At 33.3% G+C, this 144,179-nt stretch overlaps 1 protein-coding gene and 2 long non-coding RNA genes across 9 annotated transcripts; 2 read left to right on the top strand and 1 right to left on the bottom strand.

Moving 5' to 3' along the window:
• The first annotated feature begins 41,629 nt into the window (after window positions 1-41,629).
• On the top strand, window positions 41,630-140,327 carry LOC149547947 (uncharacterized). 6 transcript variants are annotated; one of them, XR_016353943.1, is made up of 4 exons: window positions 41,630-41,867; window positions 43,797-43,858; window positions 44,455-44,530; window positions 140,108-140,327. It is a non-coding gene; the product is annotated as an uncharacterized LOC149547947 (long non-coding RNA). The 6 variants fall into 6 exon arrangements; XR_016353944.1 differs by lacking the exon at window positions 140,108-140,327 and adding an exon at window positions 59,978-60,241; XR_016353942.1 differs by lacking the exon at window positions 44,455-44,530.
• Window positions 86,001-86,834, top strand: LOC149547948 (uncharacterized). The gene is made up of 2 exons (XR_016354433.1): window positions 86,001-86,048; window positions 86,490-86,834. It is a non-coding gene; the product is annotated as an uncharacterized LOC149547948 (long non-coding RNA).
• LOC149547946 (transcription repressor MYB5-like) lies at window positions 131,488-142,801 on the bottom strand. 2 transcript variants are annotated; one of them, XM_089791981.1, is made up of 4 exons: window positions 142,560-142,801; window positions 142,294-142,423; window positions 141,732-142,213; window positions 131,488-131,597 (listed from the first exon to the last, which is right to left on the bottom strand). In XM_089791981.1, exons 1-4 carry the CDS (start codon window positions 142,690-142,692, stop codon window positions 131,560-131,562), a joined length of 783 nt encoding a protein of 260 aa, XP_089648107.1. In that variant the 5' UTR covers window positions 142,693-142,801; the 3' UTR covers window positions 131,488-131,559. The 2 variants fall into 2 exon arrangements, with proteins under 2 accessions (XP_089648107.1, XP_089648106.1); XM_089791980.1 differs by lacking the exon at window positions 131,488-131,597 and adding an exon at window positions 140,272-140,530.
• Between the last annotated feature and the right edge of the window lie 1,378 nt (window positions 142,802-144,179).

Below are 144,179 nucleotides of genomic sequence, written 5' to 3'. Positions count from 1 at the left end.
AGATAAAATGACATTTACTCTTCCTATGGTAATGTTATGTTTTCGAAATGTTAGTTATTTGATTAAGGTTAATTAGGTGAAAATAATGATATATAATTTTATATCTCAAAATCAAAATATGATAAAGAAGATTCATTGGTTGAATTTTATCTTATTTAGTTATTTTTGTGAGTATTAGGAAGTTAAAATGTTTAACTTGAATATTCATGTTTTACATTTAATCCTAAAATAAACTTAGAAAAAAATATAGGACACAAAAAAATATTCCTCTTGGAGAATTATACAAGTTAGAAAATTTCCACACTTAAAGAAAAAAAAAGCATCCTAGGAGTAAAAACTCTCTGGATTTTGTATGAGGGAAAAGTTTTAAGCCTTGAAGGCAACCGAAAATATTCCTTTAAGATGCTCTTTAAAAATCAGTTGCTTAAAATTATTAAATCATAAAAATTATCTAAACAAAAGAAAGGAATAGAAAATTCTTAAAAAAAAAAATCCTAAAAATCCCAAGGCAACAAACTAACTTTTAAACATTAATACCTTCCTCCTAAAGAGGGTGCATGAATCAGATGTCCTTTAGAAATGAACTAAGGTCAATGCTTTTAAGGGGTGGGTCTGACAGGACAGGGTACCAGTGAATGAGGTTGGAGGGCCTTGGTTTAAAACTTGATTTGACTTGGGTCCTTTTAACACTCCATTTCCCACCCATGCGAATTTCATGCCAGCATATAAAACTTGGGATTACGTGCCCCATAACTCCCTAACATAAGCATTGTCAAATGAGAATGAAGGGAAATGTGATGCAGGTTGTCTTTTAAAAATAAATTGTCTTCTTAAACCTTTTTCTCCACCTCCTAGCCTAGGCGCACATTTTCTTGGGCAACGAACTCCTTATGTGTATGAGAAAGTACCTTGGGTAGAGAGCCCCACGTGGGTTGGTAGGGAAAACTTCTTGGGAAAGTACTTAGTCATAAGGGGGAAAATGTGATGTGGGGGGGGGCGGGGTAGGTTAGGATTAGTTGTGGATAGGTTAATTTAGTTTTAACTTAGATGTTAGTTTAATTTAGGTTAGTTAGTAATTTGAATAAAGTTTTAAAGTTTTATGGGTTAGTTACATTAAATTAGTTTTAAGTTTAAATATTAGTTAGTATTAATTAAGTAGTGGTTAGTAATGGTTATATTAGATTTTAGTAATAGGATTTTTAAATTTAGTTAGTTTTTAATTTGTTAGTGAATTAATTTATATATTCTTAGATGTTAGTCAATTAGTAAGTGTTAAATAAAGTTTTTAGGTTTGTTAGTTAGTTTAATTTTTTTTTATGTAAGTAAATTAATATGTTTTCTTTTCTTATTTGGTATAGTTTAGCTTTAATTTAAGCATGTTTTAATTAGTTTATTTTTTTAAAGTATTTAAAATGTTTTTGATTTGTTGAGTGTTATTTTAAATATTTTAAATTAGATAAAAATTATAGTATCTAGTTTTTGGGATATTAATTAGTGTTATTTTCAAATGTTTTAAATTAAATTTAGTATAAATTGGAGTGTTAGAGTATTTGTCAAGTTATATTATTTGAATTATATTGTTTTTTTTTTTTTGCAAAAAGAGGGGTAAAAATTTATTAAGACAGAAAGGAATATAACAAGGAGAGCTCAACAAGGAACTCAATCCTGAGCAACAAGATCATCAAATTCTTGCACCATCTCATAGGACAGTTGCCTCCTATCCCTAATATTCCAACCCGGATCATGACTAGAAGCCCATTTAGCTAAACAATCAGCAATTCTATTCCATTCACTATTTGAATTATATTGTTATTAATATTTGGATCAAATAATATATTGCTTAAGATTAGTGTATAATGAAACAAATATCGTAATCAATCTAATAACGAATGTTCAAACTTATCAATCTACTCCGACACGTTGATTTTAAACTTAAATGGAAATATCAAGACACTGTTAGGGGAACCGTGTTATTGTCTTGCAATGCACCTATGTCTTAACTGAAAACAAACACATCAAACTTAGTAGTGTGATTAACCTAAAAATAAAATAAAATTATTATGTATGTTTTGCCCTTGCATTTTTGGTATGACAACGATACTTTACCAGTTATGCATATCATACTCCTCTATTCTGCATCATGTTACCTTCTACAAAGTATCTTACTGGTTTGATGCCCTCTGTTTTACTAAACTATTCTATCATACATATTTAGTAGGGTATATCCCACGACTCTCTATTATATGGTAAACTATCACTTAGTATGACTTTATTTCATAGTTTAAGTCTAAGGTATCAATTTGAATTTCAAGCTTTCATTTTTGGATTTTTTGGTCTTCTAACAACTTCTAACACTAGTTTTTTAGGGTTTACTTTCATTTTTCATTATCTATTTGATGCCCTTACCTTGTTGTTTTACAGGGGCTTACTTACTTGAATTGCTAAAGGATAAAATATCAAAATAAAAAGGCTACTAACATTTATTTTTTAGGGATACCTAAGCACAAAAATAAAAATCTTTCATTGTGTCTTCATTCCATTCCATTTCATTTCATTTTATTGTGCTTTCATATACTAACTATTCTTTGATTTCATAGGCACATAAAACTCACAAGTAAAGCATCCTTTGTTGATAAGAGAGTATTCTCTTTTCCATTGAGGCAAAACAAAAATATTAACTCTTCATTGGATCAAGAAAGTGGGTAGTATATACCACTCTTTAGTGGTCTTAATGAATCTTCTTGTTATGTTTCAGAGTAGTGCTAGGGAGTAAGAGAGTATGCTCTTTGCCCTTGTGGTGAATCAAAAATCTTGACCTCATTGGTGTGGATCCATTTTGTTCAATCTCCTAGTAAGATTTACTCCATTTTGTTCAAGAAAAACCAAGCTATCCAACCTACTATAATCAAAAGGACCTTGAAAAAGGAAATTGCCTTGGGCCACATAACACTTGATCCACTTAGTGAGAGTAATTGTGTAATTGTGATCATAAGGAAATGATTGGGTGGGTATGATTAAGGTACTCTTGTGGCTATGAGATTTCCATCTTGCATTGGGAATAAGAGGGGTGTTATGAATGAAATCCTTGCTAAGAACCATAGGTTAGAAGCTACCCTACTTTGATACTCAATATCTTGGTTCAAGGATCAATCCTAGTGGACTACTTGGATCACCCCAAGATTTACACTTACCATATGTGTTGCTTTAAATGTGGATAACCTATCTATGACAAAGCCAATATCTATTATGGGAAACCACTTTGTGTGAGGGAAGGGATCATCAAGTTATGGCCCAAGTTATTGAGAATTGAGCCGTAACCTTAGGTAGATTTTGTTGCATGTGTTTTCAAATGTGTGAGACCTATAGAAATATTTTTGAACATACACAAATGATATTTTCATAGGGCTTTAATTTTCAAGACCTCACAAGTGCTTGTATTGGCAAGGTTGCTTTGTTCCTTGTCCAATTGTTTGAAGACAAGTGTTTTTGCCACTATTTATTATCAAAATTTCTACCTTTCTATCAAAAATATGATTAAAAATTGTCACAAAAATCACTTCAGATTACTTGGTTAGAAAATTAGTCAAACTTGGTCTTTTTAGCAAAAAAAAGTCAACAACTATCTCTACTATCAAACTATCATACTCCACTAGTGAAAAATATCATATGATAATTCTGGTGTTTATAAAGTATCATATTGCTTCATAAGGTTTATCGTACAATTGCTCTAATGTCTATCATACTACCATCTTATAGTCTGTCACATTGAACTAAACTATTGTATTGCTTTTTGTGAAGTATCATACAAAACTTTCTTTTGTCCTTCTGTTACCTTGATTACAATAGTGCTTCACACAGTTGCTAGTTTTAGTCAGTCTTTGATTCAAATTTATTCTTAGCTAATCTAGGAGGCTTGTTTTTGATTCTCTTCTATTTGTTGGTCTAAAAATTTCAATTTGGGGGTTGTTATTCGCTAAAATGATTACCTTGATCTCTTGACTGCACTCTTTGATTGGGAGAGTTGTACACTTGTTTATCTATCTTTGGCTATCTATCCATGTATTTGATACTATCTCTTGACTCGAGTCACGAGTGTCATCAATTACTTGGACACTTTTATTGACAAGTAATTTTGATCTATCTCTACTATCTTGGCTAGTAAACACTTCGCCTCTTTAGTTTGGACATCAATTTATCTTGTGCCACCTTATTAGCTTCTTGTAGTCTCCTTCATGCTCAAATTTCTATTTACCACTATGAAACTCAGTCTAGATGATAATGAGCTCCTACTTTCTGCTAAAGACTTTTGAGACCTATACACTGAATACAACAAACTAGAAGGAATGAATGGTCCCACATACCTTCTCCTTACTAAAAACATAATGGAAATACCCTCTAAATTTGAAAAATAATAAAGGAAAGAATCATGTCATCACACGAGCTTCCCTTAAGTTCTCTATATGAGAATGATTCATCTCTTTCAAGGTCACATTCATCTTCTTTTTCCATATCTACACTCTCTATTCCACCAAAACAGTATTGATCTTCTTCTTCAAATAGGTCTATACACTCTATCTCTCCAAAACATCATTAATATTATTCTTCCACTAGATCCAAAATCCTTCATAAAGGGCAAGAAAGTGGTCCAACCTTTGATGAATAGTTTATGCCATAATTTTATGACGGACCTATCTTTTACTAGGATGAGAATGACAAATATGATTCTACACATACCTTTGAGATGATTTTTACTCCTTTGGTATATCATTATGACACATTTTTGCAAAAACTTCTTGACATTAATCTAAGATCATATGGAAACCCATTCTTGGAAATCTATTATGCCTGCCATTGAGATAATGAACATAGCACTTCAAATTGAATGGAATTAAAACATAACATCCAAGAACTTATTGATGATGGGTTAGATATTTTTGAAACTCCTAATAACTCATGTGATGATGATTTTTTTTGAGAAAGATCATATTGATGAACTTACGTATAGTGACAATCTCCTTAACACCTCTACTATTCCAAAACTCATGAACCTCATAAAAAATAAAAGCTTTCCTACATGATTCTATTTAAAAGGGAACCTAATTATTTCCACATCAACTATGCCTACCCTCAAGGGCTACCTTTAAAAGAAACTCAAGCTAATCTACACTTGGTTGCAAACCTTTTCCATACTACAAAGGCTATAGATCCTCAACCTTCATGCAATGCTATGCCACCTATGCCCACTTTAACTGGTCCTTCATTATCTCTTCAAGATCATATCATGCAATCCTAAGACACTTTCTTGTCCTTACAAGTCGCTCCATGTCAAGAGGACTATCGAAAAGATGAAGAAAAAAATATTGATCAAGATCAAGATCCATACATACCCCTCCAAGATGTCAAACTTCCACCTCAAGAAACACCTATCTGTCCATGTCCTATGTATGGTCCATATACCAAGTATGATGAAGATTCTAGTTCCACTATTTCCATTGAGCTTATTGAAAATAATGAGAACAATTATTTTCCTATGCTATACAGAGATACTTGTCAAGATCAAAGTCTTCCCTCATTTCCTTATTTTACTCCTCCATATTCACCTCAAAAATGTACTTGAGCTTCAAGTGCTCCTATCAAAGATATCAATCCTATCCACTCTAGTTATGGGTCTATTGGTATCCTTGGATATGTTTCTCACTCTAAAGATTTTGATATTCCCACCCATTTGTTGGAAATGTAGTGACAAGCAAGTGACTGAGAGGGGGGGTGAATCAGGAACCAATAAAATTTTTCTCACTTAGATTACTCCTTTGGATTAACTAATCCACTACCATGAATCAACATAGATAAATAAAGAAATTGACACCATACAAATTTGACACAAGATATGGTAACTTGAAAACCCTCCAAGTAGAAGGTAAAACTGGGGTGTGGATGATATCCACAAGCTTCACTACTACAGTAATAAAGTTGGCCTATCAAGGATTACAATTGATCACTTTTGATAATTATTCATTAAATTAAATAGTATTTTCTTCAAGAATGGATAAATCATCTCTTCTCTTGGATTAATCCTTGCTTATCGAAATGTCTAAAGTTATTATGTGGAAAGAGATTTTTCAAAATCAAAAAATAAGTGAGCTATGGCTAACATATAGGGACAAAAATGCCCATAGATGGGATATATAAATATATTTTATTCCATGGCAGAGGGGGATATCCATTTTCAGTGATTCATATTGGTGGGTTGGATATATGTGCATATCAAGTCCTTAGATCTAAGTAGGTCCAATCAAATTCAATAGATAATTATTCATATGCAAAAAATATTAGTCAAAGAGTGACACATTATAAAATATGAGATACTGATTGGGAATGAAACACGAAGGAGGAATGTTCAAACTGTGGTATTTAGTCAACTCTATAGCCAGTGAAATAATTTTTATTGAATTTCACAATAAGAATATTATTTTCCTTTCAAAATATCATTATAAGCCAACCCAACACCTTTGTTGTCAGAAGAATACATCAATGCTAATGGGTGAAGACAATCTATTATAGCGATAAAGACCAATAAGAATAAATTGTCTAATTAGAGAGAGATGCTTTTATAAGAAGCTAGCTACTACATTATATGTAGAGGTTACTTTACATAGAGGATTTTTGAAAAAGGTAATGAATTATCTTTAAGGGAAATGAAATGAACTATTGTAAGGAACATACATGTAATAACTAGTTCTGATCAGACAATATAATCGATAATACTCTATAAGGAGGAAATATATATGTTATTGGCTTGAAAAAGCTCCATTTTTTACCATCATAGTGTTAATCTCATTATGATCTTGACAAAGTAGTGATACAAAATACTTAGTCATTATTCAATAGAGAAAATGCAAGCTAATTGCATAGTGTATACTAAGCATAAGCCTCCAGACAATACATGCTGAGTAATATGATAGTTACTATTGAGCACTAGTATGTGTTTAGCAATCAGTGCATCAAGAGTCACTTAGGTGTCAAGAAAACAGAAGGAGCTGAGCAAACAAAGTGTACTGAGTGATTCATGTGTCGAACAAGAGTGAGTGCTGAGCCATTTAGAAGCCAAGTATCAGTATATAGAGCATAGTGAAGGCTGAGCATCAGGGTCTATTGATGTTGAGTTACTAGTCTTTGATAGATGTTTGTTATGGAACAAACTTCTATGTAAACCCTTTTTGGCTAACATGAACATGAATTTTCAATAAGAAATAAGGATCCAGTCATATTACAAATCCATATGCTAATAAATGCAACCAATCAGATAAAGGGAAGAGTTAGGCAACAATAAGGATCAACCACAACTGTTGATTTTAACCTAACCCATCTCCATAATGCCTACAAAAAGAGGTAAACCCTAAAGAACATTATGCATGTGAAGGAAGATGTAAAGAGAGAATTTTCAAGGTAGAAATGATGGCTAAGTTATAGAGTTACAACACAAAATCAATTTGAGAAGAACAGAGACAAACAATAAAAGGATATAGAAGACACATATGATCAAGAGGATCAAAAGATAACTAGTAAGAGGAGATCTGACATCAAGTAGCAAGGTGCTAACCAAAGGATCATGTGTTGAATCATTCTAATAGGTGATATAGAGTAAATCTCTTAATAGAGTAGTCTTAATAGGCTTTTGTAAATCTCCTAATAGAGTGCTTCCTTAGTTGAGAGTTAAAATCCTTTAATCAAGGTGGGACCTAATAGTCTTGTAAGCCTTTAATAACACATACCTTTCACAAGTTAGATCATAGCTCATGATAAAAAATTTGTAGCCATAATAAGCCACACTTTACAACTCTAGTAGTGAACATTTGTGGGTGTCATCCCCACCCTAGTTTTACCTTCTCCTTAGAGGTTTTGTGGGTAACCAAAATCTTATGTGTTATGTGTTGATTTATTTCATGCTTTGGATGTGATGAATGGTGACTTATTTCAATTTACATGTTAAGTTATGAGATGGATGTATGGTGAAATGTTTTAGAGGTAAAAGTTTTAAGTGCCAATTCACCAACCCCCCAAAACTTACTTTCCCATTTTTATTTCCAATAACTGGTATCAAAGCTTTGTTCTCTAGAAAAGAAAGTTTGATAGCTTTGGAGGTAAGATCTTGAAGATGGAAGTCTACAAATTGGGAAAGACTATTGAGAATTGGAAGATTGAAATACAACTTGCCCTACATCAACTTAAGGAGGCAAGAGATGAAGACCAATAATCATTGAAGAAAAGAAAAGAATTGGCCATTCAAAAAAATGACACTCAATATCAAGAAGAAGACACTATTAGATTGTTTGAGGATAAAAACTCAAATGAATTTGATATGGCTATTATAGATCTGGTGGAAAAGAACAGTGCCCTAAATGAAGAAATCAAGAATTTGAAAAGGGAACAAGAAACTGAGTCACTATTGTTATGTGAGACAATTGAATTGAAAAAGAAAGCTGAAGAAGATAGAGTCACGACTAAAGAAGACAAAATACTAATAGCTAATAGACTCAAGGAGAAGTCATTAGATGTGCAAAAGTTATCAAGCATTCAATTGGATATGATGAATAAATTGATGATTACAAATCAAGAACTCAATAGAAAAGACATTGAGATTACAAATTTGGAAACACAAAATACCCTACTACAAAATGAATTGAAGATAAAAGGAAGAGCTTAACAAGCTGAGTGAAGTGATAAATTACTTTTAAAAACTAATGGAAGCACCAAGGTCAAACAATGACACTACTAGATTGGGATATTCTATCACTTGGAAAGGAGAATCATCTAGAAGTGGTGAACAAAGAAACTATAAGGGAAAGATCAACAAGTCCAGTTGTCACCACTATGGAAAATTGGGTCACACAACAAATGTCTATAGGAGCAACACTGGAAATCAAAGCCCCAAGCAAAAATTCAAGGGACATTGCCATAACTACAAAAAGAAAGGACACCAGGTGCATGAATGTAGAACAAAGACCACCAACACTCAAAGACTTGAAGGATACTATTAAAACTGTCAGAAGTATGGACACAAGGTATATAAATAAAGATCTAAACCCAACTAGACATTAAACAAGCAAACCAAGGTACATCATCATGGGAATACTTATGATTAGGATTACAATACAAGGTATAGTTGTCATTATTTTGGTGAGTACGATCATGTTTCTATAAATTGCATTAGGACACATTTCAAAGGTAATTAAAATATATGGTTGAATGAGGTTGTATGCTTTAGTTGTCTTAAGATTGGTCATGTTAGCAAAAACTGTCCAACTTAGTCACTTGCACCAAGCAATGAATTCAACAAAGAAAAAGCAAAGGTAGATGTTAAAAGACAAAGATGCAAATGAACAAGACATGGAGAAAGAAGGAAGATTGCCACACATCAAGTCAAGATGAGGTCACTTTATCTAATGGATCAAGTGATCACATCACCCCCAACTAGGTAATCAAAGGTATGTGTGGAACTGACATTTAAAATAATATATTTTGGATCAATTCTAAGCATTCAAGTAATGAAAAGGATCTATCAGCATATACTAAGATGCAAATAAGTGATTAGAATAAAGAGACAATCTATCTTTATGTTCTATTGTTATGTTGTTGTTGAGTATTGGAAGTATTGTAGTAAGTACTGAGTAATGAGGCACTATAGTGACTATCGAGCTAGCTATGATAACCGAGTGAATTAAAAACCCTATAGGAAGAAAGCTTATAGATATATATCCGTTACACATTAATTGCAAGGTTTTGAAGGCTATATACTCAATTTTTTGAGTCATTTACATTTACTAGAGATCGAAGAGCATGAAGGTGATTTGAGCAAGAGATTCCAGTGACTGCATACCAAATTCAACTACAAAATGACATTTTACATCAATTTGAAAGGTATTTCACTTATGTCGAGTTATACTATTTCATATTTTGTGAACCCTAGCAATTGAAATATGGAAGAAAGTTCATCGATGGGAGTAAGAAAGGAAGGTAAAGAGGTTACCAATGTATAATTGATCAAAAATGATGTTTGACAACCACCATTTCACCCTATTCCAATTATTGCATACAAAGGAGATCCCTCTGGTGCGTTATCAACCTTCTGCCTAAGGTTTTAATGATTCAGGATGTGAGATGTTGGTACACATGCAAGGTTGGAGAAGTTGGAGATTTAGAAATCAGAGAGACTTATCAAAAGTTGTGTGAGAATGGTGTTTTGAAGGAAGAAAATAAAATTGTAGAGCAAAAAGGGTTAACACATGCCCTAGATTTTCTACAAGTTTGCAAAACTGAATGGATAGAGATCGTATTGAGCCAAATACATGATAATTAGCTATGGTTGGAGAATGGACCTATTAGAATATTGAAGATGATCATTCATAGAGTGATAGGGTATCCTAACCTATATAGGCCAAAGACATTGAGAAATGATGTAAAAGAAGTAATTGAGAAGAATACTGGAGCCGTATGGAACAAGAGGGGAATGTCAACTGATACAATTAAAGATCCTATTGTTGCATTCATAGTGAGAGTGATTGCACATAGATTCTACCAGTTGAGCTGACTCAATAGTGTGCCATGCATTACCATTGACCAAGGTTACAATATCATAAAGAAAGATCATTCTTATGACCTAGCTGAGTTGCAGCTTTAACAACTTTTAAAAAACCTAGAAGCTATCAGAAAGGCAAAGAGTTCTTCATGTAAGTTTGGTTCACTCCTTATCTATACATTCTTTTATGTGCAAAACACACTTCCTACCTTTGGCAAGGTAGTTTGGAAGTCTAGTCAGTCTGTTACCCAATATATAGGTGAATTTATTGAGTAATTAGGAGAGAATTTTGATTTAGTTATGACCAATTATTTTGAATATTTCAAGAAATCTATGAAGCAGAGGTCAAGAATTCCTGCATCTCTAGTGGAGAAACATTATAATGATGTTTTTTTCCTAGTAGATGCTGACTATACTTATGTTCAAGAAATAATTCCAAGGGTTAGATGGTTGATACCACTACCATATGAGATAAATTTTGATGAGGCATTTGCAACCATTACTACATTGTTGATAGAAGAGATTGACAAGGATGTTACATCCTTTGGGAATTATGATGAAGCAAAATCAAGAATAACTATAAACTTACAAACTACCACTGTCATTAGAAAGAATAATAAGATGGTGAAGAAACTAAAGGAGAAGTTTGGTGAAGGAGAAGAAGAAGTAGAAGAAGAAGAAGATGAAGGTCAACGACCTTTACAACTTACACAAGGACAAGGTGAAGATGAAGCTTCAGAGGGTGAAGAGGAAGACAAGCCAAAACCTAAGAAGACTAATAAGAAGAGGAAGGAACCATAGAAGAAGGTTGAGACCCCTAATAAAGTAGCCAAGAAAGAACAAAAAAATCCAACTGCATCTTTGACAAGGTCAAGCACAAGGTATGCCACTGTATAAGCAAAGAAAGCACAATCAACAAACGAGAAAAATAAGGATGATACAATAGAGCTGAGCATGCCTGCTAAGAGATTGAAGAGAAGTTTGAAAATTTAGGACAAATTAGATGAGGAAAGGACTAAATCAGATGACAATAGTAATTTCAAAGTGGTAAGCCACAATCCTTCATCTAATATTGAAAATCTATGTGACAATATAAAGAGTAATGCAAATTAGTCAAGTTTTTAACATGTTGATTTTGATAAGTTAGATAATGGAGATAAGCATAATATTGAAGAGGCTATTTATGATATGATGGCCACATTTAAAACCATTCCATTAGAGATTGCTAACTCATTACCCAAGAGATTATATGAAAGAGTTGAGTAGAAATGGAAATTCAACATGGAGACTAAAAAGAAAATCAGAGAGGCTAATTTAGCTCAAGTCATGCTTGTATTTGATAAAAGGAAGATGCAAAGGAAATAGAGAAACAAAAAGGGAGATTTGATCCAAAATACAAAGCCTTTTATATCTTGATAGGTAGAGTAGAAGAGGTGGTAACCCAGATCAAGTTATTATGGAAAGTAATTTATGGGTTGACCATGCAAGTTGTTGAAGATAAGAAAGGAGTAGAGATAAAGAAAACTGGAATATAACAAGTTGAGACTGCTCAGGATGAGATAGTTGAGGAAGATGGACAAGATGTTAATGTGTCAAGGACTAGTCCTACACATGGTGAGAAGGACTCAGTGACCATTGAGGACATTCCTAATCACTCTACATAGAATGTAAACTCATTGAGTGAGGAAGATTTAAAGTCATTGCAATAGGAATTCAACAATATTATTCTACCATGCAGCAATCTTGTATTGGTACAAATTTATGAATCTCAAAAGATTGAGATTGCATCCACTGAGACACAACAAGACACATCTATTGTGCCCCCACATTTTGCAGATGTTAAAGAGAAGGAACCCCATGAACAAGTAACAATTCAAAGTGTAACCTTGGAACAACAAGGTGAGCTTATTCAAGAACCATTTTCAATGCCTACTATTGTTATTGGGATGAAGGAGAAGGAGGAAGATACCCAAGCTAAATTACTGCCAAGTCTACAAAGCTCAAGGTTACTAGAATTTGTGCTAATTGACAATAAGGGGAATGAAATGAAAGAGGATAAGGAAGAGAATCCTACACTCACCTCACATAAACCTATTAAAGATCAAACAAAGGTTGATAAAGAGGGAGAGGATAAGATGACTTCTAAGACTAAGGAATAGGTAGCTATATAGACACTTGTAACTTTACCTATCACTACACCTCCTCCTAGTAGCCAGGCTCTTCAAAGGCTGAGTACTTGACACCATTGTAGATATCAAGGCCAAGTACTAGTACACCTAAGAGTGGTGAGACTACATCATATGACCCTAGTTTGATCCCACAACAATCACACTTGAAGAAATGGATAGTCTTCAAGAGGCTCTCCAAAGGAAATCAAGGCAAGAAATCTTGAGAAGGGAGCACAAGAAAAAATAGGTTTTAAACAATATTAGAGATATTTTTGTAGATGCTTTTGATAGCTTAGATTCATTTTCCAGTAAGCCTATCTTACAAAAGCTTGTACATATAGTTGATAAGATTAAGTATGAAGATATAGAGTCAAATGTAAAGCTATTGGAATGGTCTGAAAGGAAGTTTCAAACTAAGTTTATGGACAAGATGTCTAGTGCCATTGAACTAAGTCAAGTTGATTTATCAACAAAGATAGAGAGTGAGAAGCAAGTTTTGGACAACATTTTCTCTTTGTACAAGAAACTATGTGATGTTAATATCTTTACCAAAGACTCAACAATCAATTAACCAGTTGCAAGATGATTTATAGTTAACAGGTACTACATTGAGGTAATCTCCTGGAACTAGTCAAATTCATTTTTAGAGATTATAGAAAACATCGCGTAGGCTTTCCAAGTTGCAAGCCAAGGATACAAATACCAGATCAGCACTGATTAACATTCAGTCCATGTTGATTCTACACATGGAAGTTTTGCAGAAGGAATTAGCCTATGCAGAAACATTGATGAAGAAAGATTCTCATCTTTCTACTAAAGAAGGTCTAGTAGATATAGCAACAAATCTAGAAATGTAGATTCAATACTTAGATGTTGCCAGTAATAATTGGAATTCCACTTTGGGAATCATAATGGAACTTCACAAGCCATTTTTGGACAAACACACTATCAATGTACCACCCAAATGACATAAGTGTCAAAAAAGGGGGATTTTGAAGAATTTGTAAATTTTGTCAAGGTTGATATCTACTCAGAAGGAGCTATAGAAATGAAATGAAGTATTTACTTGGGGGAGTAATAAGGTATGAGAGACAACAACTTAAAATTTTGAGCTTTTGAGATTTTGTATAGGAGCCAAATAGATATACTATATTGTTTGATTAAATGCATAAAATAAGATTGTATATGCCATGAAAAAGTATTTTTTCCACTCATGTCAAAGAGGGAGATTGTTAATCTCATTATGGTTTTGCAAAGTAGTGAAAAAACACTTAATCATTATTCAATAGAGAATTATGCAAGTTGAGTTCATAGTGCATGTCAAGCATAAGCCTCTAGAAAATACATGTTGAGTAATATGATAGTTACTACTGAGCACTAGTATGTGCTAAGAAGTCAGTGCATGTTGAGTCCCTTAGGTGCCAAGAAAACAAAAGGAGATGAGAAAACAAAGTGTGCTAAGTGATTCAGGTGTCGAGCAAGAGTGAGTGTTGAACCATTCATAAGCCAAGTATCAGTATATAGAGCATAGTGAAGGTTGAGCATCAAGGTCTATTGATGTCGAGTTACCAAACTTTGACATGGATGTTTGTTATGGCACAAACTTGTATGTAAACCATTTTTAGCCGACATGGACATGAATTTTGGATATTAAGAAATAAGTGTCTAGTCAAATTACAAATTCCTATGCTAATACATGCAACCAAGTAGATAAAGGGAAGAGTTAGGTGGCAATAAGGATCAACCACAACTATTGATTTTAACCTAGCCCGTCTCCATAATGCCTAAAAAAAGAGGTAAAACCCTAAAGAACATTATGCATGTGAAGGAGGATGAAAAGAGAGCATTTTCAAGGTGGAAATGATAGCTAGGTTATGGAGCTAAAATTTAGAATCAATTTGAGAATAGAGACAGATAGTAAAAGGATATATAAGACAAATTTGATTAGGAGGATGAAGAGATAACTAGTCTAGAGGAGACTAACATCAAGTAGAAAGGTGCTAACTGAAGGATTAGGTGTTGAATCATCCTAATAGGTGATACAAAGTAAATCTCTTACTAGAGTAGTCTTAACATGCTTTTGTAAATATCCTAATAGAGTGCTTACTCAGTTGTGAGTTAAAATCCTTTAATCAAGGTGAGACCTAACAATCTTGTAAGCCTTTAATAGGGCAAACCTTTCACATGGTAGATCATAGCTTGTGATCAAAACTTTGTAGCCATAATAGGCCACACTTTACAATTGTAGTAGTGAATATTTGTGGGTGTCATCCCCACCCTAGTTTTACCTTCTTCTTGGAGGGTTTCTGGATAACCAAAAGCTTATGTGTTATGTGTTGATTTATTTCATGCTTTGGATGTGATGAATGGTTACTTATTTTAGTTTATATGTTAAGTTATGAGATGGATGTATGGTAAAATGTTTTAGAGGTAAAAGTTTTAAGTACCGATTCACCCCCCCTCTTAGAACTTAATTTTCCATTGTTATTTCCAACACATAGACCATGGGATGTATGAGAAAAAGCAACTAATTTTTTTAAATAGGAAATCAACATTATATAGGAAGTGACATAAATGATGCACACTGGTTTTAACTAAAAGTGACCATCTTCCAATTCATTAAACAAATGTCATTCTTGTGGCAGGTATTGAATACAACAGATTGAATGTATTATAAAATATCACCTAATCATAAGTGTTTGGGAAAATAGAAGAACAAATCATTAGAACATCATGTAGTTGAAAATGTAATAGGATGTAAGATATTCATTACCGCTAAGATGATGAATCATAATGAATTGAATGAGACAACAGACAAATGTAAGTCCATATCATATGAAAGAATATGCGACTATAATATTCAATTTGGTATATGTGATGAAAGAATATATATTCAATATTTTTTACAAGTTAGAGACATGAGGATGAAGATAATTGATTTGGATAATGATGGAGACTCAAGAAAAATACAAGACATAGATTATTAAATAGATATAAATGTTATGAACAAAATATTTAATAGTGTATTATAAATAGTTTCATCACATTAGATATTAAGATTATTACTAGATATAGAAATACATATTATTGATATACCATATCAGTTAGTTGGGATGTTTATTTACCATTTACCCTTAGTTGGACCTTTTTAGTTGAGCAACTATTTATTTGGCTGAATTAGTTTGTAAGTACATACTTCTAGTTATGAAACCAAAATCAACATTAATAAACCAGATATGATGAACCAAGCTCAATGTATAGAATTAAAAAAATGAGATATTACAATCTATGCTAACTTTTTATTGGAACCATTCTTTAGTCATAGAGCTATATTTGGGACCCATAAAATGACTTTAAAACACACATAGAATGGATAAGTTTAATCACAACTATAAATAATAATTAGACTCCATATAACTTAATAAATTTATGATATCCCAGTCAATAAGAAGCAAATATTCATGTAGAATATAATAATTAATATATATGCACATGGATGGACCATGATATATAGCAACACAACTATAAGTGAAATCAGAGGATATGTACCTAAGATACAAGTGCATGAGATTGACTATTGAATTCCATTACTTAATACATAAATAATAAAAACTAATAAAATGCTACTCTACCCCAATGTAGAAAGGCCAAAAGAACTATGTTGGCATTTTACTTGAATTCTAACTACATTCTGGAAAAGGCTAATAGAAAAATTAAATTTTGATATAATTTTTTGTTGTTGTTGTCTATAATAGTATGGTGTAGAAGGATAAACAAACTTGTGGATGGTCCCAATGTTGCACACCAAGAACATAATGCCGATCAACTAAAACCTAAAGAAAAATGAGAAGCAAAAATATAAAATGAACCTAAAATCAATTTTTAAGATGAACTTGAACAAGAATAAAAAAGAAAAGAACCTACACTAGAAAATTATGTGAGAATACATCAAGAACATGAACAAATCTTTGGAAAAAAAGACTCTGGAGTTATGACAAGGAAAAGACTAAGGAGTGATACATGCTTACTTTGTGAATTTGAGCCTAAATTAATAAAATATGCTTTGGATAATGAAGATTGGATTCAAGCAATGCATGAAGAAATTGAATAGATAGAGAAGAATAAAACCTAGTCAATGGTCCCTAGACCAAAGGACAAGAATGTTATTGGAACCAAGTGGGTATTCAGGAATAAACTAAATGAAAAAAGGAGAAGTTAGAAAAAAAAAAGGCTAGATTGGTATGCAAAGGATATGCTCAAGAAGAAGGTATTTACTATGAAGAAATATTTTTTCCAGTTGCAAGATTGGAAGAAGTTAGAAAATTACTTACATATTCTATTGACAAAGGATTTGCAGTGTACCAAATGGATGTTAAATTTTGATTTTTGAATGGAATATTGGAAGAAGAGGTTTACATTGAATAACTAGATGGATTTGTTTATCCCAACAAGAAGAACATGGTATGTAAACTTTGCAAAGCTCTATATGGATTGAAACAAGCCCCTAGAACATGGTTTGAAAGGCTACACAATTATTTGGTAAAGATTGGATTTGCAAGAACTAATGATAACAACAATATGTACTTAAAGACTAAAGGTGTATAAGATGTTGATTGAGTAGACAATGTTGATCTAAAAAAAGTACAAGTGGTGGAGCTTTTTTTCTTGGAAAGTGCCTAGTTTCTTGGACAAGAAAGAAGTAGAATTTCATCTCACAATCAACAACATAAGCTGAATATGCAATAGTGAATTGTTCAAACATTGCGTGGATCAAGAAATTGTTGAAAGTGATGAAGGAAGAGATCACTGATCTTGTTGATATCTATTGTGACAACACAAGTGCTATAAACATATCAAATAATCCTATAATGCACACAAAACCAAGCATATTTATATCAAGTATCATTACTTAGGAGAGTTGGCTCAAGATAAAGAAGTGAGATTGCAAGATAAAGAAGTGAGATTGCAATATGTGAACATTAAGGAGCAAATAATTGAAATTTTCACTAAGGCTTTACCTAAGGATGTACATGAGTAACTAAGAGGTAAATTAGGGGTGATTCCCCTAGCTAAGGCTACTTAAGATAAGATAGAGCTTTGCATGAAATGAGTTGATTAGAATATCTTAGAAATTGATGCTGAAAATATTAGTTTAGGAGTTGCCTAAAGTAGTGAAGGAAGAAGAAGAGAATGTTGTAGCAGTCATAAGAATAGATGATAGATGGTGAATAAGATTAAGACGTACTACCATGAAGATATATACATGGTAAATATGTATGAGAAAGATGAAGTGCCTTTGGTATTATTGTCAAAGAGGGAGTTAATATATAGTTACCATATGAAGATGGAGTTATTCATGAAGAGTTAAATAGTGAGAGATGTTGGAAAGAGGGAAAATATATGCAAGGTGTTGTTAGCAATACAAAGGAAGCATGCCAAAGCTACATGGATGAGAATCAAAATGAAGCTAAAAAAGGTAATTTTTTGGACACTAAGGCAAGAATCAGAATGAAACTAAGGATATTAATGAATGTCTAATCCTAAACATAGAGGGAGATGCTCTAAGAATTATATTCTTTGGATTACATGGTAACTAGAGGTGCTTCCATCAATGCCAAATAGGGAGATTGTTGGAAACTAAAATTGGAACAATTTTTATGTACATCATTGATGTAAAACCTTATCTGTAAGACAATTTGCTATCTGAATAAAGTACCATATCCAGATGATTGATGAAGAGGATTTGAGAAGAATGACATAACAAGAGGACCTAGAGGAAAGGTTGAGTTATGAGAAACTAAAATGGGCACTTGATTAGGTGGATTTTGACAAGATAACATGAATGTTTAATCATAACCTAAGTAGAGAAGATAGTTGTACTGAAACCTAGTAGGAGTGATCAAAGAAAGACCAAATGCATAGACTAGATCGAGAAAAAGAGTAGAAGATTAAGGAGCTTGAAGTTTATGGCAAGTGATGCTAGATTTGATCGAGCGATAATATAAGCCAGGAAAAATATAGTGTCAATCAAACATCAATATTGATCAAGTATTAGAAAGTATGTTGAATAGCACAATTTGTAGTGACCGAGAAATTCAGTGATCACTGAGTGTTAGAACCTAGTGTTAGTCGAGGGACAACATTTGATATATTATAAGCAAATCATGATTTCCATATGAAATAGTTGATTTCTTGGAACATGAAGTGTGTTGAAGATAAAGATGGATGACCTGGAGTATTTAATTCAAGGGAAACCATGTTTGAGAATTTCTATGTAAGAATTCAAGGAGAAGCTTGGAGAATTTTCTAGAAGAGAAAAGATGAAATGAAATGATAGGATTTGATGAATCTAATTAGACCTTAAGATCTACCATGATGTTTGAGTGGAAAAAGATCATAATTACCTATTTAAGGATGTACAAGGGTTAAATTTTAAGAGGTTAGTAGAGCTAGCGAAGACCTTAACAAGGTTGGAGCATTGTTGATTGGCGAACTTGAGCATAAGGCTAAATAATGAAGAGTTGTGAACAAGGATGATTTCTTGAAGGATGAACAAGAAAAAATTTCCATAATTAGTCATAGTAGAGAGATGCAAATTTTGGATTTGATTGTGTGTCATATTTTTGCATTTATATTTTATATCACACTCATTGATCCATCATTAGGATGAGAAGAGCTAGAGGAGATAATGTTGGAATTACTTTAGAATAACCAAGAGGGGGGTTGAATTAGTTATCCAAGGTCCAAATGTACTAATAAAAATTTTAACAGCTTAGTGAACCCATAAAAAATTCATACTCATGCATACATCCAAAAGATTATGCAATCACTTAAAACTTGTAGCTTACTGTTAGATCAATTTGCAGAAATGTAAAGCATGAAACATAACATATTCATCAAAACTCATAACACAATGATTTATGTGGAAATCCAATTTGGGAAAACCACCAGTAACATGCTACTCCATTTTCACTCTTTTGAAGTGATGCCTTGTGAAAGGCCAACACTGTTAAAGGTTACAATACACATTGTTAAATGTGACCCGGTTAAAGGATTTCAATCACCCTGTTAGAAGTGAGCCTTGTTAGAGGAATTTAGACCATTCACTTGGAATGACACCCTATTAAAGGATTTACTAATGGCTTTTAGGTCAACCTTAATCCAAAGGATTTACCCTAGACTGATACAATTGTTAGAGAGTAACAATAGAGCTTTGATCTGATACAACTTACAACTTCTCTTGCAGATTACAAATCTCTATTTAGTTCTCCATTCTACTTGGCCTTCATACTTTGCAGCTCTGATAGCTTGTTCACCCTTCAAGCATATATCTCCTTAAGCCTTCTTGCTTAAAATGCCATTATAGGCTCTTGTCTTAGGTCACTTGATGAAGCAAAACCCCTATGACGTCTTGTCTCCATTGGGTTCTTGCACATGACAACCTTGCTTCATGAATAGACATTCCTATAAATAGGAAATTAAGATATTTTTCTGCTCATTATCTATCATCCAAATAGGGTTGAGATGGTTTAGGTAGGATACAATGTATCTACCCCATATCTTGTCTATTCTAAAAACTTCCTCTAGAATCCACTTTAAATTTGCCACAAGATGATTTACCTAGAATTCTATACCACCAGCTCATCATCCTTATCTTCCACCTAGTTCACATAATTCAAGAAAACAAACTTGTCAGCTTAGATTCCTTGAATTCATGATCTTTAAAATAATGCAGCAGCTCAGCATTATCAAATTTATGATGCTTGACACACACTATATTACTCGACATCCTCTATAAAGGCACTTAGCATCAACTAAAGTTTATTGGTGCTTGGCACCTACTAAACTTTACTCGACATTAACTATTTTTCTTGGCATCCATTAGAATTTGCATTAACTTGACTCCAACTAATTTTTTGCTCGACTTGCACTGACTTTGCTTGGCACCTATTGTCCACTCGGTCAAGCTTTGTAGAAAATTTTTATATCACATGTTCTTCTAAAGTTTCTTAGTGTAGCGAACATTTGTAACCTTAAGTAGATAATCAATGCATTATGTTGCCACTATCTTAACTGATCCTTGTACTTCATTACATAAGCATAACTCAACCTTTCCTCTAGGTGCTATTATTACCTCTTATTGATCAAATCCTCTTCATCAATCAACTAAGTGATAGTACTTAAATCTTATAAGTAATTATCTTACCACCAAATAATAGGTTTAGCAAGTTTGAAATCAGTGACAAAACAATGATTGAAACTCATAACCTATTTCAATAATCTCCTTCTTAACAATTTATCTTTTCAATCAGATTTCAACAATCTCCCTCTTTTAGCATTGATGGAAAACCAAACTGATCAACCAAGTCAATCAAAAGATAAACATCTTGTTCAACCAAACTAACTTAGTTAAAAATAGTAAGACAATACCAAAAAGAAAACTTGTATTAGCATTACTCCCTCTATTAGCAACTTCCATCTTCTGATTAGGTTACAAAAACTCTTACTTTTAACTCTCTTTGAGTTTCTTCACTTGTATCTCCCTCTTACTAGGTAGATTAGGATTTCTTCCTCAATCATCTTTCTTTACTTGTATCTCCCTCTCTGATCAACAATATCAACATATCATCAACCGCTTTGTCAACAATCTCTAGATGTCTCCCTCTTTAGTAATATTGTTGATCAACAACATTATCTCCTTCATATGATGACCAATATTCTACTTTCTCCCTCTTATCTCTTGCACTTGATAGTTTAATGTACTTTCTCCCTCTTTGAAAATAATGCCAAAGACATATACCGAAAACTTTGTCATCTTTAATACATGCAGATATAAGCTTTTGTAGTTTCTTTAGTTTCTCCTTCCATCACCTTTCTTGTAACTGATTAGAAGTTTCAACTCTGTGAATACTTTGGGCAGCTCCTAAAGTAAGATCCTCTGCATCAACTTTTAAAATTTAACAATCAACTTGTTTGATACAAGGTAGTCCTCTTGTTACTTAGATAGCCTTAGATAGGGGTATCACCCCTAATTTACCTCTTAGATACTCATGAACACCCTTAGGTAATGCTTTTGTGAAGATATCAACAATTTGCTCCTTTGTGTTAACATATTCCATCTTCACCTCTTTATCTTGAACTAACTCTCTTACATAATGATACTTGATTGCAATGTGCTTTGTCTTTGTATGCATTACTGGGTTCTTTGATATATTAATAGCACTTGTATTATCAATATAAAGTATCACTGGTTCTGTGATTTCTTCCTTCTTTCCTTTGAATAGTTGTTTGATCCATACAATCTTTGTGTAGTTGATAGCAACAACAACATATTCTGCTTCAACAGTAGACTGGCAAATACAACTCTGTTTCTTACTAGTCCATGTAATCAATCTCTTGCTTAAGAAAAATGCTCCTCCATTGGCACTCTTTCTATCATCAATGTTTCCAGACCAATCAACATCAATATAAGCTCTCAATTCAAACTTTTCATTCTTCTTGTAATATAGACCAAACTCTTCTATTCCTTTTAGATATCTCATTATTCTCTTCACAACCATTAGATGATTCTCCCTAGGATTAGTAGAGAATCTTGCAACTATCCCTACAGATAATGCAATGTCAGGTCTACTATGTACTACATATTGTAATTTTCCAATCATAGACCTGTATAATGTTTGATTCACCTTAGCTGAATCATCATTCTTTGTCAATTTGTGTGCTATCACCATAGGTGTACGTACTAGTTTGGAATCCTCTAGTCCAAATGTCTTCAATATCTCTCTAACATACTTTGATTAAGTGATGTATATACCATACTTCATCTGATATACTTGAAAACCCACAAAAAATTTGATCTCTCCAAACATAGACATCTCAAATTCTTGCTTCATCTGATTCACAAAGTCCTTAAATAAAGCATCTTGACCTCCAAATATGATATCATCAACAAATATTTTAGATAACAAAATACCTTTTCCTTTCTCTGTCTTCATGTACATATTGCTGTTATTATTAGTCCTTTCAAATCCAATCTTCACAAGATAATTGTAAAGTATCTCATACCATGCTCTTGGTGCTTGCTTCAAATGATAAAAAGCTTTGTGTAGTCTACATACCATGTTCTTATTGTTAACATTAACAAAACCTTCTGGCTATTCTATGTAAACTTCTTCTTCTAGTATGCTATTCAGAAATGCAAATTTAACATCCATCTGATAAACTTTGAAACATTTGTATGTATAGTAAGCAAGTAGAGTTCTTACTCCTTTCATTCTTGCAACAGGGGCAAATGTCTCTCCATAGTCAATTCCTTCTTCTTGTGCATATCCCTTGCAAACTAGTCTTTCTTTTGTCCTTGTGACTTCACCATTCTCATCTAGCTTGTTTCTAAAAACCCACTTAGTTCCAATCACATTTTTGTCTTCTAGTCTAGGAACTAGACTCCATGTTTTGTTCGTCTCTATTTGTTCAATCTCTTCTTCCATGGCCTTGTACCAGTTATCATCTTCTAATGCATCTTTTACTGTTTTGGGTTCCTTCATGCTTAACAAACATGATTCACTTCTCAATCTATTTCTTGTCATTGGGCTAGCATCTTTGTCTCCAATGATTTGATCTGCAGGATGATGTCTCTTGACATATTTAAACAATCTTGGCTTAGCTCTTATTTCTTCATTTTTTCTCTCAGCTTCAGAATCACTGTGTGTATCTCTGTTAAGTGTCTCAACATCTCTTTCATGTCCACTAACTTTAGAATCAAAATGTGCATTCTCTCCATTCTGTAACTCGGCGTCTGAATGTGGCTCAGTTCCTGAATGTAACTTGACATTCATAGGGTGTGACTCAGTAGTCACTAAAACTTGTTGTTGGTTTCCAATTTGATTTACAACATCTTCTTCAGTAGGCATTCCTTCATAAAAGTATACAAATTATTTGTATTCTTTTAGTATTTTCATAGGTTTAGCCTCATGTACTTCTGTATATTTATCAAAGTTCACATTTTCACTTTCCACAACTTTGTTAATGTTAGTATTTAAACACTTATAAGCTTTACTTCTTGTGGAGTAACCAAGGAATATACCTTCCTTACTTTTTGCATCAAGCTTTCCATTCCTAACATCTTTAAGAATGTAACATTTGCTTCCAAATACCTTAAAATATTTACATTGGGTGAGTGTCCATACCATATTTTAGAAGGTGTAGAATGAGTACCTTTTTTGACTTACACACGATTCAAAGTATAGACAGCTGTACATACATCTTCTCTCCAGAATTTCAAAGCAACATTCTTTTCCATCATGAGTGTTCTAGCACAATCCATTAGAGACCTATTTCTTCTTTCAACAATACTATTTTGTGGAGGGGTTCTTGGTGCATATGTGTGTCTTTTAATTCCTCTATCATTATAGAACATATCAAACTCATTTGATGTGAATTCTCCTCCTCTATCTGATCTCAAAAATTTCAGATTCTTACCTATTTCTTTCTCAACTCTTGCCAAGTACCACTTAAACATTTGAAAAGCATTAGATTTCTATTTTAGAAACATCACAGTCATCATTCTAGAATAATCATCAACAAACAACGTAATGTACTTATCTCCTTTGTAGCTTTGCACATCAATTGATCCACACAAGTTAGTATGAACAATCTCAAATATATCTTTAGAGGTATAAGCTTTACTCTTGAAGCTTGACTTTGTCATTTTTCTTGGTTGACTTTGTTTGCATATTGTGTTGTCAGGTTTCTTCAACTTAGGCAAACCTCTCACTTTCTTCATGTTACTGATGCTAACCAAGTTATCAACATTAACATGACATAACCTCTTGTGCCATAACCATACATCATCAAATCTTACAATAAGATAAGTAGCATCCTCTATATCTAGATAGAATAGATTACTTCTAGATTGATCACCTTTTTCAAGCAGCTTTCCATTAGTATCATATATCTTAGCAATCTTGTTTTCAAATTCAACCTTACATCCCAAATTATTCAATTATGACACACTTAACAAGTTATAATTTAATCCTTCAACGTAGTAAGCATTGTCACATGATATCTTGTCTGTGATTTTGATAGAACCTTTTCCTTTTATCAAGCATGGTGCATCATTACCAAATCTTACACTATTTCCTTCATAACAATTTAAGGTAATGAACTTACTTTTGTCTCCAATCATATGATGTGAGCATCCACTGTCAATGATCCATCTATCATTTTTGTTTACACAAGTCACAAGTGTAGTTGCCTCATCTTCATTAGATTCATCCTTCATCGCAACATACACCACTTCATCATCATTTTCATCAGAATCATCCTTGCCTTCTTCTTCAACAATGTAGCATGACTTCTTGCCTTTGTCTTTGTAATCTATACTATCATCTTCTCTTTTATTTTTGTACTTGTCACCACCTCTGTGGTTCTTCTTTTGTGTACATCTTGCAGCAATATGACCAACTTCATTGCAATTGAAACAAATGATGGGTAACTTAACTTTGAACTTGCCTTTTCCTCTGTGGAATCTTCTTGCTAGTAGTGCTTTCAATTGTTCAACATCTTCCTCATCTTTATCGTTGCCACTAGACACATACTTTATCTTTCTCCTCTTCTTTTGCTTGGGCTCTTCAGAATCCTTCAGTAATAGCTTAGCTTTGAAAGCATATTCAAGACTTCTAGGTTTATAGTTGTCAAATTTAGATAGCTCAAAACTAGTGAGTCTACCTACTAGACCTTCAAGGGTTAGATCATTTCCTAGAATACATCTCAGTTCTTGAATTGTAGAAACTCTAATAGCATAAATAGGCAGCAATGTCCTCAAGACTTTACTTAACATAGTATCATCATCCATTTGACCAGTAGCAGCTTTTATGGCACTCACAACTTCTTTTATCCTAACAACATATTGAGCAATATTCTCACCTTCTTCCATTCTCATGTAATCAAACTTACCTTTGAGACTCTTAGATTTGGCTCTTATAGATAGTGGTTAGGGAATCCAACATTTTCTTTGCAGTGTTACAACCTTTAATACCAAAAAATTCAACATAGCTTAGGGTAGAGGCAATCTCCAACATCGCTTGATTGTGTTCTTTCTTTTTCTTCATATCCTTAGTAGTTAGGGCTCCTGCTGGATCAACATGTTCCACTTCAATGGTAGTTTGTGCATGATCTCCAAGTCCTCCAAGGTGTAGCTTCATCAATCTTTACCATGCAGGAAATTTATCTCTGTTGAGCTTGGGTGCATCTCTTTTTGACATCTAGATCTTTGTTCTTCTAGTACCTTCAAACTAGTCCTCTTAAGCAGATGGCTCTGATACCAATTGTTGGAATTACTTTAGAATAACTAAGAGGGGGGTGAATCATTTATCCAAGGTTCAAATGTACTAATAAAACTTTTCACAGCTTAGTGAACCCATAAAACATTCATACTCATGCATACATCCAAAAGATTATGCAATCACTTAAAACTTGTAGCTTACTGTTAAATAAATTTGTAGAAATGTAAAGCATGAAACATAACATATTCATCAAAATACATAACAAAATGATTTACATGGAAACCCAATTTGAAAAAACCACCAGTAACATGATACTCCATTTTCACTCTTCTGAAGTGATGCCCTGTGAAAGGCCAACCTTGTTAAAGGTTAAAATACACATTGTTAAATGTGATCCGGTTAAAGGATTTTAATCACCTTGTTAGAAGTGAGCCTTGTTAGAGGACTTTAGGCCATTCACTTGGAATGCCACCCTATTAAAGGATTTACTAATGACTGTTAGGTCAACCTTAATCCAAAGGATTTACCCTAGACTAATACAATTGTTAGAGAGTAACATTAGAGCTTTGATTTGATACAACTTACAACTTCTCTTGTAGATTACAGATCTCTATTCAGTCCTCCATTCTACTTGGCCTTCATACTTTGTAGCTCTGATAGCTTGTTCACCTTTCAAGGATATATCTCTTTAAGCCTTCTTGCTTAACATGCCATTGCAGACTCTTGTCTTAGGTCACTTGATGAAACAAAACCCCTATGACCTCTTGTCTCCCTTGGGTTCTCGCACATGACAACCTTGCTTCATGACCAGACATTCCTATAAATAGGAAATTAAGATATTTTTCTACTCATTCTCCATTGTCCAAATTAGAGTTGAGATGGGTTAGGTAGGATACAATGTATCTATCCCATATCTTGTCTATTCTAGAAATTTCCTCTAGAATCCACTTTGAATTCACCACAAAATAGTTTACCTAGAATTCTATGTGACCCATTGATCATCCTTATCTTCCACCTGGTTCACAAAATTCAAGAAAATAAACTTGTCAGCTTAGATTCATCAAATTCATGATCTTTAAAATAATGCAATAACTCAGCATTATCAAACTTTTGATGCTCGACACACACTGATTTACTTGACATCCTCTATAAAATCACTCAACATCAACTAAAGTTTACTGGTGCTCGACACCTACTAAACTTTACTCGACATTAACTATTTTGCTCAATGTCCACTAGAATTTGCATTAACTTAGCTCCAACTAATTTTTTGCTCATCTTGTACTGACTTTGCTCGGCACCTACTATCCACTCGATCAAGCTTTGCAGACAAACTTTATATCACATGTTCTTCTAAAATTTCTTAATGTAGCCAATATTTGTAACCTTAAGTAGATAATCAACGGATCATGTTGCCACTATCTTAACTAATCCTTGTACTTCATTACATAAGCATAACTCAACCTTTCCTCTAGGTGCTATTGTTCTTCGTATTGATCAAATCCTCTTCATCAATCAACCAAGTGATAGTACTTGAATCTTATAAGCAATTGTCTTACCAAAAAATACCAGGTTTGACATCAGTGAAAAAATAATGATTGAAACTCATAACCTATTTCAACAATCTCCTTCTTAACAATTGATCTTTTCAATTATATTTCAACAAATAAATGATTAGTTGCAGACAAAACAAATAATATATATACAAATGCCAAGATATGAGAAGAAAAAGGTCACAAAGATCAAGGCAACACAAAGTCAACCAAGAGAAAGAAAATAGGTCAACATAAAGAAAAATAAAGCCAAAAGTTGGAAGGATCACAACAAAAAAAGAAATAAAGAAAAAAACCAAAGACAAGCATAAAGATAATAATAAAGAAAATGATGATAATGATAATAATAATGATAATAATAATACTAACAATAATAAAGGAAAATAAATGAGATAACAAAGAAATTCAAGAACAATAGAGGAATTAATAGTAAGTGAAGAAGATAAGGATAAAAATAAAAGAGCAAGAGACCAAAAACAAATAGGAGAAAACTAAACTAAAAATAAGTAAAAGGAGAGAAACCAAAGAGTAAGGAAAGAAGACAAAAAAAAAAATATTAAAATGATAATAAAGAAAAAAGTAAGAAAGGTAAAATAACCAATAATAAAATAAAAATAAAGAGAAGGCAAAAAATAACCAAATAGCCAAAAGAGAACTACAAGGAAGAAGGTGCACACTAAAAATACAAAGAAGAAAGATTAAAATGGATATACATATTTTTGTCGTGTGCAACTTCTTCCTTGTAGTTCACGTTTGGCTATTTGGTTATTTTTTGCCCTCTCTTTATTTTAATTTTATTATTGGTTCTTTCACCTTTCTTTCTTTTCTATTTATTATCTTTTTAATATTATATTTTTTGTCTTCTTTCCTTCCTCTTTGGTTTCTCTCTTAAATTACTTATTTTGAGTTTAGCTTTCTCCTATTTATTTTTGGTCTCTTGCTCTTTCATTTTTCTCCTTATCTTCATCACTTAATATTAATTTATCTATTCTTCTTGAATTTCTTTGTTATCTCCTTTATTTTCCTTTATTATTATTATTATCATCATCATTATTATTATCATAATTTTATTATTATTATTATCTTTATTTCTTTATTTGTTGCGATCCTTCCAACTTTTGTCTTTATTTTTATTTTTATTTTTCTTTGTGTTGACCTATTTTCTATCTCTTTGTTGACCTTGTGTTGCATTAATCTTTGTAACCTTTTTCTTCTCATATCTTGGCATTTGTATATATATTGTCTAATTGGTTTACAACTAATCATTTATCTCCTCTAGCTCTTCTCATCTTGATGATGGATCATTGAGTGTGATTTGAAATGTTGATGCAAAAATATGGCTCACAATCGAATCCAACATATGCATATCTCTACTTGAAGGATTGCCAAGTGAATTAGTGGCGAAGATGTTAATGGAGGCCAATCAATGAGTTAGATGCTAGACCAATTTGTGATCTATATTTGCAAAGTGAGTTTTTTTTGTCAGATCAACCTACTATTACTTTCTAACCATTATATCAGTTTTGAAATCCTTTCATTCTAATGCAATGTTCTTAAGCTCTCTAACAAGTCCACTCTTAATATGGTGATTAAATCCTTTAACAAGCTCACATTTAACAGGGTCACTCTTAAAAAGGTCACATTTAACAAGGTGGCCATGCCTACCATGAGGGCTTAATGGTTATGGTTATGAACCTTCTCAAATCCAAAAAAGTGGATAGACTCCATTATAGTAAAAAAAAAATGGAGTGTGAGATTGAGGGGAGCGAATAGGATGAGGGCTTTAATGAGGATATGGAGGACGAGGTAGCTGAGATAGAGGATAAGAAGAGGGAAAATCTCGATCTTGGAAGTTTGTCTGGGAAGAAAAGGAAGATTAAGGAGGTTAATTTTGAGATGGAAATCGAGTCTAAAGAGGAGATAGAGGATGGTAATAAGAAAAAAGGCATTTCTGGTATTGTTACTAGAAACAAGGAGAAGAATATAGATAGGGTTTCAAACATACCTTTTGATGATGAACCTCTGATTAAGAGGATGGAGTAGAAAGGGAAGAATGTACTTTCTCAAGGGAAGACTATTGACAAAGGGCCCAAGGAGGCATATAATGAAAGAAACAATTTGGGCAGGGATGAGGATTACTTGATTCACAACAAGGACAATGATGACTAGGGTTATTTGATGGGGATATTTGGTAATCTAGGGCTAATGAAGAAGCACATTAGTAGTTTGAAGTAGTAGATGCAAGACATTGCAAGACATTTCAACAAAACTACTAGAGGGGAGAGAACTGTGGGACAACATATTGATGGAATTTTTGAGGTGACTAGTGATGCTGAAGAGGTTAAGAATCTTATGAAATAAGTTCCAACCTTGGAAGTCAAGAATAAATTTAATTTTTAGAAAAGGTTGGATGATGTGGATAACATAGTGGTCAATATGGAGAAGATAATTAAGAAACTTGTTGACCAGAATTGTTCTATTTTGAAGATTGTGGTGGACAGCATTAATACTCTGATGAAAAAAATTTAATAGGGGAAAGGTCAAGGCTCTGAGGACATGAAAGATGACCATGAACCCAACAAGCATACTAGGGATAACTCAAAAAATATTGAGTTCATGGAAGCCAAAGAAATGGATGATCTGAAGGCCTCTACAGATAACATGAACATCCTTGTTGACCAGTTAGCTGATTTATTGAAGAACTTATAGCTGTCTTTGTGTTGTCTTTTTGCTTTCATTTTGCTGTCTTTTCTTGCTGGTTGTTTTAAGGCTTCTTTTCTTAGATAGTTTTGTTCTTAGGTGTTGATGTATAGTTATTATAGGCTTCTCTACTCTTCTTCTTATGTTCCTACGTAAAAGGTTTCAAGTCCTTTAAAACCTATTTTTTACTTAATTAAAACAATGTGTTTTGTAACCTTTCACAGGGTTGGTTCCTAATAGAGCTCACTTTAGAAGAGTTTCTACATTAAATCCTAGTGTCATACGTGTGTGGATTTCATTTGAGATGTTTTACTATTAATGTTTTACATTCTGTAAGTTTGTTACTATTAGGATAGTGGACTGCAAGTTTATGTTACTAATTATCAGCTACAGAGATTGAGCTGTTGAATGACTAGATTTGAAGTATTTGTAGTAATTACTAGTTCAATTGGTACATTTGGACCTGAGGATAACTGATTCACTCCCTCTCTCAGTTATTCTAAATCATTCTAACACTCTATGATGATAAAACTATATGATATGATAAATGTAACTTTATTTGAAATAATTTCAAATTATCTAGCCGATATCCACCTAATCCATGTAGTTCATCTAGTTCCTAATGAGAAGCTTATGCAAACATGGTACATATTTGATTTTGAGTTTTGAAATGTATAACATTTAACTCGTTAATGATATTAGATATTGCATTTTTTTTTTCATTAAATGAAATATCCCATTATCCTATTAGTGCTAGAAAAGAGGAGGCCAACAAAGAAATCTAGAAATTAATCTTTAGGAACAATAGTAACCATTTCAAATATGATTCTTTGCTTGATAAGAGACAAGTGAACTATATAGTGAACATGTTGTACAAAAAAATTCTCCTAGATAATCTTCTACATAAAATCCCTGGGGGATGCTTAGTTTGCAAAGGGTAAACCCATTTGGTAGATAAAATCTGAGCTTTGGAAGCTCAGAAAGTATGAGCACCCTTAGAATAAATTTATTTTTCCTTTATTTACAAACATGTTTCTAAGCCTTATTGCTACATGTTTCTCTCTATATATTATGTATTTTAAATGTGAACTAGACCTACATGGTATTTAAATTGTGTTTTATTTTCTTTCAAGCAATCTAATTTTCTATTGATTTAATATTTTTAGTCATTTTAATAGTAGCTCTACTATTTTCAAGAGAAATCTTAGTAAGTTGCAATTGTAGAACTTTTCAAATTCTCGAGAAAAAGACATATTTTATTAATAGAATAATAGTTGAGAGTTCTTCCTTGATGGGTTGCCTTGTTTTGTACACTACTACACCACTATTCAAAACTTTAGAGGATGTTGGGATTGATTTAATGTATACATTGTTAAATGTCATATTTTGGGGGTCAAAGTATTTTAACATACATTTTCTGTGTTGTCGATCTTAGCTTATGTTGATTAGGGTTATGTATTGCTAGAGATTGTTTAAAGGAATGAAGATTGTTAAAGGTGCTTTGTCTATTCCTCCACATATTGGATACATGTCTAAGGGTGGTTTCAACTATAACATCTAACCAAATTATTATTTCATTTATGCTTTGATAGATACCCATGTCCTATTATAAAAATCCCAAATTCCCATTGTGGCATTCTGTCAAATGACTTATAGACTCTATCTATGCTTCCACATTTTGCATATAGTCTAACAAAGCATTTCCAACTACAATATTAGCCAAAATTACTTATCAATGCTTTGATGAATGAACCTACCTAGTTCCAAGGATACTATTTTTTGATTGGCTGGGAATACATTGTCAAATTAAATGATTATAATTTGTTTCTAATTCACAATCAACTAGATTCAACACTACAACATAATTATAATTCTCTTTAATATGATGTTTTAGACACTCTCTTTATCTATTGTACCAAATTTAATCTTTAATCTTATTATCCTTTGTAAAACTAATAGAATGAATGAATTTACTAGTGAATCCTAAATGAATGAATGCATTGAAAAACTATAGGGCATAATTGAGAGGTTAGATTGACATAATTTTCATATATCATATACAATGAAATTTGCATGTAAGTAGAAATAAACTAGAAATACATTGTGTAAAGAGGAGGGTATGAAATATATGATTTTAGAGTACTAGTCCATATAGACAGTCAACATTCAGTAGTCACATATCATCAGTTGAGATCAAATTTGGTGTGTGTAAAAGATCATTACAGAGATGTCAAACTCTTCTATCAAACTATTGAAAGAACAATGTTAAACATACATACTTTGGGCACCTTATCTCTCAAGTTCTTTCCCTAATACATGCATAGATTAAGGTACTACAATGATGAATCGACACTCAGAAGGAGGAATACATATAGACCACTAGAAAATCATGGTTAGACCAGTGAGGCAACAAAATAAAAACCCATGTAGGTCTAAAAGATTGAACATAAAATTAAATAAAAACATACATGGGTACTAAACAGTGATTTAGATTCCTTATATTTCATCATATCATCTACAATTACTATACAATCTACAATCTACCATCATTTATTATATTTTTTTATGCCCTAGCCCCAGGCTCATTATATCAAGATTTTAGTGAAGAAGGAATGAATCCTCTTCATACTAATGTGCAATATCAAAAGAAGGATGACCTGTACAAAGACATGACTCTGTTGTACCTATTTCTTATGAACAACCTTCACTACATTGTACAAAAAGTGAATGGCTCCAAGCTTAGGTGTATTCTTGGTGAGGAATGAATGAGAGGACATTGGAATAAGGTAGGGAAATATACAATGAATTATGAAAGGAGTTCATGGATGAAAGTGCATAGATCATACCTATTTACTCAATGAAGGTGTGCTTAATCCCTTTCTTCCACACATGACAATGATAGAATGAAATGAATTTCAACTTTTTGTTTTGTTTATATCCTACATTTGTTGAAACTTTGACAACAAACTTATATAAGGTCAATTTTTTTACCTTTTCAAAACATATAACAAAAAAAATTGAAATTCACAAGCCAAAATGACCTTTGGTTGAAAATGTTAGTAAAAAATCAAGTGCAAATGTACTAGTGGGGTCATATACTTTTCTCATCCTTTTGGTCATGGAGTATAAAATATGGATTCTAAGATGGCTTTGAGTATTTTACCCTTGTATGCTTGGTATGATTTTTGAGTTATCCTCAAATCTATGCATTGTTTCTTCATCTCTTTCACTCTCACTCCTTCTATGCATTATTAGTTTCCTGAAACTATTGATAGTTCTTGGGGGCTTGGTATCTTTGGATATATCTCTATACTACTAAAATTTTGGGAGGCCCAATCCTTTATTTCAATCCTTCTTTGAACTATTGACAATATAGGAAGCCTAAACTTGTTTTGATCCCTTAAGGAATCAAACATCTTTATGCTTGGGTTATTTTTTGATTCTTATTTTTGGGATATGGAGTTCCCTTGAAATTATATCCTTCGACGGATTGACTAGCATGCCACACACCTTTTCTAGATCATTCAATTCATCTTTTATGGGTTGAATAACATGACCCACACAATTGCTAGACCATTCAACACCATATCCTTTAGAGACCCTCCCCTATTTCTCTTTTTTGTTGTTGTCCTTTTTGTGTAGTTCAAAATAAGGTACACAAACCTTATTGGGTAACTAACTACACCCCTTTTTAGATCTCAATCTCTCTTTTTATAATTTTGGGTGTGATGAAGAGTTAAGTATCTTGGGGGCTTGGTGATTTTTTTGTCTCCTAAGTCATGATAAGATCAACTTTTTTCTTTTGATCTGCTTTACCATGAGTTTGAGGCAACTCATACTCTTGCTAAAATGGGAGCTAAATGTACCATCTTAAAATGGGTACACTTATATTTTAAGAACTTTTAGGACCCATTTCATAGTGAGTTCTTGGACCATGGATGGAACTATTCTCAGTGCACTCTCTCGTATTTTCTTCCACCTCTTATTGAATCTGTTTGTATTCCTCTTTAGCTTTTTGTGGCCTATCTACTCTCCTTTCTGGGAATAGGTAGACCTAGGTAGACCTATTCTCAAATAGGTTGACTCTAGGTCAAGATAGTCCAGAAGAGGTTGAGACAAGTTGACCTCTTCCCCAATGATTGTAGGGCTCAGGGCTTGAAAGGTCTAAGGATTCCAACTTGCTAACTCTCACTCTCCAATCGACATGCATTATTTTCCTTCCTGAAAACTAGTATATAATGAGACTTGGAGGATTCATTTTTAAACTTACACACAACCATGATCTAATCTTCAAATTACATGTTACACTTATACTTTGCATTCAGGGAGTTCAAGAATTCAAGGCATTCAATAATTTCAAGCATTTAAGGAAAGGAGTTTTCATCAAGCATTGAAGGGTTATTTGTGAGAATTTCCTCTTCAAGATCCAACATATTATTGGCCATCAAAGGAGGAGATCTACATTGAGGTATTCATTATCTTCTTCATTGATGCATATTTACATCCATGGCTTCATGATATGGTTATGGTAATCCATTGCAACTTGTGAAGATATCGTACATTTACATACTAAATTCAATACTTACAACATATAACAAGGCAAGATCCTTATTGATGAGGGTTTTTACAAAAAAGGTGAATATTTAAATTTACCTTATTTCAGTTAGATATATTTATATTTCATAATTTAAGGGTGACTCTTCAATATAAGACTTGACCAAGGCAAGCCCTAATCCACCAAAAAAATTCCCTTTATTTATTGATGCAGGAGAAGGATAGATAAATTGTGATTACATATCTATAAATAACTTTATGAGGAAACTCCATAGTTAAGCACACTCAAGCTGGAGTAATACTAGGATGGGTGACCTTCTGGGAAGTCCCGAGGCTTCACCTTTGTATGCATCACCTAGATCCAATGAGTGTTAAGTGTTCCATTTATTCTCATGAGAGATGGATTCATGTTGAATCACTACTCATGAAACATGGGTCAATGGTTTGACTAAAAAACTACACAGTTAAAATCTTGATAGCAATATCACAATTTCTGAGAGCTCTCTAACAAATCTGGGTCAACCTTGTTACAGTTCCCTAAGAACATGGTGACATCATAGGAATAATTCTGAAAAATTTACCACCAATTTGACTTGTTCCTTTCTCCTCGGTCATAAAATCAAATTTTGGGTTTTTAATTCTATTTAGGGACCTACAATCAAACTTTCTATTAAAGATCTAGATCCACACCTTTTAGAGCTAAAATAAAATTTGCTTAATTGATTTCAAGGTGAATCTTCTATATTTCATTAAATAATTCATAATTTTATCATAGATCTATATCTTAATTGCATTGATTGCATACACTTCACATCTAGATCTACATTACTTAGTCAACTAGTCCAATCTCACTTACACATTATCATATTTGGGACAGAGTATATTTTCTTATATTGCTTTCCTTTTCACAATTTGAATTCGGTATTGGCATCCCTTCCTTTTTGGGCCTTGCTAATCTAATTTGGATTAAAAAGAGAATCATATTTGGAGATTCTTCATTTCCCCACATAAATATTTTAATGCTTTAGTGGCATAAAGTGGAGGTCTACATCCTATTAAAGTGCTTCTATTTCACACCTAAACACTTACAATGCTCTTCACACTTTTGAGCATGATATGAACATATAATTGGACAAATTTGGTTTATTAAAAAGGTTACTACATCAAAATTAGATATGATCCAAAAAAAATTGGATACTTGATTCAAAGAGATCTTATGATAATTTCATCCCAATGGACTTACATGGAGATGAGATAGTAGCTTAAGCAATTTCCAAAGTTATTCATGTAGCCAATGTTGTAAAGAAATCTTGGGAAGTTGAGTATGAGAATTTGAGAAGAAATTTCTTAGATCTTATGAGACTTATGAATGCCTACATTTTGATTGTATATAATAATTTTGAATCACCTTTCTCACTGATGTCAAAGGAGGAGTGAAGGAAGTGAAAAATGTGTCTAGGAAGTGAAGGCAATGAACAATACAAAAAGGATGTATAAGGTTAAGGGAGAAACTATTATATATCAAGAAAAAAATAGTTGCAATATGCAAGTATAGTCAAAGGGGGAGTATAGAACATGTAGCATGGTATGTGAAGATACTATATAGATCCACAAGTTTGAATGACCATAATTTTGTAAAGTTTTGAAATTTTAAGTCATGGTTTTATTACTTAGCCGATTTTCACAATGTTGCCATCAATGCCAAAGAGGGAGATCATTGGCAAGTTGGATGTAGGTAAGTTAATATATGTTGTAACTAATGGAAACATTATGCAGAGGTAAGACTGGTGAAGATAAATAGCATGTTTGGTATGTGCTCGTGGAGAAAATTGTCTTAGTGTCACTTTGGAAAATAGAGTACAAATGGATTGTTTGTTTTAGTGAGATTCACTTGAAGCAAGTATAGGGATAAATTTTTGGGACATGATATTTTAGACAATATAGATGATATGTCTAAGGATTACTAACTTAATTTTTTGATTGACATCATTTTTGGAAGGAAATGCTACTAAGAATTTTCTATCATAGAAATATGGTATATGGTATAGTATGATCATTTTGGTCAAGGAATTGGTTTGACTATCAAATCAAAAACTTGATAAGGCAAGGACAACATCCTAGATGTTATATCTTAGCTAACAGAAATTGATATTTGGTTTTTGGCAATGTGTGATAAAGTGCAAGGCTGAATGAACAAAGAAAATAGTATAAAGGAAGACTTTTTGGTTAAGTGAAGTTGCCAATGATTATGTTATGATATGATTATGATATGTGCACTTTATTGTTGTTGGTTAGGTTTTATTTCTATGGTCAAAGAAGAGAATAGGTTTATATGCATGCTCAAATGCAAGGGACAACAAAGGACTAATAAGATATTGAATATATCAACATAGTCAAAGTTCTGGTATTTCTCTAGACTACTTGTAAGGTTGTACATTGTTGTAAGAGCGCTGAGCTCACAATTTTGTAATCCAACTCCTAATAGGGTTGATGCCTCTAACAACGTCTATTCTTCTAATAAGGAAAATACACTATATGTATGTAATATACTCCTAACATGGTCAAAAACTTTCACAAGATGCTTCCAATTAGTAGATCATTTTGTGGGTACCATCCCTACCAGGGTTTCCATAGTTAACAAAATATGGTGTTATGAGTTTCTTTGTGATTTTCTTAATATTTATTTTTCAGTTTAATCATTCATGCAAGTTTAAGATTAATTTATGATATCCATATTTGGGCAAAAAGTTGTCGAATACTGATTCACCCTCCCTCTTAGTATTCCCTATTTCTAAGACTTTGTAACTATCAAAACTTTCTTACAATCTTAATTGTCCCATTCTAGGATCATGGTGTGTTAACTTGATGATTATGAGATAATGTATAGTAGTAGGAAAATTATGAAAATCACATTAGGGAGAAAAATATAAGATTTGGGATGAATTGTGAAAAATGCTATCTCAATTTATGAGGTGCTAATAGAGAATTTAGAAGCAGTAGTTGTACTTCCAACCATTTAGTACCTTTTACACTAAATGTGAAGAATAAACTAGGGGATCATACCTATGTGATCATATTTATAGGCTCACTACAACATTGAGTCCCTATTAAGAAGGATCCAAAATGCATTAATTTCAATATTGGAAAAAGTGTTGTTCCAATAGGAGTGGGTCTTAGTTAAGAAAAACATGCATTTTCACAGAGAGAACCAAACCCAACCCTACTTCCATTTTGTGAGTTTCCTACTACAAACTCATTTTGGACTGTAACATAGCCAATCATGCTCCACAAAACTAGTTTGGATTGGAACATAGCCACTCTTCTCTCCAACATAAGTAGACAATAAAAATGGTGGTAAAAAACCCCACTAAAAACTCACTCTTGTTTGTCACATTACTAGAGAATAAGAATGGTAGTCAAAATACACATTGTAAAACTGGTATTCTTTACAACATAACCAAAAATTAACAACACTGAAGAAAGGAACCACAATAAACCCACCCACTTTGCGACATAACTAGAGAATGATTATGACACTAAAAAGTACTCACTGCAAACCCAGTCCAATTTGACACATAACAAGAAAATATCTAGGAAAAAATACCTACCAGATACCCACCCTACTTTATGACATAATTATAGAATAACTATGATGATTGAGGAAACCTAGTAGAAAGAAAAACACAATAACAACGAGAGAACAATAAACAAAAAAAAAAAAAAAAAATTCCAAATTTGCATGCACAAAACACTCTCCATACAAACTAAGAAAGACACATGTACATTGCATTGAATATAACTGAACACCGTTGCTCGTTTGGTGATGTATCAAACCATGGATGGCGAGTGCAAAAATAGTGCAAGGAAAACTGCTACATAAGGTTTTCAGTGAAAAAGAAGTCAAGATGAATGGAAATTCCTTGGTGAAAAGTACCAACACGAACACCTATTGACATAACATATTATGAATAGAACAAATTGAGCACCACGATGATAAATTAGCAATATCATATAAATTAAATATAAAGCAAGAAGCAAAAAACATGAAATATAATTTATAAATAATAATATAAAACTTGTTAGAATAGGTAAATTAATCATCATAAATGTGGTCGGCATAGACCAAGCACCGTATATGCATTGCTCAACAGACCAATTATCCATGATAAACATGTGTCAATTTCAACTACTTAAATAAATGTTCCAACGAACTCCATACTACACTATAGTTAGTATTTAATATATATTTCCTTATAAATTAATAGATGAGGGAATGTGATCTATAGAGCCCATATTTATGATTCTTCTCTACTTTATTTATTTATCTTTTAACTTGGTATTAGAGCCAAATGAAAGGGAAAATTTGCATTTAGTGGAGTTTAAACAATCCCATGTGGTGAAATTTTGGTAGATATCTATATGAGCCAATGGTGAGTAATTGTAGGCACCATCATTTGAAATGAAAATAGAGTCATGCAAATGAAGATCCCTAGAGAGATGAAAATAGAGTAAGGTGCCATAGATAAATTTTGCCAATTGAGTGTCACCCAAGTGTGTTTAGAGTGCTGCCCAAATTATTAGTGCATTGACACTACTGAAGGTGAGTAAAAGTTAGAGGAGAATATGCAAAGAAAATATCTTATGTGGTGAGATACTACTGGAGAAGATGTATGCTAAATATGGCAATACAAAGATTGTATGTTGTTTGTTTTTTGTAATGTTTAAAAGAGGTGGCATTTTCAGAATGCTATGGTAGTAGGATATGTTGTAAGTGAGGATGTCAGTGAGGCTTTTACACTATTTCATCAAATTTGAGTAGCGATTGAAATGAAAATGGTTGTTGTATGATGTATAAGTAGTTGTTGTTTAAGAAGAATTTAGCAATAAACATAGAATTTAAATTTGTTGGCTTGCATTATTGTGTGTGTCTAGTCTTATAAAGTAGTTGTGGGAGTTAGCATTGATTAGAAGGTGAGATGGTGTGCTACAGATTGTAGTCATGTTTCATAGGGTTGTGTGATATGTGCTCTAGTTTGGGTTGAAAGTGTTTGGTTTGGTGGTGAGTGAGTTTGTCTAATTGTAAAGGTTGTGTTAATGCCAAAAACAATCTTGTAATCTACCTCAACAAAGTGATGAAGAACAATCTAGAGAATGTATGTACCTAAGCTATTCTATGGGGTGCATTATCGATTGCACCCAACACCACAAAGGTTTTTTGTTTAACATATTGATGAACCATGTATCTAAAAATGATTCTTATACAAATGGGGAGTATAGTGGTTGGGTACACATGTATCTCGGTAGATGGATTTATTTTTATTGGACTCAATCATCAATTTGATGCAAGTACAAAAGGAGAAATGCCCATACTGATGATGGTTTCCTCATTTCAATGGTTTGTGAGTAGTGTGTTCTTGGTTTGTGGTAATCCAAAACCACTTGAGCTCAAAGTTTATGGTGATCTTGAAACCATTTGTGAGTGAGGTTTGTGGTGAACCAAAACCACCTGTGTGATGTTTGTGGATTTTGTGATAAGCTTGAAACCATTTTAAAACGCATCAGCTAGGGGTAATCCGTAAACCTAAAGTGAGTGTGATGCAAGGAAAACAATATGAACAATAGTGTTTGATAAGTAATTGTAAATGGGTACCTAACAAGGCTTTAGGCCAGGACCCATGGACTCTAGATTATTGGGGGATTTTAAAAACCTTTTGATGATTAATTTATGGGGGATGTTAGAATAGGTAAATTAATCATCATAAATGTGGTTGACACAAACCAAGCATTGTCCAAGCATTGCTCAATAGACCAAATGTCCATGATAAGCATGTGTCAATTTCAACTACTTAAATAAATGTTCCAGCTAACTCCATGCTACAATATAGTTAGCATTTAATATGTATTTCCTTACAAATGAATAGACGAGGGTTTGTGAGCTATAGAGCCCATATTTGGGTTTCTCCTCTACTTGCTCTTAAACTAAATTTAGTTATAAAATATGGAAAAAGTGGAAGTTTTCTATACAGTCCACAATATGTGAATACTAATATAAAACTTAGTTATAAAATATGAGACTATCTAGTATTTATGGGTGGAGGCACTTAATTATGTTACAAACAAAGCCTACACATGAACTTGTGACCCTTTATTTTATTTTATTTTTAAATTAGGTAAGAATACATGTTTTCTACCTCTAGACTAACTATATACTGCTAAATCACCTCAAATATACTAAGTTAATGGTTAAAGGGTCAAACTTATAGGGACAAGCTAATCTTTAGACAAAATGTACTAAAGACAAAACGAAGTCAAACTTTTTTTTTTTCCAGATTCACAAAAACGTAGTGATTTTTTTCCAAATTTTTTGTTGTTTTTGACTACAAATTATGTAGATCATGAAGATCAAATGCTGAAATTTTTAGAACAATCTATGATATTTTCAATTTTTTGAAAATTGATCAATTATACAATTTGTAGAGAGGATAACTGCATCCAAACTTACATACCTAAAAATCTCACGTTAGAAACCATGAGTATTAGGAAAATCTCAGATGACATTCAATTGAAGGCATGCAATGTTATTTAAGAAAACAGAAAAAAAAAGAAACATTAACCCATCTTACCCAAGTTCAACGGTTGGTTGGGTCGCTGAAGGGACAGCTAATCCTACCATTCAATGCCTTATTTTCACTTTACCAGTAGCTTAACATGCCCGCTACCTACCACACCAATCCCCTGGACTAAATATCGCTTTATCCTCAAACTCACTGGTTTGTACTTAATGTCTGTACTTAATGTCTTTTTTCTCTTAGCTTACAGTCATGAACTGCATAGTTGGCTTATACTCTTCCACTTATGGAGTTTATTATGATCAGTGAATATCAGTTTGATTTCAGAAAATAATGAAACTTTAATGTTAGAAAAGTGGCGTTGGAGGAGCTTGGATCAACGTGTTTTAGGCTCCCATTTGTATTGTACATCCGCTGAATCATATTATGGAGCAGACTGCTTTAACACATCAGGATTCGTACAAGTAAGTTCATGTAGATTTTCCCTTGGTTTTGTTTAATTTGATGTGCTTTCTGAATGCATGGGCTCTGAATTTCCAAATCATTAAACAGTTTTGCTCTCAGTGGTGTTATTTATATCATTAAAGCTCTAGGATTTGTCACAGGTTCGTTTATATAAGCTTGTTCTTAATTTTGTTTAATTATGGGTTTATGTAGAACTGCATTCATTTTGCCACAAGTTAGTTCATATAGACTTGCCTTTGGTTTTGTTTGACTGCTCTTGATTTGTCACCCTGGTTTTGTTTGTGATTTAAGATAGTTTCATTTGAAGTGGTAATATTGAATAAGTTGTTATTTATTGTATTCTTAATCACATACTATTCATGGATAATAGTCTTTTGGTTTTGTTTGTGATTTAAAATAGTTTCATTTGAAGTGGTAATATTGAATGAGTTGTTAAGAGCAATGGATAACATTGAATTGCATTGGATCTGCAATAAGTAGACAAAATACTTTTAGGTGCTAGATTCTGGTACTCTGGGTTGCCCAGGACTTGAACTCGGAGCTCATCGGATGGAGTGGATTATCTGCTTTTTTTAAATTCATTTGAAATGGTAATATTGAATGAGTTGTTATTTATTGTTTTCTTAATCACATACTATTCATGGATAATAGTCTATTATATAAACAAATTTTTATTTCTCTTCATTTTAAAATGGTATAGAGTAAATATATTTAAGTTGGACAAAGTATAAATTGTTTGGATTTATTAATTGTGTAGTTAATTTAAAAAATATTAAAGGTTTATAATTTACAACTAGTAAATTATAATATTCTTATGTGTGACGCTTAGTGTTTTGAAGTGTATTTGTTAATGTATCTATTTATGATTTGTAGTATGAATTTACCGCATTTTTGTAAGTTCATATTGGTGGCTATGTTCATATTAGTTCATGGGTGGTAAGAGTATAGAAGTGAAGTCATTAAGTTCATGGTACTTCATTCTTCTTGGTTCAATTTAGATGTGAAGTCTTTAACTTAAATTTATAGTAGCTATTAGATATATGAAATTTTATATTAAAAGATGTTTGTCTAAACAAAGATTTCTTTGTCCGATAGTCTACTCATGATAGACAATCATTTTTACAAATAATTTCAAAGAAGATATTAATAGGATTACTTGCACTATCAAACTTTACACACAACAAAACTTAATCTTCACTAATTATTATTTATATTCATATACATTACATTTAACAAAATTTTCACATTTAAAAAAAGTTAATGCGTTTTAATCCTTGTTTTCATTTTATATATTGTCATAATGAATAACACTATATGATTTGAAAATAGTACAAAATTCAATAATTATATATAATTTATTTCAATAATTATTTAATTTTAAAAAAATATAGTGACAATATTTAAACAATTTATTGCAAATTATACATTTTTTATTTTTATATTATCTAATTTGATTTTAACTAACCATCCAACTTAAAAGCTCAATGCTATGCTATTTGAATAATCTTATAAGATGGGATGCCTACACAAACACTCCTCAAAATAGAAAAACAAGAAAAAGAAAAAGAAAAAAAGAAAAAACCTTAACCTATTATTAAAAGGATTGGTCATGAAAATGATGCTCACAATCTTCATTTTTAAAATAGAATTACCACACCTTTCTTTTTAGTCCTACCTATTTATAAGTGAAGAATAAATTTTTTAAGTATCTCTTTAGCAATTAATCTATTTTTGAGAATCATGTCAAAAATGTTTAACCTATGCTCCTTAATCATTTTATTATATTAAGTGATATTTTATTATATTGTTTCTATTTTCTAATTGGCCCTTTCCAATAGTCTTTTCTTTTCTCAAATGAGAAATTACTGAAAATTTAGTAGTTTTCATTTGACATTTATAAATGCTTCTACATCTCATGTGCATGCAAGGATGGTTGGAAGATGGTGGCTCTGCTGAATGTTTTCCTTGCTAAGGTCTTTGCTAGAAGAAGGTAGGGTTCCCCTCTTCTTTAATTTTTTCACCTCATTCTTTCCATTATGCAAGGTAGTTCTAACAATCCTTTTTGTGTATTTACCTATTTTTGTAGAAGGAGAATCCACAAATGTGAGAATTCATGAACATGGAGTAGTTAATAGAACACACTTGTGAGGGTGGTTAAATTCAATTAAAAAAATAGTATATGCTTTTAAAAGTTGATTGGTAAGTAAGGAATGAAAAAATTGAAACTAATCTAATAATTTATTTTATCATCTCAAGAGTTAAGATGATTCAACCTATATCCCTATATATATTTTGAATTAAATAAATCTCTCACATATTGTTGTTATGTTGCATTACATGTTATAGCAGTCTAGTTGTTATGCATCATTTGACCACTTACTAAAGGTTCTTACTTTACAAACAATCTTTATCTATTTCTATTGGGCATTGATGATTTAGGATTTACATAACACTAAAGTAATCTCTATTTACTTTTTAATGTAATGCCGTTTGAAGGTTTAGGGTTTACAATAGTTTGACAATGTATAGGTGGATATAATTTTAGTGCATGTAAGGAGGCCTCACATTACTATTGTTGCTTGTTAGTATTCCTCTTGGAAGGTTGGAACTGCCTTCTATCTAGAACATTGGAGCAATATAAGGAAGCTTTCAGAGTATCATGGTTCGCATTCTTGACATTTAATAAACTCAATTTTCTAATTTCAATTATCTTAAAGAAAGGGGTTTTTTCTTATCTTGGTTGCAATTCTTTCAAATTAGTTTTATTATTATTATAATAATAAATTAAAAGAAAAATAGTTATTACCTTTAGTTGGTTGTACAAATGATTCGAATATCAATAGTTTAAGTTGTCCCTAGTAATAGTCTCACCATTTTCTAATAATTTTTTTAGACTTCTCACAACTTAATGTAGTTTCCTAATGTGTAGTAGTGGAAGTAAATCATTTCTCATTTGTTATTGCATACAGTTCATGTTATGGGAAGTACTACAAATGGGGAATTCATAAATTTATTCAACCATGGATGGGATTGATTGTTGTCCAAGCATCCTATATCATTCTATTATCGTTTTGATCTATTCCTTATTTTTTGACTCAAACTCTCATAATAGGTTATCTATTCATCAGTTATCTATTATTTCTTTGTGCGCATTGTCTCACAGCTCATAAACTTAGAATTATACTCCTTTGAAAATTGTAACTTTGCATGCACACAATTTCAATAACCCTACTCAATTGTAAATCTAGGAGCTTTTTTATTCTTCTGTAATCCTGGGTATTAGAGGTTTGATTGTGCATTATTCCCAAGTCAACAATATTCATCCATGTATGATAGGATCCTGCAATTTTTGTTATGGATGAGTATTTTAGATTTCTTTCTAGCATCCACAGAATCTTGTACTGTACTCCTAATTATTTTTGCAATTATACTTCCAATCCTTGGCATTGCTTTTAGACTCCTAGTAGCAACAATGCCAATTCAAAGAATATGCAAAAGACATTATCACTTATTGAAAAAGAGGGAACTTACAAAGGTAATGTTTTAAACTAATTTTGAACAAAATATGTACACGACAAACAATTATTTATATTCATCTTCATTATTTGTCGATTATGTTCTTCTCAAGATATTAAAGTAGGTATCCCTTTTTCTAAATTCATCAATGACTACGAGAGAAATTTTTTGGTGAATGCATCCAAATGGGAAGTATTAGTTGGTCTATGAAGACAGCAATAAAAATATGAACAACTTTAAACTTGACAAAAATATTTTACTGTAGAAGCTTTGCAACTTCCCGCCTTTGCATCTGCCCACAACTGGGTACTTGTCAAGTCACAGTCCTCGAGGGGATTGAGTCCCCCTTCCCCATCCCTCCCTCCTTCATCAGATCTGTTGTAGGATTGCCTGTACCTTTTTCTAGTCCTTTTTGCCAATACCTAGAATGCCCAGGAAGGGTCTTATTCTGCTCGAGGTCTAAATTTGGCTGAGGCACTTGCAATCCTTGATGAGTTGGCCTGCTCGGGACCCCATCCTTTAAGGGGCTCCACAAAAGATTTGAGTCACATGAAAATCGATCTCCTCAAACCAAACAGGTTGGAGGTGGTTGTTGGATCCACAAGTCCTGTCAAGACTAGGGTGAAACCAACAGTGGTTTCAGGCGTTACAGGATCAGAGATTTCTTCTTGTTAGAAGGAGATACTCTTGGAGAAGGATGAAGAATGAACCAAGGAAAAGGAGTTGGAGAGGGCCCTAGAGATACAAGATACTACTAACTCAAAAGAGAAGGAGATTGCTAACAATACCACTATGGCAGAGGGCAATGTAAATTCTAAACTTGAAGAAGGGGAGATTGATGCATTATAGATCAAGCAGGTTACCCAATTTTTTTGGGGGAAAGAGAATTTCTTCTTGAACCTCCTAAATGAGGAGGGATGTCCTAAGGCCATAGAACCAGAACCCTGTAACATATCCCCAATAAAGGGGAATGGATCACCTTTTAGGGATGAAATTCTAGTGGTTGCACTACCAGGTATCATTCAAATACATTCTCCTGCCCAAAATGGAACTAATATAGACATCTTGAATAGGGATGGTTGGATTGTCCCTAAGAGGAAGTTAAGGGGAGCTAACAAAGCTAATGTTGGCATAGCGGTGAAAGTGGGGAGACCTCCAACTAAAAACCTTCGACAAAAGGAGACATCAAAAGATATAGCACATGAGAAACAAAAGACCTAGGTCAAGATCCAAACACACAAAAGATGAAGTAATATCCTAGAATGTGAGAGCATTGAATAGCCCCAAGAAGAAATATGAAGTTAAACAAAAGATTATGGAACTTAAGGTTAACATGATTCCTTTGTAGGAAGTAAAAATGACGGAGCAGGTGTTCTCTAGAGTGGTTGAATATCTATGGCTAGGAGCTAAGTTATCTTTTAGTGTTGCAATGGGTGCTTTGGGAGGCATTGCAACACTTTGGAACATGGACAAAGTGATGGGGAGAGAGATTTTCACAAGCCCCCATTTTTTGGTGGTGGGCTTTATTGCCAAAACTTGTAATTGAAACTTATTTAACTTCTATGCACCCTATACCCATAATGGGTAGATTTTGGTATGGGAGGAGGCAACGGATTTTTTTGATACCATGAGGAATGAGAACATTCTATGTATGGGAGACTTTAACACCCCCTGTATCCCTTGAAAAAATTGGGTGGGCCAGAGGACTTTTCTGAGAGTATGCATGACTTAGCAGGTTTTCTTGGGAAACATGATTTGATAAATATCAATCTTTAAGGAATCCCTTTCACCTAGTCAAATAACAGATTGGGGAACAATCTGATTTGGGTTAGGCTTGATTGTACTCTTATCTCAGTGGGTTGGGACATTCTCCCACACACCTCCTTAAATGCCTATCCAAGGACCATCTCTGATCACTCTATGTTGTGTTTCTCATGGAAGAAGAAATAGTTAAATAGGTCAAGACCCTTCAGGTGTGAGATAATGTAGCATTCTCACTTGGAGTTGAGAGAACGTATTGCCCAATGGTGGAACATATGCATCCAAGGATCTTCTATGTTCTATGTTGCTAGGAAACTTGAAAGAATCTGCAAAGAGGTTAGAGGATGGAGCAAGGCATCATTTAATAACATCTTTAAGGAAAATAAATTAATTGAAAATAGGTTGGAATCCCTCCAAGCTAGTCTTGCAAGTGGAGTTTCTTCTTTGGATCATCAAAATGAGGAAAAGGAATGTAGGACTAATTGGAAAGTATTGTTGGAACATGAAGAAATATTCTAGAAGTAATGGTCTAGAGTTCAATGGCTAGAGGAGGGGGATAGGAACATTGCCTTCTTCTATAAATCAACATCAAAGAAAAAAGGAAGAAACACCATCAACCTATAGGTAGACTACAATGAGTAGGAAATATTGGAGGAGGATGAGATAGAGGACTAGGCCTCTAAATACTTTTAGGAGATCTACAACCCCCTGCCAAGTCAAATTAGTATTAACATTCAAGATGATATTTTAAGGATCATGCACCTAGTTGTGGATGACCAAATGAACAAGGACTTGATTGTCAAGGTTACGAAGGAGGAAGTGAGAAAAGTTGTATTTAGTATGAACCAGTTCGAATTGCTAGGCTCGGATGGATTGAAACCCATGCTTTTTTTTCAAGAATTTTGGGATATTGTCAAGTATGATATTTCTCATGCTGTAGGTGATTTTGTGAGAATGGGCAAGCTGTTGAAGGAACTTAACTAGACTTTCATAGTGTTAATACCTAAGATCAAGGGACCAAGATGTCTTGAGGAATTCAGTTCCATAAGCCTCTACAACATGATTTATAAGATCCTCTCTAAGGTCATGGTGAACCATATCAAGCCCTTTCTTGATAAGTTTATAGGTCCATACCAGAATGGGTTTGTCCCTATAGACAGATTCTAGATGCGGTCATCAACACCCATGAGGTGTTACATTCTATGGAGAGGTGTGGGGACCTAGGTATGGCTTTAAAACTTGACATTTTTAAAGCTTATGATTAGATAAGAAGGGAATTTTTATTTGATATTCTAACCAAGTTAGGATTTAAAGAGAAGTTTATTAGTATTATCTAGGTTGCTGTTAATACCGTCTAGTTATCGGTCCTAGTGAATGGGGTCCCAAGTAGATTTTTTGCCTCCTCTCAAGGGCTTAAGAAAGAGGACCTCTCTCCTTACTTATTCAACATTATTGTGGAGCTGATGGGAAGAAAATTAAAGGACTTGGCAAGAAATGGAAAGATAGAAGGCATTAAACCTGCTTCATCTAGTCCCTCATAGGTGATTTGGCAATTTGATGATGACAACTTCCTATTTGGTTTGTCTTTTGTTCATGAAGCTAGAGCTTGGAAGAGCCTTCTTAACCACTATGAGAGGGTTTTATGACAATGTATAAAAAAAAGGAAAGCATATTTTGTTAATACAAACATGGATCTGAGGAGGAAAGTTATCAAAATTCTGGAATGCTAGGAGGCGATCTTACCAGATACCTATCTTGGCCTCCCTCTCGCAATAAAAGAAGTAAGCTCACAACACTAGAATGGGCTGGTGGAACACTTATAGAGGAATCTTGTAGGATGTAAATGAAAAATTCTAAGTAGTACAAGAAACTTAAGCTTCTCTTAGCTTCTTTAAAAGGCATCCTTGTGTACTTCCTTTCTCTCTTTAAACTCCCAAGTAGATATAAAGAGATTATATTGAAAAAATTAAAAGAAATTTCCTATGGTCTAGAATGAAGGACAAGAACAGAATAAGTTTAGTCATCTAGGAGAAAGTTTTCAAACCTAAGTCTATGGGGGGACTAAACATTAGAAGAATTGGGCATTTGAATAAGGCCCTCCTGGCTAAGGTTGGTTGAAAATTGATAAGCTCCTTGAGAAGTTGGTATAGTATTATCAAGGATAAGTATCTCAGGGGTGAAGTGTTGCACCAACATATTTCGATCGTGATGCTCCCCCTGGGATAAAAAAATGGAACACTATTGTGAAAACATGCAAAATACTGAAGAAGGGTCCTCATTGGGTGTGGGGAACGAGAACAAAGTTGAATTTTGGGAGGATCACTGGCTACAAGATGGACCCCTCATGAATACCAAGTTCCAACCTCTAAGAGACTCATGTACCAGACCACATGGTACTTTGGTTTGCAACTATATAAACCTCACGAATGAATGGACAAGACTTTACAATTAGGACAATCCTAGAATGATGCTAATTATGGAACTTTAGGAAATGTTACAAAATTGTTGTATCCCCTCTGTCCTATTGGAGGATTCTTTGGTATGGAAACTTACCCCCTCTAGAGAGTTCATGATGAAATCTAATTATGCTTGTTGTCTTGAGGGTGGTGAAGCCTCAAAGAAATAGGAAAATGTTTGGCACCCCTAGATCCTACCACGGATAATCCTTACCATTGATAATGTGCAAAAGGGAGGATTTCAGCTGGTTAATTGCTATGTGTTATTCTATAATGCAATAGAATCCATTTAAAACCTCCTCTTACATTTTCCCTTTTCTATGGAGGTTTGGAGGGAGGTTCTCTCTTTTTGGGAGATTCAGTGGTGATTGAATGAGAAACTCCATTAGTTTGTTAATTGGGATGGTCCCTCTAACCACCCATACCTCAAAACCTTCTAGAGAGTCATCCCCCCTTATGTGGTGTGGAAAATGTAGAAGGAATGAATTGATCACATATTTTGGGAAGAGGTTGCTACTAGAGAGGTGGTGGCTCAACAAGTGATTAGGCTATTGAAAGAATGTAGTGGGATCTGGCATTAGAAACCTCCCCTGAACCCCCTGAGGACCCAACTATGAGATGGTCTAATTCTTGGGATGTAAGTCTGAAGGTGGAAATATTTGAAAAACCTAAAGCTACTACTATACATAAAATGGTTTGGCATCCCCAGAAGATTGGTTAAAATTCAACTTTGATGGGTTGACAATAACTGGGAGGATGACATCTAGAGGTGTTGTTTGGGATAATACTAGTAAGGTGGTGGTTGCCTATGCTAGGAACTATGGGGGGGGGGGGAATACAAAATGAAGTAGAAGCCTTGGCCCTAGTATGAGGAATGAGGATAGCGAGAGCTAGAGGAATTAATAAACTAGCTATTGAGGGATATTCAATGTTGATTATTAATGTTGTGAAGGACGAAGCTGGAAGGTGTAACTAGAAGATAAAAGTGACAATAGAGGAAATCCACAACCTAGTGAACGAGATGCTTCAAGTCCATGTGGAGCACATACATCAGGAAGACAATGGAGTTGCAGATGACATTAGCCAACCACACCATCCATACAAATGATGGTGGAAAGTGAACATGTTCTATGTGGTGCAATTTAATAAAGTACAACAAATGGAATAATGAAGTGGATCTAGGTGAGTGGGAGAACCCAAGAGTGGAAATTCATAAAGTTGAAGAATATTTTGAAAGATTTTGTGTTTATGTTTATTTGGGGTTCCCTCACCGTGAGTGTTAAGTGCTATGACAAGAGGTCAATTCACACCAATTTAGATAGAATGATAAATCTACCAAAGACAGGAGGTGTGTATAATAATAATGGTGATTTCCTTATGCCACACATAATGCACAGCTTGCAATGATTAACTTCGATGGGAAAGGTATCATTCACATGCATTCATGTTGGACAAGGATTGAAAAATGTGAAGCCTTGTCATTTTATAATGAGAACTGATTGCTTTCTTAGATTCATTATGAGCATTATATCTGTAAATGGCCCTGGCCTCCAAGTTTTATCCTACAACAAGGGGATGTTAGATTTTGTGAATGAACTTGGTAAAGATATGGGTGCTAGCGACTACATTGAACCAGATAGAATTTAAGAATGTATCAAGAATAGTAAGGCAATCTGGGTTTATCTACATGAAGGTAATTTGTTTCCATTCATGGAAGGAATTGAAGGGTATGATGAGCATTTCTCCTTGCAATTTGTCAACACATAGAATAATAGGAAGGTGAAAATTAATGTGGCGGTGTTCGAAATGACGAAGGAACTCATTGTGGAAGTTGGTGGGTTGTATCTCAAGGGTAGGAGTTGGTGCAAGTAGGCCTAGGTTTCTAATGAAATGAGCTTGAGAAAATTCTTCCCCCCTAAGGAGGAGCCTATTTGCGTGAGGGGTGCTTTTTCAAGAGAGGACCTACCTAAACATTGGGACATTGTGTGTTATGCCATTATGTAGTACATAACTCTTTAAGAATGGCATCATATGTTGTATTGTTATCATTTTCCTATTCTAAACCATTTTAGGAACTAGGACCAGATTTCCTTCCTGCACCTTATTTTGCATTTGATGGAGGATAGTGTGTTTAATGTTGGGAAAAAGAGGGAGGAAGGAAGACCCTTTTATATTATGTACTAGGCCTTCATGTTCAAACTTTACAAGTTCCAACTTTCCCTCAAACTACCTCTTCTAGTTAACCCTCTCACCACCATTACTCCCCAAGTCTCCACAAACCCTAGCCCTAGTTTGGTCTTGAAGAAGGTGAACAATAAGCACTTGAGCAATAAGAAAAACATAATCTTTATTAACTTCGATACTAATACTGGGAAGAGTAATAAAAGAACAAGGAGGTCCAACAAAAGGCTTAAAATGGAAAAATTTAAGACTGCTAGAATATATAGTCCATTGATACAACTAAGGGGGGGGGGGGGGGGGGTGAATCAAATATCAAATTGATATCACAATTAACAACCTTAAACAATCTTTAACCATATGAATAATAAAATAAAACCACAACAAGATACTCATACACAATAACACTATATATGTTAACTAGTGAAACCCTTGATCAGAGGGAAAACCCTAGTGGGGATGGCACCCACAAGATGATGTACTAATATAAATATTCCTTATTAGAGGATAGACCTTATTAGGAGTCTGTTACAATATTTAGTACATATGAGTCCTTGTTAGGAGACTTTGAATCCTTGTTAGTAGATTCCAACCCTATTAGGAGTTGTGCCAACTCTTTTAAGAGTTATGGAAGATAGTTGGAACCACTACCCAAATAGGTTCAAGGGTAAGACCAATGAACCCACTATCCAAATGGTCTCTGTATTATTCCTTGTAGAATAATAGAATTGAAATGTACTTTGTTCCTCTATCTCTGTCCTATCAACCAGACTTTCGCTCCTTCTAATCTTGTAACTAGATCTCAAATCTTATGTCCAATAATCCCTTGGATTGCTTGCATTTTCACACTTTTCACTTCAATAAAAATCTCAATACATCATACACTTGATCACACTTTACAATCAAGGAAAACATCTTATAGTAATTCCTTGAGTCAGGCTTGAGGCTTTCCCAATTAATTAAAATAAGATAGTTAATTAATTACAATTACAATAGCACTACCAACTCACATTCTATACAAAAACTTCACACATGTAATACTAAGGCTTGTGCACTTACTGACATGATCAAGTGATTGTCCTCTATCACTACTTGATTATGCATCTCTTTATTACATCTTAGATGTAAGATAGCCAACAATCATCAGGAACTACTTTCCCAAGACTCTGTTTGTGAGCTGCTCTTTATAAATTAGGTACAACTTCCGTAAGTCTTTGACTTAAGCTCTACAGACTTAACCACATCATTAGGATACTATGCCATACATGTCCATAATTGCACATGACTAGACAATCAAAACATTATCAGTACCATCAAGGTCTTTGTTTGCTACTCAACCAATATTTATAGAAATCATGCTATGTTGACATCAATGACAAACATAGTCATGAATACAACATATCAATACTCTCCAATGCTTAGGATACTCCCATAATGAAGTATCATAAGAATTCATGCTAACAAAGACACCCCCCAAGCAGGAGGTGAGTTCTAAATCCATGGAAAGTGAAAGGATATACACCAAAAGAAAGAGGAAGGTCATGCACATTGGTTTAGAGGGTAAGGAAGTTCCAATCCCATCTCACATTTCAAGTACCCTGGAAGCTAACCTGTCCCTTGATAGAAGCTTAGGGGAAGATATCATATCCCCAATAAAGGATGTAGCTAAGAGTGGGGTGAAGAAGACACATCATAGCCATGGGTAGGATTAGAGTAAAACCAGGTTGGATAGAATGGAGAATTTGATGCATGACCTGGCTAATAATCAGGAAGCCCTATGCCAAAATTTTGAAACCCTAGTGGAGTTCTCTACTAAAGTCATGTAGTCAACAACCACCACTCTTTATTTTTTGCAGGTGACCAAGGATGATAAGGACAAGGGAAAAGAGAGTGAGATCACCTGCTTCCCCTATAGCTTCTCGACAGATGATTGGCTCAAAACTCTTTTGGAGAAACTTGTCAAGGAGGAGGAAAAGAAACCAACCATGGAGGATCCTAATGAAAAGGAGGAGGAGGACCTAGATGAGAAGAAGGGGAGCTAGCCACTATGTTTGATTTGATTTGATTTTTTTTAATATTATGGTTAACTATGAAATCTGTGCCCTTGGTGGCATTTTTAGCTATGGATATGAATCATGTTATAAAAGTAATTTGTAATATCGGTTGTTGGAACATTTTTTGGAATAGTATTAATATTAAGGGTAGGATAGTGGATACTAGTGTTTTGATGGTTAATGCTATGGGGTTAAATGTTAAAATGTTTTTGATGTTTTTTATGTCTAGAAAAGGGATTGGTTAGATAGGTTTTCATGCATACTCTCCCCCATGCTTTAGAAAATATTTTTCATGCATATTCTCCCCCATTGACATCAATGTCAAAGGTCTCAAAATCAATATAGAAATTGTTAATTAGTTGTTCCAAGTCATCAACCAACTCGAGTGTCCAAAGACACTATTCAATACCAAATACCAAATACCAAGAGTCCTCAATGAATCATTACACACCAGATACTTCTCCATATGAGAAGCATCATCATTCAATCCAATCAAATAATAATGCTCTATACCATTGGACTAATGGATTCTCTACATCAACTACTCAGAAGTAGGTAGGAGCATAACCCTAAGCATACCTCTCAAATACTCAAATGTATCTTTAGGAAAAGGCTTCATAAATATATCTGCAATCTGATCTTTAGTACTTACATACTCCAATCTAATCTCCTTTTCTATTTCTCTCTCTCTCAAAAAATGATACTCAATAGATTTATGCTTAGTCTTAGAATGCAATATAGGATTCTTTGACATACTCACTATACTTGTGTTATCACAATAAATGATAACAGGTTCTTCAATCTATATTCTAATATCCTTCAACATCTAGTTCATCCACATAACTTGATTACAATTATTTGCTGCTGCAACATACTCTACCTCAACAGTACTCTATGAAGTACAATCTTGCTTCTTGTTTAACCAAGAAACCAATCTCCCTCCAATAAAGAATGCTCCACCAGTGGTTCTCTTTCTATCATCCATAATGCCTACCCGATCGACATTAGTATATGCACATAGAGTGAAATCACTCGATTTGTCATACCAAATTCCATAGTCAGATGTCCCTTTTAGATATCTTAATATTCTTTTCACTGTTGCAAAATGATATTCCTTAGGATCAACTTGAAATCTATAATCCCAACTCTATTTTCTATATTTCGTCTAGTGTGAGTCAGATACTGTAAGCCTCCAATCATGGATCTGTACTTCTTTTGCTCCACTTCAAGTATCTCATCTTTGTTGAATAACTTGTGACCAGTTATCATAGGTGTGCTACCAAGTTTACAACTTTCTAAACTAAACCTTTTCAACAAATCTTTTAGGTACTTGGCTTGTGAAATAAATATACCATCATCATTCTGCACAATCTACGAACCTAGGAAAAACTTCATTTCTCCTATCATGCTCATTTCAAATTCATTCTTCATCTCCTTAACAAATTTATCACTAGCTTCATCATTACCTCCAAAAATGATGTCATAAAAAAAGATTACAATAATTAGCAAATCCATCTTCAATTTCTTTTAAATAAAAGTTACTATCTTCCATACCTTTAGCAAATCCAAGCTTTTCCAAGTAACTGTCTAACCTCGCATACCAGGTTCTTAGTGCTTGCTTTAGACCATATAAAGCTTTCTTTAATCTTCATACCATGTCTTTATCTTCTGATAAAGGAAAACCTTCAGGCTGCTCAATGTAAACCTCTTCTTCTAGTTCTTCATTCAAAAAGGTTGATTTAACATCCATCTAATAAACCTTGAATTTCTTGTTCATTGCATAAACCAGGAACATCCTTACTACTTCCATTATTTATATTGGTGCATATGGTTCCTCATAATCATTTCCTTCTTGCTGTGAATAACCTTTACAAATAAGTCCAACCTTGTTTCTCACAACTTCTCCTTGTTCATTCATCTTATTCCTGAAAACCCATTTTGTTCCTATCACATTCTCGTCTTTTGATCTAGGAACTAATTCCCATGTATAATTCTTTACTATCTAATCTGATTCTTCATTGCTTGGATCCAATGATTATCTTTGACTACTTCATCTGCACGCTTCGGTTCAACTTGAGATATCAAACATATCTCCTCATTTACTTTGTTTTTTGTCATTATGCCTTTACCTTTACTTCTAATTATCTGCTAAGATGGGTGATTCCTTGTCAGATTTCTATTAGGGTAGGAGTTGACATCTCAACACTGATCTCTTCTCTGGGTTCAAAACTTTGTTCTCCTCTATGCTGAAAAGTTAACATATCATTCTGCAAGTCATTGTTAGTCTTAAAAAAAAAATCAACATTTTGTTTAACAATTCTAGAGTTATCCTCTTCTTCATTTGAATTATAATCTACCATCTTTTTTTTGGTTCCAAACTTCTCATCAATCCTTACATTTTCACATTCAACTATTGTCTTAGTTCTATAGTTGAAACATCTATAAGCTTACTTTTCAATGATTATCCAAGAAACATACCTTCATCACTTCTTGGATCAAACTTACCAATGTCATTATCTCTCTTAATATTACACTTTCTCCCAAATATCCTAAAATATTTGACTGATGGTAAGTGTCCAAACCATAGTTCTTAAGGTGTCTTGTCCATATCTTTTCTGATCTATACTCTACTTAGAGTATATATTGATGTATTAACTACTTCTCTCTAGAATGTCTTAGAAACATCATTCTCAAATAACATTGCTCTAGTTACCTCTGCTATGGATTTATTTATTTTCTTAACAATCCCATTTTTCTTAGGTGTTCTAGGTGCATATATCTACCTTTTGATTCCATTTTCATCACAAAATATGTTAAATTCTCTAGAGGTGAATTCTTCTCCTCTGTTAGATATCAAGCACTTAATCTTAACACTAGATTCATTCTCAACTCTATTCTTAAATATCTTAAACTTCTCAAAAGCTTTAGATTTCTCTTTAAGAAATTCCACCCACATCATTCTAGTGAAATCATTGACAAAAATCATAAAATACCTTTCACCATTGAATCCTCTTTTTCTAGAAGGACCAATTAGATCTGTGTGAATGATCTCCAACTTCTCTGTGGTAGTGAACTTCTTGCTAGGGAATGATACTTTCTTTTTCTTAGCCAAAATACATTCCTTACACACAACATTAGTAGGCTTAACAATCTTAGGCAAGTCTCTAACTACAAAAGTGCTACTAACCTTCACAATATTATCAAAGTTTATGTGACATAATCTTCTATGCCACAATGAAATGTTATCAAATTTAGCTACCAAACATGTCATCTCAGTAGGATTTAACTAAAATACATTACTTATGGATCTAGTGTCAGTTCCAATCATCTTACCATATTTGTCTTTGACAATACATGTCTTCTTAGTGAACTGCAATAGATAGCCTTTGTCCACAAATTGTCCAACACTCAACAAGTTATGCTTCAATCCATCAATAAAATATACATCATCAGTGTCACTTTTACCATCAAGAGTAATAGATCCAATTCCTATTATATAACAAGATGCATTATGACTAACTCTAACAATACCTCCATCATGATTCTTGAACTTAACAAAATTATTCGTATCACCAGTCATGTGATGTGAACAACCATTGTCAATTATCCAATCAGACTTCTTTTCTACTTGGGTAACTAGAGCTCTTTCTTCTCTAATTTCTCTATCAAGATCATCCTCCTTGATAGCCACAAATCCTAATTCATCATCACTTTCACTTTGACCTTTCTCATCAAATTCTTCATCTTCATTTGCATACAAACAATTTCTATCTCTATCTCTTCTAGGGTTAAACTTTCCCTTATACTTTTTCTCTCTTTTAGGACATTTAGAAGCATAATGACCAAATTCATTACAAGTCCAACATTTAAAGATTTTCTTACTATCTTTTTCTCTTCTCACCAGAAGGGCTATTCCTTCCTCCATCTTCTTGTCTTCATCAACTTTGTTGCTACTAACAAAATCTCCATGGGTGCTTGCACTCCTTGTCCAATTAGGTCAAATTTTTAGGGCACTAAATGTTGTTTTGACTCTTGCAAGTTCTCAAGACTGACTTCAACCCGCTTCTGCCAATTCTAATCTTCTAAGTAATATTTCTTGGTGAAATACTTAGTATAGGGCATTACCAACTAAATCATCTAAGCTATTGGCTTGAATGGTGGTGTCAAACTTTTCAAGATCTTCCATATGACTTCATCATCTTCCTTGGTTCCACCACGAGATCAAATTCTTGCAACCATTTCTAATATTCTGCCAATATAACTTCTTATAGATTTATCTTCCATCATTCTAGCATCTTGAAATGCACATATCCAATTCTGTAATCTCATTCTTTTTGCATGATCATCACCTTCAAAAGTAGATAATAATTTTTTCCAATTTCATGAGATGTTATAAGTTACTTTACGTGACTATATTTATTCTCTAGAAGAGTTGTCAGTAGAGCTTCTCTTGGTCTCATGTTACACATGAATATATCTCTCTCTTCTTCTCTGCATCCTTCAAGCTTTTCTTCTTCAACAATTATCTTTTGACTTTTTGTTAAGATCCAATATGCTTGACCCATGCACACTAGATCAGTTATCCAACTAATATCATAATTAACAACCTTAAAAAATCTTAACCATATGATTAATATAAACTAAAAATACAAAAAGATACTCATATACAATAACACTAGATATGTTAACTAGGGAAACCCTTGATTAGAGGGAAAACCTTGGTGGGGATGGTACCCACAAGATAATGTACTAATATAAATATTCCTTGTTAGAGGATAGACCCTGTTAGGAGTCTGTTGCACTTTTTAGTACATATGAGTCCCTATTAGGAGATTCTAACCTTGTTAGGAGTTGTGCCAACCCTGTAAGAAGTTGTGGAAGATAGATAGACCCATTGCCCAAACAACTTCAAGGGAAAGACCAATGAACCCACTGTCCAAATGATCACTGTATTATTCCTTGAAGACTAATAGAACTAAAATGTACTTTGTTCCTCTATCTCTATGTTGTCAACCAGATTTTTGCTCCTTCAGATCTTGTAACTAGATCTCAAATCTCACATCCAATAATCCCTTGGAACACTTACATGCATTCAATAAGCACTCTACTCTTTTTCACACTTTGCACGTCAACAATGATTGCAATATATCATACAATTGATCACACTTTAAAATTAAGGAAAACATTTTTCCTTTATACCATACCTTCATAATAATTCCTTGATTCATCCTCGAGGCTTTCCTAATTAATTAAAATAGGATAAATAATTAATTACAATTACAATAGCACTATCGGCTCATAGTCTATATAAAACTTCACACATGCGATACTAAGGCTTGCACACTTACTGACATCATCAGCTGACTATCCTCTACCACTGCATGACTGTGCATCTCTTCATTACATCCCTGATGTAAGATAGCCGAAAATCATTTGGAACTACTTTCCCAATACTCTGTCTTTGAATCACGCTCTGTAAATTAGGTACAACTTCTATAAGTCTTTGACTTAGACTCTGCGCACTTAACCACGACATTAGGACACTGTTCCATACATGTCCATAACTACACATGACCAAACAATCAAAACATTGTCCATACCATCAAGATCTCTGACTGCTACTCAGCCAGTCTTTATAAAAATCATGCTATGTTGACATCAATGACAAACATAGTCATGAATGCAACATATCAATACTCTTCATTGCTCAGAATACTCCCATAATGTAGTATCATCAAAATTTTTGCTAACAAAGACATCCCCAAGTAGGAGGTGAGTTCTGAGTCTATGAGAAGTGAAAGGAGATCCACAAAAAGAAAGAGGAAGGTCATGCACACTAGTTCGGAGGGTAAGGAGGTTCCAATCCTGTCTCATATTTGAAGTACTTTGGAAGCCAATCTATCTCTTGATAAAAGCTTAGGGTAAGATATCACATCCCCAATAAATGATGTAGCTAAGAGTGGGGTGAAGAAGGTGTGTCATAGCCATGAGAAGGGTTAGAGTAGAACTTGGTTGGATAGAATGGAGAATTTGATGCATGACCTAGATGATATTTAGGAAGCCCTATGACAAAAGTTTGAAACCCTAGTGGATTTCTCTACTAAAGTCATGTAATCAACAACCACCACTCTTTCTCTTTTGTAGGTGAACAAGGATGAGAAGGATGAGGGAAAAGAGAGTGAGATCATCCACTTCCTCTATATATTCCTAGCAGACAATTGGCTCAAGAATCTTCTAGAGAAACTGACCATGGAGGATCCTGACGAAAAGGAGGAGGACCCGAATGAGAAGAAGGGGAGCTAGCCCCTGTTCTTGATTTTATTTTATTTTGTTTAATATTATTGTTAACTATAAAATTTGTGCCCTTGGTGGCATTTTTAGTTATGAACATGAATCGTGTTATAAGAAGCATTTGTAATATTGGTTGCTGGAACATTTTTTAGCATAATATTAATATTAAGGGTATGATAGTGGATACTAGTGTTTTGATGGTTAATGCTATGGGGTTAAATGCTAAGATTCTTTTGATATTTTTAATGTCTAGAAAAGGGATTGGTTAGATAGTAGGGGTAACTACTAGTTAGCCTCCAACCCTTTGACCATAGGGTCAACCCCTATTTTGGCTTCTTTACAAATAGATAAAAAAATAATAGAAATATGACCTTATGGGTTCCAAGTGCAAGTATTTTACATATCTACAATAGTGGAAGACATAAAATTATAGTAGAATTATTAGGTTCCTCAAAGACAATGTAGTCAACTGTTAAAAATATTATACATGCAGATACATGATGAAAATAGAGAAAATAACTTTACCCACTAGATTCAATCCTAAGAGTTGATAAAACTAAAACTTAGATGATAGAATATAACATGGTGAAATTTTACTTTTCTCACTTGTGACTGACCCATAACATTGTATATATAGATTAATCATTCCTACCCACTTCCTAAATACATATACCACAACTAAATTCTAACCCCATATTGATTAGGTGCAACCAATACTTCAAAATATCAAATTGAAATAAAAGAAATGGTCTTCAACTGATACTCCTATTGTAACATAATTTCAAAGTTGAAATTTAGAGGTACCTAGTTTGAATCACCAAGAAGGCTTAAATTGGCTATTGGCTTAATTTTCAATTGTTTAGAGTGGATGCGAGTTAGAAGGTAGACATTGGCCATATCTGTCGAGGCTAGGATTCTCATGCCATATCTATCAAGGCTAGGGTTCTAATCTAGAATGAGAATTGAAGCAAAGGAAGTAGGTGAAAACAAGAAAGGGATAGATTAAGATGAAGGTGTATTGTTCCTTATAACGTGAATAAAGGGTGGTAAGAAGGGTCATTAAAATTATAAATCTAGTGGTGTGAAGAGTGCTAGCAAGAGTGAAGATGAGAGGGGGGAAAACCTAAGATAGATAATTTTGAAAAATATTACATCAAAGGCAGTAGGTGGAGAATATTATTAATTTGATTATAAAAATATCATAGAACTAAAACAAAGTAGAATAGAGTAGACAAAAAAGAGAAATTTATACAAACTTAATTTTTTATTATATTGATTTGATCTCATACATACATCTACCAAGAGACTGGCATTTATAACCATAGTAAACTTCTAGAGACTTTTGAACAACTACATAGATAAGGATTATGAACCTTGTTAAATAAAAAAAGTGGATAGACCCTGTTTCAATAAGAAAACTATGGAATGTGAGACAAAGGGGAGTGAACAGGATGAGGGCTTTGATGAATACATGAAGGATGCGATTGCAAAGATTGAGGTTAAGAAGAGGAAAAAGCTTGAGCCTAGTAGCTCATCTAGGAAGAAAAGAAAGATTAAGGAGACTGATTCTAATGTGGATACAGATTCTAAAGAGGAGTCAGAAGAGGGGAATGGGAAAAGTGGTATTGCTGGTAACATCCCTAAAAATAAGGGGAAGAAAATGGATAGGGCCCCAAGCATACTATCTGATGGTGAACCTCTAATTAAGAGGATGGAGTGAAAAGGAAAAAATGCACTTTGCCAAGGGAAGATGGATGCGAAAGGGCATGAAGAGACTGATTATGAAAGAGATAATATTGGTGGAGATGAGGATGACCTTATTCATAACAAGTGCAATGATGACCAAGGGTTTATTAAAGGTACTTTTGGAAATTTGGGGCTAATAAAGAAGGATATTAGTAGTTTGCAATAACAGATGTAGGATATTGTAAGAGAATTTGATCAGCTTAGCAAAACTACTAGAGGGGAGAGAACTCTGGGATAACATATTGATGAACTTTCTGAGGTGTTTGGTAATGTTGAAGAGATTAAGAATTTAATGAAACATGTTCCACCCTTTGAAGCCAAAACTAGAGCTTTGGATTAGCTGATAAACAATTTCTAGAAAAAGTTGGATGGTCTAGATAATAGAGTGGTTAGTATGGAGAAGACGGTCAAGAAACTAGTGAATCAAAATTGCTCTATTCTAAACATAGTGGCTGACAACAGTAACACTTTCCTAAAAAAAAATGATCAAGAGAAAGGTCAAGGCTCCAAGGAAGTGAAAGATGACCTAGAAAGCATACTAGGGCCAACTTGAAGAAGACAGAGGGTGTCAAAGCCAAAGAAATGGATTACTTGAAGGCCTTTGCACAAAACATGAATATCCTTACAAACTAGGCAATGGATCTACTGAAGGCCCTATAGCTGGTTTTGTGTTGTCTTTTTGCTTTCTTTTTGTTGTCTTTTCTAGCTCATTGTTTTTAGCTACTTGTTTAGCATGTACTGCTCTTGGTGTTGATGCACATTTATTTTGGGTTTCTTAATTTTCATTTTTTTGCTACTCTGTAAAAGGTTTCAGGTCCTTTAAAACTTGTTTTTACTTAATCAAAACTATGTAGATGAGGATGAGGAAAAATATGGATTAACACACTCTACATATATTTCAAGATTTTTCTAGACTTTATATTAAATGATCACCTACTGAGAAACATATGAAATAAAATAAACATTACTCTAACACCCCCACCCCATAATGTTTATTTGGAGAGGATAGAAACATCCCTAAGTTTTGATAGATCTCTAATTTTGGTGAACTTAAAAATAGACAATTCTTTTGTAAATATATCAGTGACTTGATCTTCTGTTCCACAAAATTGTAGCTCAACCTCTTGACTTTCAGTTAGATCTCGAACAAAATGGTGATGCACTTCTATATGCTTGGATCTTGCATTATACACCTGATTCTTTGCTAGCTTAATAGTGCTTTGATTATCACAATTTTTTTTAGTTGGATAGTCTAATGGATGGTATAATTCTCTAAGTAATCTCCTAAGATAGAATTCTTCTTGAGATGCCTTTAATGAGCCAACACATTCAACTTCTATAGATGAAAGTGACACTGTTGATTGCTTCTGGCCACTCCATTAAACCTGTCTTGATCCAAGATGGAAGATATATCCCGAAGTTGGTTTTCTACAATCAATTTCACCTACATAATCATAATCTATATATCTAACTAGAGTAGTCTCTCCTCTGTACTTGTATTCAATTCCAAGTTGGTAAGTACCCTTAATGTATCTTAATATTCTTTTGGGTTCTTTCCAATATTCAATATGTGGATCTTCCATGTGCTTGGATACAATACCAACTGCATATGCAATATGTGGTCTATTTATAGTAAGATACAAAAGATTTCCAACAAGATGCCTATACAATTTTCCATCCACCTTCTTTTGAGTAGTATTGGCACTAAACTTTAATCATACTTCACACGGTGTATTATATGGTTTACAATCACTGATAAGTTAAATTTCTTTAGTATATTGAAAGAACATATTTAGTTTGAAAAAAAATGATCATTTCTTCTTCTTTCCATACTTGTATGCCTGAGAACTAGTGCATTATCCCTAAATCAATTATTTCAAAAACTTGTTTGATTTGATCTTTAGTTATGTCAATATCATGTGTGTGATCTCTTGTAATAATGAAGTCATCCACATAAAATACAATGATAACAAATTTTTCATCACTATATTTTACATACACATTTGAATAAACTTTACTTCATTTAAATCTAACATCTAGAAAGTACTTATTTAATTTGAAGTAACATTCCTATGGTTCTTACTTAAGATCATAGATTGATTTTCTTAATCTACACACCAAATTTTCTTCACCATATTTAACAAATCATAGTGGTTGTTGCATGTAAATTTCTTCATTTAAGTCACCATTCAAGAATGCACTTTTTACATCTATTTGAAATTTTTTCCATCCAAACTTTGTAGCTAAAGAAACTATTATACTTATGGAAGTCATTTAGCTACTAGAGAAAAGGTTTTTGTATATATTATACCTTCTATTTGTGAGAAACCTTTAGCTACTAACCTTTCTTTGTATTTTTCAATAGCTCCATTAGATGTGAACTTGGCTCTATAGGTCCACTTGCAACTAACATCATTTTTTGATTTTGGAAGTGTTGTTAATTCCCATGTTCCATTTTTTTTAATCTAAGAGTTGTAGTCTTCTTGCATAGCCGCTTCCATTCATATTTTCTATTTTCTTCTTCATACATGCTTGGATTGTCAACCCAAATCACCTTAACCATACGAGCATAGTCAGCAAAATTATTCTAGGACCTTCTTGATATATTTGTTGGAGACTTATAGTATTTTTTAGATTTTCATTATCACTTTCACTTGATTCTTCAACTTATGTCTCTTCTACAGTAAAATATTTCACACCTTGACTTTGAGCATAGGTATACTTTTCCTCTTCACTTAAAATTGAAAAGAAAGACAATGTACGTGAGTTATCATTATTAACATCTTCATCAAACCATATGTTTCTTTTAATATAAATTTCATTTATTTTAGGATTATATAACCTACATCCTTTTGATTCCTCAATATATCCAACCATTATGTAGTTCTCACTTTTCCTTTCGAGTTTTCTTCTTCTCTCATTAGGAATGTGAGCATATGAATTACATCCAAAAATTCTAAAATGAGATATTTTAGGATTTCTTCCACTCCATGCTTCTTCTGGTGTTATGTTCAAAACTGCTAGTAGTGTTCTATTCAAGATATATACAGTATTATGAACTACTTCAACCTAAAATTTAGCTTCTAGATTTCTAGAATGAAGCATAAACCTATCAATTTATATTATAGTTCTATTTTTTATTTCAACAACCCCATTTTGTTGGGGTAAATAAGAGACAATTGATTCTTTCTTTATGCCACATTCTTTACAAATATTTTGGAAAGGACTTATTCATGTATTCAATCCCTCTATTAGTTTTTATTATCTTTAAACACTTTCCACTTTATTTTTTAGTTAATGCTTTAAACTCCTTAAATTTTTGCAACACTTCATCCTTCTTTTGCAAAAAAATTCTACTATAATCATCTATAAAGGTGAGGGCATACCTTGATCCTCCAATTGAAGGTGTTTGAAAAGGACCCATTACATCACTTTGAACTAGATGCAGAGGATTTTTTTTCTCTACATGATTTATCTTGTGGGAAACTTTCCACATTTTGTTTTCCCATTGCACATTCTTCACATAACCTTTGATTTGATGATATCTTTGGAATCATATGCACTATTTGTAATCCCTCCATAAGATTGAGACTTTTAAAAATGACATGCCCCAAACGCTCATGCCATAAATTTCTCATATCATCATATTGGGCAATAACACACATATGTGTATCTCCACATCTAGAAGTAAATTCTTGAAACTTATTTAATACATTCTTCATTTTACCAATAATGGTAGCTCTATAACTATCATTGACATGTTTGATTAAGCACTTATCATTGTAGAACTCTAAAATATGACCTTGACTTGCAATTTGAGATATAGAAAGTAGATTTAATTTTTTTTTAATTCAGGGACTAACTTCACATTTTTTAACAAACCATTATCAACCTTGACATTACTAGTCACATTAACTTCTAAAGCACTATTACCTCCCTGATATATTTTCTCTATATTATTTTAACTTATTGATTCAGATTGTTTCTCATAATGAGACATATGTTGTGTAGCACCAGAATCAATAGCCCAATCATCTTTGAAAGTATTATTTTCTTTAAGTGCAACAAAAAATGCATTTATTTTAGAATCAATTTTTTTTGGATAATAATTTATCCTCTTCTCTATATCTCTTTTCTTCTTGAAAAATTCATTTTCCTTATGACCCATCTTGCTATAATAATTACATTTCCATTTACTTTTGTTGTGATCTATAAATGAGGCACTTTTATTTTCACACGTCCAATTTCTTTCTTTAGATTGAATATCTTGGGACTTATTATAATATTATTTTCCTTTCATTACAAATTCTTGAGATTTTCCATTAAATGCTTCTTTTTCTTTAACTTATATTTTCTCTTCTTGGACTAACTTAGCACACAATTCTTTAGACTTAATACTTTGTAATTTTTCTATAGTATCTAATCCCCTTATAAATGACTGATAAGTTCCTGGAAGACTTTGTAATAGAATTTGCACAAAATCTCTATCATCTATATCTTTTCCAAGAGAGGCAAGCTCATTCTTATTTTCTTTTAATTTACTTAAATGTAAGACTATCTCTCATGAGATTGATAATTTCATATTATATAACTCAATAGTGAGATAAAATTCACACATCACTTGAATTTGATATAGATCCTTCAAAATTTCCCATACTTTGACTCCACTTCTCTCATTATGAACTTTTGGAAACACCTCTTTTGAAAGTGTAAGCTTGATCAGTACTGCTTTTGTCTTGTCCCTTATATCCCAATTTTCTTGATCATTTCCTAGATTTGCAAGATTTTAATATGAGATACCAAATCATAATAATTTTTCCCATTTAATTTAATTGTGGTCAAAGTAACACCAAATGATTCCATTATCAGGTTCTTTTTTTTTAAGAGAAAGAAATTTGAAAATTTCTCACCAATTGGTTAAAAAAATGGCTCCCTCCTTTTTATTGCAGTATTCTTTTTCCACGAGTTGTTGGTGCTTCTCACTCCTAGATTTTTAATTCTGCATATGTAAGGGTTCACACACAAAAAAAGATGCACTACCCAAAATTTGTATATGCTCTGATACCATATTGATTTGATTATAACCACATCACAAAAACTAAAATAGAGTAGAACTTAGTAGACAAAATAGAGCAATTTATACAAACATTAATTTTTTATTATACTGATTTTCTCTCTCACATATATATATATATATATATATATATATATACACCAAGAGACTGACATTTATAACCATAGCATACTTTTGGAGACTTCTGAACAACTATGTAGAGGAGGATAAGGAAAAAATATGGATAAGAGAACTATATAGATCTTTCAATATTTTCCTAGACTTTATATTAAATGCTCACCTACTAAGCAACATATGAAATGAAATAAACATTTCTCTAGCAAATATTCTTTTCCCTTAACATTATAATATCGAGGGAACAATCACCCTTATTATGAGTTACAACCAGAAGACTAGAGAGGGTCAATCAAGGCACTTGAAGCCTGAATTAGTGTACTATCATACACATTGGGTTGCAAGCTTCATTAGATGGTGACTACTTGGAATATATTTGTCATCTTTTTATAGGCAAGGACAAAGTTTATGGAAATTACCATAAAACCAAGAATAGTTCCCCTCAACATATTGTAGTAAAATTTAAGTGTCTACAAATTTTTACAATGAGAAAACTCTAAAGGAATTGCACCTAAATCATTGTGATATGTGTATTTTTGATAGATAGGACTCTAACTATACTAGTGTACTGCAATTCTTATTTATTTTTTAAATTCTAATTTAAAAATATAAAAAAAAGGATTAAAAGATGATAAAACATAATTATAAGCTCACATTATTACTAATATTAAATATTTTAAATAATTATTAGGATAAATATTTTAATTTTTAATTAATTAATTTTTTTTAGAGTTTATATAATTTTAGATATTGTGGGGTGGGGATGAAAAGAAGATAGAAAATGTTATATAAAAAATTCAAATGGTAAAAATTTTCACTAAAAGATAAGAAGGAAAATGATAAGAGGCTCATTATTGATCCCATCACCAAGAACTAAGGAGAACTAAAAATATTTTAAAAAGATAGATAATAATTTAAAATAATTACACTAATCAATCTACATGATTTTGAAGTAGCTAAATGAGTTATAAAGATCGATTCCACAGGATAGTCCTTAACAATTTGAAATATTATATGTACTATTATCCTAAGATCTATATATTGTAGAAAAAGAGAGGTAAAATAGAGGTATATCTTGTAATCATAAATAAGATCTCATAAATAGTCTATTTTAAGTCTAACTCTTGAAATTAATACAATAAGAAATAGAATAACACAAAAAAAAAGAACCATGCCATTGCTATAACACAAGATACTATTGCTAATATTTACAAAAGACCATTTAGAAAATCTATTAAGCATATGAGAATAGTGTATTTGAGAACAAGAAGAAATATAACAAAATAGATTTTAAAAAAATTTGAATCTCAAAGCATAAGATAAAAAAGTATTTTGGTGCTAAATTTTCTTCTTTTTCTCTTGCCAATACAATTAATGAACCTCTAATAGAAGAGTCTAAGATTCCTCTCAAATTAAATTGTCAAAGAATTCATGTAGGATAAATGTCCTAAAAAATAAAAATAAAAGAGAAAAAAATTGAAGGTTGATGAGAAAAGAATACTGAAAATTTCAAAATAGAAATAACATGAATTCTAATAATTTCTTATTACATCCTAAGACCCTCAAAAAATATACACTTAAGAGAAGATGAAGAAAATATTCCTTATTAACCCTACAAAGAGTATAGAAGGGTCTTAACATACCTTACTTTTGATGTTATCTTAGATAATAGTTGTTTTTAATAGAGTAGTCAAACGATGAAATTGTACTCAAGAAAATAAAATTCATTATTGATCATTTCCACCAAAAAATAAAAATAGAGAAGTTATCTTTAATTTCTATTTATTGGTATCCACTAGAAAGATGATAAACCCTTTTATGATCATTTCTCTATATCTTGTAAAGAGAAAAAGGGTTGATCAACTATAATAAAGAAAGGGTATCATGAGACTTTGGATCTTCCATCACACAAAAAAAATCATATATTTTTCAGTGAGAGGCATAAGGCTCTTCCGCCAAATGATAAACTTTAAAATACAAAATTTATAAGAGGGCTCCGAAACATAACTCTCAAAGAAATTTGAGTTAGATTGACAAGAATTGTGATTAAGGGATGTGATTGTTAACTCCAATTGATAGTGTAATTGGTAATGCTATGAATGTATATAAAAGGGTAATATCAGTTCTTATGTTGTCATTGATGTCAAGTCCTAGTAGTTGGCTTGAAATTATGCCAATTCAATAAAGTGCTATATCAATATGATTGATGAAGAGGATTTGAAGAAAGTATGTTAAAGACATAATTGATAAGTATGCTATTCAATGGGCACTTGAAAGAGTTGGATAGTGATCTAATGTAATATTAGTTTTATTTTTTTACAATCATGTAATATTGTAATACATTGAGCTACACAAGCTTAACCGAGTGACAAGGTTAAAAAAGGAAGACTGTATTTGCTGAGTGACTTTAGTGTTTACTAAGAAGTTGGAGATTCAATATTGCCCAAGAGATTCTAGTATTAAATGAGTTCTATATTACTAGAGTGAAATGCTATATTCATTGACTAATAGTTGGAAGAACAAGCTGAAAGAAATGGAATCTAATACCAACTTTTGATGAAAATATGGAATGTTTGAAAAATTCAAAGACATGAGTCAAAGTTTGTTACAAGATCAATGACTAGGAAAAATTAATAAGGATCTAATGATGGATATTAGAGAAGGATAAGGATGAGCATGAAGTTATATGCAAGTTTGATTTTTTATATGGTTGATATATTGAATTTGAGATCGACGATTGTGATTAAGCTGCAATAAATGGATGAATATGGAAGCACAGAGACAATTATTTAAGGGGATGTTCAAGAATTTTATTTTTTGGTTGATATTGATTTTTGTTGTTAAGGTGGTAATTATAAAAGGTTATTGAAGCTAAAAGTTGATAGTTGAGCCAAGTGAACCGAACAAAGTTGAAGAAGAAGAAAGACATGAGTGAATAAACCAATCAAGAGATCAGAGTGAGAAGACAAAATCAAGAGATCAAAAAGGAGATTTGAGCAAGAAAGGTAGTGCTATATCTAAAAAGATCAATTTAGATTGTTACTTTCAAAAGATTGTAGTGGAAAATCTTGCAAACTGAGTGGACCTAACAAGTCTATGAAATCCTATATGGTAGCATTGATTAGTGGTTTTTGTATGCCCTTTAGAGAAGACCAATTTTTAGACAAGATCAAGGAATGATAAGGTCTAGATGATATTTCAATTAAAATCCTCCAACAAGGTCAAATTAATAATGTGTTTGTAATCTTTAACAAGGTTGTCTCCTAAGAGAGCTCACTTCAAAAGAGTGAATTTTTTTGGTTGCTAGTCCTAGGTGGGTTTTCCCTTAATAGGATTTCCATGTTAAAAATATTGGTGTCAAATGTGTTGATGTTGTTATGTTGCAATTTTTTATATGTCATTTTAATTTTACATCAATTCGGTAACAACTAAGATTATGGTCAATAATAACTAATTTTTTATTGTTAGTTGGTTTAAAAAAAATAGTGAATGAATAGTTTGGAGTAAAGTGGTTGAATGAATACACCGAGTGAGCATTTATGATGTATATGAATGTTGTTTGGTATTGAGATTATTTGAAGGGACTATAGGATAATTGAACATAACCAATTCACCCCCTTCCTCTTAGTTATCTAACAATTGGTATCAAAGAACAATGCTTGGAGAAAGAAGTTTAAAGGAACTTGAGCTAAAGATCACAAGAGGTATAAGAGAGAGGTACCAAGACTAGAGAAAAAATAAATTTATTCATGAAGAGAGGGAATGAAGTTGTATCTATCTGGAATTAGAGATAATGTCACACATTCATTGGAATATGAATACACTACCCCTGCTAGTCCCCCAACTACAGAGAAAATGAATGGGAAGGGAAATTAAAATAGCTTGATGATTGAGATTGCATCTACACTCAATGATGTTGAGTTTAATGATATCAATAATTGCACTACTGCCAAATAAATATGGGATAAAATGACACTTGTACATGATGGAGATAATAATATGAGGAGATCCAAAGCTAAAATTCATAGAAGAATGTATGATGATATGCGAATGAAAGAAGGAGAGCATGTTGCACAATATGTAAATCGAATCAAAGAAGTTTTAAGTGCAATCAAATATACTGGAGGAGTTATTAGTGACTCTAAAATCTAAAATTATAAGTAAAGTTATCAAGACTGTTTTTTATATTCATTCTATCAAAGTTTTTTTTTATTCAAGAAGTGATAACTATGCCTAGTAATGTATTGACACTTGACAATTAGTTGATTAGTTGACTGCATTTGAATATAATTTTTTTTGACCATAGTTTAATCAAAGTTAGAAATGTTTTTAAATCTTTACTAACCATTGGAAGTTCAAAGAAGGAAAAATAAAGTAAAGAAGAAAGTGAATTAGAATCTTCAAGGATGACTTGGCTAAACTTGAAGCATTTCTTGTGAGAAGGTTGTCAAGTGGAAAGGTAGATAGAATGGTAAACTACCCTTGATTTGTTTTAAATATCCTAATATAAGTAAAAGTGATAGAAACAAGAAGAAAAACTACAAGTACAAGAAGAATAGGTAGCACAAAGACATAGGGAAGAAGTTATGCTACATTTCTAAAGAAGAGTACATTGAGTCCTATTCTGACGATGACAAGGAAGTTGGTGAGATGATATATATGTTGCAATCAAGGAAGATCCTAGTGGAGAAAGGTATGAAAGTGAAATTTCCCTTATTTCACATGTTAGCAAGAGTGACTCATGGATTATAGATAGCAGATGCTCACATTACATTACCAAGTGGACCTTACCAGTGGACAGTACATTACTGAGTGGACCTTACTAGGTACAATGAACAAAGTATAATATTTTGAGTGTTACATAGTTGAATAGTTTAAGGCATAAGACATAATTTTAGAACAAAAAAGTTAAGTAATTTGATGATGACAGTCATTTGATTGGAGCTAGAATGCAAAAAAGAGGTAACTTATTCTATCTTGATTTTATTGTTGAGACATGCTTATTTGGTAAAGTTGAGGATCTATGGTTATGGCATAAAAGGTTGGTCATGTAAACTTTGAGAACATGGTGAAAGTTAGTAGAAAGAAAAGAGTAAGAGGCTTACTGAATCTACAAAAACTAGAGAATGCTATGTGTAAATAATGTTAGATACACACTTCAAATGATATCTTGGAATTGGTGCATACTAATCTATGTGGTCTAATTGGTATTGAAAGTTATCGTGGAGACATATATTTTATATTGTTTGTTGATGACTATTCAAGAATGATGACTATTATGTTCATGAAGGTGAAATTACATGCTTTTGATATATTAAAATGGTACAAAGATAGAGTTAAAAAATAAATGGGAAAATCTTTCAAATGTTTAAAGATTTGATAGAGGTGGTGAGTTTATGTTTGTTAAATTCACTAACTTTTGTGTTGAGAATGACATTTAGAGACATTTGTCTACATTGAGGACATCACAAAAAATGGGATTGTTGAGAAAAATAAAAGGTTAACTGTAGATTGTGCAAGAACATTGATGATTGAGAAAGAGGTTTCTTAGATATTATGGAGAGAAGCAATTAGCACTATTTTTTACACTCTCAACCGAGTTCAATTGAAGAAAGGAACAAACAAGATAACTTATGAGATTTGGTATGGTCACACATTGAATGTAAGTTATCTCAAAATCTTTGGAAGTAGGAGTTGTATTCACAACGATGCAATAAATGGTAAATTTAATTCTAAAGGAGATGAAGGTATATTCCTTGGTTAGTCATCTAAGAGGAAATCTTATAAATGTTTGAACCAAGATACTAATAAGCTAACTGAAAGTGTAAATGTAAGGATTGATGAGTTTGCAGAGAAGAATTACATGGAAAATAAGAAGGAACCCAAAGATTACAACATATTTATATATGTGTATGAAGAGACACCTAATGCACTACATGAGTTACGATAGAGAAATATCAAGCATCATACAATATCAACTAAGTTACAAAATTCTTTACTTGAGCATCAAATAGTTCAGCTTGAGCAAGAAGTAGAACCCTTATCGAGTGGAGAAATTTCTGAAAATCAAAGAACTAAACTTGTATTAAAAAATATGTGAGAAAGAAAATTCCCCCCAAATAAATTATCAGAAAAAAAAGTGTTGGAATAAAAATAAAAAAGTAATTTAAGAGGCAATACATGTTTAATTATTTATTTCAAACCAAGAATAGTTAAGGATGCATTGGATACATGTTGTGAATGAAGAGATTGATCAGATTGAGGAGAACAATACATGGATAGTAGTACTGAGACTTGATGAGAAGAATGTGATAGGAACCAAATGGATTTTCATGAACAAGCTAAATGAAAATGGATAAGTGGTTAAAAACAAGGCAAGTCAAGTTTGCAAAGGTTACGCATAGGAAGAAGGAATAGATTATGGAGATACTTTTGCACTTCTAACATGACTAGAAGTAGTAAGTCCATTGTTGGCTTATGCTACCTACAAGAAGTTCAAATTTTATCAAATAGATGTCCAATCTGCATTTCTAAATGGAATACTTGAAGAGAAAGTACATATATTTAACAACCTAAAGGATTCATTGAACCTAATCAAAGGAACATGGTTTGCAAGTTAAACAAGGCATTGTATGGATTGAAACAAGCAATTCAAGAGCATAGTATGAAAGGTTACATTATTATTTTATTAACATTGGATTTTCAAGGACAAGTGAAGATGGTAGTCTATATTTGAAATGTGAATATGATGACATGGTATTGATTATTGAAATATTTGTGGATGATATTATATTTGGAGGAAATGACATATTGTGTAAGAAATTTGCTAATAAAATGAGTACATATATTAAGATGTCAACATTTGGTGAGATCAAAAATTTCATTAGATTACAAGTTCATCAAATAATGAAAGGTAAATATGTGACCCAGTCTAAGTATGTGAAAGAAATCTTGAAAACTTTTGTAATGGATGAGTCTAAGCCAGTCACTACACCTATGGTGACTAGAGTGAAATTATAAAAAGAAGACACTACTCGAGAGGTAAATGAGGCACAATAGAAATCTATGATTGGTAAGTTATAGTATGTTTTTTATAGTAGACCATATATTATACATGTTATTGGAATTGTTGCAAGGTTTTCATCTAACCTGAAGGAGACAAATATGGTTGCAATGAAAAAGAAATTTAGATATCTAATAAGCAACTGAAGAATATGGCTTATGGTATAAACAAGATGATGGCTTTAATGTTTTTGATTAAGGAAAATAGGATTTAACTGGGCCCTAAAACCCTTACAATACATAGAACATACAAAAAAGAACGCTTAAAGTATCAATAGAAACTAAAAGCAAACAATAAAAATAACTCCCCAAACTAAAAGATAAAACTAGTAAAAAGCCAAGGAGTCAAGACAAAAAACTAGGACTAGCCAAAAAAAGCCAGGGCACTTAGGCAATATCTCTCAACATTTCTGTTGCACTTATTTCCAACTTTGTCAGTCTACTAATTGCCTCCTTCATGTCTGATAGTTCCTAGTCAGGTTCTAGGGTGTCCATCTTCCTCATGCTAGATCTAGTGTGCTTCCTAGAGCTATCATTAGTGGTCCTATCCTTTGTGCTATGGGGGGCAGGGTCCTCTTCCTTACCGATTCTTTTCTCCTTTGTATTGTTAATGAGTAGCTTAATATTCTCATTGGCCTCTTTGAGAATATTGTAGCTTTGTGCCACTACAATCTGCATTGAGCTCTCCATTGTTTGGACCTTGTTCTTGACCTCCTCCACTCTATTGTCCATGCTCTTTTCTTCCTTAGTTATTCCATTCTTCAAGCTATAGTTCTCCCTTTCCAGGCTACTCACCCTACATTTGAGCTCTTGTATTTCATGAAAAATCCACTTGGTGGTGCAGAAGCTGTCCATCGCACTATTTTTGGCATTGTTGAGGACATCCAAATCTAGATTTTCCTTAGTGGTGTCACTAAAAATCATGACGGTAGGGTCGATCAACTCTTCCATTTGTATTTCACCCTCCGCATTCTCTTTGACCAGAGTTTGGATCAACTCACAATTGATCCCCATTCTAGCAGAAGTATTGTCAAAATTCCACCACACCACATTCCTATCCTTCCCCATGATTGAGAATCTATATTTGTTGGTACCAAATCCCTCAAAGCCCTACTCCTGCTCCTCCCTATCACTCTAATTGAGGTCCCCTTCCATCCCCTCCTTCTCCACCCCCTATTTATCCTCCTTGGCCTCAGAGAGTTTCCTTTTTCAGCTCTAGGATGTTGTGACTTCATCCTCTTTGTTAGTCAACATTTTGATGATGATGTTTCTCTTGCCCCTCTTCCTCTCCATGCCTTTTCCTTCTCTAAGATCCTTCTCTCCTTCTACACTTTCTTCCCTCATATCCATTCCTTTAGCCCTTTCATTATAGTTCCTTTCTGAGGAGGTGTCAAGGCCCTGCTTGGGTTCAGGAAGAGCTTTTTTCTCCTTCCTTTCCATTTTGATGATTTTTTTGCCAAAGCCTCACTATGGGGACTCACCCCCCTCCGAATCTATATGCATCTCAAGGCTATCCTCTATAATAGAAGGCAAATAGTCCTCTTCTAATTCTTTAGAGTACCCTTTGCCTTTCTTGTCCTCCTTCCTATACTTAATTTGTTTCCCCATTGTGCTAGCCTTAAAGAATTCATAGATTAATAGTAAAAGCCCCTCATGGAGTTCCAAATTCCTAGTATGCTTCTCTTGATAATCATTAATGTTCTCATTCATAGAAGAGTATAGGTAGAAGGGAATATACATTTTTTCCCCATACCTAACGTGGTTGAGTAACACAAAGTGGTGGGTGCAAAAGTGGTCAAATCTAGTGTCGAGGGAGATATATTTGATGATAACCCACAACATGAACCTCCACAATGGCTTGATGGAACTTGAGAGATAATGAGTTCCTTTCTTCACTAGCATCTTTTTTTCCTCTTGATCCTTTATGAATTCCACCACCACTTGCCCTGAGATTTTCCTACCTTTGTAGAATTTCTTTCCTACGATGGGAATGCCAGTAATAGCGGATATGACATCCTCTATCACTGTGAAGTCCACCCCATCAATTTTAACTATTCCCTCATTCCATATCTTTACCATACTCTTGGTAACAGAGGGTTTCCAACCATGGAGACATTCAATGAAATTTGTGATTTCCCCTTTTTTTAGAATGTTTTGCACTTTGGAATGCCTCCACCACTTCTGGGCTTCGTCCTTTGGTTCCCTCTTAAGTCTTTTCCCCACCATGTTATCCTCCTCCATGCAAGCTTTATAACTAGCATCGAAGCCCTCCAAATTTAGAAAAACTTTGGTGCTCCTCATTTTCTTGGACCTTATTTTTGCCTTTTGGATTTTCTACCCAAAATAGATCCTTGAAATAAGTTGATAGAAATTGTTGATGTGAGAAGTACAAGTGCTATCGTACTTCCACATCACAATTCTAAACATTCCCCATAAAACACTAACAATCATAATAAATCTACACATTATATTTCTGACTACTTCCCATAACTCAATAATAATCATGATGAACTTTTTATGATACCCAATCCACCTGGGATCCTTTCCCTTTCGATTAACTCATTAATTTTTGACGAGATATTATACCCATCCATCCACTTTTCCACTTCATTGTACTTAACTACCTAGTTAGCCAACCTATCCGCCACTTGATTGGCTTCTTGGTACTCATGTGCCACATAGGTCTTTTCAAAGTTCTTGAGATGTTAGATGCAATCACCAATGATATTCCTAGTCATCCATGTTGGCTTATTCTTCTCATTTAGGCAATCATTAGTATTTTTTGAATCTCCTTCCAGCTAGAGATATTTCACTCCCATTTCTCTTGCTAGTTCAATAGTATGGTGAGCCTCTATAGCCTCTACATAATGATTAGTTTGTATTCCAAGGGGGATTGCAACTGCAACAATCCCTATACCAAAAACATTTCTGATGATGCCTCCCACCCTAGCCTTTCTCAGGTTGCCTTTGCCCACCCCATCAAAATTAGCCTTATGCCATCCCTCAAGTGGAAGAGACCATTGCATCCATCCCTCTTGTTATTGTCCCTGCCCTTTGTACCAAGAGGGGGTATCAGGCCTTTGATTTTGGTGTATTTTTTCATCAAGGCATTTGTGAAAAACAATGTCTACCTTAATTTCCTTATCCTTGAAAATTCTATTGTTCTACTCTTTCCAAACCCCCTAGCACACATGGTGTAAGGTCCAATCCCACATAGCCATGGTGTCACTCCCCAACATCCCAAGGTGCCATTGTTCAAAGAGCCCCAAGATATTTGAAGGGAAGCACCAGGACATGTTGAAAAAAGACAGGAAAAGAGACCAGATGGTTCTAATGTAAGGATAGTGGTTAAAAATATGTTTAATACTGTCACAGTGATTTTTGCATAAAATGCATCTATTGGGCATCATATTTCCCCTCTTGGTGAGGTTGTCCACTGTAAGGATATGATTTTGGAGCATAATCCTGAAGAAAATGTTAATTTTTGGGATAAGCCTCGAGTACCAAGCTTTGGCCCACATAGGGGCTGGGCCATGGTTTTACAAAGTCTCATAGTCAAGGGCCATTGTATAAGTGCCATTCATAGTCTCCCCCTAGATAATGGAATCTTTGTCATGTGACAAAAGAATATGACTAACCATGTCCATTAGCGGCTTGAGCTCCTGGGACATCTCAGCCAGACCAATCCTGTCATTATGAATCTTGTAGTCACTCACCCTGCTCCCAAATCTTTTAATACAAGCATTAGCCCATATGTTAAAAGGATCAATATCCCAAAGAGGTATGAATCTAAGCTAGTCATCATGCCAGAAATTAATATCATCACCAGTACCCAATTTCCATTTCACTTTCTCAAAGGCTAAGCTCTTTGTCCTTAGAAGACCATTCCAGATATTAGAGCCTCTAGGGTTAGGATCCCTGCTAATGAACTATTTGAGATTGAGATTTACAACATATATTAACTTAAGTATATCTCTCCATTCACCATTGGTTTAAAGAGTCTCCAAATCTATTTTGCTTGAAGAGCACATTTGAACTATTTCAACTTTCTAATCCCCAAACCCCTTTCTTCATAGATTTGTAGATGTTATCCCAGGACACCAGAGGGTATTTCTTGTTCTCATCAGTGCTTGACCACATGAAATTCCTCTAAATAGCTTCTAGATGATTAGCCACATTAGAAGGGATAAAGAAGAGGCTAAGAGTATAAGTGGGTAATTTTTGCAAAGTGGATTTAATCAGCAACACTTTGCTAGCCTGACTCAGAGTGATGCCTTTCCATCCTGCCAGCTTCCTGTTGAATCTGTCAATTAGATTGTCCCAAAAGATTTCAAGAGGTTTAATCCCCAAGGGGAGGCATAAATAGATGGAAGGTAGGGCCCCAATATTACAGCACAAAATGATAGCAATTTTCTTCTATCTATCTAAAGGGGTGTTGAAGAAGAACACCGAACTCTTGTCCCAGTTGATGAGCTGCCCAAAGGCCTTGGAGTAAGTATTGAGGATGCATTTCATAGTCTTAGCTTCTCTCACTAAGGCCTCACCCCCCAAAATGGTATCATCCATGAATTTTTGGTGAGTGAAAACCAAGGGACTAGAAGAAGGTTTCAGGCCCACCAAATCCCCTCTGCTCCTTTTAAAATGAATGAGCCTACCCAAACCTTTAGCTAGGATGATGAGGAGGATAGGGGATAAAAGATCATCTTGACAAAGACCCCTAGAGGATTTGAAGAAGTTAGAGGGGGTCCCATTAACCATGATCGCAAAGGAAGGGGTGGAAACCAATTGGGAGATAATCATTCTCACTCTAGCATTGAAACCAATAGCTTCAAGGATTCTATCCAAAAACCCCCAATCCACCCTATCATAGGCCTTAGAGAGATCAAGGTTGAGTAGAAAACCCTCCTATTTTCCAACCTTAAGGGAATTGATAACTTCATGAACCTTAATGATGAAGTCCAGAATTTGTCTACCAGGGAGAAAACTTGATTGTTGAGGCACAATAATCTCTAAAAGTAATTTGATAGTTCTATTAGTTAAGACTTTCACAAAGATCTTATAGAAAGAATTGCAAAGGCTAATCAGTCTGAAAGAGCCAAAAGAATTAGCAATAATGACTTTAGGGATCAGAACCAAAAAAGTGGCATTTATTTCTTTCAGTAGGTTCTTGGCACCAAAAAATTCTTGAACAACTTTGACAAGATCAAATTGAATAATTTCCCAAAACATCTAGAAGAAAAAGGTGGGGAAACCATTCGAGCCAGGTACCTTCTCAGCCACTAGAGGAAAAATTGCCTCTTTAGTTTCTTCAAGATTTGTGATAGCCACTAAGGCTCGATTCTGAGCGTCATTAATAACACTGGGAATGGTGTTAAGAATAACATTTTGGTCCTCTTCTTCCAAGATAAAATATTTAGTAAGGATAGAAGAGAAGTACTTGATAGCCTCCTCCTCTATCTCATTATCTTCCTTGATAGTGTCATTTCCCTTTTTAATCTGACAAATTCTTTTGGCAGCCTTGTGTTTCATAGTGGACATGTGGAAGAATCTAGATTTTTTGTCCCCTTCCTTGAGCCAAATTGACCTAGACCTCTGCCTCCAAAACATTTTCTCTTTACCCACTATGTTGTGAAGATCAACAAGGATTTTCTTCTCAATATTCATCTTAATATCATCATAACCCCAGGTTTGGATCTCTTTCTGCACCTCAACAAGTTCCTCCGAAATCCTCTCTTTATCATGAAATATATTACCAAAGTCCAGTTTGTTCCATTTTCAAATTTCTAACTTAATGAATCAGAGTTTCTCAACAACCTTGTATATGGTTGTGCCATCAACCTCAATACCCCACCACTCCTTGATTTTTTCATACAGGCTAGGGTGCACTGACCACATCTTCTCAAATCTAAATGGAAAAGGCATTTTTCTATTGACTCTATCAAGAATAAGAGAGATAGGGGAATGGTCTGGTCCAAGCCTCACCAGAGATGAAAGCTTGCACTAAAATTAACTCATCCAATCCAAAGTAATAAGGACTCTATCCAATCTCACCAGATGCACTCCTGACGAATTCTCTTATTGGACTAGGTAAATTTACATCCCTCGAGATCAACATCCAAAAGGGCCAAATCCCTTATCAAGTCAACCTAGTGTTGCCTGCTATCCACATTAGGTGGTAACCCTCCTAACTTATCATAAGCCAAGAGAAGGGTATTGAAATCCCCCATAAAAATGCCCTTAGAGTGCCCAAACAATTTTTTTTTTTCCAAAAAAATCTTCTACTATTCTTAGTATTGGGTGCATAGAGATTCAAAAGAAACCATCTATCCTAATCCTTAGGATTAAAAATTTTCATGAGAAAAATATTACCTTCATCAAAGATGATGTTGGCTTCAAAAGCTTCCTTCCATATAATTAGCAGACCACTTGAAGCACCATATGAGTTAGTAGCCGTCTTCCTCATTCCTTTACCAAAGGAAATCTTTTCAACTTTCTCCTTCTTCATTTTAGTTTTGTGAATTAAAAATAAATTTGGCCTATGATCCCTTATCATATTCCTACAATTTCCTATTTGTGGGTTCCATTGAGTCCACGAATGTTGCAGGAAATGATCTTCTTGCTTTATTTTGGCTGCAAGATTCCTGTATGGTTCTTTGGGTCCCATCCAGAATATTCCTCCTTGTTTCTTCCTTTCTAATTTGATTCTTGTTTTTCCTCCCTGGGGTATTAGATTTTCTTCTAGTATCATCTTTCACCCTGCTCCTAGTGGCTGTAGGCGAGACTGGTAACGGGTCCCTACTATTTTTCTTTTTCTTATTCTTGACTGATGTCCATGGAGCTTCATTGGCTTCCTTGCAACTATCAAAGAGGGCCTCCAACTAGGAAAGGTGGCCAAGAGTGGTGGCTAAGACCCTTTTAAGGAATTGATTGACTATTGTAGGGGAGACCCCTTTGTCTGTGCTGAAGTTGGATTCCTGTGAATGTCTCAATACCTCTACAAAAGGCCCATCCTGAGATTATGGAACAGAAGCGGCATCAGTGGTATCCATCTCTATGGTTTCCTCAATGGAATTCTTCCCTACACCTATTGTAATATAAGGCACATCCTTCCCTCCATTCTTCTGCAAAGTGATTTTAGGACTTGGCACAACATCAATCAAGACCCTATTTATATTTGTCTTTTGCTGTGCCTCTTTCTTAGATTCTTTGTTTCCTTCCAGAGTGTTATGTCCCATTGGGAGACCCCCCTTGTCATTTTTTCCATTAGCTTCTCTCCCCTAGTCCTTTCCTTCTATAGATTTTTCCTTCCACACCTTTTTGGGAGCATCAACTTGGTTGTGTTTGTCCTTGTTCTTTGCTTGTTTGTTTTGAGCTTTACAGGCCTTTTCCTTCTCTTTGAAAATTGGGCAAGCCTTTGCTTTATGTCTTGCCTTTTTGCAATGGAAAAAAAAAAGGAACATTCTCATAGTCAATTTTTTGCACCTGTCTACCCAAACAAGATTGAAACTCAATCATTTGAGGCATATCTTGGCCTTCAACGAATCCAATGCAGATTCTAGCATATGTGAGTCTTTTCTTGGCTACAGTAACATGGTCAATAGATAATAGTTTGCCAAAAGAGTTGGTAATGCCATCAAAAACATCTTCATGCCAATACTCTAAGGGTAGCTCTGACAACCTAATCCAGACCAGGGCCTGGGTTAGAAAGTCATTTTTCAAGTTGAGGTTGGAAGTCCACTTTTGGAGAATAAGAGTAGATTTTCCCATCATCTAGTTACCCACACAAAGAATCCTGGAGTAATCTTCTAGGTAGGAGAACTCAAAAGACATAAAGCCTTTTTCCATAGCTGTTGCTTCAACCTAACCTTTCAACTCCCATTTTTTCCTAACAAAAATCCTTACCAGCTCAATATTTGGTCAGGGGCCAATAAATTTACCCACTAGGGTGGCAACCATATGCAGAATGTTGTGGTCAATAATTTTAGTGGGAAATCCTAGGGCGAAAATCCCCTTATCCTTATTAGATTTATCAATGATTTTGGGGAAAGAGGATTTACTTGATGGTTTGACTCCAAATAGATTAGTCCATCTCCCCTAGGCCCATGGGGCCCCTCCTAATTTCCTTGGTAATGAAATAGAGATATTCTTTTCTCCTGGGTGTAGTTGTAAAGCATGTGGGTCCCAATCTTCTGTAGCATCCCCCTTTCCCTTGTCCTTGTCCTGCTTGAGACCCATAGACTACTTTCCCTGCCCTAGCTTGGTAGTATTCCCACTCAAAATCCTATTCAAAAGTCCTCCCTACTCCGCTCCGCTCCACCATCATCCACCGATGATGACTTTAATGTTAAAGTCTACATAAATTTTGAGTGGGATAATAATGTTAATGATTGAAAAAAAAAGTGGTGGAGCTTTCCTTTTAGGAGAAAGATTGATAACATGGACAAGTAAGAAACAAATTTGTATTTCACAATCTATTTCTAAAGTTGAATATGTTTCTCCTATAATTAATTGTTCAAATATTGTGTGGATTAATAAACTATTGGAAGGTATGAAAGAAGAGATAATCAAACCTATTACTATTTACTGTAATAGCACAAGTGCAATAAATATTTCAAAAAAATTAGTGATGCATGCAAAAATAAAACACATATTGATAAAGTATCATTATTTCAATGAACAAGTTCAATAGAAATAAGTGAGGCTTGAATATGTGAAGTATAAAGAGAAAATAGTAGACATTTTTACTAAGCCATTACTTAAGGATGCTTTTGAGTATCTAACAGGTAAATTGGGGGTCTTGTCCCTATAAAAAAATCACTAGGTGAAGATGCATGCTACATCAATTAATAGATGAATTAAATTATCTTTTTAGAGTTGATGCAATATTCAACCTTTAGGAGTTTCCTAAAGTTGTGAAGATGACATTGATGAACCTGATGCAATTTGTACATGCATGATCAATAGGTAAGTAAAAGGGTTTATAAGTTTCATACTAAAATTTATTATCACCTTTGATATTTCTTTTAAAGAGGGATAATTGTACCAAAGAGGGAGAAGTATATCAAAGGGGAGAGACTCTGTAAAATATCAAATGGGGAGAGAATATATAAAGAGTAAAAGGGAAAAGTGTACCCAAATAAGAATGCCAAAAGGGGAGATAATTTGTAAAGGAAAAAGAACATCATAGAATATAGGATGGATACAAAAAGGGAGAATCATAAAACATGAAGATGAAGTTGAACTAAGACTAAGATAATATCCTAAAGGGGAGAAATATTGATGAAGAAATGTTGTTGCTAAAGATACAAAGTTACCAGGAACCAACTGATGAAGATAAAGAACTAAGATGTTGTATTGATTTCAATGCATACATTTGATTATCTTATGTAATGTAGAATCATTTGTTATGTGTTTCCATCAATGTCAAAAGAGGAGATTTTTAGCCCCAATTGATAGTGTAATTGGTAATTCTATGAATGCATATAAAAGGGTCATATAAGTTGTTATGTTGTTATTGATGTCATGTCCTAGTTGGTTAGATATTATGGTAACTCAGTAAAGTGCTATATCAATATGATTGATGAAGAGGATTTAAAGAAACTATTTTGAAGACATAGTTGATAATTATGATATTCAATGGGAATTTGAAAGAGTTAGATAGTGATAATATAATGTTGGTTTGATTTTTAACAATAATGTAATGTTGTAGGGAATTGAGCTACTCAAGCTTATCCAAGTGACAAGGTTAAAGAAGGAAGAAAATATTCATCAAGTGACTGTAGTGTTAATGTAGAAGTTAACAAAGAAAGTTGGAGATTCAATATTGCCCAAGCAAGTCTAGTATTAACTGAGTGCTATATTATCTAAGTTAAATATTATGTTCACCAATTAACAACTAGAAGAACAAATTGAAAGAAATGAAATCTAAGGCCAAATTTTAACAAAAATATATAATGTTTGAGAAGTTCAAAGGCATGAGTCAAAGTTTGTTAAAATATCAATGATTAGGAAAATTTAGTAAGGATATGATGATGGAGATTAAAGAAAGATAAGGATGAGCATAACACTCTATGCAAGTTCTATTTCTTATGTGGTTATGTAAAATAAATTTCAGATCAATAATTGTGAGTAAGCAATAATAAATGGAAGAGTATCGAAGAACAAAGATGACTATTTAAGGAGATGTTCAAGAAAGTATTTGGTTGTTGGTTGATGTTGATTGTTATTATTAAGGTGGTGATTGTGTGAAGTTGTTGAAGTTGAAAGTTAATATTTGATCTAGGTGAACCAAGTATCATTGAAGAAGAAGAAAGACAGAAGGAGTGAATCATCCATTCAAAAGATTAGAGTGAGAAGACAGTGAAGAGATGAAAAAGTACCGCTAAAAATAAAGGTAGTGCTATATCTAAATAGATCAATTTACACCATTAATTTCTAATCATTGTAGCAAAAAATATTGTATATGGAGTAGACCTAACAAGTCTATGAAATCCTATATTGTAACATCGATTAGTGGTGTTTATAAGTCATTTATAGTAGGCCAATATTTAGACAAGATCAAGGAGTGATAAGGATTAGATGATCTTTTGTCTAAATCCTCTAACAAGGTAACATTAATAATGTGTTTGTAACCTTTAATAAGGTTGGCTCCTAATAGAACTCACTTTAGACGAGTGAAATTTTTGGGTTGTTGGTCATAGGTAGTTTTGTCGTTACAAGGGTTTCCATGTAAAAAATATTGGTGTCAAATGTGTTGGTGTTGTTATCTTTCAAGTTATTTTACATGTTAAATTTATTTTATTGCAACTTGGTAAGAACTAAGTTTATGATCAGCAATAACTACATTTTTACTATCAGTCGGTTAAAATATAAAAAATGAATAAATAGTTTGGAGTAATGTGATTGAATGAATACATTGACTACAAGTTTATGTTGTATATGAATGTTGTTTGGTACTAAAATTGTTTGAAGGTACTGCATGATATTTGGACATAACTATTCAGCCCCTCCCCTCTTAGTTATCTAATAGTCAATAGTAAAAAATAAATTACAACAAGGAAGTATGTAAGAAAGATATATTTCATGGAATATTCATGAACTTTAAGTTTCAAGATGGGATACAATAAAATCAAATTGACTAATTTATAGAAGATAATAGTTTATAAATACATTCACAAACCTAATGAAATAAGAAATAATATCTAAGATACCATAGGGAAAGAGGGAAGATGACCTAAAAATGGTAGGAGAAAACAACTTTCTTCCTGAAAATTTGATGTTTTACAAGTATGATTGAGAAACTAATTATAGATCTGCCATTAAAATAAGAAATTTCAATAAATCCTATTTTTTTCATATTTTGAGGTACATGTCATTTTGTACGATATCTATGGATGAAAGAGAAATACACTATCACATTTTAGGCCAACTTATTAATATATTCGAATTTGAGTAGTTTAAACTAGAAATTAATTTTGTCAAACATATGGTTTGATATATTTATTCTAGCTAAGTTAGATAACTTCTGTGGATTTTCCAACTAGAATTATATATTAAATCCATGTTTTATACCACTTCGGGTCCAATTACCAAATAAATAAAATTATTTTAAAAAAATGTTGTTTCAATAACTCCTATTTTTAATGACATTTCTTTGAAAATACAAAAAATACCCTTTTGCAAAAATTAGAGTACAAAATATCCTTTAGTGATAAGTTGGTTGATTTAAGTTCTATTAGTCCTCTTTTTATTCCAATTCTGAATATTCTTAGTTAAATATTGATTTACCATAATATTGAGGATACAATTATTTGTAAAGAAAATTCTTTGGGAAACTATTCGATGGATTTGGTTGTCTTGTTTCTTTCTTCTTATGAGGATTCTCCCTTTTTTTAGGCCAATACTTGGGTTACAGGGCTTACTTTGAAGGTAAATATTCTTCTAGATCCTTCTTTATAGTAGTATTTTAACCCTTTAAAATATTTTTCATATAGACTTTATCTTCCTAAAAGGTGTTACCTTTGCTTGAATTAATATGAATGTGTTAGCCGCATCTTACTGCACTGCTCCTTTTCTTTTTTATCTAGTCCATCATCTTTAGTAATTTGGATTTGTGTTGGATATTTCCCTCTTCCAGCCAAGAATTTTTTGTGGAATGGGTTTTCCCATCATCTTCAAAAAGAGTCCAATAAATTTTGGCCTTTCATCCTTCCACATAGTTTGTACGGTATATGGAAGAAGAGAAATAACAAAAAAATTAGGGATAAGAGTTCCCTCAAGGTGACATGCAATAATATTGGAAGAGTAATTTTTGATAATTTTATAATTTTGTAGCCCTCTTCTAATATTCACTTTGGTCCTAACTTCTAGGATCAATCTATTTCCCTAGTCAAGTCAAAGGATTTTTGAAGGAAAGGATGTGGATATTTATATTATACTATGAGGTGGGTCAAACTAATTATTGATGGGGAAGCCAAAAGAAATCTTTGGTTAAATGGGTGTAGGGGAGTGATAATATGCTACAATGGTGGTGCTCTACTTGGGATCTCATACCAACCACCTTGTTGAAGCTATGGAGGCTCTTTAGTCTGTCATTATTATAAGGAACATGGGTTTTTCTATTGATTGGTTGGATGGATATCCTAATAATATTATTAGATTTATAAGAGGACTTTCTCCTCCCTTGTGGTCTATCAATAATATTCTTTTGATAAATTTATGTTTCCTATTGTTATAGAGAAGTAAATGTGACGGTGTACTCACTTAGCAATTTAGAAGCTAAGTCTAGCATACAATGAATGTGGTAGGGTGAGCTAGATATTCTCATTGAAGCGCAGACTTGTTTAAATTATGATCACATAAAAAGTAGAGTGAGGCATTGTTTTTATTATTGCAATGCACTTTCCTATGGTATGAGACAAAATGAAGACTAAAGGTCATTGTCCTTTTGACAATAGAGATAAAAATTGAGAAAATATTCTACATGCTTTGTGGGTGCTTTTTTCTTTTATGAGGTTTTTTAGATCCAAAGTTGGTAATTTGTATTGTTATTATTTTTGAAGTATAGTTATCTTCCTTTTATCCATGCTTTGATTGACTAGTACATCCATAATAGGGAGTAATAGAAGGAGAAAGGATCCATTTTCTTGTGACAACTTGAAGACAAAACTAGGGTTTAGGAGATTTTGGAGTTGGGTGAACTGAGTCCTTTCATCGAGTGTCTATGTGGAGTAAACCCTACTATTACCAAGATTGTCAAGAAGTAATGGAAAGAGAGAAATCTGTAAATTTCTAGAAGGAAATTTAAAATTGATTAGGGGATTATTTCCAAACTCATGGGGGTAAAAAATATTACAAAGATAACAAGTTTTTATTATTAAAAAGCAACCAAAATGGGGGTTAGCCCAAAGATAAATAAAACTAAGTTGAGACTCAACCATAAGTCATTACCAACATATTAACCTACCCCTTTTCTTATTTTCAAGAAATCCTAAACTAACATATTTATATATCTAAAAATACTACAATAAGAAATTTATAGATTAACATAATTACATATAATCTTGACCCAATTAAAATTTTTGGACATAAACAAAGTCTATCAAGGATTAACCAAAGGATCCCCATGGGTGCAATAGTAAATATTAAAACACAAAAAACAAAATTGAATGATCTAGGAGCTAACTATCCTTCTTATTCTTATCTAGATCCTCCAGCAAAATTTATAGCTAGTTGTTAGCAAGAAATCCATAGAGAGAGCAAGTACTCTCCATATCCTTAAGATTATTTAGCTCTTCCTTACCATCCTACATAAGATGATAGGTAGTTCTCACAAAATTCATTAAAAAAATTGAGAAATTCACCACCCTATTAAACTTATCCTCAAGATCCTCATTCTTCTTTATTAAGGCATTGCTTATCTACTCCAACTTGCAGTGATCCTCTTTCATAGGAGGATGTTTCTCATCTGCTTTGTGAGACACGAGATTACCCCCCTTCTATTTTTCTCCTCCCGTAGGTTCTCTAGTTAAGTCTCCATAGTTTTTCTAGTCCCCAATTTTCGAGGTTCCATATTCAGGTTCCTAATAGGGGAGGTGACCATCCCTTAATTCCTAGTCTCATCCCTCACCTTAGACTCTAGGGTATTTGCTATAGTTTTAAATTTTTTTGACACATGGGATGACATAGGAATTTCCTAACCACTAGTAGGGGTATCCTCACCTTTGTCTTTACTAGTCATCTCCTCATCATCTTGTTCCCCATAGTTCTTCCTAGTAACTTTCCTTTTGGGTCAAGGATAGTTTTTTTCTTAGTAGAGTCTAAGATAATCAATCTCTCCTAGCTAGTCAGGGTAGAGGGGTTCTTCTCTCTTAGTCTCTTGCTATTCCTAGTAGTCTCTTGCTAGTCCTGGTGATTTTCTTCTTACTCGTATCTTTAACACTGTCCACATCAAGAACCTCAAATTTTTCTATCTTAATCTTCTTTATATAGTGGAAGAGGGGCCCTTATTTTCCATGGACTGGCCAAAAGGGCATGAGGTTTGGAGAGTAGGAGAAATCTTTGGTGGGGATGAGACTAGAATTTTCACATGAGAATTAAGACCCTTGTGGAATTGGAAGAGGAAAAATATCAAAGTTTGGTGGTAAATGGTATAGCTCTTACCCTTATCTCTTTTCTTATGCTCATTCTAGATGGAATCCAATACAGAGTGTAATAATAATAGGTAAGGAAAAGATATAATATTCCTATTCCTAAAGTGGTTGATAATGGGAGAGTGATAATAGTATAAAAACTTATTTAACTATCTTTAAGAGTAATGTACCTCATAATGGTATAGAAGACCATGTCACATTGCGAGCTAGAAGTTTATCACACAAAAAATCACCACAAAAGCATTCAAGAGCCTCATCTGATCAAAAGAATTTCCTCAAACTTGCTTACTCCGCAACCCTTGTCTATTTTCTCCAATTCTTTCTTTTGAGGTGACATAATTGGCATTTTTAATATACTACTTAGTGATTTCAAATGAAATCATTAAAATTTTTCCCATAAGTCCTTCGAAGAATCAATAAATCAACTAGAAACGCTTTCATCATGATCCTCTATACATTCCATTAAAACGAATCAAACAAGCTTCACACAAGTAAGTCGAGGAAGCTTTATTCTTTCTAATGACTTCCTCAATTCTTGGTGGCTTGATATGAGCATTATTATTCTCTATGGCCACTTCATCTCCAAGCCCCACCACCAAATATTCCAAATTTTTTGACATACCCACAACTAAACAACCTAAAAAACTAGAGGAAATAGGAAGAAAACTGAGATGATCAACTTTTCTTAGATGACAATAATTCACAATGATATTAAGGGCCTTAATATTACATAAATACTTGGTTTTATCACATACAAAAATGAATAAATTATATTCCCAACTTGCCACTTCATAACCCCTTTGCAACCATGGAATAAATGGTGTCTAAAAAGCCTTCAAAAATTTGAAAGTGTTGTCCTTTGGGATTATAAAAAATCATTCCATATCTTGTCTTGGGTATCAAACATGGCCATATCATAATAGAGTATAACTAACATACTCACTAAAAAGACATCCCATTTTCAAATAATAATAATAAAACCATCCATCCTAAAAGGCACCAACTCAACTCCGTCAGCCATATACCACAAATTTGAAAAGGTCATAATAGTTTTATTTTTTGCACAAGCAATAAAATCACCATTAGAAGATCACAGTCTCTTTCCTAAGTCTATTGGTTTATGACATTGTGCTGCTATGCATCTAGGTTGTTAGCCACTTTGTTACCCTCATGGTACACATGTTGGATCATGGTTTCAATAATTCTATTCAGAAAAATATGAGCATCTCTAATTATCATTGAGGCAAGCCAACTTAGGCTTTGAACCCCTTTAATAGGCTCAATGATAAAAAGAGAGTCACCCTCCATCACTAATTTAAGAATACCCAAGTTAATAATTGTCTCCATACACTAAAGTAGGCTCATAGCCTCTACCTCATTGCTTGAAATCTTAACACAATTACCCATATATACCTTAATACAATTTCCTCAATCATCCCATATGACACCCCTGTTAGAAATAGATAATATTGGGGAGGGGGGGTGAATCGGTATTTTACAAAGTTTTTCCCACAAATAAATATGGTTAATTACTTTATAACTTGATTATTGGGAATATGGTTAGATATATGTTTTGAGAGTTGTCATTTATGGAAGCATCTATTCAACATTTCATTTATGTGTTTAGAGATTAAAAATTGTCTAAGAGTTAGATAGTTTGCAACAACATAGAGAGAAGATGTGATGTGTACAAACAAATAATTAAGAGTTAGCTTATGCACAGTTGAGGAAAGTTCTATGACATTGTCATGATGACATGTACTAGTGCACATGTGTGTATGTAGATTACAACACAAGTTATGATTGAAATATCGGTATGAGTATACGGGTATTTAACAAAGCAAAAAAAGCATAGCAAAAAATTGGTTTGTACAACTTGAGGAATTATTTTGGTGAAAAAATAATTACTAAGTCATGATAAGTCGACTATGTGGATATTATTCCATAAGTTATTTTATAATATGACAAGTACGTGAAATCTTGAAGGCTGACTAAGTAGTGAATTATGAATGTGTGAGGTATAAGTAAAGATCTTATCTTGCAAAGATAAGTATGTGACATATGTATGATCTATGCGATATCTATGATTTATGTGAAGTCGATGAGATGATATGTGAACTAAATCTGATGTATGATTAGAGTAAGTGCAAAATACAATAGATAGAAAGTATTGTATGTATATCTATTCTTGTGAAGAACTGAATTGCATAATTGCATGTTAGGGTAGTGGGCTCTTCTTGCATACTTTGTATTTGATTTACCAACTCCTAATAGGGTTGAGGCTTCTAACAAGGCCTAGTCCTCTAACAAGGACTGAAGACACTATATGTATTTTATAGACTCCTAAAATGGTCAATACCCTCAATAGGATCCTATTGTTTAGTGAATCATCTAGTGGGTATCATCCCCACTAGGGTTTTCCCTTGGCAAGGGTTTTCCTAGTTAACAAATAATGGTTTTGTGAGTTCTTTATGTGCATGGTTATATTTATTGGTTAACATTATTGGTTTACTTTCATACACAAGTTAAAAAGTAGTTAACAATATTCAATTGTGGGCAAAAGTTTGTAAAATACTTATTCACTCCCCCCTCTCAGTATTATCTATTTCTAACAATTAGTAACAAAGAGCAGTTACTTTGAAGAAGTTTAACAACTTCAGTAAAATACCTTTAGATATGGAACAGTTGAAGAAAAACCTTGAAGAATCTCTTGAGTAGATTGACCTTCTTACTGAAGAGAGAGATAACTTGAAAGATAGATATGAAGATGCAAAACTTTCCATTGGTAAAGTGAAAGGACAAGATTGATGATCTAAAATATGGCAATGAATTAATTGCACAGACTAGTGACAATAATGACGTAAGAAATCTCTAGAAAGAAAATGAGATTTTGAAACATGAACTAAAAATTGTTGAACTTAAGTTGAGTCTTAAGAAAAATGGTTGCAAGAATGAACTTGAACTGAAAACTAAGAATGCAAACCTTAGATCCCAGTTAAGTCAAGTTACATCTGAACTAGATACTATCAATATTGAGCATGCATAATTAGAAAAATACAATATCATTGTGAAAGGATAATTGGCACAAGCTAAGCAATAGTTAGAGAAACTTTATTCTAGTAGTGAGAAGATTGATGAACATATATTTCACCGAAGACCTTCTTATGAAAAGATAGGACTTGGATATCTTATTGGAGGGAAAACAACCAAGAAAGTTGAAATCAAAAGAGAACTAGATTTGGTTATTGAATCCCCTAAGGAATCAGATTTGAGTAAGGTAGAATCAAGCACATCCACTAAAGTATCAAAGGAAGTTGAATTAATTGATTTGTCAATGAATCATGATGAACCTAAGAAAACAAAGCAAGTTGATAAACCTAAGAAAGATGAACCACCCAAGGAAGTAAGACGTGAGTTCAAAGGTAGATGCTTCATATGTAATGAAGTTGGACATAAGAAAAGAGATCACACATGTAATTCTTTTAAACCTATTACTAATTTCTATTGTTATAATTGTCATGGTTATGGACATGAAGCAGTAGAGTGTAAGAAACCTAAGTTTGATGGTAATAATGTAAATAGTAGAATGTTTAGGAATACTAACTCTACAAGTAATGAAAGAGGGAGATCACAAAGAAGATCCAATGATGGAGAGAAATATAATAGAGAAAAGAACCAGTTTGTGTGTTAAAAGTGTAACAATCCAGGATGCATTGAAAGGAATTACAAAGCACCAAAAAGTCAGAATGGAACAAATTAGAGAAGAAATGTACCTGTATGTCAGTTATGCAATAAATTTAGACACATAGTGAGATATTGCAAATGGATAGAAGAAACTTCTATAGGAATCCCAATTACAGAAGGAATAACAACATAAATGATAGAAGGAATAATAATGGCAGTGATAACTATTAGAAGGAAGCAATTTAGGAACATGTTGATGAATTTAAAGAAGCATTTGTGACAACTAAGGATCCAAAAAGCTCTTATACAATTTTTGAGGAACAATATTTTGTTGCACCTGATTAGAAATTGAAGTCACAATTTTTTTGTGACTCATCCTACCTGAATTAAACTATTCTAGAAGAGGAAGAGCATTAGTTGGTCAAAAATGATGTTAGAGAGAGAGAGAGAGTTGGAAGTTGCACAATTAACAGAAGGTAGAGGACATAGAGAGTAAGCTATGGTCAAGTGTGCAAGTCTAGATATGATCTCAATGAGCAAGAATTCAAAAAATAAGCTTACTAGTAAACAAAGACATTATTTGAATTTGTGGTGGATACACATTTAATGCATGATACATTTGAAATGGTTTAAGGATTAGAAACAACATTGTGTGCTTTTAAGGTATTTTATGAAGCTAACACTAATTTTTTTAGTGAATACAATAGATTTTTAATGGCTAGTTAGGCCATCTATGATGTGAGTGATAAACTATGGTATGTGTTCAAGAAGCATCCATTTGTCTCTCTTTTGGATGACCCATTGGGTGCATTTTTGCAAGTTCCAAAGAATGTGCTTCATGTTGAGGATATTAGAAGTTATATATCCACTGTGAGATTGAAAGCATAGGAGATGAATATATTCAAAAATATTTGTGAACTATGTGTAATAGTGACCTATCCTTGAAATCCGAGTATGCGGACCTGAGCAAGTTGAATCTAGTAAAATATATGTTCTATATGGAGTTTGACAATTACGATTTGACTTGAATTATTTTGAGTAGGGTACATGATGATTTGTTATGGCTAGGTGATGCACAAATTGTTATTGATAATGACCTAATTCATAAGGTCACAGGTTTGAGCAATAAGGGATGCAATCCCGTAAATGTTCAAAGAATGTAAGAAAGATGGTTGAGACAAACCTAAATACAAGGTTTGATGGAAGAAATAGAAAGGTAGACTCCTTCAAAAAAAATGAGTAAAGTTATTAAATTAGATATTAGGATAAAAGTTCAACCATCAATCAAGGGTTAACTTAGTAGTAGTTTGAATTTTACATGTGGCTTATGTAATGGAAGTTCAAGGGATAAAAGTTAATCTATGTGAGATTACCAAACTACAATTGTTGGATAACATTGCCAAAATGAAGAAAACAAAGAGCATAGTTTTCAGATTTGAGTCCTTACCGACTCATTTGTTTTTCTATGCTATAAAGGCATTCGTAGGAGTAAAAAATTAGTATAGAAATGAGTGTGCAATGATGTTGGTGACTCAATACTATAGATAAAAGTTGGAGAATGTTAGAGATGATGACATTGACAAGATGATGAAAAGTTTCTAGTCAATAATGAAATATAGGTATAGAATACATCCCTCAATGGTAGAAAAGTACAAGGAATAGATATGCTTCATGGTGGAGAAAAAAAACACTTGTATGGAAGTTGTGGTACCAAGGGTTAAGTTTATAGAACCCATGTGATATGATATGAGTACAAAGCTCATAGAAGGGTATGTGCAAATCATACTCCGATTAGAAAAGGACACAAAGTGCCCTAGATGGGGAACCTATTAGGAGAAAATGAGAATAATCCAGTTAGAAATACCTAGCAAGGAAAGAAAGAAGAAAATGGAAAAGGTGATAGATTCTATCCTTAAGGAATCAGGCATGACAGAGAAGAATTTAATGAACTCAAAGACATTGCGCTAGAAATGAAAGTAAGCAGACAATCTAAAGTGATAGTAGCAACTCCTATTACTATTGTAGGACTTTTAGAAGGTGTGAAAATAACACAACCATGTGCACAAGCCACTATTGCACCATATGTAGCAGTTGCACAAGTGTAACTAGTTAAAACAAGAGGTGATCAACCTAAGAGGAAACTAGAGGTGGAAACACCTATTGCACAAAGAAAGTCAGTGAGATTGGTAAAGGTTAAGCAAGAACCTAAACCATACACCAAGAAAAGGGTCAAGAAGATCACTAGTGGACCAAGCAAGAGAAGGAAAATAATGCAAGTAAGTGAATTTGAAAGTGCTAAGGATGAAGCTAGAGATAGACTAATAGTGCAAGATGCATAGGAAGGCAAAACAATAGCTAGAAAGAGAGCATGGAAACCAAAGGTAGAGAACTTAAACATGCAAATAATTAATGATGAGAATTTTGTATAGTTAAACAAGTATTATAATCTATATAGCAATATGGATAGAAGGAAATTTTAGAAAATACCATTGTAAGAAACATCATTTTAAGAATAAAGAAGTTTGATAATATCCAGAATAAGATACCTGAAGACCTATATAATAGGCCAATAAATAGGAATAAGAGGGTATTGGAAGAAGATATAAATTTTAGGATCACAATGATAAATAAACTGTGTGAAGCTGACTCTAAGGAGGATTCAAAAATAATTTTGAAGGGTATTGAGCCCTTGTTAAGGAACAAAAGAAGATCAATTCTTTTGATGGGAGGTAATTATGAGGATGTTAGGAAGGAAAATAAAGAGGCAATTATTAAATTCATGAATACAATATCTGACGTGAGCACATAGTCAAAGCCTGATAGCCTAGTGTATGTGCAAGCCAGTGCACCTTCTAGTCATGAGGAAAAAATAGAAGAGAAATAACAAGAACTCTCATTGCCACATATTGTTATGGGTACTAAATCCATGCAAGTGGATAGTAGACACATAATTGTAGATACAAACGAGAATCCTTTTGTAGGATATGGAGTAAATATTGTTGGCAATATTAACAATGCACCAACATACTCTAGTTTTGATGAAGATGAAGAAGAAGAACAGAAGAAACAAGAGGAAGTCAAGAAGAGACAAGCTAAGGAGAGGAAGAAAGAAGAAGATAAGGAGAAAGAAACAAAGAGGATAGCAGAGGCAAAAGGATAGAGGAAGAAAATAAAAAAGTAAGATGAAGAGAAGAAAAGGAAAGAAGAAGAAGACAAGAAAAAGAAAGAAGAAGATGAGAAGAAAAGGAAAGAAGCAGAAAGATTGGAAGAAGAGAAGAAGAAAGTTGAGGAAGAGAAGAAGAAGGTAGAATAGAAAGTAGTTACCCTTATTGTTACACTAACTCCAGTCATGGTAGCAGTAATAGTAGTAGTATCAGTGCCATTAGATGATGATGGTATCAGTGCCATCAGATGATGATGCTGATTAGAAAGGATTAATGAGCTCACTAAGCAAGTTATTTGAAAAAGAATAAATTTGTAAAGTCTTTGGAGAAGTCTCATACTAAAGTTTTAGAGAAAATGTAGAAGACAGTTAACAAAACTATAGCTAATCCAAACTTATAGGTAAAGGCCAAAGAGTTGGTGAAAATATTTGATGAAAGATTTCACATCTTTAGTAGATGCATCATTGTTTGATACAGTGTGCACTAATGTGAGAAATGAATTGAAAGCAGTTTATGGAAGCATCAAAGAAATTAGAAAACACATTGATGAAGGGAAGAGATTGTATGGACAATGTGACCTATCATACAAATACCTGACTATCTTTGAGAGTCAAATTACGGATAAGATGAGTGAACTTGAATCACTCATTCTGAAATTATTGCTCCCAGAGACCAGCATTGAAGAGTGTGGAACTAAAGTGGAGAAGATCCACGATGTGTTCAGAGGCTTGGAATCTAACAAGGAGAAGGAAAAAAAGATATTTTCTAGTCTTAGAGAAATTTTGTCACCAAAGATAAGTACTTTGCAAAGGTAGTTGGAGGAATGACTTGCATAAAATACTTCCTATGAAAAATTTTCATATACTGACTTGAGCATAGTTGAAGTGGCATCTTATGTACTATGTGCACTAATCAATATTTCTGATTTAGTAAAGAAAAATAGGAAGAAAGAAGTGAACATGCCAAAACTTGTTTATGCATATTGTTTTTCCAGAATGACAAGTTGATCAACAGTAGGCTACTCAGTTTTTGACAACCTTGCTATTGATGTCAAAGGGGGAGTAACATGTAAAGGAAAATTGTGCATGTGTTATATATGTAAGGGGGAGTACACTTATGTACTTATGTATCAATGTAAAGGAGTGATAAGGAATGTATTGATCCTTGAAAACATGAATAAAATTGTTATGTTTTGAAGGCAATTTTGTATAGTTACTTTTATTAGTTTTTGATTATGTATCCATCATTTTTAGACTTATCCATTTTTCTCAAATGTTTCCATCAATGATAAAAGGGGAGATTGTTGGCAATATGGTTAGATAGATATTTTGAGAGTTTTCATTTATGGCAACATGTATTCAACATTTCATTTATGTGTTTAGAGATAGAAAATTTTCTAAGTGTTAGATAGCTTGTAGCAACACAGAGAGCATATGTGATGTGTACAGATGACTCAATATGCAGTTGAGGAAAGTTCTATGACAATTTCATGATGACATGTACTAGTGCGCAAGTGTCTATGGACAATATGTATGCAAGTTATAATTGAAATAATAGTACATGTATTTAATAGAGTAGAACATAACATAGAAGAGAATTGGGTTGTACAACTTGAGGAATTATTTTGGTGACAAAATAATTACTAAGTCATGATGAGCTGACTATGAGGATATTATTCCATAAGTTATTTTATAGTATGAAAAGCATGTGAAATCTTGAAGGATGACTAAGAAATGAATTATGAGTGTGTGAGATATAAGTAAAGATCTTATCTTGCAAAGATAAGTGTGAGACATATGTATGATCTATGCGATATCTATGATTAATGTGAAATCGATGAGATGATATGCAAACTACATCTGATGTATGATTAGAGAAACTGTGAAATACATCAGACATAAAGTATTGTATGTATATCTATTCTTGTGAAAAATTGAAATGCATAATTTCATGTTAGGGAAGTGGGCTCTTCTTGCATACTTTTTTTTTGATCTACTAACTCCTAACATGGTTGAAGAAACTCCTAATAGGGTTGAGGCTTCTAACAAGGCCTAGTATTGTAACAAGGACTCAAAACACTATATGTATTTCATAGATTCCTTACAGGGTCAATATCCTTAAAAAGATCCTTTTTTTTAGTGAATCATCTAGTTGGTATCATCACCACCAAGATTTTCCCTTGGCTAGGGTTTCCTTAGTTAACAAATAATGGTGTTATGAGTTCTCTATGTGCATGGTTATATTTACTATTTAACATTGCCGGTTTACTTTCACATACAAGTTATAAAGTAATTAACAATATTTAGTTGTGGGAAAATTTTTGTAACTCTCAGTATTATCTATTTCTAACAACCCCTAGCATTCATAGTACCATTACTCCCAGATCCATCAAAATTATTTTTTCACCAATTTGTAGGGGTGACTTCTATTTCATGCCTCTCCTTTGAAGAGTCTTAGTTTTATCCAATTTTTTAACTGAATGTCAAATATTCCAAACCTCCACCCAATTATTTTTGAGTTATGATGTAGGAAGTGGGGAGGTTTCTACTTCTATTTGAGAATATATTGCCTAATAAGATCCATAATTATGTGGGTGAAAACTTCAATGGGGCATAATTTCTCTCTATAAAAATGGTTATTACATTCTTTCCATATGTTCCAATAAATATAGGGGGGAACAAATTTCAATATAATTTTAACAAGAAGATGATGGGAGGGACAATTCCAGTTGAAAATGAATAATTCAGTGTCAATATAAAAAACCCAACAAATCCCCATCTGATTGAAGACGTTTGACCAAACAATAGAAGTGTAAGAGTAGTGGATTAATAGGTGAGGCATAGTTTCTTCCTCATAATTATATAAACCACATTGATTAACTAGTTAAAACTCATGTCTTTGGAGATTATCAATCATGAGGATAATGCTATGCATTATTGACCACCAAAACAAGTTAATCTTAGGTAGGAAGTGAGAATTCCAAACATATCTCCAGCTTTCGGAGGAACATCCAGCACCAATAATATTAAAGTAGTCCAACCTCACACTAAAATCTTCTTAAGAATTTTTGTCCCAATTAACTTATCTCTATCCAAGAAGGAAGGAATATGAATTTCTCTTAGGAGCTCCCCTAGTTCCTCATGTAAAGATTTATCCATTAAATTATGATTAAAAAGATTCTGGCTTTTCCATTTACCATTCTTAATATAAATAGCCACCCTAAGACCATTTTTGGTCATACTATTTCCTTCAAAGAAGAGAATTTGGTAAAAATAAGAGAAGATTACCCAATCCATCTATCTTCCTAGAATCCAATTGTATTCCCATCTACAACATTCCATCTCACCCCTCCTCTTAAAAACTTCCTACATTTAACAATGTTAGCCCAGATTCTTGATTGAGTAGGAAGGTCAAAATTATACAAGGATTTATTGAAAGGTTTTTCACACAATAATTTTCCCCTCATTCTTCTAGAAGACCCTCTAGCCAAGCTTTGAGATAGTCTCCATCTAATCTTAGTCATAAGAGCCTTATTTAGGTCTCTTATTCTCCTCAGGTTCAATCAACCTTGGGATTTTGGCTTACAAACTTTCTCCCAGGTGACAAGATTCATCTTCATTTTTTCCTCAGTACCCAACCATAAGAAATTTCTTTGAATTTTTTCCATGATTTCCATGAAGTGTCTTGAAATTTTAAAAAGGGATATAAAATAGACCATAATCCCCTATAGAGAAGTAATAATAAGTTGGAGTTTCCTAATATTGCTAAGAACCTTACCTTTCCAACCTAAAAGTTTCTTCTTCATTATTTTGACCACTGCATTCCAAAATTGAGGAGTGACTTCTTTCATAGTAAGGGGGAGACCAAGATAAGTGTTAGGGAGGGAAGCCACTTGACAATTAAGCTCCCTAGTTATGCAATGTTGAAGATTAATCTCAGTATTGAGCAATAAATTTTACTCTTTTGATAAGTAATATGTTGTTTAGATACCTCCGCATACTAATTCAAAAGTGTCTTCTAGGATTTATTTCTCCTTGTTGAAGATAGCTCATATAAAAAAGTGTCATCAATAAATTATTGTAGCACACCTAGTGGCAGAGAGGTAGTCAACTTAACTCCCATGATTTTTTCTTGAGAAGCCATAGCCAAGAGGTTCCTCCCCAAAAATCTCAGCCACCATAATAAATAAGTATGGTGATAGGTGGTCTCCTTGGTGTAACCCCCTCATGGATTTAAAGAAATCACCCTAGGACCCATTAGTCAAGATCAAAAATTGGACCAAGTTGATAATTTCCCCAATCCAAGTGATTAGCGTATACCTAAAACCAAATTTAGCCAATATTTTTAATAGAAACTCCCTCCTAACTTTATCATAATCTTTTGAAATATCCAATTTCATTTCCATACCTAGATTTTAACTTTTTCCATGGAATATAACACCCTATGGGATGTTATCACCACATCCAAAATCTAGCACCCAAGAACAAAACCATTATGAGTGGGACTGATAGCTTTTTCTAGAAGAGATTTTATATGGTTCACTACCACCTTGGATAGAATCATGTAAATAGTATTGCATGGGATAATTGGCCTAAAATCCTCCAATCGAGTTGGTTGTCCCATCTTGGGGACTAGCACAATATATGTTTGATTTAGTTGTTTAAGAATTCTACCTATCCTGATAAAATCATGAGCCACATGTAACAAGTTGTATTTGATGATGTCCCAAAATTCCTAGAAAAAGGTAGCAAGGAAGCCACCAAGCCGTGACTCTTTATAAACTTTCATTGTAATTGGTGCCTTGCCAAATTCTTCCTCAAAAACCTTTCTATTTAGATCTTGGTTCAACCTTTCATTAATCACTAGGTTGATGCCGCTAAGAAGAGCTTCTTCTAAATTAGGATTCACCTACACTGACATAGCATTATATATACCCTAGAAATACCTAGTAGTCCAAGTTGCAATCTCATTCTCATTAGTAAGTACCACATTGTTATCATCAAAGAGCATAGAAATGGTGTTCCACTTCTTGTATTTAGATGTTGAACTATAGAAGAATATAATATTCCTATCCCCTTTAGTTGGCCAGTGAACCTAAGATCTCTACTTCACAAAAATTTCCTCTTTTCCCTTAATCAACTTACATTTCCCCTGCCATTCATGTTCCTCCTCATGGATAGGAATAAAGAGATCCCCCTTCACCACACCTTCCTGATTCTATTAGAATTTTGCTTCAATTTCCTTCTCTAGCTTAAAAATATTTCCAAATGATGACTTATTCCATGCCACAACCTCCCTTCTAATACTCTCAAGCTTCCTAGATATGCAAAACATAGTAGTACCTTGGACACCTATACTCCACCACTAATTAACACAGTATCTAAATTAGGATGGGAGTGTTACATAATCTCATATCTAAAGGGTTTCTTCCTATTAATCCTCAAGCAAGTCTAGTTGAATAGGAGCATAAAGTGATCATAAATGGTCCTCAAGAATGCATGCAGGGAGGTATAAGGGAGGATATCCCAATCAATAGAGGTAAACACACTATCTAGCCTAACTTGAATTAGGTTGTGTCCTAGGATATTATTTGACCAAGTGAAAGGGACACCTTTCAGGTCCATATCAATTAGACCATTCCTCCTCAAGAACTCATCTAGATTATGCATACTCTTAGAGAAATCTTCTAAACCTCCCCATATGATTTTAGATACACTACAATTAGCAATGAATAGATATACCTTTTGGTCAAAGATCATTTCTTTATTGAAAATTATTGCTAAGGGTTGTTGAGGCCCCTCATATTCTATGTGATGAATTTCATTTTTTACCTTAACAGATTTCTTCTGAACTCCATTGCTTCCTATGAGCTAGATCTCTGAGGAAGTTACCTTCATTCTTGCTACTCTTATCAGTGGCCTACCAGTTCTTGTCTCTAAGACCATATAAGCCTTCGGTAGTTCATGGGTTTTCCTTTTGGGTTCCTACCAGTCCTAGTCATCTACACTAGACAAGGGGGTAGAAACATGCATAATAGCTTGGTCATAGAAAGGAAAGGATACCATCAGGGTACCCTTTAGGGAGGGAAAATCTAACCATTAGGTGGACAACAAGGGATGACGCTCTGTATTCACCAATCAAGTTTGTGGAGTGGGGGAGAGATAAGCTCCTTTGGAATCTTGACAACTACTAAAGGGGTCTCATCATCTTCCACCTCGAAGGCCTTAGTCTTACCCTTGGGGGACTTAGAGGCCAAAACACCATCCCCAGTATACAAAGAGATATCCCCCTCTTTGATATGACCATCGATATCCTCTATAGTCCCACACTTCTCAAGAGAAGAAAGTATCTTCTTAATATTCTCCACAAAAGGGTAAACATCAAGTGCATTGGCCTGACCTTGTGACTCACCCACAATAATCAATGGAGATTTTGGGGCCACTCTAGAATAGTACCCTAGTTCACTCTCCCTAGGATTAATCATATAATCTAGGGAAATCTTCCCTTTGATTTTGTCATCCTCATGAATAATGGGCTTGTAATCAATAATGAAATGACCATACTTCATATACTTCTAGTAGTATAAATCAACATTGTCATAGATGAGAGCTTGTGCCCAAGTGCCCCATTTAGAATTTAGAGAAATGTTACTAGGGAGGGGTTTATTTAAAGTCATATTGGAACTATACGTGACATACCCAAGTTCAAATTTTTAAAGGGTTATATCATTCTCCTTAATGAAGTTCCTGAAGGAATCTCCAATCCACTCTAAAATATTTTCATCTCAATATTCTAAGGGGAGTCTAGGAAGTCTTACCCATACTTAGGCCATTATGTTGAGATCAACACTAGGGTCAAATCTCAGCTTACATTTGGCCAAAACCAAGAAATTATTTCCATAACTCCTTGTTCTCACCAATACATGTTTACAATCCTCATGAACTACAAATTTGATAAAGAGGACACCTACCATAGCAGCCACTTCCATTGAACCTTTGAGTTTTTGTTTAGTTGAAACCCATCCCTAGACCATATCAAGGGTTGGTCTAAATGAAAAGAAGTTTCCCACCAAAATTAGAGAGTCGATGCCCTGAAAGATATTTTCAACAACAAAATCAAGGAGAAGGATCTCTAGTCCATTATTCCCATGCAAAATTTTTGGCAAATTCATAGGTGAGGCATTATAATTAGAATGTCGCAGCAATGCACCTTTCTATTCCAATTTTTTAATTTCAACATGCTCAACTTTCCCCTAGATTTCCTTGGGACAAGAACTCTGAAGAAATGCCAAGTCATCTGGAACCCCAGTGGCCTCCTCAAAAGTCAACCATTGTCATGGCTAGAGGTTCCCCAAAAGACAAAGGGGTCCACATTAGAATAGATGAAGAGAAAAATATTTGGACATAACTTTTTAAGATCTCAAGGGGATGGTTCATCCAGGATAGAGTCCACCATGACTAGAGGTCAAGAACAGGGTTGTAGAAGTTATAGAAGATGACGATATTCCTATGTTAGGTAAAATTGTACAAATTTTATGATTAATTATAGAGATAGGAAGATGTTAGACTAGTTAGTAAATAAATTCCTTAAGGAGTAGGAGGAAAGGAATAATATTGTTAAAATTGAAAAGACCTATAAATCCCCATTAGAATCATAGAGAATATGGATGAAAGTATTGGGATTCATCATTAAGTATATCACAATAGATGGAAGACTTCTTAAGGCTTATAGTTACCACTTTTTTCTTAAAAACCATTTCTGCCACAATCAAAAGGTATCCCTTCCTTACTATCTCTAGTATTATCTAAATTCAATAATATGAGAATTAGGGATAAGGAGGGTATCAATCTCTCCCTCCATTAAGGGTTCATGGTCTTGATTGTATAATATTTTAAAACTAACACCATTGAGCAGACCATGTCTCATCATTTTTCCTCTAAGGAGGACACAAAGTTATTTGATGATTCTAGAGGAGGCTTATCCAAAAATACATTTGGGGGAAGATTTGGATTTTGAATACCCTTACTAAGGGAAAGGGGAAGGGTAAGGCCTTAATCTCTTGTATGAAAAATCCCTAAGATTCTCAAGAAGGTAGGTAGAAAAAATAAGTCGTAGGAAGAGGATATTCTAGAAGATGATTATGATGAAGGGGGTAAGATATGGATGAAAATTTTGTTGGAAATGATTGAAAAGATCATGAATGAAGAATAATGGAACTGGTAAAGAATGCTTTCAATCATTGTTTTGTCATTGATGTCAAACTTGCTACTTGCAGGAATGACAATTGCTTTAGTGATCCAAATAGTATCAATTGGTTGATTGACAAGGAGGAGGCAATCAATAAGATGTAACTAGAGCATATAGAGAAAGGTTGAAGTTATGATGTTGTAATGAAGTATAAGGATTAGCTAAGCCATTGATGAAATAGTGTATTGATGACATACTCTAAGAGGATGGACACACTGAGACATATCAAAGATGTAAGGTTTAACTAAGCCATTTGTAAAGTCTAACTAAGCTCATTTGAGAGAGCCGAGCTAGCTAGTTAGTGCCAAGCAAATTCTTAGTTGAAGTTGAACAAGTTCAACTTTAGTGTGTGCCGAGCAATCCTTCAAGTGTCGAGTAACATAGGAATGTTTAGGTGTCGAGTTATTGTTCAAGTGTCGAGTAACTTAGTAAAAGACTTCAAGTGCTGAGCATCAAAAAAAAGTAATGGATGTTGAGAAAATTTCTTCAGGTACCGAGCATCAGTAAATGTAGTAGAAGTCAAGTAACATAAAAGGAGCTGAGTATCAGTAAACCAATGATGCCGAGTTGCTGCATTATTTGTTAAGTCAAAAGATTCACTAGATCAGTAACGATAAGTTTGTTACATTGAATTTTGTGAATTAGTTAGATGATAAGGATGATGAGTAGATGTCACAGAATTTTATGTAAACCATGCAAACCAATTCAAGGCAAATGTTGGTGGACTTATCATGAAGTTTCTAGAAGAAGCAATTTGGAGGGAAAACAATATCATTTTCTCAGATCAAATCATGATTTGAGCAGAAAATGAAGAACATAACTTCTTTATAAGGAGTTACAGGTCAGAGATCAAGAGTGTGTGAGAGGGAGTTGGTCATAAGTGTGGTCATGCAAAGAAGCCAAGAGAAGGCTAGTGTGAAGTGTCAAGAAGAGGACACAGTGAGGAGTAAGTACAGAGCATCAAGACTCTAAGTTGATCAAGTGACCATAGAGTGCATTGGAATAATGAGTAGAAGAACTCAAGAAGAAAGATCTTGAAGGGTGAACAAGCTATCAACACTATAGGGAAGAAAAGCCAAGCAAAGAAAGGAACTGATGAGTGATCTAAAATTTGCAAGGTTAGGGTTGCAATCTTTATCAGGTCAAAATCTTTCTAATACTCTCTTACCATTGTATTAGACATTGAAATCCTACATTGCTAGGTTAGCTTAATAGCTAGGTGGATAAGCCTCAGAAAAAGGATAGAAGATCTCCAGGAGAAGGATAGGAGATCCTCAGGAGAAGGATAAGAGATCGTCAGGAGGAGGATAGGAGATCCTTAGAGAGGGATAAAAGATTCTTTTGAGAAGGTGACTGTAAATCCCATGGACTTGGGTGGGCCTAACAGCTCTATGTAAATCCCTTAACAGGGTGGCATTCTAAGTTGAATGTTCTTAAATCCTCTAATAGAGCACACTTCTAACAAGGTGTAGAAATCCTTTAATAGGGTCAAATCTTATAGTGTGTAAAGCCTTTAACAGGGCATACCTTTAATAGGGAAAACCATCAGAAGTGGTTGAAATCAATTGCGTAGTTATTTTGTGGGTGTCATCCCCACCCCAATTTTACCTTCTTATTCCTAGAGGGTTTTTGGCTCACCAAAATCCTTTGTGTTATGTGGTGATGCATGTTTACTTTTCATGATTGTTTAATGTTTAATTGCATGCATGATAAGAAAGTAAAAAGTATAGTACTTTTGATTCACCTCTATTTTATTAGAAAGTTTGGATTGGACATTATTGGACCTTGAATAACTAATTCAACCCTCCCCCCCCCCTTATTAGTTATTCTAAAGAATTCTAACAATTGGTATCAGATCCCACTGCTGATTTGTTTCAAGGTACTAGCAACAGGAAGATCAGGATGTCCAAGAGACAAGTTCCCAAGCTAAACAAAGATAACTTTGTTGCATGGAAAAGTCTGATGAAGCTGCACCTCGGATCAATAGGTGACTATGCATAGACCTCAATCACAGTTGATCATGTAGACCCTACAAAACCCCTCATTGCAGATGACATGAGCAAGAAAAAGGAGCACAATCAAGTGATGTTAGATATTGCCTCAACACTAAGCTATGCCGAGTATGATGACATCAAAGAATGTGGTACTGCACATCAAATGTGGGAAACATTATCAAGAATCTATGGAGGAGATGATAATGTCAAGGGAGCCAAAAGAGAGAGCCTAAGAGGAAAGTTTGATGACATGAAAATGGAAGAAGGAGAGAATGCTGCTCGATATGGTGCAAGGATGAAAGAAGTGGTAAGTTCCATAAGAAGCCTAGGAGGACAGTTAGCAGAAGAAACAATATGTAGCAAATACTTGAGAACTTTTCTCCCTATCTATGCTATAAGGGTATTAGCCATCCAAGAGCTAAGGTGTGTACCAAGAAACACATTGTCATTTGGAGGAATAATTGGAAGACTCACTGCCTTTGAGCTATCCAACTTTGACAACTACAAGCCATAAAACTTTGAATCTGCATTCAAAGCCAAGATGACAATAAAAGACAACGAGGAGGTGCAAACAAAGAAAAAGAGTGGAAAAGGAAAGTATGTATGTAGTGAAAACAACACTGATAAAGATGATGTAGATCAATTGGAGGCATTACTAGCAAGAAGATTTCACAGAGGAAGAGGCAAATTCAAAGGTAAGCTGCCAATCATTTGTTTCAATTGTAATGAAGTTGATCACATTGCAGCCAGATGCACACAAAAGAAAAATTACAAGGATGGGGGAAACTTCAAGAACAAGAAAGAGGACAATAGGGACTATAGAGGTAAAGGAAAAAGATGCTACATTATTGAAGAAGACTCTGACGAGAATGATGATGAAGTAGTCTATGTGGCTATGAAAGATGAATCAGATGAAGATGAAGCAACTGCCCTGGTAACCTGCATGAACAAGAATAAAAAATGGATCATAGACATCGGATGCTCTCATCACATGACTGGAGATAAAAGTAAGTTCATTTCCTTTACTCAATATGAAGGAAATAGTGTTAGATTTGGTAACAATGCACCATGTCAGATCAAAGGGAAAGGTAGTATCAAGCTTACTAAAAAGATATCATGTGATAATACATACTATGTTGAAGGCTTGAATTACAACTTGTTAAGTGTCTTATAGTTAGGCAACATAGGATGCAAGGTTGAATTTGAAAATAGAGTTGCCAAGATCTATGATTCTAAAGGAAGTCTAATAGGAAAAGGTGACCAGACTAGGAGTAATTTGTTCTACATAGACATGGAAGATGTTTTTTGTCTCATTGTTTAAACTGATGATGTATGGTTATGGAACAAGAGGCTATGTCATGTAAATTTTGACAACTTGGTAAGCATCAGCAAAATGAAGAAAGTCAGAGGTCTACCAAAGTTGAAGAAGCCTGATAACACCATGTGCAAACAATGCCAACTAGGGAAGATGACCAAGTCAACTTTCAAAAGAAAAGCTTATACTTCTAATGAAGTATTAGAGCTAGTTCATACTGATTTGTGTGGTCCTATTGAAGTACAAAGCTACAAAGGTGATAGATACATAATGCTATTTGTAGATGACTATTCAAGGATGATGACAATCATGTTCCTGAAAAAAAAATTAGATGCATTCCAAATGTTCAAATGATACTTGGCCAGAGTTGAAAAGAGTCTAGGAAGAGCCTAAAATGTCTAAGATCTGATAGTGGAGGTGAATTCACATCAAGAGAATTTGAAGAATTATGCAATGAAAGAGGAATCAAAAGGCAGACATCAACACCTAGGACTCTACCTCAGAATGGTATAGTAGAAAGAAGGAATAGATCAATTATTGACTGTGCTAGGACCTTAATGTTGGAGAAAAATGTTGCACTCAAGTACTGGAGAGAAGCTATAAGTACTGTAGTCTACACACTCAACAGAGTTCAAGTCAAGAAAGGTACAAATGCAACACCTTTTGAATTATGGTATGGGCATTCTCCTAATGTAAAACATTTCAAAATATTTGGATGCAAATGCTATATATATATATATATATAGAGTCTAGAAATGGAAATTTTATGCAAAGAGTGAAGAAGGCATGTTTCTTGGTTATTCTACTAGAAGCAAAGCTTATAAATGCTTGAATGTTAACACTAACAAAGTAGTAGAAAGCACAAATGTGAAATTTGATGTGCTTGCAAAAGTTCAAAGTGTTGAGAACACCAAGAAAGCAGAAGAATACAAGACCTTTGTATATTTTTATGAAGGTATACCTAGTAATGGTGAAGTTGCAACTTAGAATGACAATCAAGAACAAAATCTAGCATTTGCCGAATCACAGACAGTGAATCTTGAGCAGTAGACACATTCAGAAGCTGAGCTGCAAAATACATAGAATGTTCATTCAAATTCCAAGAACTATCAATAGGAAGAAAATGAAGAAATATCTGATGAAAATACACATGAAGGTTCAAATTCTGAAAGAGACAACATGCAAATAAGGAAAGAACTAGTATTGGCAAAGTATGTAAGAAGACATCATCTTGTAGATCAAATTATTGGAAACAAAGAGGCAGGACCAATGACAAGGAATAGACTCAGAAGTGAGACATGTCTGCTCAAAAAAATGGAACCAAAAATAGTAAGTGAAGCCATAAAAGATGGTGACTGGTACAATGCTATGAAAGAAGAAATAGAACAAATTGAGAAGAACAAGACATGGACGTTAGTCTCAAGACCAGTTGACAAGAATGTAATTGAAACCAAGTGGGTATTTAGAAACAAGTTAGATGAGAATGGTGAAATCACAAGGAACAAGACAAGAATAGTTTGTAAAGGGCATGCACAAGAAGAAGGACTCGACTATTGAGAAACTTTTGCTCCAGTTGCTAGAATGGAAGGGGTAAGGACCTTACTAGCATATGAAACCTTCAACGGATTTAAAGTCTATCAAATGGATGTTAAGTCCACATTTCTGAATGGTATACTTGAAGAGGAAGTCTACATAGAGCAACTAGAAGGATTTGTTGATGAAAATAACAAAAACAAGGTATGCAAATTGCATAAGGCTCTATATGGATTAAAGCAAGCCCCTAGAGCATGGTATGAGAGATTTCACAAGTATCTAGTGCAAATAGGATTTGAATGAACTGATGATAACAACAACATGTACATCAAATCAGATGAAGGTAAGGATATCATTGTATCTGAAATCTTTGTGGATGAAATAGTTTTTGGAGGAAAGGAAGCACTTTGCAAAAGTTTTGCTGACAAAATGAAACATGAGTTTGAAATGTCTATGTTTGGAGAAATCAAGTTCTTTGTTGGATTGCAAGTACATCAAATAAAACATGGTATATTCATGACACAATCAAAGTACATCAAAGAGATACTCAGGACGTTTGGATTGGAAGACTCTAAACCTGTCAGCACACCAATGGAAATAGGACATATGCTATCCAAAAATGATGAATAAGTTGAAGTCAATCAAACAATGTACAGATCCATGATTGAAAAACTACAATATGTTGTACATAGTAGACTAGACATAGCATTAGCAGTTGGAATAATGGCTAGATTCTCTGCTAATCCTAGAGAAAATCATCTCATGGCAGTAAAAAGGATAATGAGGTATCTCAAAGGAACTGATGATTTTGGCTTGTACTACAAAAAGAATGAGAATTTTGAACTCAATGCATACACAGACGCAGATTGGGGCGGCAATATTAATGACAAGAAAAGCACAAGTGGAGGAGCATTATTTTTAGGTAAAAGGCTAGTTACTTGGACTAGCAAGAAACAAACATGCACATCTCAGTCCATTGCAGAAGTAGAATATATGGCAACAATAGTCAATTGCACAAACATTGTATGGCTTAAACATCTATTGAAAGGAATGAAAGAAGAGGTAACCAAACTTGTGATACTGTATTGTGATAATACAAGTGCTATAAACATATCCAAGAATCCAGTAATGCATGCAAAAACCAAGCATATTGCAATCAAGTATCATTATGTTAGAGAATTGGTGAAAGACAAAAAAGTGAAGATGGAGTACATTCACACAAAGGAACAAATTGTAGATATCTTCACCAAATCATTGCCCATGGATCCTTATGAATATCTTAGAGGCAAGTTGGGGTTAATGCTCCTAACTCAAGTAGTCTAAAGCAACAAAGAAGTTGCCTTACATCAATAGGAGTAGATCATTAAAATATCAGAAGAATGATGCAGAGGATGACAATAGGAGTAGAAACTCTAGATCAATCACAAGCATGGTGATAGAGGGAGAAAACATGAGATGCAAAGCTCATATTTAGCATGTTGAAGATGCTACATCTTTGGCATTTATGTCAAAGAGGGAGATTCATGAGAAATTGATCAATGAAAGGTAAAGATATGGAGATATATGAGAATGTATGAAAGGAGATTTAGAAGAGATAAGAAATTGATCAACAAGCAACTATGAAGGATCGAGAATATAGAGTAAGGATGTAGCAGTAAAGAGGGAGAAGCAGAACAGAGGATTCAGTTTGTATTAGCAAATGAGGGAGACATGATACAAAGAGGAAGATATGCAATGACAACAAGTTTTCTATTTGGTATATAATTTTGGTGGTAACTAAGTTGATTAGCTCAATCAAATGATCAGTTTGGTTTTCCATCAATGCCAAAGAGGGAGATTGTTGGAAATGATTGAAAAAATCATGAATGAAGAATAATGGAACTGGTAAAGAATATTTTCAATCATTTTATTGTCATTGATGTCAAACTTGCTACTTGCAGGAGTGACAATTGCTTTAGTGATCCAAATAGTATCAATTGGTTGATTGACAAGGAGGAGGCAATCAATAAGATGTAACTAGAGCACCTAGAGAAAGGTTGAAGTTATGATGTTGTAATGAAGTATAAGGATTAGCTAAGCTATTGATGAAATAGTGTATTGATGACATACTCTAAGAGGATGGACACACTGAGACATATCAAAGATGTAAGGTTTAACTAAGCCATTTGTAAAGTCTAACTAAGTTCATTTGAGAGAGCCGAGCTGGCTAGTTAGTGCCAAGCAAATTATTAGTTGAAGTCGAGCAAGTTCAACTTCAATGTGTGCTGAGCAATCCTTCAAGTGACGAGTAACACAGGAACGTTCAGGTGTCGAGTAATTGTTCAAGTTCCGAGTAACTCAGTAAAAGACTTCAGGTGCTGAGCATAACAAAAAAGTAATGGATGCCGAGAAAATTTCTTCAGGTGACAAGCATCAGTAAATGCAGTAGAAGTTGAGTAACATAGAAGGAGCCGAGCATTAGTAAACCTATGATGCTGAGTTGCTGCATTATTTGTTAAGTCAAAAGATTCGCCATATCAGTAATGATAAGTTTGTTACATTGAATTTTGTGAATTAGTTGGATGATAAGGATGATGGGTAGATCTCACAAAATTTTATGTAAACCATGCAAACCAATTCAAGGTGAATACTGGTGGACTTATCATGAAGTTTCTAGAAGAAGCAATTTGGAGGGAAAACAATATCATTTTCTCAGATCAAATTAAGATTTGAGTAGGAAATGAAGAACATAACTTCTTTATAAGGAGTTACAAGTCAGAGATCAAGAGTCTGTGAGAGGGAGTTGGTCATAAGTGTGGTCATGCAAAGAAGCCAAGAGAAGGCTAGTGTGAAGTGTCAAGAAGAGGACACAGTGAGGAGTAAGTACAGAGCATCAAGACTTGAGTTGATCAAGTGACCATAGAGTGCATTGGCATAACGAGTAGAAGAACACAAGAAGACAGATCTTGAAGGGTGAACAAGCTGTCAGCACTATAGGGAAGAAAAGCCAAGCAAAGAAAGGAACTAATGAGTGATTTGAAATCTGCAAGGTTAGGGTTGCAATCTTTATTAGGTCAAAATCTTTCTAATACTCTCTTACCACTGTATTAGACATTGAAATCCTACATTGCTAGGTTAGCTTAATAGCTAGGTGGATAAGCCTTAGGAAAAAAATAGAAAATCCCTAGGAGAAGGATAGGAGATCCTCAGGAGAAGGATAAGAGATCCTTAGGAGGAGGATAAGAGATCCTTAGAGAGGGATAAAAGATTCTTTTGAGAAGGTGATTGTAAATCCCATGGACTTGGGTGGGCCTAACAGATCTATATAGATCTCTTAATAGGGTGGCATTCTAAGTTGAATGTTCTTAAGTCTTCTAACAAGGCACACTTCTAATAGGGTGTAGAAATCATTTAACAGGGTCACATCTTACAGTGTGTAAAGCCTTTAACAGGGCAAACCATCAAAAGTGGTTGAAATCAATTGCGTAGTTATTTTGTGGGTGTCATCCCCACCCCAGTTTTACCTTCTTATTCCTAGAGGGTTTCTGGGTCACCAAAATCCTTTGTGTTATGTGGTGATGCATGTTTAATTTTCATGATTGTTTAATGTTTAATTGCATGCATGATAAGAAAGTAAAAAGGATAGTACTTCTGATTCACCTCTATTTTATTAGAAAGTTTGGATTGGACATTATTGGACCTTGAATAACTGATTCACCCCCCCCCTCTTAGTTATTCAAAAGAATTCTAACAAATTTAGAGAAAATTATTAGTTATCCCCCTCTAAAGAAACAAACTAGGAGTACTTAAAAAAATAAAAGATCCAATGAGGATGTGTATTTCCCCTATGATTTACCCTCCTCTTGTGCCACAAAGCCTTGAGATAACTAGTAATGTGGATTTTGATTTTCTCATTGATTCTATTGACCATCCTCCGCTCATGGTGTTAATAAGGCATCAATTGCCTCCTTTCAACATATAGTTCCAAAGAAGAGATTTATTAGTTCCTTTAGTTTATGTCTTGATGTATATAATATTAGGATTTTTGTTGACCCTAGAACGGACCCAACCCTATTGGTGCTAGATGATTTTAGAAAAGAGACTTGAACACATATTCTTTCGATAGCTAAGGAAGGGTCAAGTGTATTTTTACTAATTTATAAAATGGAATTTTCATGAGATTAAGGAAATAAAGTTTAGAAAAAAGATCCCTCACCAATAAGTTGGACTTCTTGGAGGTTACTACTGCGGGTAAGGATACAATTTCCTTTATTGATATTAAAGATAATGAGATTAGGGTTGAGGTAATGTTAGAGACTTGCATTTCCAAGCTCAAGGAGATTGGGGAGAGGATCTTGAAAGTGGAGAACATTTTTTCTTGCTCCAATGATGCCCTATAATTAACCAAGGAATAGAGCTATAATATTCTTAAGTCCTCTACTAAGTATTTTTGAAGTCTCATTGCGAAGTTGGAAAGATCTAGCAATGAAAAGCTATTACCCAAGTGGTTGATGGTAAGGAAAATCTAGGGGAGGATTCTATTGAACTTAGAAAAAGGATGCAAGATAACACAAGGAAGAAGTATAGAGCTAAAAAGGAGATCCTTGATCTGAAGAAGGTTTTTGACACCATGAAGTAACTCATGCTCAAAGCTCCTCCTATTTCTTTAGAACCTTGTCTAGCTAGGATTTGTGTGCTGGGATATTTCTATCTTGTGCTATTTTCTTGGTGTTTTATTGTAGCTTCTTTTAGATAGTCATTTATTGTTTGTCTATTTTTGATATTCTGTCTAAGTTAGACTTCAAAACTTTTTATTTCTATATCTTAATATAAATCAACTAATGCTAAATTAAAAAGTCTACAATTTTATATTTTATAAAATTTACTCATCACTTGTGATGATAAAATTATAATATAGCTCTATTACTTATCAAAAGATGTGGACAATGTACCCCAATTTTGATAATATATTTAAAGAATGATGCAATATCAAATTTGATGGCATAGCTATGTATAGAGTTGTTAAAAGTTAAGTAATGTCAAGAAGTATGTTAGAGTTTGAAGGCCAATTTTGATAACATTTTGAATGTAAGAAGGATAGTCAAGATGTCCTAAAATATTATCAAGACATGATCTAGATTAAGGGATATTCTTATGAACATTTTGATAAGGAAAATGATCTCTTGGTTAAATATCATAAAATCATATCTAGGGAGGAGATTCTTTGGAAGATCTATATCCAATTGGTTGGCTAAGGGGATAAGAATACCAAATAACTCTATATCACCACAACTTGATTTCTTAGCTCAACACTGGTAGAGGAAAATTAAATAAAGAGAAGGAAATATCAATGGAAATGTTGAATCATTTTGTGTGTCTCCTAACAACTCACAACTTTATCTAGGACAATGACTAGGGAAAACTCATTTTTATCATCCCCAAATTAATCTCTAAAAACTAAAAAAAGTATCTAGTGGCCATTTCATCACCATTTGAAATTAAGTATTCAATCTTCTCTTTTGAAGGTGACAAACCACTTGGACCTAATGGGTTTCGTGCATTTGTATTTCAAAAGTTTTGGCAACCATAGGTAAGGATGTATTTGATTCTATTAAGGATTTCTTTGGAGGTTGCTCACTTCTAAAAGAGATTAATTCCACCTTCCTCATCTTAATCCCTAAGATATTGGGTGCTCATATTGTTAATCATTTGATACCTATTACTCTTTGTAAATATAAATTTACAAGATTAATTTGAAAGTGCTTACTTGTATGTTATTAAAAATCCTTCACGAGATTATCTCTATCTAGTAGAATGGCTTCATCCCTAGTAGGAATAGCCTCTAGTGATCCTATCATTGTGGTCCATAGAAATATGCATTCCTTAATCAAATCTCAGAAATAGGGATTCCTGATGAAATTGTATCTTTCTAAGGCTTATGATAGAGTTGATTAGAACTTCCTAGTGAAGGTGTTAGAGGCTTTTGGCTTTGGTAACCGATGTATTTAGATAATTTTCTAGATGATTTCCTCTCCTTCTCTTATTGTTGTTTTGAATGGCTTTTCATCCAAATATTTGAAATCTCTTGTCATTTAAGGTAGAGTGATCCTATCTCCCCTATCTATCCTTGTTGATTTCCTCAGAAGATTTTTATCCATTTTTCCTTTTGAAGGATCTATTCATGGTCTTAATACTTCTTCTCATTTTCACTTTTGTACCCATGAAAAATTTGTGGATGACACCATTTTGATGGTAGAGGCTACCATTTTACAAGAAAAAACTATGAAAGTTTCCCTCAATATTTACAATTCAGCTATGGGTTAATGAATCATTTTAAATCAATGCTCTCTATTCTTCCTTAACACTCCTATTGGTTGATAGAAAAAGATATTTGTAATTCTAGGTTTTCTTAATTCTTCCCTTCTAGGGTCTTACCCAGGCATCCCTCTTTTCCTTAAACCTCCAGATTATTTCAGTAAACATTTACTATATGAATTCGAGTATAAATTGGTTGTATGGAAGGGGAAATTACTTAGCCAATCTAGTAAGATCACCCTACATAAAATATATTTGTAGAATCTTCCCACCTATGCTCTAAGGCTCTTTAAAATTGTAGGAAAATATGCAAATTTAATTGAAAGAACACTAAAGAACTTTTTTGCTGAAAATCGATTGATACAAGTATGAGAATATGTTTCAATAATTATTTTGTCACTAATGTCAAACCTGCTACTTACTGGTATGACAACTGCTTAGTTGATTTGAGTACTATCATTTGTTTGATTGATGAGGAGGTTTTGATCAAATGAGATAACAAAAGCACCTAGAGGAAAGGTTGAGTTATGGTATGAAAAAGGAGTACAAAGATTAGTTAAGATAGTGATATTATAGTGCATTGCTTATCTACTTAAGGCTGCAAAGGTTGGATACATTGACTAAGTCTAGAAGAACATGTAAGAAGAATTGAGTCCATCAAGCTTGATCAAGTGGATAATAGGTGCCGAGAAAAGTAAGTGCAAGCTGAGTAGAGAATCAGTTGGAGCTAAATAAAGTGAAATTTCAATGTATGCTGAGTGATACAGTGTAAGCCGAGTAAAGTTTAGTTGATAATAGCACTAGTAAACTTTAGTGTTTTCCAAGTGATCTAGTTGAAGATGAGTTTTAGAACGGTTTGGAAGCCAAGTGAGAGCATATTGATTCCAAGTGCTAGTATTCATCTTAAATCAAAGATTTGATAAATCTAAGCTGAATATTTTGTTTTCTTGAATTTTGTGAAGTTTGTGGAAGATAACTATGATGAGTTGGTGGCATAGAATTCATGGTAAACCATTTTGAGGCAAATTCAAAGAGGATCAAAGGTGAAGTTTCTAGAAGGGACTCAAATGAAAAGATGGGTAGATTCATTGAATCCTACTTAATCCTACCTAATCCTAAAATGAACAATAGAGGATGAATGAAAAAAGATCTTAATTTTCTATTTATAGAGATGGCTGGTCAAAAGTAAGGTTGGTAAATTTTTGAGAACCTAAGTTTGACAATAAGTCTAAGGTATTAGTTCATTTAGAGACCAAAAAGAAGAGACTACTATTGAAAAGCAAAGAAAGAAGGCTTAAGAATATGAATGCTTGAAGGGTGAACAAGCTATTAGAGCTGAAGTGTGTGAATGTCACGTAGAATGGAGGATTAAAACAAAGATCTATAATCTACAAGTGAGTTATAATTTTTTATTAGACCAAGCCTTACTATTACTTTCTAATCATTGTACTAGTTTGGGGTAAATCCTGTTGATGTTTTAGCATCTGGAGAAGTATTTCTAAATTCTCTATGATGTTATCAATTCAGAGAAATAAGAAATTATTAGTTTTACTTTGATATCTGTCTTTCATTCATAAGAAATATGCATATGTTACTATCTAATATACATGACAGAGGTATATCTATACATACACATATTCATATTAATGTATGCATATGTGTACTTATACATACACCTCTGTTATGTATTATTATTACTTATGACAGAATACAAATGCTTTATGATCAACTGACTTAACAGACCTTGTTATCGATTTCCATGTTATATATATCAGATATCATTGTCAGTTTCTATGTTACCCTCAATTTGAGAATTAATATAGACTTCATATTGCTCTTGACTATGATGGTGTCGAGATATTACTGAGTCAAGGATTAATTCTTTATCGGGTCTCAAACCTGTTTTGTGTTTTATGATTGTTGTTAGCGGTAAAAAATGTAAACATATCGTATGTCAAACATGCCTCTGAAGAGGCACGTCCCTACGTAGCCCATGGGCCATGTAAAGGCATGACTCTTCAGGGTCATGTCTGTTCATATATTTATATATATGAGAACTTCGATCTATAGAGAAGATATAACATACATAACAAAATATACCAGTACTTGCAGAATTCGATATATAACATTATTGCATTTATCATTCTCAATATCTATCTTATAGTTATCCAGTGGAAGCAATCAGGACTGAGGAAGAAAGAAATCAGAGAGTCTACTACAAACATAAAGAAAGATAGGTCAAGTGATTCATCATATTTAATTTAGAAATAAATAGCATTTATTTGTGATTGTTCATCTATTAGAGATCCTAAATTTAACATGGTATCAGAGCAGTACTGATAAGAAGACTATTGCAAATATTTATTTTTTTGAGTCTAACTTAAAAGGAAAATAAAAAGCTTTAATAGTAGCATTAAAAGATGGTGAATCATGTAAGACTTGAAGATAGATTAGATGGAGCTTCAAACTTTTCATCTTGGAAAATCAGGGTTTTAATAATTCTAAGGGAGATGGAATTAGAAAACTACATTGAAACTAATTCACCTATGCCTGAAAATGAATCTGAGAAAACAACATGGAAAAGGCACAATAATAAGGCAATGAAAATTATCATAGATTTAGTTAAAGATCATATTCTTCCCTCTATAGCAAATCTAAAAACTGCATTTGAAATGTTCTCTACAATTCAAAGTACATTTGAAATTAACAATACAAGCAGATTGCTTACTTTGAAACAAGATCTTCTCTACATAAAAATGAAAAATGGAGAATCCATTACATCTTACTTCCTTAGAATCACTGAGTTAAAGGATCAATTAGCTACTATGCAAAATCAAATAGATGATAAGGAATTGAGTATGATTGCCCTTAGAGGATTTCCTCTATCATGGGGAACTTTCATAAGAGGTTTAAGCTCTCATCCTGAACTTCCAAAATTTGATCAATTGAAGAATGAATGCACTCAAGAGGAGTCCAAATTAGCATCCAGACGTTTAAATTCAAATCAAGATAATGATATTCAAGCTTTGTACTCCAAGTCCAACAAGAAAAGAAAGTTCAATCACAACAAGAAGGGAAATAATAAAAATAATAAATCTCACAAAAATAGAGATTGGTCCAAAGTAAGATGTTTTAAATGTGATAAGCTTGGTCATTCCTACTATGCATGTCCTAAAAAACAAAAAATTCAAGCAGCATTAGCAGAAGTTAAAGTAGAGAATAATGAAAAGACAGTCAAAGAAAATTATGCATTTATAGTAGCTCTCTCAAGTGAGTTAAACTCTAATCACAACACCTGGATACTATACAGTGGAGCTTCTTGTCATATCTTTGGATTTAGAGACAAGTTTGAGACTCTCTCAAATCATGAATCAGAAGAAGTTACTATTGGAGACAACTCCTCTTATCCAATTAAAGGCATTGGCACATGTTCTATTCAACTAAATTTTGATATTACTCTGCAGCTAAAGAATGTCCTTTATGTACCTGGAATCAAAAGAAATCTTGTCTCCATCTCTGGACTAGTTGATCAAGGTTACCACATTTCATTTCAAGGAAATAAAGTTCTATCCTGGACTAAGAACTCATCTATCAAGAAAGCTATAAAAATAGGGGTAAGGGATGGGAGTCTTTATAAACTATGTAATTTTCAAAACCCAAAACTAAACCTAACTCTTAGTAAAAATAAGTCAAACTCTATTGAAATTTGGCATAGAAGATTAGGACATTTAAATTTTTGAGCTTTAGCATCTATAAGTAAAATTTTAAAAGGTCTTCCAAATCTTAATTCTAATCACTCAAGTATTTGTAAAGGTTGTGACTTAGGGAAAAACACTAAACAATCATTTCCACATAGTGTTCATAAAACTAAAAACATTCTTGAGTTGATTCATACAGATCTTTGTGGTCCTATGTCAATTCCCTCTCTAAATGGATGTCTATTTTATGTAATTTTCATTGATGACTACTCTAGAAGAACTTGGATTTATTTTTTGAAACATAAGGAGTCTTCTGAAGTCTTATCCAAGTTCAAAGAGTTTAAAGCCCTAGTAGAAAATCAATCAGGTCAAAAGATCAAAACCCTTAGGTTTGATAATGGGGGTGAATTCACTTATGATATTTTCAAAAAATTTTGTATTTCTGTTGGGATTAAGAGGGAGTATTTCATACCTTATAATCCTCAACAGAATGGAATAGTTGAAAGAAAAAATAGATCCATTGTTGAGTCAGCTAGGGCCATGCTACATGACCAAAACCTCCATTATTCCTTTTGGGCTGAAGCTTCCAATACAACTGTCTATATTCAAAATCGTTGCCCTCACTCTATATTGGAAAACATCACTCCTAAAGAAGCATTTACCAAAGTTAAACCAAATTTAAGTCATCTAAGAATTTTTGAATGTCCAGTCTACATTCACATTCCAAAAGAAAAGAGAACCAAATTAGAACCTTCTGGAAAGAAAGGGATATTCATTGGTTATAGTGAAACCTCAAAAGGATACAAAATCTACATTCTTGAAAAAAGAACTATTGAGGTGAGTAGAGATGTCATATTCGAAGAAGACACAACCTTCCAGACTTCTAATAATGATGAATCTATTTCAGAAGAAGATCAAGAAACATAAATTGAGAGGGAGGAAAATTTTGACATCTCTTCCATGTCTAATAATTATGAATCTGATAATGTCAATCTTAACAATAAAAAGAGACCCCTTTGGGCCAGAAAGATGTTAGCTAAAAATCAAGTTGAACCAGATGATGTAATTCAGGAAAGAAAAAGAACTAGAAATCAATCTTGTTATGTTGCTCTGTTATCTGAACTCATTAAATCAGAACCTAACAATATTAAGGAAGCACTCTCACATCAATCTTGGAAGGAAGCCATGATTGAGGAATATAATTCAATATTGAAAAATGATGTTTGGGACATTGTACCAAGACCTAAAAACAAATATGTTGTTTCCTCCAAATGGTTGTTCAAGATCAAACACGCTGCAGATGGAAGTATTGAAAAATACAAGGCAAGATTTGTGGCCCGAAGCTTCTCTCAAAAGGAAGGCATCGATTATGATGAGACTTTTGCACCCGTTGCCAGATATACTTCAGTCAGAACTATTCTAGCTATTGTTGCATCTAAAGGATGGAAAGTACATCAAATGGATGTCAAAACTGCATTTCTCAATGGAAAGATTGAAGAAGAAGTTTATGTTGAACATCTAGAAGGATTCAGTGTCTTTGATCGTTAGTCTCATGTTTGTAAATTGAAGAAGGCACTGTACGGTCTTAAACAGGCTCCTAGAGCCTGGTATGAAAGAATAGATAATTATTTACTAAAATTGGGATTTACCAAGAATGAAGCCGATCCTAATTTATACTTCAAAACAAAAGAAGATGATATGGTTATCTTTGTATTATATGTTGACAATTTACTAATCACAGGTGATGAACACATGATAGAAAAATGTAAACAAGATCTCTCTACTGAATTTGAAATGAAGGATCTAGGGTTACTTCACTATTTTTTGGGATTAGAAATCTGGCAGCTAGACAATTGTATTATTCTAAATCAAGGAAAATACACAATTGACATATTAACCAAGTTTGGTATGATGGATTGCAAACCAACTACTACACCTATGGAGATAAACTTACACAAACTAAAAGATGATATGAATAAATCTGAAGATGTGGATCCTACTTATTATAGGAAAATTATTGGATGCTTAATGTACCTGGTTAATACTCATCCTGACATTTGTTATGCAACTCATACCTTGAGTCAGTTCATGTGCTCACCTAAGAAGATACATTTGCAGGCAGCTAAATACATAATGAGGTATCTAAAAGGTACTATTGGAATGGGAATCAAATATGACAAAGTTAATCTTGAGCTATCTGGATACTCTGATTCAGATTGGGTTGGAAGTTCTATTGAGCGCAAGAGTACTTCTGGATACTACTTCAGTCTTGGATCTGGTATGATCTCTTGGACTAGTCGAAAACAAATTTATGTAGCCTTAAGTTCTACTGAAGCTGAGTATATTGCTTCCTCTCTATGTGCCAGAGAAGCAGTTTGGCTCCGAAAGTTGCTCTCTGATCTCTTCAAAAGACCATTGAAGTCCACCGTGATTCATTGCGATAATCAAAGTTGTATTAAGCCTTCTTCTAATCCAGTGTTTCACAATCGCTCTAAACATATTGAAATTCCATTCCATTACATCAGAGATATGGTTAATCGTGGAGTTATACAATTGGAATATATTAGTACAAATGATCAAACAGTTGATGTTTTACCAAACCTCTTGCTAAGTTGAAATTGAAATATTTTAGGGAAAGACTTGGAATGATTATTTGTAATGGAAATATTTTGAAATAAAAGAATTTGTTCCTTCTAATTTGTATGTAATGAAAGATGATGATCATTCATGTACATATCTAATAATCTAGATTTATCTACAAGGTGACGATCTTGTATATATAGAGATAATTTTTGGGCTTCTCTAGACATTGCTTAAGTGCAAGTAGAGATTATTTTTGGGCTTCTCTAGACATTGCTTAAGTGCAAGTAGAGATTATTATTTTGAGCTTCTCTAGACATTGCTTAAGTGCAAGTAGAGATTATTATTTTGAGCTTCTCTAGTCATTGCTTAAGTGCAAATAGAGATTATTCTTGACTTACCTCTAGACATTGCTTAAGTGCAAGTAGAGGATATGTGCGTTACCTCTAGCATTGCTTAAGTGCAAGTAGAGGATATATGTGTTACCTCTAGACATTGCTTAAGTGCAAGTAGAGGATATATGTGTATTATCTCTAGACATTGCTTAAGTGCAAGTAGAGATCAGTTACTGTTCTTGCAGTATTGCTTATTAGATGACTCTGATTAATGTTTTTCTTCTCCCTTGCTAAAGAGGGAGTGTTGATGTTTTAGCATCTCGAGAAGTATTTCTGAATTCTCTATGATGTTATCAATTCAGAGAAATAAGCAATTATTAGTTTTACTTTGATATCTGTCTTTCATTCCTAAGAAATATGCATATGTTACTGTCTGATATACATGACAGAGGTATATCTATACATACACATATTCATATTAATGTATACATATGTGTACTTATACATACACCTCTGTTATGTATTATTATTACTTATGACAGAATACAAATGCTTTATGATCGACCAACTTAATAGACCTTGCTTTTGGTTTCCATGTTATACATATCAGATATCATTGTCGGGTTTCTATGTTACCCGCAATCTAAGAATTAATACATACTTCATATTGTTCTCGACTATGATGGTGTCAAGATATTATCCGAGTTGAGGATTAATTCTTTATCGGGTCTCAAACCCATATTGTGTTTTATGATTGTTGTTAGCGGTAAGAAATGTAAACATATTGTATGTCAAACATGCCTCCGAAGAGGCATGTCCCTACATGGCCCATGGGCCACGTAGAGGCATGAATCTTCGGGGTCATGTCTATTCATATATTTATATATATGAGAACTTTGATTTGTAGAGAAGATATAACATACATAACAAAATATACCAGTACCTGCAGAATTTGATATATAACATTATTGCATTTATCATTCTCAATATCTATCTTATAGTTATCCAGTGGAAGCAATCAGCGCTGAGGAAGAAAGAAATCAGAGAGTCTGCTACAAACATAAAAAAAGGTAAGTCAAGTGATTCTGCATATTTAATTCAGAAATAAATAGCATTTATTTGTGATTGTTCATCTATCAGAGATCCTAAATTTAACAAATCCTTTGGATTAAGGTTGACCTAATAGTCATTTGTAAATCCTTTAACTAGGTGACATTCCAAGTAAATGAGCTAAAATTCTCTAACAAGGCTGACTCCTAATAGGGTGATTGAAATCCTCTAACCAGATCACATTTAATAGTGTGTATTGTAACCTTTAATAGGTTTAACCTTTCATAACACATTAGTTTAGAAGAGTGAGAATGAGTAGCATGTTACTGGTGGTTTTTTCCAAATTGGGTTTCCATGTAGAATCTTAGTGTCAAATATGTTATTGAATCTATTATTTTTCATGTTTACATTTTTGCAAAGTTATTTTGACCTAGGACACTAATCTACAAGTTCAAGTGATTGTATGATCTAATGGATGCATGCATGAATATGTTTTATGGATATGGGTTCACTAAACTATAAAAAGTTTTAATTCTACACCTTTGATAACTAATTCACCCTCCCCCCCTCTTAGTTATTCTGAATAATTCCAATAATTGGTATCAGAGCCATCTACTTAAGAGGACTAGTTTGAAGGTACTAGAACAATCAAGGTGTTAAAAAGAGAGGTACCCAAGCTTAATAGGGACAACTTTTTTGCATGGAAAAGCCTCATGAAGCTAGACCTAGGAGTTCTTGGAGACCATGAATAATCTACCATCACCACTAAGCATGTTGATCCTAATGGAGCCCTAATTGTTGAAGATCTAAAAAAGAAGAAAGAACACAATCAGAAAAAGTTGGAGATTGCCTCTACCCTAAGTTATGCCGAGTTTGATGACATTAAGGGTTGTGATAGTTGAAAGAATATATGGGATGCTCTTCACACCATCTATGGAGGAGATGCAAATGTTTTGAGAGCCAAATTTGAAAGTCTTAGAGGTAAGTTTGATGATATGAGGACGTAAGAAGGTGATAATGTTGCTCAATATTTCTCTACAATAAAAGATTTTGTTAGTTTTATAAGTGGATCTAGTGGCAAGATAGATGATGATATTGTATTAAGAAACATTTTGTGAACATTTCTGCCCATCTATGCTATTAGAGTTTCTACAATACAAGAATTGAGATGTATACCAGGTTCTAATATGACTCTTGAAGGTTTGGTAGGTAGGTTCATTGCTTTTGAGCTATCTAATTTTGAAACTTCAAATCTAACAATGTTAAATCTACTTTCAAAGCTATGTTATCATTGAAGGAAACTAATGAGAAGAAGAATAAAATGGTAAAATATGTATCTAGTGACAGTGATACAGATGAGGAGGATGTAGAATAGCTTGAAGCACTACTAGCAAGGAGATTTTGTAGAGGTAAAGGAAAATTCAAAGCTAAGTTACCTATCACATGTTTTGATTACAATGAGGTTGGTCATATTGCTACTAGATGTCTAGAGAAGAAGAACAATAGAAGTGGAGGCAAATACAAAAGTAAAAGAGATGAGGACATAAAATATTACAAAGGCAAAGGCAAGAAGTCTTGCTACATTGTAGAAGAGGAAATAAAAAATGGATCTGATGATCATAATGATGAAGTGGTGTATGTTGTAATGAAGGATGATTTCAATGAGGATGAGGCAACTGTACTAGTGTCTTGTGTGAACAAGAATGACAGATGGATCATTGATAGTGGGTGTTCACATCACATGACTAGAGATAAAAGTAAGTTTATTATTTTGAATTATTATGATGGAAATAATGTAAGGTTTGGTAATGATGGACCTTGTCTAATAAAAGGAAAAGGTTCTATCAAACTCACATAAATTTTTTTATGTGAAAATTCTTATTATGTTGAAGGACTTAACTATAATTTTTTGAGTGCGTCACAATTGAATAGTTCAGGTTGCAAGGTTGAGTTTGAGAACAAGATAGGTAAGATATATGATACTAATGAAAAACTAATTGGAAAAGGTGATCAAACTAGAGGTAATCTATTCTACCTTGATATGGAGGATGCTACTTATCTAGTTGTAGAATTTGATAATGTGTGGTTGTGGAACAAGAGGTTTTGTCATGTTAATTTTGATAACTTGGTGAGTATCAGTAATATGAGAAGAGTCAGAGGTTTTCTTAAGTTGTAGAAACCTGAAAATATAATTTGTAAACAATGTCAGTTAGGCAAAATGACAAAATCTAGTTTTAAAGGTAAGACACACACCTCTAAAGGAATTTTGGAGAGTGTTCATACTGACTTGTGTGGACCAATTAATGTGCAAAGCTAAAAAGGTGATAATTACATCATGCTATTTTTCGATGATTATTCTAGGATGATGATAATTATGTTTTTGAAATAGAAATATGATGCTTTCCAAATGTTTAAGTGATACTTAGCAAGAGTTGAGAAGGAAACAAGTAAAAGCCTAAAATGTTTGAGATTTGATAGAGGAGGAGAATTTACATAAAATGAGTTTGAGATATTTTGTAATGACAAAGGAATCAAAAGATAGATATTTGCACATATGACCCCTCCACAAAATGAAATTGTTGAAAGGAGGAACATATCTATAATGAAATGTGCTAGAACACTCATGATGGAGAAGAATGTTGCTTTGAAATACTGGAGAGAGGTTGTAAGTACAACTGTCTATATCTTGAACTGTGTGCAAGTTAAGAAAGGTACTCATTCAACACCTTTTAAACTATGATATGGATAATCACCCAGTGTAAAATATTTTAATGTATTTGGAAGCAAGTGTTATATTCTAAAAGATTTTAGGAATGATAAACTAGATGAAAAAAGTAAAGAAGGTATATTCCTTGGCTATTCCACAAGAAGTAAATCTTATAAGTGTTTAAATACTAACACTAACAAAGTTGTGGAAAGTGCAAATGTGAAATTTGATGAATATACAGAAGTACATGAGACTGAACCTATGAAGGAACTAGATGAATACAAATATTTTGTATACTTTTATGAAGGTATGTCTGCTGATGATGATGCTGTAAATCAAGTTGCAAATTAACAAGTTTCAATGATTGCCGAGTCACATACAATAAATGTCGAGTTGCATTCAGGAACTGAGCTACAGTTAGGTGCCAAGTTGTATATTGAAGCTAAGGAACATTCTGATTCTTAGATTAGTGTACATGAAAGAAATGTTGATTTACCTAATAGAGAAGTACATAGTGATTAAGAAGTTGATAGACCTAATGAGGAAAATAGAGCAGAACCAAGATTGTCAAAGTATGTCAGAAGACATCACCCTGTTGCTCGAATTATTGGAGATAAAAATACAAGACCAATGAAAAGAAACAAGCTAAGAAGTGATAGATGTCTTCTTAGAATACATGAACCTAAAACAATGAAAGATGTCTTAGAAGATGTGGACTAGACTAAAGCCATGAAAGAAGAGATTGAACAAATTGAGAAGAATAAGACATAGACTCTAGTTCCTAGACCTAAAGATAAAAATGTGATTGGCATCAAGTGAGTGTATAGAAACAAGTTAGATTAAAATGGTGAAGTCATAAGAAATTAGGAAAGATTAGTTTGCAAGGGGTATGCACAAGAAGAAGGGATAGACTATGGAAATACATTCACCCTTGTTGCAAGATTGGAAGGAGTAAAAACTCTGCTTGCTTACTCTACATACAGAGGTTTCAAAGTTTAACAAATGGATGTTAAATCTGCATTTTTGAATGACATATTGGAAGAAGAGGTCTATACAAAACAATTAGAAGGATTTTTTTATGCCAACAACAAAAACATGGTATGTACATTACACAAAGCTTTATATGGTTTGAAGCAAGCACCAAGAGCATTGTATGAAAGGCTTCACAATTATCTTATGAAAATTGGATTTGTGAGGACTGATGATAACAACAATCTATACCTGAAGATAGAAAAATGAAAAGGTATTATACTATATAATTTTGTTGTTGATGATATCATATTTAGAGGTCAAGATACTTTATGTAAAGCATTTACAAATGAAATGAAGAAAGAATTTGAGATGTCTATGTTTGGAGAGGCCAAGTTCTTTGTGGGTTTCAAAGTACATCAGATGAAATATGGTATATGCATCACTCAATCTAAGTGTGTAAAGGAGATATTGATTTTTTTTGGATTGGAAGATTCCAAGCTAGTAACCACACTTATGGTGATAGGAAACAAATTGTCAAAGAATGATGATTCAACTAAGGTTAATCAAATTGCAATATGTAGTGCATAAATGATGATTCAACTAAGGTTAATCAAATTGCAATATGTAGTGCATAATACATCTAATATTACATTATTTGTTGGGATAGTTGCAAGATTCTCTACTAATCCTAGGGAGAATCATTTGATGGTTGTTAAGAGAAAAATGAGATATCTAAAAGGAATAGAAGACAATGGTCTCTACTACAAGACAAATGAGAAGTTTGAGTTGAGAGCCTACATTGATGTTGATTGGGTTGGAAATATTGATGATAGAAAAAAAACACTAGTGGAGGAGAATTTTTCTTAGGAAAAAGGTTGGTTACATGGACTAGCAAGAAAAAAAAACTACATATTGCAATCTAGTGTTGAATCTGAATATGTTGCTACTGCAGTCAATTGTACAAGCATTGTATAGATCAAACAACTACTCAAAGGTATGAAGGAGGAAATCAATGAAATTTTGATACTTTATTGTGATAATAAAAGTGCTATAAATATATCAAAGAACCCTGTGATACATACAAAGACTAAGCGCATTGCAATCAAGTATCATTACTTGAGAGAGCTAGTTCAAGACAAAGAGGTGAAGATGGAATATGTGAATACAATAGAGAAAATAGCTGATATCTTCACAAATGTATTACCTAAGGATGATCATGTGTATCTAAGAGGTAAAATAGGGGTTAAATACCCCTATCCAAGGCTATTTAAGAAGCTACATCAACTAATATTATTGACATATGTTACACATTGATGCAGTGGATCTTACTTTAGGAGCTGCCTAAAGTAATCAAAGAGTTGGAGTTGTAGATTAGTCACAAGCTAAGTGGCAAAGGGAGAAACTAAAAATGTTTACATCTACATATTAAGATGACAAGTCTTTACATTGTTGTCAAAGAGGGAGATATAAAGTTCTAAAAAGAAAGGGAGAAATACAAAATACCAAACACGGTGAGAACAAGGGAGAAAACATGGAATATCTACTTAGAGGGAGATAGTGACCTGATGATTTGCTATAGAGAGAGAAATGATTAAAAGTCAAACATCTACCTAGTAAGAGAGAGCTAGAGCTAAGGGATATATAAGAATAGAATAGTATAGAGATACCTAACTATTAAAAAGAGGAAGTGATCAAGAGGGGGTCATAAGGATGAGTTGATTGTCCGTTGATCAAAATAGAGTTTTGTAGCCTATATAAAAGATGAAAGCTACTGATAGTGGGAGAGATTTCATTACAAGGAATTATTTTCTTTCTGTTATTGTTATTGGTATGGTTTGCCATCAATGCCAAAGAGGGAGGTTGTTGAAAATAGATTGATACAAGTATGAGAATGTGTTTCAATCATTGTTTTGTCACTAATGTCAAACTTGCTACTTGCTAGTAAGACAACTACTTAGTTGATTTGAGTACTATCATTCATTTGATTGATGCGGAGGTTTTGATCAAATGACATAAAAAAACACCTAGAGGAAAGGTTGAGTTATGGTATGAAAAATGAGTACAAAGATTAGTTAAAAAAGTGATATTATAGTGCATTGATTATATACTTAAGGTTGCAAACGTTGAATACACTAAGTAAGTCTAGAAGAACATGTAAGAATAATTGAGTCCGCCAAGCTTGACCAAGTGGACAATAGGTGCTAAGAAAAGTTAGTGCAAGCTAAGCATAAAATTAGTTGGATCCAAGTAAAGTGAAATTTTAGTGTATGTCAAGTGATACAATGTAAATCAAGTAAAGTTTAGGTTGATGTCGAGCACTAGTAAACATTAGTGTTTGTTGAGGGATCTAGTTGAAGATGAGTGGAAGACTAGTTGGGAAGTCGAGTGACATCATAGTGATGCCAAGTGCCAATATTCATGTTAAATCAAAGATTTGACGAATTTGAGCCTACTATTTTGTTTTCTTGAATTTTGTGAAGCATGTGAAAGATAAATATGATGAGTTGGTGACACAAAATTCATGATAAACCATTTTGAGGTGAATTCAAAGAGGATTGAAGGAGAAGTTTCTAAAAGGGAAACAAATGAAAAGATGGGTAGATTTATTAAATCCTACCTAACCCTAAAATAGACGATAGAGGATGAACATCAAAAGATCTTAGTTTTCTATTTATAGAGATCATTTCTACAAATGTACTAACATGGCCATTGTAATTGATGATTTCCAAATGTAGATTTGGATCTCATATAAATATGAGAGGAGACATGTCTCTTTAAGTGACATGTCCCTGTAGTTAATCACCATTTAGTTAATAAATAACTATATGTATAACTCACTTGTAAACATCTATATATAATATTAATATATAAACCATATATGTAATATAATATAATATGATTATATTATTAAATATATATTATATATATTATGCATTGTTTATTATTATATAATAATATTATATTATATTATTAGGAAAGAGCCTACAACACAATGATAACTTGTGAGCCTCTCATGTGGGAGGTCTTGGGTTCAAATTCACTTAACACAATTAGTTACAACAAATAACAATAATTAGTCTAGGCTTCAACCGTTTACCGATAAAAAAAATAAAAATAAAAAATGTTACATATATAATATATATAAGATACTTATCTTAAAGATAATTTATCATCAATGAGGTAGCTCTGATAAAATCAACCCAATAGAGGCTACAACAAAGTCATGTCCCATAGAGACATGTGGCGGTGAAACAATTACATTCAAGAACTTCATAACACAATAGTCTCTTCTAATCATAAGAGCCCAATTAGTTAACTAAACTAATTTATGAATACATAGACGTCTCTCTCTCTCTCTCTCTCTCTCTATCTATATGTATGTATGTATGTATGTATGTATATACATGTATATGTATTTGTATACACACACACACACACACACACACACACACACACACACAAACATCAATAATATGAGACATAAAATAATGTTCATATAAATCATGAATAGAAATACTCAATGTAATGAGTATATTACTTTGACTGATGCTATACTTCAACACTCCCTCTTAGAAAAGGAGAAGTGACAAAAATATTTTCTGAGATATCAGTATCAAGGATATCTATACACAACATATTATCTTATTGTAACACTCTGAGATAGTGACTTGTCAAATAACTAAAATCACAATGTTATAAACACTATCATAACATATATTATGATCTCTAATTGTTTGAAACAATATCTAGAGTAATCATAATGCATTCATTATCAATGATATCTAATTGTCCAAAATAATATCTAGAATGTTCATGATAACATGCTTATCATTTGCAAGATCATCATCTTACAAAGATTACCTTCTGTCTATAAATTTTCATGGTGTCCGGCAAAATTTGGCACAAAGAACTATGATAATAGGTCTACCATTTATGAGATCATCATCTTATAATGGTTACCTTCTATTTATATATGTCAATGAAAGATCATCACCTTTCATTACATATCATATGTAAAATACTAACCACCATGAACCCAATCAGAGGGTGGTACAAAGAGTTTTCACCTCATGCTTCTCTCTCATAAAGAAGAGTGCATTATAAAGAATTTCTCTTAGAATTTCTCCACATAGAGAAGATATCATCCATAAAGAATTTCATCTCGAAATTTCGCCCTCTGAACATCGATCCTAGGAAGTCAAGTCCTCTAGTTACTTCCTCATTAACTCTCTTCACCCAAGGATGCCTATCGAACTTACTTTGAATAAGTCATCACTTCCTCATGATATACATAGGAGTAGGCCCATCAACATCATGCAGTCACCCACATGTATTTCTAGACTTACTTTGAATATTAATCTTCTAAGATCCTGCATTGCCTTCAAAGAACTACCATAATCCCTCTTAATATAGAAGAATCTCATAATCTTAATCATCAAAGATGTTTTTTTCAAGAGCCTCACTTTGTCCATCTTAATCATCAAAGTCTTTGAAACTACTACTATTAGATTGAATCACCAACCTTCTTTCCCTGTAAGAATATCGTCAACCATAAATGAAAAGATCAAAGCAAATAACCCTTATAGTAAGTATAGAATTATAAATAATAGAGAATATAAAGAGTAGATAAATATAAAAGATAAGAATACTACTCATCTACACATGAATAGAAATTACCTTTTTAGATTATTTGAGAATGGAACATCTCCCATCTAAATAAGGTTCAAGTGTGAATGAAATATTGACTATTATTCCTCCCACAATGTAAAATTTTCACTTTCTCTTTTCATTCATTGAAGCTCAAACATTCATTAAGCTTAATAGTAGAAGCAAACACAAACTTGTCCACAATATGCCAATATCTTGATTGAGTATGATAGTGCCACTTGAATGACTCTATAACTCATATGTCAAGTTTCATTTATCAAAGAGAGACAAGTAGATAGTTTAATTAAAGTCACAACTTTCTTATGATGTATACAAGGTGTAGGCTCATTTACATAGCTACATGAACTACAATCCTCTTATTACAATTTATCAATCACTGAATATTCCATTACAACATTGGTTTACTCCCTCTGAATCAACATGGTTGATATCATTGACAGTTGATGAAACCATATCTTTTATTTGCTTCCTCTGACGAATGTGTCAGAATCCCTTTGAACATAAATCTTATAAGTCTTTAAAAATAAGCTTCCCTTTAACAAAGTGTTTAGACTCTCTCTGAATCTAATATTAATCCTCCTTTTCCTGCAAGAACATTCTCAGAGGAAAAATCAAGGTAAAATAGCTCTTATGTATATATTGAAATGCAAGTAAGAGAGACACTGATATAATTCTCAAAATATGCTCTCTCCAATAAAATATAGATAAAATCTATAGTTTGAACAAATATACATATATTCCATTCAAATAGTTATTAAAATTATATTTTCAAATATTTAAATAAAAGATTTAAAAATAAAATTTACTTCAAAGGTAACTAAAAGAAATTAATGAATTATTAATATTATATAAAGACACATTATTTCCCTAATTTATATAAGGATATAACAATGTAATATCTCTTTCCATTCACGAAAAATAAATACTTCTTTGAAATCAATGTGATAAAGGCATAATTATTTCAAATTTCACTATAAGTATATAATTTCAAAATATTTGAATTTCAGCTCATTATCAAATGATTATTTAATTCAAGAGCTATTCAAATATTTTTTGGAAAATAAAATAAAATAAATAAATTTAATATTACTATTTCCTAAATATATTACTCAAAATTGATGAAAAATAATACTTACCCTTCATCTTACCATTCCCTTTCCCTTTCTATGTTTTCGAGAGGTGAGAGTATTTTCGCATTTATGATAAGCCCGTCAACATGAAACTTCAACTTTGATTATCTCTTGTAACTTTGTGTTGGGAAGGTATGCATCTTCAATCACTATTCTGTCAAGGTTTGCTATGCTTTTCTTTGTAACACTTCCCTATTTGTACCCAATATCTAATAATAATAATATTTTTGTTCATATCTCACTTTAGACTTCCACTTATGCCATAATGTTTATAATTAAATCTGTTTTTTTGTTGACTTTGATTATTAATTTTGTTTTCTATCTACATAATTGATGTTGCACATGCTAGAAATCCCCTTTTGTTCGATTTGGATCTATTTCTGCTGAAAATATCTCGGTCTACATTGTCTGAACATCCCATCAAAATAATCCTACACTTTGAGTAATCAAACCATATGGTACAGAGATGAGTTCTAAATTTCATATATCCTTCAACATGCAACTTTGTTATTCATTGAAAGATATATCACTATCCTTTTCTGATCTGTTATTCTTTTTGATCTTATCCTCTTCTTGTTATTCTATTATCCTTCTAATCGTTATCCATATCCCTCTTCTAGTCATATATGTGATACTTTCCACATTGTCTAATCTGATCGGTTCTAGAATGATAAATTTTCATTTATCAAGTTATTCTCCTCCTCGTATTTGATCTACTCTCAAATTGTATAGTCTTGCATAGACATTGCTCTGCCCATATACGTTGATACTAATAGCAATTAGATGAATATATAACTATTGTGTATAATTTATGATAGTATTGAATCACAACATCTAACAATTTCTATATATTTATTTCATAATAATCCCTCATTATTCCTTGTCTTTCTTTAACGTCTGATCATCTGTGTGCGTACTTCTTGGAAAACTTGTAATCCACTTTTGCTAGCATTTCATAGGAAGGGGTAGTGTTGGCAATCAAATTTGAAGACATGGTTATTTTACCATCAATAAACATATTCCAAACTTTGTTCTCCCATCATCTTTTCTCCTAGGGTGAAAGTTTAGAGTTGGTCTTCTATATCCAAAATGGTAGATCAATAGTATATTTTTATAGCGCTGCTGGAATGGACACATCACAAGTAGCAACTCTAATCAGATCCATACACCTATGCCAACAGGTTCCTTCTTTCTTATTCAATGCTTCTCATTCCATGTCTTCCTTTTGATGATATGGGCACATGACGTGACATTTTGAACAATATATTTTATCATCATGTGAGTGATTATGAATGCTTTGTCAAACTGCTCAAAATGACACCGTATATAAACCCAAATGGTTATGATATAAATGGTTGTAAACCATGAAATTTGTTGCACATTTATTAAATTTGAAAAGTTACGAGTTACAATATTGGCTCGTCATCATGCTAGCAGTGTGATACGCAATCGAATCCAACATTTGAAAACACGGACAATTCATTCAAACCATTTAACAAAATATTGATGATGCCAAAATTCATTAAGAAGCTATTGAAGGCTTACACTCCTTTGTTCTACACACATTGAGTATAGGGGTGTTAATTGATTAGTTATATACCAATTTATAAGTGAGGAGCATATAATTGAATCAAGGCAACACTTGTTCAATAGGATCTAACATCTTTCCAAACAGATCTATTTTGTGCAAATGGTGCCATCAAAAAATGTCATTTATATGTGAGAAATTATAATAAACAATTTTATTTATGAATATAGATGCTATACATTTGTAGTTGGCTTTGATATCATGTTGTTTTTCTAAGATCAGTTTTACAAATGTACTAACATAGCCATTGTAATTGATGATTTCCAAATGTAGATTTGGATCTCATATAAATATGAGAGGAGACATGTCTCTTCAAGAGACATGAAGAGACATGTCTCTATAGTTAATCAACATTTAGTTAATAAGTAACTATATATATAACTCACCTTTAAACATACATACATACATACATACATACATACATACATACATACATACATACATATACCATATATGTAATATAATATAAAATTATTATATTATTATATAATAATATATAATGCGTAATATATATATAATATATATTATATAACCAGGTGATATTCCAAGTGAATGATCTAAAGTCCTCTAACAAGGCTAACTCCTAATAGGGTGATTGAAATCCTTTAACCAGGTCATATTTAATAATGTGCATTGTAACCTTTAACAGGTTTGGCCTTGATATATATAAGATACTTATATTAAGGATAATTTATCATCAATGAGGTAGCTCTGATAAAATCAATCCAACAGAGGCTACAAAAAAGTCATCTCCTATAGAGATATGTGGTGGTGAAACAATTACATTCAAGAACTTCATAACACAATAGTCTCTTCTAATCATAAGAACCCAATTAGTTGAGTAAAGTAATTTATGAATACATAGATGTCTACACACACATACAAATAATATGAGACATAAAACAATGTTCATACAAGTCATGAATACAAATACTCAATGTAATGAGTATATCACTTTCACTAATGCTATATTTCAACAGACTGGTCAGAAGAAAGGTTGGTCAATGTTTGAGAACCTAAGTTAGACAAGAGGTCTAAGGTATTGCTTCATTTAGAGACCGAAAAGAAGAGAATGTTATTGGCAAGAAAGGCAAGAAGACTTAAGAATATGAATGCTTGAAGGGTGAACAAGCTATCCGAGCTGAATTGTGTGAAAGCCAAGTAGAATGGATTACTGAAATAGAGATTTGTAATCTGCAAGTAAGTAGTAATTTCTTATTAGATCAAGCCTTGCTATTACTTTCTAATCATTGTACTAGTCTAGGGTAAATCCTTTGGATTAAGGTTGACCTAATAGTCATTTGTAAATCCTTTAACTAGGTGACATTCCAAGTGAATGATCTAAAGTCCTTTAACAAGTCCCACTCTTAACAGGGTGATTGAAATCCTCTAACTAGGTTACATTTAACAGTGTGTATTGTAACCTTTAACAGGGTTGGCCTTTCACAGGACATCACTTTAGAAGAGTGAGAATGAGTAGCATGTTACTGGTGTTTTTTCCCAAATTGGGTTTCCACATAAAATCCTAGTGTCAAATGTGTTATTGAATCTGTTAGGTTTCATGTTTACATTTTTGCAAAGTTGTTTTGACCTAGGACAATGATCTACAAGTTCAAGTGATTGTATGATCTAATAGATCCATGCATGAATATGTTTTATGGATATGGGGTCACTAAGCTATGAAATTTTTTAATATGTTTTATGGATAGGGGGTCACTAAGCTAGTGGAGCCTTCCTTGCTATAAAACTTGCCAAAGTAGTAAAGTGCAAATATTAGTGAGTTGAAGGCGATTCAAAGAACATCATAAATTGCCTAAATGGGAAGTCTTGGCCTACATAGACTATTGAACCAATCATTAGATAGGAAAGATCAAGTTTAAATACCTTTGAGACAATTATTATCTCTCATGTGTTCAGAGAAGCCATCTCATGTGTAGATTATCTTGCCAATCTGGGAGTATGGGTTGAGAAAATAATTTTATGTCAAGATAATCTTGTTAAAGATTACTTTTTAAAGTAGAAAACAAATGAGGGAAAGACACGTTTAACTTAAAAAAAATGATGAATACATCAAACTAATACAGTAATTATTATAAGGTAAAGTGACAAACTTAGAGCATTAAGAGACTTGATATCAGACACACTTTCTGGGTATTTTGGGTAATGCTTCTCCTTTATTTTGGTTGTGCACAGAACTACCTAGTGTTCAAGAGTGTGAGTGAAAAAGGAAGAATCATCGGCGTGGATCCGAAGAGACAAGAACCAAACATTTATAATGAATGGAAGAGAGTGACACAGGTCTAGAAGCAAATAGAGATAGGAGGGGTTACTACATATCTTGAATGACTATGGTTTTGAGAATGAAGTGACGATGACATTTTTTAAGGGATGGAAGACATATAATGTGACCATGTATGGTGTTTCTTTTTCCCTTAATACCTAGCTCATCTCTGACAATACATGCTTGCCAAATCACGACTTGAAGTTCTTCAAAGAAAGAAAGATCACAGAAGAGGCATTACATAAATCACAAAAGGATAAAGACGAGAAGAAGGCCTTGGTAAAAGTGTATAGTTATTTTTATAATAAGAAAATTAAACATTTACGAAACTATGTTCTGAGTTGTATTAGGGGTTATTTTTCCCTATATGGTAGGAAGAAGTTGGTTCATTGCTTCAACTTTGTTCTCTTAAACTACTTTCGCTATTGGGATATAATTTCACTTCTTTATTCAGAATTCCTTGAATAGGAGCTTGGTCATCCATAGGAAGAAAGCCTCTCACCCTATCCATCATGAAGGTATTATTCTTCTCTTCTGCAAAGCCAGAAACCCTATTGGGAGTCTGAAACTTAAAATTGATTGTACGAAAAATTTGAAAGAACCATAATTGGTAAGAAAGGATACTCTATCTCGGGATGACAAATTGGTGTCAGAGTATTGATGGGGGTGGATGGATTGGATCCACAATGATAATAAAACACATAATACATAGTATAGGCACTTACAGAAATTATATACTCATTTAATTGCCTAATTCTTGATACCAAAATACATTACATTGTGCCTCTTTTAGAGAGGTCTTTGATTGTTTCCGAAAACATCTAAATTAGCCGACATAGGAGAAATAAACTTTTCTGGAACTATCTACGACTTCCAGAACTTTACCTAACCCTATACAACTTCTAGAACTTTACCTAACCCTATTCGGTAATCCTCTTGAAATTTCTAGAATCCTCTACAAATCATTTGAGTTGAAATTACACATTCCAACACTCCTCCTTAATTTCAACCTCAAATGTTATTAAATACAAATTCCATAATGCTTTCTTTTGCCGAACATTTGCCAAAATGCCATTTTCCAATAATAATGCCTTTGTTAATGCATGTCTGTCACTTGCCTCATCTGCCACAAATGCCGAATTTTTTTTCCTTCTTCAATGCCATGCCGAAAACCTTTTTATGCTTTGATGCCATTCTGAAAACTTGTTTCTTCTTTGACTTGCTCTAATCCTTTTCCAAATGCTGCTGCATTTCTTCTTAGTCTTGAACATTTATACTTAAATAGACTTTTGATCACACTTGTAATCTTCTGCCAACTCGATCCATAGCTCCATCCACAATTCATTTTGATACAACCTTCCATAGAATCACTTTTGCAATTTCTATTCCAACACATCTTTTCACTATGACTCTTTAAGCCACAAATATTACATGGATGTAGATCCCAACATTTTTCTTTTGTGTGTCCTTTCCTGTTACAATGTGAACATTGCAAAATATTTATGCCTTCAACATATTCTCTTAACCCTTTATTCATCTTTCCACTGCCTGCATCATATCCAAGACCTAGATATTTTGGCTTGACTGTAGCCTCAATCAGATTCCTTAATCCCTGTTCATCCTTTCCTAAACCTTTACCTTTGAAACCCATTCTTTTCATAATCTTCAAGCCAATACTATTATTATCATAACAAACATAATCTACAAATTTCTTGTCATTTACTTTCTTACACTTTTTATCACAAACACTTTTAGTTTCAGAAAAATCACATTCACTCAAATCATTTGTGTCACAAGATACATCACATACAAATGGTTTTACACTCAAACATTCTTTCTCTTGTTTCAAAGTAGACAGATCCTTCTTTAGCATACTTTTTTCCTCTTCCAATTTTTTTACATTTTCTTCTAAATCTTTGTTCATTTTCTCAACATCATCAAACAAATTTAACTTTTCTTCTAATTCTTTATTTTTCGCTCTACGCTTACATATTTCCTTCACCTGCCAATTATGTACTTCTTCCACAAATTTTAACCTATCCTCTAGCTCTTCAATTGCCTCTATATGGACAGTAATTTCATTTAACAATTTAGATTTTTCTTCTCCCATTTCATTTCTTACTTTTTCCAATTCCTTTTGCAAAATATCTTTTTCACACAATAATTTTGCATTTTCTTTCTTCACCATCACTAGTTCTTCTTCTAGCTTGTTTGTCTTCTCTTTTTGAACTACACTTTACTCTATTTTTTTTGGAAAATTCTAAATACTTTTTTACTTCCAAAATTAAATTTTCAAACAGCTTGAAACAAACCTTTAGACAGCTAAACTTCTCACTTCTTAGTGAACACCATTTTCTGACTATGATCTTCCTTTCTTTTAAAGACAAAAGTATAATTTCTCAAATGCCATTAAATAACTACAAGAATTCAGACCATACCTTTTTTGCCGACTTGCCCTCTTTCCTGCTCAACACTACCTGTGTGGTCTTCTTCAAAACAACTATCATTCTCATAATACAAACAATCCTCCACCATTTAGCAGCACCAACACACTTGCTCTTTTATCACAATCTGAAATTCTGTCCAACATTCTATCCGACCTAGCTCTGATACCAATCTTATGGGGGTGGATGGATTGGATCCACAATGCTAATAAAACACATAATACACAGTACAGGCACTTACAGAAATTATATACTCATTTCATTGTCTGATTCTTGATACCAAAATACATTACATTGTTCCTCTTTTATAGAGGTCTTTGATTGTTTCCGAAAACATCTAAATTAGCTGACATAGGAGAAATAAACTTTTCTAGAACTATCTACGACTTCCAGAACTTTACCTAACCCTATTCGGTAATCCTCTACAAATCATTTGAATTGAAATTACACATTCCAACAAGTATGCGGAGGCATGCGCTATAAAGAATAGGAAGGAGATGGAGGACTTTGACTCCATTTTGACCTAGAATGCTCGGAATACTTTAGCTAAGGTAAAGAAGAAAGCAAAGGCCTCTATTACTTTTTATAGCTGGGTACGCAGTGAAATTATTTCTATTAAGAAGGTGGTCGAAATATTGGACAAAGATTTACAAAATGAAGTTGAGGATTGGAAGAAGTTGGATGATGCTATTTGGGGATAACTACAAGAGATGAACTCTTGTAGAGAGTCATAGGGGATAGTGATAGAAAAATCCACAAGTTGGTGTAGAAGTTAATTACGGGTAAAAGCAAGATGCATACAGAAGGCATTGAGCTCACGGTGGATTTAAGTGGTGAGGACAAAGATCAATAGGAAGTAAAAGAATGAGGGGAAAATTGAACAAAGATTGCTGTGGCGAAGAATGCTAAGGAGAATCTTGAGGTAACAGAGATCTAGGTAGCTAAACTCCTATAGGAGTTGACTTAGTTTCCTGTGATTGTTTTGGTTTTTTGGTTTTTGCCTAGTTTTATCTACTGATTTTGGCTTTGTGCTCGTTCTTGACCTTTAGGATGCACAATTTTATGATGTTCTATCTTTTTCCAGCATAGTTTTATAAAACCTTATAACCTACTTTTACCTTAATCTTAATCCAAAAGAGACACAAATTTCCTTAATCTTAATCCAAAAGAGACACAATTTCCAATTTTAATGAAGTCACCAAATGGATATATATACGCTCTCAAATTTCCAATTTTAATAAAGTCCCCAAATGGATATATATACGCTCTTCCCATTGCAGACAACTTTTCCTATAACAGTTTTTGCTTCAGTAAATGGATGACATGGACATGATCTTTCTCATAAACATTTTGTACCACTTAATATACAGTTTGGATCATGCAATATTATATTTTAAAGATTTTTTCCTTTTTGGAATAGATTCGGCTCAAACAAGTTGAAGAATTTCCTGAGCGATCCACCTCATGAACATCATATTCTTTTGTATGGTCGTAATATTTTGCAGATAAGACAGTTTTCCAATATTTATGAAATTGCGATATGGTTATGTAAAAGATGTTCCCATAATTTTTTTTTCTTAAAACATATTCTCCTTCAGTAAATGGCTAGAAATGAATTGTCTCATGAAGCTTTTGTACCATTTGACTTCCAGATTGGATGATGCAGCATTATATTTAGAAGAATTTTTGCTTTAGGGATTTGATGGCGCATATGAAGAAATTTTCTGAAGGATCCATTTGATGTTGGAGTTCACATGGTTAATTTATTTTTGACTGGTTCATAAATCAGGTGCTTCTTTTTGTTTTAACAATAATATAGACGTTGAAACTGTTTCTAAATAATAGAATTTTAATTGAGTCCATTTAGTTTAATTTATTTTCATATACAAAATGAGGCAATAGAAAAGGAAAAGTACCCTGCATATATTCTCCTCTATTCTCCTCTTTTTCTAATATATAGAATTTTATTGTATTGGTTTTTCACCACCACCTCATGAACATCTATAACGCAATTGCGAAATAACCTTGCCAGCCAGCGATATTGCATTCATGTACCACATATATGTAAACGCAATCTGCAGTTGGATGAAAGTAGGATTTCAAATGTAATTAGCAGTAACTCAAGACCTTCAAGTACATCTATGGAATGCAGTATGCCTTCTCTTAAATAATGATTTCAAGCAACAGTTACAGAGATTATAAATAGTTTTTAAGTAGTTACTTTAATAATAATTTTGTGTTTTTAAAAGTTATAGTCACTCTAATAAGTTATGGATGAGAATGAAGTTTATAGTTGTTTTTATAATTGTTATCAAAGTTTGAAAATGTGATTTTTATGGATGACAATGAAGTTTATCCTTGTTTTTATAATTGTTATCAAAGTTTGAAAGTATGATTTTTTTGTTCGAGGGAATATAAAACATTATCTAGAATAGAATGCAATTGTTTGAAATAAATGACAGTTTCTTTATAAAGATATAAATTTTCAATAAACAATAATATTTAAAACTTCTTAAAAATTGAAGACTGGCAATTATATTTCAGACTTCTTAAATAGACATAAACTTTCAAGTAAGAGCCTGTAACCTAAATAAAAATAATAATAAAGAATAGATAAACCCTCTCAATGTATTTCCTAAGATTCTTTGAAAAGAAATGAATCTTCAATAAATTAATTCAAAACCAAAATAAAAAATTGACACTTGAATTCACTCTTTAAAATGAAACAAATCTTCAATAAACAACAATGTATAAAACCTTTCCATGAAAATTGACACTTATACATGATCAGACTCTTTAGAAAATCACAAATCTTCAATAATCAATAATGCATAAAAAGCTTCACTAATCAATAATGCATAAAATCTCTATAAAATTGAAAATTACAACTTGTGTTTCCTGCTCTGAAAGGAGGAATAAAGCATAAAAACATTCAAAAGTTGAAGATGGGATTTTTTTTTGCAGTACCCAGAACGGCTCAAACACATCAGCAGAGGTAGTTTACAGGTACTTAAACTAGCTAGAATAACACGTTTAAATTTCTACACATTCTAATTTGCAAGGTAGCAAATGAAGACTTTGTCCTAGATCTTAAACGGCCTAAATACAGCACCACAGGAGTACAAACCAGGGGTAAACGAACAGTCTTTTGAACATTTTTAGCTATAATTGTACAAATATAAACAGTTGAGTGAAGAGAATACATGACACCAAAATAAGAAATGAAATATGGTTCAGTGATATCCGTAAGTCAACGGGAAGGATGATGATGCATACTTGGAGAGATGAGCCCAGACCACAGCTCATAATTAGGGTTTGAAGCAGAATTGCCTTCTGCCAGCTCAAAGTCTTCGTTGATAAATGGCTGTAGAAACGAAGTCTCACAACAGTTGGAATTACTCACTTCACCATACCCAACAATCTCACTCGCGGAAGAAAAAATGGTGGGTGCACTTTGAAAACCACAGATTGTCGGTGTAGACGCTGAAGAGCCCTCCTTATGATTGCCTATTATCAAATCTGAATCTTTCTCGTTTATTTCTGTAATGGCAGTTTCTGGTATTGCAGAGGTTTGGAGAATATTTTGTTGCATATTGCTGTCCTCAGGGATCCACCAAATGTCCTCAGATTCAGAAAGGGGTTTATGTGTGCGAGGATCTATGCCCTGGCTGATAAGTTTTTTGCTCAGATGGCAGTTCCAGTGATTTTTTATATCATTATCAGTCCTTCCTGGTATACGTCCAGCGATCAAAGACCATCTGAAAACATTTGACATGCGAAATGATTTCAGTAAATTATTTGTTTGCCAGAAAAGAAAGGAAAAAGGAATAAAGTTGACCTATTTCCCAGAAGTCGATGGAGTCTGAGAATTAAATCTTCTTCGTCAGGTAGAATACCTCCTCGTTTGACGTCAGGTTGGAGATAATTTAACCATCTCATTCTGCAGCTCTTTCCAGATCGAAGAAGACCTGAAATGAATGAATGTTAGATGATAGAAAATCAAACCCTAATTCATTTAATGCAACAGTGAGAAACAAGCATAACCCTAATCTTAATTCCTTGAGGATGATGTTAAATATTCCATTCGGAGAACAAATAAAAAACCTGCTTTCTTGGAAAGAGATCCCCAGCGGCCTTCGCCATGAGCCTTGACATAATTTGTTAGACAGAGATCTTCTTCAGGCGTCCATGGACCTTTCTTAATTCCCAGCTTTCCACAGGAAGGAGTCCGTCCCATTTAAATCTTTTTGCTTCGCACAAAATATACGCGAGTTTTCGAAATCCCCAGGCGTGTCACGGTTAGTCTAAGATACAGAAAGCCTCTGAGTCAAAGTGAGATCTAGATATAAAGAGTTTGGGTAATATAGAATGTGTCTTTTCTCTAGGGCAGCTTAAATTGCACGTGATCCGTTATGAACAAGTCAGAGAAAGTGATGTCCAAGTAATCCGTTTATTTAGACGAACCATCCATATCGGATATGAATTGAATCCGTAACCAAGATATTTTGATTGAGCATAATAGATTTATGTACTTTGCGGGTGGTCCTCTTGTTTCTCTTAATTAGTTTTTCAATTAGACGAAACAATGGATTTTATTAATTCTTTTATGTCTAATTAATATCATAGATTTGCTAACAATTCCACTAACAAAAATAACAATTGGCCATGTATTTCTTTTCAGTTTTTGTTATGTTTTGGGTAATGTTTATGTCCAGCTTAACATGTGTAATTGGACTTCTTGTAGAAAGTATAGTAGTATCCTTGAATTACTACGATTGATTTTTAACTTGCCTTATGACTGCTTTCTAATACATCAAAGACAATTCAACTAGATCTAATCAAATATTACAATGTAATTTGTAGCATAGCACTTAATTAAGATATATATATATGGGAACATAATTTATGATAATATATTCAATCAATATCTACTTTTTGAATTACAAAATACAATTTGTACAATAGTCTTCAATCAATAATTTATTTGTATTTTAATTTGTAGTACTAATCATGAGATCAAATGGATGTGCCAACAACATAAATGCATATACTTTGTTTAGATATCACAATAACAATAAAATCTAGAATCTCTTATTTTAAGTATATCATACTAAACATTAAGGAAATGATAAATTGACTTCATTAATTAACATTAATAAACATTACTAGAATTTTGAAAAATAAATGATAGAAGACTAAAATTTGTAGTCACATGAATGAACTTTTTGACGTATCGATACATCATTATCTGTTAACCTCTTTGAATATCCTCTCAACAAATAATGAACTAGAAATGAACTCAAAATCACCCCAATCCTCATTCAAACTCCTCAAAATCTATCTATGAACTCCTCAAATTTTATTTATATAAGAGTTTTGTTTTATCATTCAGAATTTAGGGATTTTTGTTGCTAGGATTGGAGATACTTTCCAAAGAATTTTTAAAGGCAGAGAAAAGTTTGTATGGATCCATATTCAACCCGAGTCAGACACTATTGTGCTTTAAATTATAACTCATCCTTTCAAGTTCATGACTCATTCTTTCAAGTTCATCTAGGTTGTGATTCAAAATTTTCCATCAAATCAACTACTAAATCAAATCAAAACATACCAAAATTTTTCATTTATATGTTTATGCATACTAACCAAATTTTTTCATTTATATGTCTATGCATACTAATTTGTGAAGTTTCTAAAAGTAGTGATCTTATACCACTTTGGTAG

The sequence above is a fragment of the Cupressus sempervirens genome, chromosome 7, assembly GCF_028749045.1.
Source record: "Cupressus sempervirens isolate cs-2001-9-10 chromosome 7, ASM2874904v1, whole genome shotgun sequence".
NCBI lineage: Eukaryota > Viridiplantae > Streptophyta > Pinopsida > Cupressales > Cupressaceae > Cupressus > Cupressus sempervirens.
Note: the sequence above shows the minus strand (reverse complement) of the source record. Positions and strands in the feature narration are given on the sequence as shown.

Excerpts from the sequence above, each read along its gene's own strand:
- LOC149547946 (XM_089791980.1), bottom strand. The coding sequence starts at position 142,692 with ATGGGACGGACTCCTTCCTGTGGAAAGCTGGGAATTAAGAAAGGTCCA. Across the intron at positions 142,424-142,559 it reads ATCTCTTTCCAAGAAAGCAG|GTCTTCTTCGATCTGGAAAG; the intron begins GTTTTTTATTTG and ends CATTCATTTCAG. Across the intron at positions 140,531-141,731 it reads GTCTGGGCTCATCTCTCCAA|ATTGCGTTTACATATATGTG; the intron begins GTATGCATCATC and ends ATCCAACTGCAG.